Raw genomic sequence first — 144,179 nt, forward strand, 5'->3', positions numbered from 1 at the left:
AGAGATCGGTACTGCGAAATACCTGTTGTGAGCAGGATGACGCTACGATATAAAAAACGCTGTACCACTCAGCATCAGTGACTTTAAGGAAACTACACGTGTAATTTGTTGCGCATTACGTCAGTAGCTTGTTCTGGAAAAGACGAAAAAAGGTTCCGCCAGGTCCTTGAAATAGCATCTCGGTCTCCACACGCTCTTCAGTTGGCTGGCATCACGACAGAGACTGTGTTGTATCTTGACTCCAATTGAGTAAGTACAACGACTATCGACACTAGGAGTCTAGTAGCAAATTCGGATTTCATAACGTTGGTCGTATTTGAAAAGTCTGTTATCCGGAAACTCTGGAGCCAAATGAACTGTTAATACGTTCTAAATAACCATTATTCATCTCATACGATGTAAGCATGATGGTACCCTCATTTTCATTGTTCGATCAAGCAAAGTATATGCTTGGATGGACAAAGCTGCTTTTACATCTGTTTGAGGTGCAGTACCTCCATCGTGTATTTTTGTCTATTTTTTGTGTTACTTCTCTGGAGAGGATAAAGAAATCGGATTGTGAAAATTCCTGATTTTTATTTGATTCATAATTTGTCCCAAGAATCAAAACAGGGCATTGTTCTATTCACATAACTGAGAATTCGTTTCGCCTTGGTCTAGTTATAAGTGCGCCAATAGGAAGACATATGTCAGGTTACAGATTCACTACATACAACCAATGTAAAAAAAGATGTTAAAGACGAGCCAGTGTAACAAGCCCATCTACGGTAGTGGTTGGTACAAACAATAGGTCAGACTCCAGAATGAGATTTTCACTCTGCAGCGGAGTGTGCGCTGATATGAAACTTCCTGGCAGATTAAAACTGTGTGTCCGACCGAGACTCGAACTCGGGACCTTTGTCTTTCGCGGGCAAGTGCTCTACCATCTGAGCTACCGAAGCACGACTCACGCTCGGTCCTCACAGCTTTACTTCTGCCAGTATCTCGTCTCCTACCTTCCAAACTTTGCAGAAGCTCTCCTGCGAACCTTGCAGAACTAGCACTCCTGAAAGAAAGGATACTGCGGAGACACGGCTTAGCCACAGCCTGGGGGATGTTTCCAGAATGAGATTTTCACTCTGCAGCGGAGTGTGCGCTGATATGAAACTTCCTGGCAGATCAAAACTGTGTGCCCGACCGAGACTCGAACTCGAGACCTTTGCCTTTCGCGGGCAAGTGCTCTACCATCTGAGCTACCGAAGCACGACTCACGCCCCGTTCTCACAGGTTTACTTCTGCCAGTATCTCGCCTCCCACCTTCCAAACTTTACAGAAGCTCTCCTGCGAACCAAGGTCCCGAGTTCGAGTCTCGGTCGGGCACACAGTTTTAATCTGACAGGAAGTTTAATAGGTCAGACTGATTTCAACTTGATGACGACGGATTTTCTTCTGTAAGCGAAGTCTTCCCTATTTAAGCACTGACCTCACATTCTGAATTAACCGTTCGGCTATCTAGACTTAAGTAATCAGGGTGTGTCTAAATTATTTGAAGTGATTATTGGGTTGGTTTCTTGAAGAAAATGGAAATCTCTTTCCAAATAGCTGTGGTGTCACTTGTATGTAATTACGTGACGTTAAACTCTTTCTTCCTAGCACAAAGAAAAGTGTGATGGAGTCATCATTGATCAAAAAGCTATCTACGCTTCATATCTTAAGTGCCTAGTCCAATTGCATTAGAATAATTTCAGTAAAATGGGTAGAAGAGAGCTTCTTTTGACTTACGAGTACATCGTTAGTAAATCGACTACGCATACAGACACAGTGTTCAGCTGCTTGAAGTACAGAGAACTAAGCGAAGTCATGTGAAATGCAATGAATGTTTCAAATGACATGAGTAAAGCCCTTTCTATAATGCTATAGTGAATCTTCACTAGAGATAGCTAATTAGAATGTAGCGTTATACAATCTGTATTCGTCTTTGGTATACATACAATACAGTCGTATGGTAAATTCGAATTCAATAACGGTAGGAAGATGGCCCTTAATTTTACTTGAGAATCATTGAAAGACATAATACAAGGGATTGTGGGAGACTTTCTTCCCTTGTAAAACTTGCGAATTGGGTAGAAAAGGCGGGGTGGATTGCGAAATACGGTTCACATATAGGCTTCCATTTCCGACTTGCTGTGTTCGTGCAGAATTACAGTTTTGTCTCAAATGCTAATATCCTTGAAAGTGTCGCTTCGACAGTATAAAAGGAATTGGGGTGAGATAATAGGCATATCATTCCTGTTTCTCTCCAGCAGCGAATAGAGTAGCTAGATAAATCCACCGTGTAGAAAATGGCTTGTGGGACGAGAATATGAGAACAGTCATTTATACCAAAGGGATATTATTTAATGATTGTCTTCGTTTTGACATTTTTCGAATCATTGAGTTACATACGTTTCCTGTCAGTTTTGATGTGTGACGGAAAGGTTATTACCGAGAAAATACGCTGTCATCACAGGTGATTTAAACGAGAAAACAGTAGTTCGATGACAAAGTCTTGCTTAGCTTCTTCATCCGTGAGCTTAGACTGTGTGAAAAGTTTATATTGATGGCCAGTGCATTGTTCTGGGACAAATAAGATTAAAATAATAAATTTAAAAAGAATGTCGTGAGTCACCAAAATTTTAGAACATTTTCAAAGTGAATATCATTTACGTTAGTAAATTAGAGAAATCACTTACTCGGTGGAGTAGGGTACATCAGCGTATGACAGCATGTTATAAGCATATTCTAGTCCAAAATTACGAAAATCAAACTAAAATTACATTTATTTGACGAATAAATGCTGACACTGCGATACACAGCTGTCTCTAGCCCTGCTGGAACTTACAGAAGCCAAGACAAGTGATGCACTGAAAGCACGTGCTGTAAAGTGTATGGTAGAACAAGCACCACGAGTTTGGTTTGTTTTCTGAACAGGCAAAACATTAAAAAATTGGATGCAGTATGCATGCTACATTAAGAAAGAGGAGGATAGTCACGGTACGTGCTTTGCTATTAAATACACCAAGAAGATTATTAGAAATTATGTAACTCTGCAGACTTCGTGAGCGTTGTCTTTTAAGGCAAATGTTTTTGGATTCTAGATCGCGTCATATCACACTTCATGGTCGACGTTTCGACCCCTCTGCTCGATCTCACTCAGCTTCTTCTAGTGTTCATGCATAACGAAGTGTTTCAGCTAACCGTGAACGCTAAAAGATCCTGAAGATGATTCGAGCCAAGAGGCCGAAACGTCGGTCATGTGGATGGCACTGGAGTGTGACATGACAAGCTTTACGTAACATACTAGATGACTTTACCTTCAGTTATTAGAAACCATCAAATCTCTTTTGGAGTATCAGCACCGTCTTAGTCTGATCCTTCCAAGTGCCAGGAGCTTCGTGAATGTTACTTGGAGTTTTCAATCGGTAAGAACATTCTCCGCGATAGACAGTGCTTCGGTGACGGCCCAGCACACAGTTATGTCTCACTCCGCTGCAAAATGAAATGTTCAGTGCGGTAACAACCGTGACTAACACTTATCTCCGATACATTTTCTCACGCGGTTGCTATCCAGTTAAGTGCGCGAGGGAATTTTCGTATGTAAGGAAAGGAAATTCCCGGTTTTGACTTATGTTCGGCTGTTCACTTTTAATTTGTTACGAAGTTTAAGGAAGGAACTATTCTGCCATTTGTCTAAGAGCTCTTTTTGAGCTCTGTAGAAAAGATAATCAAATGACCTTTCAGTTTGAAATCACTTACTGCAACTGTAATTATGTAATGCATTTGGAGGCTAGTTTACAAATATCAGCCCCTTGATTGCATTATAATACTTATATTGCAGACATTTTCAGTTACAATTTATCAGTTTCACAATTTATGAAGGTGAGCAGATCTTATGTGCCAGATAACAGGATGATTGCTTGCCATTTTCTTGCGCAGGAGTATGGTATAGACGAATTGTTTGACCGTAGCACTTAAGTGTGGAAGAAGGAAGGAAGGATTTTCAGGGTTTAGCATCCCGGCGACATGGAGGTCATTAGAGACGGAGCACAAGCTCGGATTGAGTCGTGTGGGGAAGGAAATCGGCCGAGCCGTTGTAATAGAACCATCCCGGCATTTGCTCTTCGTACCTGAATCCTCTCGCACTTCTACGTACTGGGGTCAGCCAGCATCTACAATGACCGTCCCAACATTGCAGATAACATGATTTAGAATGAGATTTTCACTCTGCAGCGGAGTGTGCGCTCATATGAAACTTCCTGGCAGATTAAAACTGTGTGCCCGACCGAGACTCGAGCTCGGGACCTTTGCCTTTCGCGGGCAAGTGCTCTACCATCTGAGCTACCCAAGCACGACTCACGTCCGGTCTCACAGCTTTACTTCTGTCAGTATCTCGTAAAGCTGTGAGACCGGGCGTGAGTCGTGCTTGGGTAGCTCAGATGGTAGAGCACTTGCCCGCGAAAGGCAAAGGTCCCGAGTTCGAGTCTCGGTCGGGCACACAGTTTTAATCTGCCAGGAAGTTTAACATGATTTAGGTTTTCCGTGATTTCAGCGGAGATGTCCGAGCAGGCTGTAGTAATACGTCGTTGCCTGTCGTCCAGAGTAGTTGGTATATCGTTGTGTGCAGCGTCTTTCAGCTTTACCCACAGAAAAAAGTCTACCGGCGTCACATTTGCGAAACTTGCCAGCCGGTACAGGTCCTCTCCGCCAAATCCAACGATTTGGAAACAATTCGTGAAGACATGCTTCGTGCACTGTGGGCTGGACAGCCATCATGTTGGTACCAGAGGTTCCTCCTAGTCTGCAGAGGAAAGACTCCTATCATCCGTGGAAGATGGTCTGTTAGGAGGCTGTGATACTTGTGCGTGTTCAGTGTTCAGTGTATCAAAAACAGGCCTATGAGTTGATGGTTCACCATCCAACAACACACGTTTACACTCTACGGACTCTGACGCTCCACCTGACAAAGCCAACGTGAACTGTCAACAGACCAATAGTGGATGTTTCGGCTGTTTACTTGACCATGTTGGTAAATGTAGCTTCATCACTAAACGAGACACGTGATACATCTGGTGTATCCTGTCTTAACGTCCATGTACAGAAATTAACATGATTCTCATAATCGTTTCCATGAAGCTCTTGATGCAGAGAGATGTGATAGGAATGGAACTTATATCGATGGAGAATGCGTAGAACACTTGCCTAAATCATGCCAGTTCCTCGTACGATTGCGCAGGAATTTATGTGGGGATCAACTGCAACAGCAGCAAGAACATTAATGTGCCCCTCTTCCATCGTTACTTGTTCCCTTCCGTCACATTATCTAGGTGTTACACTACCACTGTCACGTAACGAATTGAATAGGTTCATAAATGACTGCTCAGATGGTTGATTCCAGTCGTGTGACTGGAATCATGATATCCTGTCAAGAACGTCACAGTTCGTAATAACTGACGGAAAGTCATCGGGTAAAACGGAAATAATATGTCTTTTCCGAAGAAAGTGTTATAGGGTCTCTGTTGTTCTTGATCTACATCAGCGATGTAAGAGACAATCTGAGCAGTTCTCTTAGATAGTTTGCAGATGATGCCGCCATTGACAGTCGTGTAAGCCAACAGTAATCAAAACGAATTAAAAAATGATTTAGACGAGATACCAGTGTGGAGTAAAAACTGGCAATTGATTGTAAATCATGAAAAGTGTGAAGCCATCCATATGAACACTAAAAGGAATCTCTAAATCTCAGTTGCACGATGTTGTTGTGGTCTTCAGTCCTGAGACTGGTTTGATGCACCTCTCCATGCTACTCTATCCTGTGCAAGCTTCTTCATCTCCCAGTACCTACTGCAACCTACATCCTTCTGAATCTGCTTAGTGTATTCATCTCTTGGTCTCCCTCTACGATTTTTTACCCTCCACGGTGCCCTCCAATGCTAAACTTGTGATCCCTCGATGCCTCAAAACATGTCCTACCAACCGATCCCTTCTTCTAGTCAAGTTGTGCCACAAACTTCTCTTCTCCCCAATCCTATTCAATACCTCCTCATTAGTTACGTGATCTACCCACCTTATCTTCAGCATTCTTCTGTAGCACCACATTTCGAAAGCTTCTATTCTCTTCTTGTCCAAACTAGTTATCGTCCATGTTTCACTTCCATACATGGCTACACTCCACACAAATACTTTCAGAAACGACTTCCTGACACTTAAATGTATACTCGATGTTAACACATTTCTCTTCTTGAGAAACGCTTTCCTTGCCATTGCCAGTCTACATTTTATATCCTCTCTACTTCGACCATCATCGGTTATTTTACTCCCTAAATAGCAAAACTCCTTTACTACTTTAAGTGTCTCATTTCCTAATCTAATTCCCTCAGCATCACCCGACTTAATTTGACTACATTCCATTATCCTCGTTTTGCTTTTGTTGATGTTCATCTTATATCCTCCTTTCAAGACACTGCCCATTCCGTTCAACTGCTCTTCCAAGTCCTTTGCTGTCTCTGACAGAATTACAATGTCATCGGCGAACCTCAAAGTTTTTACTTCTTCTCCATGAATTTTAATACCTACTCCGAATTTTTCTTTTGTTTCCTTTACTGCTTGCTCAATATACAGATTGAATAACATTGGGGAAAGGCTACAACCCTGTCTCACTCCTTTCCCAACCACTGCTTCCCTTTCATGCCCCTCGACTCTTATAACTGCCATCTGGTTTCTGTACAAATTGTAAATAGCCTTTCCCTCCCTGTATTTTACCCCTGCCACCTTCAGAATTTGAAAGAGAGTATTCCAGTTAACATTGTCAAAAGCTTTCTCTAAGTCTACAAATGCTAGAAACGTAGGTTTGCCTTTTCTTAATCTTTCTTCTAAGATAAGTCATAAGGTCAGTATTGCCTCACGAGTTGCACGATACATAACACAAATCTAAAGGCTGTAAACTCAACTAAATACTTAGCGGTTATAGTTACGAATAACTTAAATTGTAACCATCAGGTTACCGTCCGTTAGGAAAGTAGGTGCACTCAGCGACTGTTATGTAATTTATAAATGATAGAGCGTAGCAATCAGTCTTTTATTTTTTTGCAGCTTTTATTACGCAAATCCAGATTTCGGCTAGTGTCTAACCATTATTAATGCACTATTTTTTAATCCCGATGCATGTTAGTTCCCTGTTGATCGGGCGTCAGTCACAGTTCTTTGAATACTCTACAATACTCAGGGAACTAACATGCATCGAGATTAAAGAAATAGTGCATTGATTATGGCTAGGCACTAGCCTAAATCTGAATTTGCGTAATAAAACCTGCAAAAAAAAAAAAAAAAAAAAAAAAAAGAAGGACGGCTGATTGCTCCGCTCTATCATTTATAAATTAACTTGTAACGTTCACATCGATAAAGCTATGGGGAAAGCAAACCAAAGACTGCGATTTATTAGGAGAACACTTAGAAATTGTAACAGGTTTTCTAAAGAGATTCCTTACACTACGCTTGTCCGCCCTCTTCGGGAGTACTGCTGTGCGATTTGGGATCCGCCTTAGATAGGATAGACAGAAGACATCAAAAACGTTCAAAGAAGGGCAACTCGTTCTATTTTATCGCGAAATAGCGCAGAGATCTGATATACGAATTGGGGTGGCAGTCATTAATACAAAGGCGTTTTTCGCTGAGGCAGGACTTTCTCATGAAATTTAAATCACCAAATTTCAATTCAGAGTGGCACCCACCTATATATGGAAAAATGACCATCATAATAAAATAAGGGAAATCAGAGTTCACACGGAAAAATTTCTGCTCGATTTTCCCGCACGCTGAGCCGTTGTGACCGAGCGGTTCTAGGCGCTTCAGTCCGGAACCGCGCTGCTGCTACAGTCGCAGGTTCGAATCCTGCCTCGGGCATGGATGTGTGTGATGTCCTCAGGTTGGTTAGGTTTAAGTAGTTCTAAGTCTAAGGGACTGATGAAATGGCTCTGAGCACTATGGGATTTAACAGCTGAGGTCATTAGTCGCCTAGAATTTAGAACTACTTAAACCTAACTAACCTAAGGACATCACACACACATCCATGCCCGAGGCAGCATTCGAATCTGCAACCGTAGCGGTCGCGCGGTTTCAGACTGCAGCGCCTAGAACCCCTCGGCCACAGCGGCCGGCGGGGCTGATGACCTCAGATGTTAAGTCCCACAGTGCTTAGAGCCACTTGAAACATTTTGAACCTGCGCGCTGTTCGTAAGTGGAACGGCACAGAAGTAGCTGAAATGTGGTTCGCTAGGCAATTAATTGTGAATTGCAGACTAATCATGTAGATGTAGATGTCATACACTCTCCGTACACCTATGTCACCTTTTTCTGCAATGGTAAGTGCCGTCGTCCTCTCACGAACTACTGCTTGGACTGTCACGCGCTAACTACTAGCAAGTCGCAATGCACGCAAGAAACACACAAGCACACTGTAAGCAAACATAACAGTATTGTCCCTAGCGACTACACAGGTTGAATGGTACAAACAAGTGTCGGTGTGGAGATTTTTCAACACATCGTACCTCGTAAACGATAAGCACTAGAATCATACGCACTAGACTCCTTCAACAAACACCACTGACATTCTACTTAAGCCTACTTTAAGTTTTCTAGTGTCAGTAGGCATTGTCCCGTTGAAAAAGTGTATGTTTGCAGAAAAAAGTATTTTTAGAAAACCGCACATCAATAGCACTTCCATTTCCGTAAGATTTGCCGTGCAAGTTTTAGGTGATCCACCTTAAAGGAAAAGATGTATAGAGAATTTTGTAGTGTTTCAACGATGTAACTGCAAATGTTTCTGCATCTACATCTACATCCGTACTCCGCAAGCCACCTGACGGTGTGTCGCGGAGGGTACCTTGAGTATCTCTATCGATCGGTTCTCCCATCTATTCCAGTCTCGTATTGTTCGTGGAAAGAAGAATTGTCGGTATGCTTCTGTGTGGGCTCTAATCTCTCAGATTTTATCCTCATGGTGTCTTCGCGAAATATACGTCGGAGGGAGGAATATACTGCTTGACTCTTCGGTGAAGGTATGTTCTCGAAACTTTAACAAAAGCCCGTATCGAGCTACTGAGCGTCTCTCCTGCAGAGACTTCCACTGGAGTTTATCTATCATCTCCGTAACGCTTTCGCGATTACTAAATGATCCTGTAACGAAGCGCGCTGCTCTCCGCCGGATCTTCTCTACCTCTTCTATCAATCCTATCTGGTACGGATCCCACACTGCTGAGCAGTATTCAAGCAGTGGGCGAAAAGCGTACTGTAACCCACTGCCTTTGTTTTCGGATTGCATTTCCTTAGGATTCTTCCAATGAATCTCAGTCTGGCATCTGCTTTACCGACGATCAACTTTATATGATCATTCCATTTTAAATCACTCCTAATGCGTACTCCCAGATAATTTATGGAATTAACTGTTTCCAGTTGCTGACCTGCTATTTTGTAGCTAAATGATAAGGGATCTATCTTTCTATGTATTCGCAGCACATTACACTTGTCTACATTGAGATTCAATTGCCATTCCCTGCACCATGTGTCAATTCGCTGAAGATCCTCCTGCATTTCAGTACAATTTTCCATTGTTAGAACCTCTCGATACACCACAGCATCATCTGCAAAAAGCCTCAGTGAACTTCCGATGTCCGTTTACATTAAGGCGCAACAGGTATTTCCGTGCAAGTGATTGCCTAACAAGCTCAAAACCATCTGGTGTATAAGTAAGGGCTGCGGCATTAGCGAAACGAGGAACCACATCTTCTGGGGTGTCTATCGGTGTCTCGTCCACCAAACACTTTGTCTCCCCTCATAAAAAGACACATGTGAGGGTGTGGCAACGTCTCTAAAATGACGTTCGCCACAAAGCAGTCTGAACACCGTCTGTGAACATAACTAGCCTTTAAACCTTCATAGACTCCGGGAGGGAGTGACCGTTTTGTCACGTAAAAGAGTGTATCTTTTTGTCTTCTCCCAAAACTCTAAAATATTGACTACGTAGTAAGGGTCATCAGGCCATTTTTTCTGATGTTTCGGCAGTTATTTACAATTCCGTTTTTCGAAGCTGTGTGTGGTGTTGACCCAAACAAATACTGCTCGTCATATGTTAGATGCGACGCCCAGTGGGAATGGAAAACGTCAGAATGTTTACCGTCTGTAACGCCGGAAATGCATATACTCCTATTTCCATCTATTGTACTATTATTTTTTTCCTTGTTTTGTTACCTCAAGATATGACATTTCTGTCTCTTTATATATTGTAATTGTTTTACTGTTTGTATATATATATTTATGCACTCATGTCGATGTATAATTGGTTTGTTTCGTAAATATTATTTGTATTTTTACGCTGGGTCTTGCCTAGGGAAAACTGCTATCGAACGATTACGTCGATAGGTCGTGTGACGAATCAAAGTGTTTAGGATCTTTGGTAGTGTTAACTCTGCCGCGTGGAGCGCGGGCAGAGCAGTGAGAGTCTGGCGGGAGTAGCGAGTGGAGCAGGTGTGTTGTGTGACGCTCCCGCGAGTTGCCGCGCTTTCGGGGTTTGGCAGCATGTAATTGCGCTCGACTCGCGATGATAGTTTCTGACATGGTGTCGCGGACGGGAAGCATTAGCTGGCGCACATCAAGAGCCCGTTTCGCCTGGTGACCGTGTCGAGAAGAAGGCGCGCCAACATCCAGCTTCTGCAACAGCGACGGCCGACAATGAGTGACTGTCGCCACCTCCTCGATCGACGGCTTCAAACCTTCAATCAACCAACAAGGAAGACTAAAAGCACGTAAAGTTTCAGAACTGTATGGCAGACCTCAGCTTTTCAAATTGTTCCATTTGCCTCGCAAAATTACAGCAACTTAGCATGAACCTTTGTTGCTCATTGTCCCAATTTCATTGCCAAGCAGGGTCCCTTCCTTTTCCGAAATGAACCCGAGTGTCGTTGAAATTCAAACGCCAGCATTAAAATAATATGATTAGATTTCACTGCTTTAATTTCAAAGTTCAGTAGCTGGCTACAATATTTAGGTTACACGAGCACAAATTTAGAGTGCGAGTTTTGTTAGCATATTTTAGCTTACCTGTGACTGCAGCTCAGCTTGGTACGTACTAAATTTTACTATTGTTAATAGTTCAGAATCATTTAATTCAAGTTCAAAGTTAAATATCTTGTTTCTAAATTGCGTAGAGTCAAGTTGCTTTTGAAATGATTGTTGAGGTAGTCCAAGACTAACCGTATTTTACTGGATTTCGATGTGCTTCAGAAAGAAAGCTCACTATTAACTTCAGTCACTAAATTAACTTTCGATTTTCCGGTTATTAATTCTTTTGCTAAATTAAGTCAGGGTGTAGCGAAATTTATTACTTCTGACAAACTTTCAGTTTTCACACTACACGTGTCAACCTTCAGTTGCCACGCTTCTAGTGTTAATTATATGTGTAATAACCTTTCTTTTTCAGTTACTATAGTAATTGTCCTTAGGACTGGCGACCGTGATTTCCCCCAAATCTCAAATATCTAATTACCGCTAGTTAATTGTTAACGTAACGGCCGCACATTTACTTTCTTTATTAACTTTACCCCTTTTCAAAATTAATTCCCACCAGTTTCATTTGCATTTTTCCTTTCAATTAGATGTAACCCTTTCCTCCCTCTTTACCGATAGATTAACTTCGGTGACGATTGCTTTTCCCAAATTTCCATTAGGTACACGCGGTTTAATTTTTCACTGTCATTAAGGTCGATAAGTGAGGGGGAGGTTACACGTCACATACAAAATGATTTTTAAAGCGGAATTTTACGTGCCCATTCGAAAGAGCAGCCGCAAAATTAGTCTAGCGTAATATTCCTTTTCACCGATATACAGGGCGTTTCAAAAAGAAAGAGCAGATTTCAAACATTTATTTCGCAAAAACTACAAATCATAGAAACACAATTCAAACGTTTCTTGTCAGAGAAAGGTTCAAAGTTTTTCAATGGTCCGCGCAGAAGTTCCATGCAAATCCGCAGTGGCGCTGGCGTTTGTTTGTAGGAAAATGGCGACGACACCACAGGAACGATCATTTTGTGTGCTGCAATTTGCAAAGTTAGAGTCCATTGTTGGTGTGCAACGTGCATTCCGCCGTCAATTCAACAAACAGCCGCCTCGTCATAAGCAAATTTATGAGTGGCATCACAGATTCGTAGAAGATGGTTGCATCTGCAAGCGAAAAAGCACGGGTCGTCGACGCACATCGGATGAAAATGTCGAGCGTGTCCGTGCAGCTTACGAAAGGAGCCCTAGAAAATCCACGACACGGGCAAGTCACGAACTAAACATGTCTAAAACAACGGTATGGCGCGTTCTGAGTAAGCGTCTGCACATGAAGCCGTACAAACTGCAGTTATTGCAAGCATTGCGTCCTGACGACCACAACAAAAGGTTCGAATTTTCAACTGCAATTCTACAGGACATGGAAGAGGACAATTTTGCCGAACGATTAATTTTTTCAGATGAATCAACGTTTCACATTTCTGGTAAAGTTAATCGGCATAACGTACGAATTTGGGCGAGTGAAACTCCGAGGGACGTTATTCAACATGAAAGAGACTCACCAAAGGTTAACGTCTTTTGTGCAATTTCGGTAAACAAAGTTTATGGACCTTTCTTTTTCATGGAGAAAACTATCACAGGAACCATTTACCTGGACATGTTAGAAAACTGGCTATTTCCTCAACTTCAGGAAGATTCAAATCACTTCATCTTCATGCAAGATGGCGCCCCACCACACTTCTCTGAACCTGTAGGACGGTGGATTGGAAGAGCAGGAGCACAAGATCAATGTCATCGTCTGTGGCCTCCCAGGTCACCAGACCTTACTCCCTGCGATTTTTATTTGTGGGGGTACATAAAGGACTGTGTTTATGTCCCACCTATGCCCGCTACTCTTCAAGAGGTACGACATCGAATTGTTGCGGCCGTGAATTCGGTAACTAAAGACCAGTTGCGTCGTGTGTGGCAAGAAATGAGATACCGGTTTGATATTTGTCGTGTAACAAATGGTGCTCATATTGAGGTACAGTTTTGATATTTGTTGTGTAACATTTGGTACTCATATTGAGTGAAGGACCGTTGGAATTGTGTTTCTATCATTTGTAGTTTTTGAGAAATAAATGTTTGAAATCTGCTCTTTCTTTTTGAAACGCCCTGTACATGAACAAGGACAGTAAACAGGAAGAATGACGAGTACCACAGCAGCGATTGATAGCGCTGCTGCATGCTGGTAGCAGTCAGGGCAGAGCAAGGGCGGCACACGAATCGCATGAAAGATGAGATGAGCGGTATTTGTTTGGCATCATTCCAGCTACAAACTGCGAAAATGAATTTGCAAATATCTGTCGAAACATCAGGGGAAGAGCGCCCGACGAGTCTTGAGAGGCCCCCGGTAGCCATATTTGTAATGTTACCAGTGATGCGGTCACCACTGGGCCGCAGAACGGCGCATGTGGGAACATTCTAACAGTACCACAGTGATAAGACTACGCCAGCAATACTCTGGTGCTCAGCTACAGGATTTCGCAGTCGGATAGCCCCTAGCCGGCTTACGAAGCCTTCAGTGTAAATACACTACTGGCCATTAAAATTGCTACACCAAGAAGAAATGCAGATGATAAACGGGTATTCATTGAACAAATATATTATACTAGAACTGACACGTGATTACATTTTCAAGCAATTTGGGTGCATAGTTACTGAGAAATCAGTACCCAGAACAACCACCTCTGGCCGTAGTAACGGCCTTGATACGCCTGGGCATTGAGTCAAAGAGAGCTTGGATGGCGTGTACAGGTACAGCTGCCCATGCAGCTGTAACACGATACTACAGTTCATCAAGAGTAGTGACTGGCGTATTGTGACATGCCAGTTGCTCGGCCACCATTGAGCAGACGTTTTCAGTTGGCGAGAGCTCTGGAGAATGTGCTGGCCAGGGCAGCAATCGAACATTTTCTGTATCCATAAAGGCCCGTACAAGACCTGCTACATGCGGTCGTGCATTATCCTGCTGATCGAATGATGGGTAGAGCCACGGGTGGTAACACATCTGAAATGTTAACGTCCATTGTTCAAAGTGCCGTCAATGCGAACAAGAGGTGACCGAGACGTGTAACCAGTGGCACGCCATACCATCACGTCGGGTGATACGCCAGTACGACGACCACGAATACACGCTTCCAATGTGCGTTCACCGCGATGTCGCCAAACACGGATGGGACCATCATGATGCTGTAAACAGAACCTGGATTCAATAGAAAAAACATTTTGCCATTCGCGCACCAGGTTCGTCGTTGAGTACACCATCGCAGGCGTTCCTGTCTGTGATGCAGCGCCACGGGTAACCGCAGCCATGGTCTCCGAGCTGATAGTCCATGCTGCTGCAAACGTCGTCGAACTGTTAGTGCAGATGGTTGTTGTCTTGTAAACGTCCCCATCTGTTGACTCAGGGATCAAGACATGGCTGCACAATCCGTTACAGCCATCCGGATAAGATGCCTGTCGTCTCGACTGCTAGCTATAAGAGGCCGTTGGGATCCAGCACGGCTTTCCGTATTACCCTCCTGAACCCACCGATTCCGTATTCTGCTAACAGTCATTGGATCTCGACCAACGAGAGCAGCAATGGGGCAATACGATAAAGCGGAATCGCGATGGGCTACAATCCGAACTGTATCAAAGTCGGAAACGTGATGGTACGTATTTCTCCTCCTTACACGAGGCATCACCACAACGTTTCACCAGGCAACGCCGGTCAACTGCTGTTTGTGTATGAGAAATCGGTTAGGAACTTTCCTGATTTCAGCACGTTGTAGGTGTCGCCACCGGCGCCAACCTTGTGTGAATGCTCTGAAAAGCTAATCATTTGCATATCACAGCATCTTCTTCCTGTCGGTTAAATTTCGCGCCTGTAGCACGTCATCTTCGTAGTGTAGTAATTTTAATGGGCAGTAGTGTATTACCAACACTGTCAGACCATTATTATTATATTATGGTATTTTTCCGGTAACCATTCGGGACTGCACCAGGATAGGTAGAAAAAATTGTGGTACCCATGGTACCATCTGTTAGGTAGCTAACAGAGTATAGATGTTGCTGCAGATACGTGGCGTAAACAATGGGTATTGTTTTACACTCCTCGCTCTCTCCAGATGTGAAAACATCGATGCTGTTGGTATAAAGTCACTGGACTTGCGTTACGATAAAACAATCCATCGTCTTCAAAATTTAAAGAACCTTTCGTCTTGCGATCATACACAACGGGAGAATTTTTACCAGTGTTATGTTTCTCTCACTGCCAGTCTTTCGTTTGTCTTCTCATTATTCGAAACAATTATTACAAAGTTGTAGAACAAAAATTTCCGGCCTGACGCAAGCCCTCACGGTTTATTTCAGACTGTACAGGAGCATTATTTTAATGTCACTGTATCAGCTTAGTAAAAATAACCATATCATTTGTGCATAAAGTGACTCACGTAACTGTTCGAAATTCTGACTGTTCGAGATTATAACTGTTCGAAATTCCCTGTCCAATTTTAACCATGACAGGCAGGTGGAGGAAAATAGTTTCACGAAATATCCTGTAGATTTTTATCAGTGGGATATTGATCAGCTTACACACAGTTACACATTCTATTGTCTCCATATCAGTAACTGCTGTATGTTTTGAACATAGCTGTTGTTCAACAACAGTGAATGTAAATGAACGATTTGAGAAAATCAGCCACCCAGTGCCAGTATGAAAGTTTGTTAACACCCCTTGATCAATGTGTCAGCAACTGTAAAATTGTCTTCTTCAGAAGTAAATGGATGTATTAAGAAAATGTTTTGCATCATTTTGCCACATGTGGGCCGTTTCACAGAATTTTAATTCCGTATGCATTTTAACGTGAAAACTTTTACTTTTAACCCAGCTACAATGGCAATTTTCTTTAACGGATGGCCACACATACCATGTTAGTTGACATGAACTCCTTTGCTCTGAAATTTGTCGTCGCGAATATGTGATTTTACGTCTAGGTAACTTTGTTTATTATTTTTTTATCCAGTGGTTTTGTACATCGTTTACATCTCAATAATTCTTTTCAGCTATATTGTAAAAATTTTCCTCCATAGATCCATGTACTTCTGAAGAAGACAATTTCACAATTATTGAAATCATGGCCAATGGTAGTTAATTAATATTTGTACCGGAAACTGGTTAACTGATTTTCTCAAATCATTCCGACAGCGATGCTAAATTTTTATTCTGATTTTTCCAAGTCAAACTGTCTTCAAAATTCGAAGCATGTTTGATCACCGTTCTTTGTATACTGATGAGCCTGTCGTTTTAAAATATGATCTAAGCACATTATGTTTGAACTTATGAGCATAATCTTAAAATTACTGTTCCTTGTCCTTCCAGATTTTCGAAAAAATGCCTGATGGAGATTTCAGTGATGCTCTGCAGACGGTGTCTCGAGCAAACGATCTCTTCACAGCTGACATGTTGAGGGTAAGATTTCACGCAATGTCTCACATTCTTCACTACATTGTACAATGTTATTGTTAGTAATCTACACAATCGCTATGTCTACAGCTACAATCGAAAAGTGACGTATACTGGTTTGGCAGTGAAACGAAAAAGAGGATGAAGGTACTTCTTGTGAAGAAGTGTCTTGATAAGTATGTTGTCGCACCACGAACACAGCAAGCGCTGAGTGTATTTGACTCGGTGACATGAGTAATCGACGCACTCAACAAATGTCAGAAATAAAAGCGTGGCGAAATGTGTGAGTGGTTTTGTGTGCAGGAGGATTGGAGAGGGGTACTCTTGTGGTCTCGTGAAGGGATCAGAATAGCCTAGTGTACGTTTAGCTATTGGCCCGTTTATTCAGTTAAATATAGGCATGATATATCATTGTAATGAAAGATATCCGATATGGTGCAATATACTTACCAAGGTGGCAACTGCATGGAGCAGGAGACGTGTAGGAAAGGGGCGCCAATAGTGTAAGATTTTCGTACAATAACTACTTTTATTTTCCAGAGGTCTCCACAAACGAAATTTGGCACATTAAAAACGTATTCCAGTTAATTTAATACTGTTTAAACAGAGTAGTCTGAACCGGCCATTCAATAAAAGAAAATATTTAAAAACTGTGAGCATAAAAGTTACAGCTGGAACTAGGCAATTACAATTATAGAGAAGTTAAATAAAGTAACACACTTCAGTTACAGCTTTCAATACTTGCTTACTTACAAGGGAACCTCCACATCGCACCCTCCTCAGATTTAGTTATAAGTTGGCACAGTGGATAGGCCTTGAAAAACTGAACACAGACCAATCGAGAAAACAGGAAGAACTTGTCTGGAACTATGAAAAAATAAACAAAATATACAAACTGAGTAATTCATGTGCAAGATAAGCAACATCAAGGACAATGCGAATATAGGAGCGCGGTGGTCCCGTGGTTAGCATGAGCAGCTACGGAACGAGAGGTCCTTGGTTCACGTATTCCCACCAGTAAAAAATTTAATTTTTTATTTTCGGACAATTATTACCTGTCCGTCCGTCCGTCCGTCCGTCCGATGCGGTCACTTTTTTTTGAGTGATTATCACATCCACGAGAAAACCTAAATCGGGCAAGGTAGAAGAATCTTTTTACCCGTTCGCCAAGTGTACAAGTTAGGTGAGTCGACAACATATTCCTGTCATGTGACGCACATGCCGTCACCAGTGTCGTATAGAATATATCAGACGTGTTTTCCTGTGGAGGAATCGGTTGACCTATGACTTTGTGATCAAAATGTTTTCGGTTCACATTTGAGAGGCACGTCCTTTCGTCTACTAATAGCACGGTTTTGCGGTGTGGTCGCAAAACACACACTAAACTTATTACAGTTAACAGAGACGTCAATGAACGAACGGACAGATCATAACTTTGCGAAAATAAAGAAAGAGAACTTTTCACTCCATGGAAGACTTGAACCAAGGACCTTTCGCTCCGCAGCTGCTCACGCTAACCACGGGACCACGGCGCTCCTGAGCTCACTCTCTCCTTTATGTTGCCTATGTTGCTATGGACTATTCAGTTTGTATATTTTGCTTATTTTTTCATAGTTCCACACAAGTTCTTCCCGTTTTCTCGATTGATCTGTGTTCAGTTTTTCAAGGCCTATCCACTGTGCCAACTTCTAACTAAATCTGAGGGGGGTGCGATGGGGAGGTTCCCTTGTTAGCAGAACTGATACACAGACGGGTTTCAAAAGAAATAAAAATTCATAATCAGCTCCTCCACAACAAGAGCACCCATCAACACAACAAATACACTGGGAGTCAAAGAAACTGGTACACCTGTGTAACATCGTGTACGGCCCCTGCGAGCACGCAGAAGAGCCGCAGCACGACTCTTGGCGTGGACTCGACTAATGTCTGAAATAGTGCTGGAGGGAATTGACACCACGAATCCTGCAGGGCCCTCCATAAATCCGTAAGAGTACGAGGGGGTGGAGAGATCTCTTCTGAACAGAATGCTGAATAATGTTCATGTCTGGAGAGTTTGGTGGCCAGAAACTAAGAAGAATATTCCTGGAGAAACTCTGTAGCAATTCTGGACATGTGGGGTTTCCCATTGTCCTGCTGGAATTGCTCCAGTCCGTCGGAATGGACAGTGGACATGAGTGGATGCAGATCATCAGACAGGGTGCTTACGTACGTGTCACCTGTCAGAGTCGTATCTACACGTATCAGGGGTCCCATATCACGCCAACTGGACACTCCCCACACCATTACAGAGCCTCCACCAGCTTGACAGTCCCCTGCTGACATGCAGGGTCCATGGATTCATGAGGTCGACTCCATACCCATACACGTCCATCCGCTCAATACAATTTGAAAGGAGACTCGTCCGACCAGGCAACATGTTTTCAGTCATCAACAGTCCAATGTCAGTGTTGACGGGCCCAGACGAGGTGTAAAGCTTTATGTCGTGCTGTTATCATGGGTACAAGACTGGGCCATCAGCTCCGAAAGCCCATATCGATGAAGTTTCGCTGAATGGTTCGCATGCTGACACTTGTTGATGACCCAGCACTAAAATCTGCAGCAATTTGCGGAAGCGTTGCACTTCTGTCACTTTGAACGATGCTGTTCAGTCGTCGTAGCCCCGTTCTCGCAGAATCTTACTCCGGCCGCATCGATCCCGGAGATGTGATGTTTTACCGGATTCCTGATATTCACGGAACACTCATGAAATGGTCACAAGAGACAATACCCACTTCATACATACCTCGGAGGTGCTGTGTCCCATCGCTCGTGCGCTGACTATAACACCACATTCAAACTCACTTAATTCTTGATAACCTGCCAATGTAGCAGCCGTAGCTGATCTAACAACCGCATCAGACACTTGTTGTGTTATAAGGACGTTGCCGACAGCAGCGCAGTATCCTGCCTATTTACATATCTCTGTATTTGAATAGGCATGCCTATAACAGTTTCCTTGGCGCTTCAATGTAAGTTCAGGTCTGTGCAGGTGGTACGTGCACCTTAGAGATACGAGTGCCAATGGGTCACTTGACTACAGTATACAGAAACTGAAGTTAAACACATGCCATACACTTTAATGTAGTAAGATATATGTACACTAAAACATGAGATGCTTGCCAGGGATAATTATTATTTAAGCTGTGCTAGGCAGTAAACTGGACTTAATAATCCGGATGTACACTCCTGGAAATGGAAAAAAGAACACATTGACACCGGTGTGTCAGACCCACCATACTTGCTCCGGACACTGCGAGAGGGCTGTACAAGCAATGATCACACGCACGGCACAGCGGACACACCAGGAATCGCGGTGTTGGCCGTCGAATGGCGCTAGCTGCGCAGCATTTGTGCACCGCCGTCGTCAGTGTCAGCCAGTTTGCCGTGGCATACGGAGCTCCATCGCAGTCTTTAACACTGGTAGCATGCCGCGACAGCGTGGACGTGAACCGTATGTGCAGTTGACGGACTTTGAGCGAGGGCGTATAGTGGGCATGCGGGAGGCCGGGTGGACGTACCGCCGAATTGCTCAACACGTGGGGCGTTAGGTCTCCACAGTACATCGATGTTGTCGCCAGTGGTCGGCGGAAGGTGCACGTGCCCGTCGACCTGGGACCGGACCGCAGCGACGCACGGATGCACGCCAAGACCGTAGGATCCTACGCAGTGCCGTAGGGGACCGCACCGCCACTTCCCAGCAAATTAGGGACACTGTTGCTGCTGGGGTATCGGCGAGGACCATTCGCAACCGTCTCCATGAAGCTGGGCTACGGTCCCGCACACCGTTAGGCCGTCTTCCGCTCACGCCCCAACATCGTGCAGCCCGCCTCCAGTGGTGTCGCGACAGGCGTGAATGGAGGGACGAATGGAGACGTGTCGTCTTCAGCGATGAGAGTCGCTTCTGCCTTGGTGCCAATGATGGTCGTATGCGTGTTTGGCGCCGTGCAGGTGAGCGCCACAATCAGGACTGCATACGACCGAGGCACACAGGGCCAACACCCGGCATCATGGTGTGGGGAGCGATCTCCTACACTGGCCGTACACCACTGGTGATCGTCGAGGGGACACTGAATAGTGCACGGTACATCCAAACCGTCATCGAACCCATCGTTCTACCATTCCTAGACCGGCAAGGGAACTTGCTGTTCCAACAGGACAATGCACGTCCGCATGTATCCCGTGCCACCCAACGTGCTCTAGAAGGTGTAAGTCATCTACCCTGGCCAGCAAGATTTCCGGATCTGTCCCCCATTGAGCATGTTTGGGACTGAATGAAGCGTCGTCTCACGCGGTCTGCACGTCCAGCACGAACGCTGGTCCAACTGAGGCGCCAGGTGGAAATGGCATGGCAAGCCGTTCCACAGGACTACATCCAGCATCTCTACGATCGTCTCCATGGGAGAATAGCAGCCTGCATTGCTGCGAAAGGTGGTTATACACTGTACTAGTGCCGACATTGTGCATGCTCTGTTGCCTGTGTCTATGTGCCTGTGGTTCTGTCAGTGTGATCATGTGATGTATCTGACCCCAGGAATGTGTCAATAAAGTTTCCCCTTCCTGGGACAATGAATTCACGGTGTTCTTATTTCAATTTCCAGGAGTGTATTATCATCATCAGTTTATGTAACATCAATGCCTAACTGGCTTGTGCTTTATATTACTAGACTTCAAGTAACTAACCAGAATACAAACTGGTTTCATCACAATAAAAGCCGCTTTAAATAATGTACAACAGAAATACTGCTTCACTAGCTAATCACATTAATGTAAACATCTGTCATAAGCCTGAATAACCACCTACTGCAGCGCGGGCCGTTGCAAGATGTGCAGGGAGAGAGTCGGTGAAATTCTGGAAGGTGACGACAGGGATGTGAAGCATGTGCTGTGGTCAGCTGCTTTTGGTTTCTCAGTTTAGTAGGACTCTAAGCCTAATAAAGGCTTATCACTTCCTCATACTATAGCAATTGTTAACCAAGAATTGCCAGTAACAACCTCTGTAGTGGTACATGAGAAATTAATCTTAGATCCTACAGATGTAATAGGACCTGTAAGAAGCTCTTCTTGAACAACATTATTAGGTACAAATGAAAAACTGTCCACAGTTTTATACACTGGCATTCCCTGCTTCCTATAATATCTTCTCCTCCTGTAAGGCATGGCTGTGTGCTTAGTGCGGCTGCCTCGAGTCGAATGAGACTGCAGCTGCCTCTATAGCGGATGTACCTACTGATAAGACAGGGTGCGGCAGCAAGTAGCGCGCTGATAAAGCGCAATGGCGGCACCGGATGTCGAGCAATTCTGCGGATCGCGCTCAGTTAAAACTTAGCGCGATCCGCCGAGGCCTAGCGGCGGCCGAGCGAAACTCGTTCAAGGTCACCCGCCAAGATGGCGGCGCACACAGCCATGTACAGCCCCATCGAGATAGTCCCACAGACTCTCGATTGGGTCTAAATCTGGAGAGTTTGGTGACCACGGGAGTACAGTAAGCTCATCCAGATGCTCTTCTAACCGCGCACGTACAATGGAAGCTGTGTGAACCTTGCACTGTCCTGCCAGTAGGTGCCATTGGCCCAAGGAGGAACATACTGCATGTAGGGGAGGACATGGTCATCAAGTATAGATGCATAATTGTGCTCATCCTTTGTGCCTTCCAGAATGACGAGATCACACAGGGAATGCCACTCAAACACACCTCATACTGAAATGCTCCTTCCTCTGGTCTGGATCCTTCTGACGATTGTTGCAGGGTGTTTACTTTCAGGCGTTTCAAGCTGTACACGCCAACAGACAACTGTCTGGTGGAGCATAAAACGTGATTCTTCTGATAAGGCCAACAGTTACCACGCAGTGGCCGTCCAGTTACAGCACTGGGGTGCAACGTACAGCCTTCGTCATCAATGAACAGCAGTCAGCATGGGTGCATGAATCGATGAACAGCAGTCAACATGGGTGTATGAACTGATGAACGGCAGTCAGCATGGGTGCATCAATCGATGAACAGCAGTCAGCATGGGTGCATCAATCGATGAACAGCAGTCAGCATGGGTGCATCAATCGAAGAACAGCAGTCAGCATTGGTGCATCAATCGATGAACAGCATTCAGCATGGGTGCATCAATCGATGAACAGCATTCAGCATGGGTGCATGAATCGGTGAACAGCAGTCAGTATGGGTGCATGAACCGATGAACAGCAGTCAGAATGGGTATATGAACCAGGCGCCTATAACAGACTGAGTACCCCATGCGTCTAGTGTCAACTGCCACTTCACGTTGAAAGTCTGTTAATTCTTCGTCGTGCGGCCATAATCAAGTCGGAAAGCTTTTTACATAAATTACCTAATTGATTTATGTGGCAGCTTCACCAATGCACTGACCTTTTATACCTTGTGTACACGATACTACAGCAACCTGTATACATGCATATCGGTGCCCCACAGGTTTTGTTATCTCAGTGTGTATCTCTGCATTTCTCTTTGGACACCTGTCAATCCTGGAATTGTTTTGGTTTATTACATTGAAATTTGCTGTGATTCCAGTTTCCCTTTCGCTGTTCTAACAGTAGATTTGAATCAAAGAATTCATAGAATGGTTTACCTTCTAAAGTTTTGTTTGATCTATATAGGTATTTTGAAAAATAATATTCCTTAAAGCAGGTGAAGACATCTCGATTTCGAGTATGGGTGACAGAGTAAATACTCTTATTGTATCATATTTGCCCAACATCCTATGTTTCTACTGCCAAGCGTTTACTTATAATAAAAATGGACAACCTTGTGACACTTTTAGCTCTTTTTGTAATATAACTTCAAAAATACGATCTAAGACAAAAAAAGAAAAAGAAAACCCGATGCTCGACGAAGGAATTATCCGAATTAGACGGAAAACTGGAGGTGTGACTTATACGTACAGACAAACAAATGACTACAATTCGAAAAAGATTGGGTGATTTATTAAAGAGAAAGAGCTTCACAAATTGCGCAAGTCAATAACTCGTTGGTCAACCTGTGGCCCAATTTCAGTCCAATTCGGATAATTCGTTCATGGTGCGTCTTCTTTTGTCTGAGAGTGTATGCAATGCGACATTTTATTTCTGTACACATGCAATTTTATTATCTTCATCCTTTAATTTTAATCTCGAAGGAAATCAAGTGAGATATTCAGAGTTTCAGAATATTAATTCAGAATTTCGAATATTAATTGTCACAAAATTATCTCCCCCCCCCCTTCCACTGAGGACAACATTCAACATTCGGAGACCCTGTCTAAGACAGGGAAAGCAAAGTCATCTGCTAAAAATATAGGCTGACCTATTGTTTTTTATGACATACAGTCATAACTTTGTTACAGATCTGGCAAGTTCTATGAGTTTTGTTTTATCGATAAACAGAAAACATTTGTCACAACGTTTTGCCAATTTAGTGAGATTTATTTTTACAATTTTCTTAAAATTAAAACAATTATAGACTTATCCTCACAGAAACAAATCAGAATAAAAAATAAGAAAAAATCTTCATTGAGGAAGGTGTTTAGACAAAAGTTTTACACACTTAGTTACACATCTCTTTAGCAGAACTGGTGAAGAAACAGACGGGTGACAACATTTACATTTAACACAGTATATTCTAAGCAAGATAATTAGATCAAACTGTTAGACACCAAACTCAGAAGTTCAGTGGTATAAGAAGAAACAGTTACTACACATTTAACCCAATATTCTGAACAACTGTATATTTAGAAATAAAATTGCAAAGCGAAATAAAACTTTGTATTTTTACTAGAATATTTAAATATGTCCCTAATTTCACTAATGAGACTTATTTTCTGCAATCTCAATCGTCACATTTGTTTCTGCAGCTATATGTGCTGTCACAAAGTTAGCCCTATGTTCTAGGAAATAATAATTTCTTCACTTTCTAATCACTAAAATTTTTTTTAAATTTACTCCTATATAACACACTCTACGCAAATAAATTATTTATATCCACTTACCTTCAGTTAGTTATCTCTTCAAATTTATCGACAGTGCCAGAAAGTTTCCAAGAACTCTACAAAGACACTTTTCTACCAGCAAACGTAGTGGGTTTGTGATCAGCTCAGGCGTAATACATACACTTGCTGCTTCCATCACTAATAGCAGAACTGTGAAAGTGCACACTGCAAAGGAGCTATTTGTCGAATATGCGCCCACATTGCAGCATTTAGAAACGAAAAGCTGCAGCGTGCTGTTGTCATAAAGTAATACTCAAGTCTCAAAGCTGCTCGTTTTTACGGCACTCCTTTGCAATGTACGAGTATTTCAACTCAGCTCAATGATAGAAACATTTTTAATAAATTTTAAACTCCCCTAAACAGTAACCTCCATGTTTAACAATTAGTACACTTCATCCTGTGTTTTTATATTATTACTCAGCGTGTGACAGAAAACGTCTTTGGATAGTAAGTGTTGTAAGAGTAATTCTACGGAATTCGTCACACGTCTGATACAAGGCATCTCATTCTTTTCAATCTTAATTCCACTTATTTTAAGACATTTCTGATGTAACACAAAAGACAGCTGAGGCTAGAAAGTAAAGTTGCTCGCAGTTTTTGCCTTTTTTCGTACTAATCATTTTAATTAACATTTACTATATTAGCTGCCATTGTGTGATTCAATTTATCGATTTTGGTTACATTTTTAGAAATAATGTTTAATATTTATAACATATATTGAAGTCTACGCCCACTATTAATTTTCATAATATGTTTGGACGTAATAACTTCCGAGAACTAACTTACTTTTGGACGCTTTTTAAAAAGAGCCTTCTGATACTGACCCACATCAGTCGAAATACGAGGCTTGGAACTTTAATAGTGCCAACTATTTATCTACAGCTCATACAAAATAGATACGCGTTTCAAAGTTTTACTGACCTTCAAAGTAGTCACCAGCATTGTGTATACCCCTTTCCAGAGATGAGGAAGTCGTAGGATACTCTTAGCAGTGCCAGTTGTGTTGACAGGTCGAGCGGCGCGGTATATTGCCCGACGAATTTGTAGCAGTTCTGAAGCGAATGCCGTGAAGTGTTTCCTTCAGTTTAGAAATCGAGTGGAACTTACGAGGGCTTAAGTCGGGGGAGTGCAGTACGTAGTATAGCACTTAGCAGCCCCATCAGTCAAACAAATCGGTAACAGCTTGCACTGTGCGTGCTTGGGCATTGTCCTGCAAAATGATGATCAGGTACTGCAGAATGTGTCATCACATCTATCTCTATGCTGTTCATTTTTCGAACACAACCTACAATCCTGCACCCATGACTTTGATTATTAGTGAAAAACGCTACTGCTAGGCCACCTGTGAGTGATGGTAAATTTCTTATAGCTACAGACAAATAGAAATACACACGTAACCAATATCGCGTGTTATTGTAAACTAGACTAGACATCAAAATGAAAGCAAAGTAAGTCTGTGCCCTATACCGTGTACAAGAAACACAGTACAGTAAGTATGGAGAATTCAGAAATAGAGAGTTGCTTATGAATGGTCACTGAACCTTCTGAAAGTATGTGGACATTACTCGGGAGTGGGTGACCACTCCTGGTCTCAGTTATTTTATGTAGCAGTTTTCGTCACGACTTACCTCCTCCTTTAACTATGCAGCATACTGCCATCGCACCGCTGTAGGGTTCTCCTACAGATGGAACTTATCTATCAGCTCCTCTAAAACTGATTTTATCTTCCGAGTAGAAATGTGTTGCAATGGACGTCAAAATGTGCATGGAACTAAAAGATTGACGATTAATACAGGATTATGAGACCCACTTTATCAGGAAACAGAAGTTGACTATATACTCACATCAGAAAAAGTATTGCATCACCTACTACCCAGAGTTCAGGAACCTGTACAGAAAATTCGAATAGAGGTCAAAATAAATATCATTTCTGCCGGTTTATTGCTCATGAAAACCACACATTGCATGTTGTACCACCATACAGCGAGACCTTCAGAGGTGGTGGTCCAGATTGCTGTACACACCGGTACCTCTAATAGCCAGTAGCACGTCCGCTTGCATTGACGCATACCTGTATTCGTCGTGGCATACTATCCACAAGTTCATCAAAGCACTGTTGGTCGAGATTGTCCCACTCCTCAACGGCGATTCGGCGTAGATTCCTCAGAGTGGTTGGTGGGTCACGCCGTCAATAAACATCCCTTTTCAATCCATCCCAGCCATGTTCGATAGGGTTCATGTCTGGAGAACATGCTGGCCACTCTAGTCGAGCGATGTCGTTATCCTGAAGGAAGTCTTTCACAAGATGTGCGCGATGGGGCCGCGAATTGTCGTCCATGAAGACGAATGCCTCGCCAATATGCTGCTGATATGGTTTCACCATAGGTCGGAGGATGGTATTCACGTATCGCACAGCCGTTAAGGCACCTTCCATGACCACCAGTAGCCTACGTCGGCCCCACATAGTGCCACCCCAAAACTGCAGGGAACCTCCACCTTGCTGCATTCGCTGGACAGTGTGTCTCAGGCATTCAGCCTGACCGGGTTGCCTCCAAACACGTCACGGACAATTGTCTGGTTGAAGGCATATGCGACACTCATCGGTGAAGAGAACGTGAGGCCAATCCTGAGCGGTCCATTCGGCATGTTGTTGGGCCCATCTGTACCACGCTGCATGGTGTCGTTGTTGCAAAGATGGGCTTCGCCTTGTACGTCGGGTGTGAAGTTCCTCATCACGCAGCCTACTGCGTTCAGTTTGAGTCGTAACACAGCTCCTGTGGCTGCACGAAAAGCTTTATTCAACGTGGTTGCGTTGCTGTCAGGGTTCCTCCGAGCCATAATCCATAGGTAGCGGTCATCCACTGCAGTAGTAGCCCTTTGGCGGCCTGAGCCGGGGATGTCATCGACAGTTCCTGTCTCTCTGTATCTATACCATGTCCGAACAACATCGCTTTGGTTCACTCCGAGACGCCTCGACACTTCCCTTGTTGAGAGCCCTACCTGGCTCAAAGTAACAATGCGGACGCGATCGAACCACAGTATTGACCGTCTAGGCACGGTTGAACTACAGTCAACACGAGCCGTGTACCTCCTTCCTGGTGGAATGACTGGAAGTGATCGGCTGTCGGACGCCTCCATGTAATAGGCGCTGCTCGTGCATGGTTGTTTACGTCTTTGGGCTGGTTTAGTTACATCTCTGAACAGTCAAAGGGACTGTGTCTGTGATACAATATCCGCAGTCAGCATCTATCTTCAGGAGTTCTGGGTACCGGGGTGATGCAAAACTTTTTTTGATGTGTGTATTTTGCAGCAACTGTGTGGCTGCTGCATTTTTTTAAGCTGGTGTTTTTGGGTCTCATTTGCTTACAAAGACGTGCCACCAAATACACATCGATATAACAAACGTTTATGTTCTAGGTTGTTGAATTTGTAATACTCTAGCTTATGTTACAATAATTGTTTCGTTCACATAACTGTTCAAAATCGGATGTATATCCGAAAATATCCAGCATGATAATAGTAAATATCCATAGCGTTTAAAGATATCATAAATGCCTTTTAAAAAAGTAGTTGTTAGGTGCAAGACGTAGTGTCTACAAAACATTCGAATAACACTTGGTAATTTTGATACCTTTGTCATTACTAAAGGGCTTGATGACCAGGAAGTATTGTGAAAAGCTCTTGAGACGTGCACAAAAAAATGTAAGCTGGAAAGACAAGACTTGCCGTCGTAGATAAAAGTTTAACTAAAAATGCGAAGGGTGTGTATATCATTTCACTGACGCAAATTCTCACATCAAAATAATGGATGTAAAATTGGTAAAGAAAAATTTCACGTATTTTTTGGTGATCTCGAGACGGAATTGCTCCCTGTGACTATTGAACAATACGCTGTCTTGCGAAAGAGGGAGGCGACCCACATCTGCAGTCAGTCCCTGGGCCAGTTTGATTGCTGTTGGTCCAAGTCACCAGCGAGGCAGAGTCCCAGACAGGTTTCCACACGTACATGGTAACTGCCAGGTTGGTTTCCCCCCCTCTGTCTCACAAACGCAGTCTAAAGACAGTTAACACAAGTTTATATGCTGTGTTTCTCCGCGATTCACATACAGGTAGAAAACGCGAATGTCTTCTCTTTTAGTCAACTGGAGCAGGTGTTAATGACGGACAAACTATGAAGAAAAAGCAAAAATAGAATGTATGAGCACCAGAAGTCAGTGGTGTCCCGTATAGAGATTTAACAGACAGAAGAAGAAAATATAAATATGTATACACGTCGGGTTCATGTTTCACGTTCTGGATTACATTTAAGCTACTATTCTAGTGCGTCCTTCCAAATCTACATTTTCACTTCAAAACAAATATTTATATCTACTGAAGATAGCTTGTTAACAACTTGTGTTTTCGTTTGTAGGTATTGGCAGAAGGGCAAGGTAATTTGTTCTTCTCACCCTGGAGCATACAGGTAATTCTGGCGCTTGCGTTTCTCGGAGCTGGCGGAAACACAGCCAAGCAGATGGCGAGAGGTCTGCGTCTTCCTGAAGATAAAAATGCCACTGAAGAAGGTTTCAGTGAAATACTGCAACAACTGAAGGTGTAACTTACTGTATTCTAAGTTTCATACAGTTTTGTAAGGTTCTATTTAATAGGAATAGGAAATTTAATTCATTTGGAATCTGAAACTATAGAAATCACTCGAAGTGACAACTGTCAACAAATTTTCTGAGGACATCCTAGTCATCTTGTATAGATGCTGTGATTGTTGGTCCTATTTGTGCTCCCTGGGACTTATTCACCAGCTTTTGTTAACGTCCGTAGAGTGACGATATTGCTTGATGCAGTGTTTCCCAGTTACACGATTCTGCTGCTACATAGTATTTCACATCATGTTCCTCTTCAGTCTCCCCTTCCAACAAGTTACTAGACTTCTACTCTTTCGATGTATCGTATCTGCAGAATCAATTCTTTCTGTAAACTTTCTCTGTTTTCGTTGTCCATTTCCCTCGCCCTCATTCCTACATCTTCTTTTGATTTCATTTATAAGCAACCTGTATGTATGTTTAGTCCTTTCAATATTCTATCCTCTAGAACTAATACATTTATGGCATCCTAACTTTGTTTGTGTTGTTATTGTGCTGGACAGTCCGAATCAATTATTACTCCCTTATTTATGTTGAAATCATAACGAACTGCCTTCAGTGCTTTCGTTTAAGCCGTTGCTACATTATTTCATCATTAGTATCGCTTTTACTTTATTCTTCTGAGTTTAATCCTTCTGGGTGTGATCGAGAGCAATGTACGCTTAGGCCTGCTTAAATGCCGAGTATCGAAGTTTTAAACACCAGCTTCTCATGCTGCAACCGAGTTTTTGTTTTCTTAGTCTTTCAAGTAATTTTAAAGTTCTCGAAACTGTCATAAGTTTTTCTCAATTCTTATTTCTATCCTCCATCGCATTTTCACCTTAAATCGCTTTTTATTTTCTTAGTTATCAAATGGTTCGAATGGCTCTGAGCAGTATGGGACTTAACAGCTGAGGTCATCAGTTCCCTAGAACTTAGAACTACTTAAACCTAACTAACCTAAGGACATAACACACGTCCATGCCCGAGGCAGGATTCGAACCTGAGGCCGTAGCGGTCGCGCGGTTCCAGACTGAAGCGCCTAGAACCGCTCGGCCACACGGCCGGCTCTTAATTATCCACAACAGAGCACTCTACTGTAATTGTCACACGTATAACTTGGGTAATATACTTTATTAACTCATGTTCTGCTCTTTTCTTTTTCTCTCTAGCAAATTGTCCAGTTGTGAATATTGTGTGTCAAAATTTTCTATTTATATTTTGTATGTCGTTGTCCATGCCTCTTTCATTGTTTTATTGCTGCAATCTGTTCTGTTGTCTCAGTTTTAGTGTTACTGCGAGTTCATAGAATTTTACAGCTTGTGTAGTTAATCTGGTTACTGCCAGTCTTTTAACATGTCTGTAGAATTTTAGCCTGCGTTTTCTTCACATCTGAGTAAATGTTGATGAGTTTTTAAATTTTTTCAGTGTGCTTTTAGCCCGTTTGTTCCTTCTTCGGCATACCTAATTTTTTTCTGATTACTTTTAGTTCTGTCTCTTAAAGCGTATTTAATGTCAGAAGGCTCTGTATATCAATTTAAGAAAGCTTCGAAAACAGAACTTTTATTGCCCAGATCGAAGATGATACATATCCTGATTACTAGATATTCATCAAAGTTATATTGACATCTTCAGGTCATCAGATACATGAATTACGGAGTCATGCATAGCGGCTTTGTAATTCATGTATCCGATGATCTGAGGAAGGCCAGCACGTGTGTCAACTGCAATCTGGGCAATAAAATTTCTATTTTCGACGCTTTTTTTTTACTTTTAGAGCGTTATCAAACTTGAATAAGAGATCTATACTAGAAGCAGAGAGATGGGTGTATGCAGATTCCTTCCAAGGGATGCGGGGAGAGGGGGAGTGGTGCTATCAGGAAGGTGCATCCGGCTACCAAATACCACTAACACTGCTAAAACCGATGTATAACAATGCCGACCCAGTAGAGAAACGGCAAAGGGAATAGAAAGAAACAAGGAGGTTGCTCTAACACGGCCGATTTTCTTCCCCACCTTATTTCATACCAGCACGTGCTCCACCTGTAGTGACATTGTGGTCTCGTGGACGTTCAACAGACTCATTAGCTGCCTGTCCGTTTCATCCGTAAGTCTCTGCATTACGTAACGTTTTTCGAATGGTGTAATCTTTTTGTACTGGACTCGATGCATAAAAACAACCTGTGAGAGCTGGTAGTATTATCTGTTACGTGATCTTTATAATTTTGAGAAATAGCAGTCCTGACACTCTACCATGAGGTCCGGTGCTGACTATGCCTCCATGTATATGCAAAGAATCAAGTTATGTTCACTAGGAAATCTCAGATGCAATCGCATATCTGGTCCAGTATTTCGAAAGTACTTTTCTTTTACAAAGTACCGACGGGAACTGTATTGAACGATTTACCACGTTAAGGAACAGGACAACAACCTCAGATCCACTACCTGCTACCTTCTGGATATCACGAACGGAGTAAGCTGGTGTCACAAATTTGATATTTACAGAGAAATTGTTCGAGCTTCCCACAAGGTCAAGAGAGACCTCTCTTCTACCAAGCACCATTTTTTAATTTTTTAAAATACTTCATAAATCGTTTTAAGGCGTGTGGTATTTCCGATACCACGATCTTTCACAGCCTTACCCTCCCAGTAGAAGTTCGGGTTCGCTATCATTAACGCAGGTTTTGTTTCGTGTTCTAGGATCGCCACCTGTAGCTCACCATTCTTTTCCTCCCATCATCCAAAAGTCCAGGAAACACTCTTTCCTTGTTTGCAGTTAAATAAAGGAGATGTGATACGCTAAGAGTGCTAATTAACTTTGTTTCAGGAATCCGACGATGTTATCCTTAGAGTAGCTAATAGGATATTTGTGAAGCAGAATTTTACCATTAAAGAGCGGTTCAAGCAGTCAGCGAAGAAATTTATGGGTGCAGTGGAAGAGATGGATTTTCGGGATCCAGGAGCGGCAGGTGTTATAAATTCTTTGGTATCGGAGATAACAAATGGAAGAATAAACCAAGTAATAGGGCAGGGTAAGTGACTTCATTGAAATTCATCGGATTTTATCTTATCAATTACAAATTTTTGTTGCGACTTTAAAAAGTCTATGTGGCTTTAAATTGTTTGTAACACCAAAAGGTTTGTGCTTCCCGTACAATTTCTACTTTATTCGTACTGCACATGACTCGTTTCGGGAGGAAATTATTATTTATGCTTGCTGTAAGTATGATGTGGGAGCCCACACACAATAAGCAGTCTTCAGGCGCTCAGTCCGGAACCGCGCGACTACTACGGTCGCAGGTTCGAATCCTGCCTCGGGCATGGATGTGTGTGATGTCCTTAGGTTAGTTAGGTTTATGTAGTTCTAAGTTCGAGGGGACTGATGACCACAGATGTTAAGTCCCATAGTGCTCAGAGCCATTTGAACCAATAAGCAGTAATTGGTCGTCTTGTTTTTCCTGTGATGTCTGTCTATTTGACATGAGATAATACTGTCGGTATTCGGAGCGAATTATGTCAGGCGCTTGTACGATTTCATTGAATAATTTCGATATTGGTTCAAATGGCTCTGAGCACTATGGGACTTAACATCTGAGGTCATCAGTCCCCTAGAACTTAGAACTACTTAAACCTAACTAACCTAAGGACATCACACTCATCCATGCCAGAGGCAGGATTCGAACCTGCGACCGTAGCGGTCGCGCGGTTCCAGACTGTAGCGCCACCCCGGCCGGCTAATTTCAATATTGTTCAGATCTAAAGGAATATGGGATGCTTGTAACTAATTCGATGTACCTTCTATCCTGGATGGGCAACGGCCTTGAGGCAGTGGATACACCTGTTCCCGTGAGATCACCGAAGTTAAGCGCTGTTGGGCGTGGCCCGCACTTGGATGGGTGACCATCCAGCCGCCATGCGCTGTTGCCATTTTTCGGGGTGCACTCAGCCTCGTGATGCCAATCGAGGAGCTACTCGACCGAATAGTAGCGGCTTCGGTCAAGAACACCATCATAACGACCGGGAGAGCGGTGTGCCGACCCCACGTCCCTCCTATCCACATCCTTCTCTGAGGATGATACGGCGGTCGGATAGTCCCGGTAGGCCACTCGAGGCCTGAAAACCGAATGCTTGTATCCCGGATGATGGTTAATAAACGAAACCGGTGGATGAGTAATGGGACAAATAAACAGCTGACGGTTAAAATGCATTTTGTAAAACACACTTAGTGCCACCATAAAGAAATGAAAATGCACTTGATAATAGCAATAACTCTCGAAAAGCCTCAGTGTGCAAGACGAAGTAAATTCAGCTGTTCCAATGGGTACCGGTGAGATGTTTTACAGGTTAGGTGCCTGATTCCTCAAAATGCGCCATACATGCGTACTTGCAGAAAGAACACCTGACTCACTAAACAGATCATTGCAGTATTACCACCAAATGGCAAGGTGACACGAGGAACAATATGGTACTTCTTTTTCAGTTAGGCCTAATGAAATTTGTGCCCGATTGGATGGGGATTCACGTAAGAGGTTACATTTAAAATATATTTATTCTAACTAGGACAATAGTTGATACTGAAGTCAGTGGCGACTGAAGTTCGCAAACGTCTCGTTTGCTGACCTGTGTTATCGTATACTTTAGTTCGTGTCAGTTTTCGATACTAATTATGATAAACCCCGTGTACAAATCTAAGCTTGGCGCCTTGGGTACCCTCTCATGGTGGCGCCTGAAGCGGCGGCCGCTTTTGTCGGTTGCGTCTTAAACCAGCTCTGGCTGTGGCCCTACTTTCAGCATAATGCAATCACACACCAAGACGGCCAGGAAGTTTCATACCAGCGCCCACTCCTCTGCAGATTGAGAATATCATTCTGTGTAATATTATCTCTTCCAAAATACTGTAAATAAAAATACAGAAAAAACAAAGCAAACAAGTATTACATATTTCCGACATCCTGTCGGTGCAGCAGCAATCAATACAGTAGTGAAAAAGTATATGTTTTAGTGTTCAGTTGCAATTTATTTATATTGCCAACTGGCTACCGGTTCTGGTAAACAGTACCATCCTATAAAACCCCCTAGCACGCGTTCGACACGTCAGTGCTACCCGGGAAGAGAGCATAATGATTTCGTGCCAGAGGGTGCCCTGAGGATGGTACTGTGTCCCAAAACCGATAGCCAGCAGGCAAAAAATAAATAAACTCCAACTGTAGACTAAAATGTATACTTTTTAAATCAAATATTGTCGAACAATTTTGAGAAAAGTAATTTGTATGAGCACAAGCCTTTACAACTTCCGTTTGCTCGCAATTCAGCAAATGAAATATATACTACTGGCCATTAAAATTGCTGCACCAAGAAGAAATGCAGATGATAAACGGGTATTCATTGGACAAGTATATTATACTAGAACTGACATGCGATTTCATTTTCACGCGGTTTGGGTGCATAGATCCTGGGAAATCAGTACCCAGAACAACCACCTCTGGCCATAATAACGGCCTTGATACGCCTGGGCATTGAGTCAAACAGAGCTTGGATGGCGTGTACAGGTACACCTGCACGTGCAGCTTCAACACGATATCACAGTTCATGAAGAGTAGTGACTGCCATATTGTGACAAGCCAGTTGCTCGGCCACCATTGACCAGACGTTTTCAATTGGTGAGAGATCTGGAGAATGTGCTGGACAGGGCAGCAGTCCAACATTTTCTGTATCCAGAAAGGCCCGTACAGGACCAGCAACATGCGGTCGTGCATTATCCTTCTGAAATATAGGGTATCGCAGAGATCGAATGAAGGATAGAGCCACGGGTCGTAATACATCTGAAATGTAACGTCCACTCTTCAAGGTACCGTCAATGCGAACAAGAGGTGACCGAGACGTGTAACCAATGGCACGCCATACTAACACGCCGAGTGATACGCCAGTATGGCGATGACGAATACACGCTTCCAATGTACGCTCACGGCGATGTCGCCAAACACGGATGCGACCATCATGATGCTGAAAACAGAACCTGGATTCATCCGAAAAAATAACGTTTTGCTATTCGTGCGCCCAGGTTCGTCGTTGAATACACCATCGCAGGCGCTCCCGTCTGCGATGCAGCTTCAATGGTAACCGCAGCCATGGTCTCCGAGCTGATAGTCCATGCTGCTGCAAACGTCGTCGAACTATTCGTGCAGATGGTTATTGTCTTGCAAACGCCCCAATCTGTTGACTCACGGATCGATACGTGGCTGCACGATCCGTTACAGCCATGCGGATAAGATGCCTGTCATCTCGACTGCTAGTGATACGAGGCAGTTGGGATCCAACACGGCGTTCCGTATCACCCTCCTGAACCCACCGATTCCATACTCTGCTAACAGTCATTGGATCTCGACCAACGCGAGCAGCAATGTCGCGATACGATAAACCGCAATCGCGATACACTACAATCCGACCTTTATCAAAGTCGGAAACGTAATGGTACGCATTTCTCCTCATTACACGAGGCATCACACCAACGTATCACCAGGCAACGCCGGTCAACTGCTGTCTGTGAATGAGAAATCGGTTGGAAACTTTCCTCATGTCAGCACGTTGTAGGTGTCGCCACCGGCGCCAACCTAGTGTGAATGCTCTGAAAAGCTAATCATTTGCATATCACAGCATCTTCTTCCTGTCGGTTAAATTTCGCGTCTGTAGCAAGTCATCTTCGTGGTGTATCATTTTTAATGGCCAGTAGTGTAGTACTAAGACAAAAAGGAACAGAAACACATCCACTTTTAAAATTTTGTCAGCGTGGCCATTATCCATTCATATGCTCGCAAACTTACCACGCTGATCATTCGAAAGAATACCATCTGCGTAAGTGCAACGTATTCGCAGAAGAAATATTGTGACCTCACTGTGAAAGCAGCCAGGTGCAATAATGCAACGTATATAATTCAGAGCTGGATGTAAATGAATTTTAACTAATCTTTCCTGTGATCATATACTGAAATAAAAGTGGCTGATTATCATGATTTTAAATCTGAACACATGAAGAGATTTTAGTTCGGGATAAAACTGGCCACACAGGCAAAAAACGAAGTTAAAGTTCTCATCAAACCTGACTAGTGCGCTAACTGAGGGATAGCAGCTCTTCAGCAGGTACCGTAGCTGTCGACAGGTAGGAAGAGGTTGACAGCGTCTCCAGCTTCGTCAATGTGCAGTTTCACACTCGCTTGATCGTAATGCAGCTCCACGAGTTTTGGATATGGACATTTTCTCCATGCATGTAATCCTCTTTTTACTGGCCGTCTACAAATGCTCTGCACTCCGTCTTACGTCCGCTCACATTCCTCACTGGCATTGAGATTCTTTCACCTTCATTTTCAATCTGACTCTAAAAGATTTCTTTGAACTCCGCCCATGCTTCTTCGACATATAGACTGAACAGCAGCGGTGAAAGACTACATCCTTGTCTTAAACCCTGTTTAATGTGAGCACTTTGTTCCTGGTCCTCCACCTTTTTTGATATACAGGGTGTTTCAAAAATGACCGGTATATTTGAAACGGCAATAAAAACTAAACGAGCAGCGATAGAAATGCACCGTTTGTTGCAATATGCTTGGGACAACAGTACATTTTCAGGCGGACAAACTTTCGAAATTACAGTAGTTACAATTTTCAACAACAGATGGCGCTGCAAGTGATGTGAAAGATAGAGAAGACAACGCAGTCTGTGGGTGCGCCATTCTGTACGTCGTCTTTCTGCTGTAAGCGTGTGCTGTTCACAACGTGCAAGTGTGCTGTAGACAACATGGTTTATTCCTTAGAACAGAGGATTTTTCTGGTGTTGGAATTCCACCGCCTAGAACACAGTTTTGTTGCAACAAGACGAAGTTTTCAATGGAGGTTTAATGTAACCAAAGGACCGAAAAGCGATACAATAAAGGATCTGTTTGAAAAATTTCAACGGACTGGGAACGTGACGGATGAACGTGCTGGAAAGGTAGGGCGACAGCGTACGGCAACCACAGAGGGCAACTCGCAGCTAGTGCAGCAGGTGATCCAACAGCGGCCTCGGGTTTCCGTTCGCCGTGTTGCAGCTGCGGTCCAAATGAAGCCAACGTCCACGTATCGTCTCATGCGCCAGTTTACACCTCTATCCATACAAAATTCAAACGCGGCAACCCCTCAGCGCCGCTACCATTGCTGCACGAGAGACATTCGCTAACGATATAGTGCACAGGATTGATGACGGCAATATGCATGTGGGCAGCATTTGGTTTACTGACGAAGCTTTTTTTTTTGCCTGGAAGGCTTCGTCAATAAACAGAACTGGCGCATATGGGGAACCGAAAAGCCCCATGTTGCAGTCCCATCGTCCCTGCATCCTCAAAAAGTACTGGTCTGGGCCGCCATTTCTTCCAAAGGAATCATTGGCCCATTTTTCAGATCCGAAACGATTACTGCATCACGCTATCTGGACATTCTTCGTCAATTTGTGGCGGTACAAACTGCCTTAGACGACACTGCGAACACCTCGTGGTTTATGCAAGATGGTGCCCGGCCACATCGCACGGCCGACGTCTTTAATTTCCTGAATGAATATTTCGATGATCGTGTGATTGCTTTGGGCTATCCGAAACATACAGGAGGCGGCGTGGATTGGCCTCCCTATTCGCCAGACATGAACCCCTGTGACTTCTTTCTGTGGGGACACTTGAAAGACCAGGTGTACCGCCAGAATCCAGAAACAATTGAACAGCTGAAGCAGTACATCTCATCTGCATGTGAAGCCATTCCGCCAGACACGTTGTCAAAGGTTTCGGGTAATTTCATTCAGAGACTACGCCATATTATTGCTACGCATGGTAGATATGTGGAAAATATCGTACTATAGAGTTTCCCAGACCGCAGCGCCATCTGTTGTTGAAAATTGCAACTACTGTAATTTCGAAAGTTTGTCTGCCTGAAAATGTACTGTTGTCCCAAGCATATTGCAACAAACGGTGTATTTCTATCGCTGCTGGTTTAGTTTTTATTGCCGTTTCAATTATACCGGTCATTTTTGAAACACCCTGTACTTACTGTACATTAGCCGTCTTTGCCTATAGTTTATAAGTATTTTCCTCAGAATTTAGAAAATGTTGCACCATCATACATTGTCAAATGCACTTTTGAGGTCCACTAACTGTGTTAAGGTATCTCCATTTTTCTTAGCTCTTGTTTCCATTATCAAAACCAACGTCAGAAACCCCTCTCTGGTACTTTTATCTTTCCGGAAGCCAAAACTATCATCTAAGATCCTCAACATTATTTTCCTTTCTTCTGTATATTATTCTTACCAGAAAATTTGATTCGTAAGCTGTTACGTCGAATCTGCGATAATTTCCGCACATACCTCCCCTTGCTATCTTCTGCTATCTTGGGGATTGTGTGAATGATTCTTTCCGAAAATCTGTTGGTGTATATCCAGTCTCTTAGATCTACAGACCACCCGTGAATAGTCGTTTGGCTGCCACTTCCCCCAATGGCTTTAGAAATTCCGAAGTTATACATGTCTATGGCCTCATTTGCTTCCAAAGCTCTGTTAAACTTTTACTTTAGGCTAATATTGGACACTCTGTGTCTTGTATATCTTCTCCGATTTCTTCTTGTATCAAGTCACCATCAATTCTTCGCCTAGGTAGAGTCCTACATTGTTCTGTTTCCATCCATTCGCTCTTCCCCCTGTATTTAACAGTGGAATTCCCCTGGCATTCTTAACGTTGGGAGACGGTCATTTTTGATACCACTGAAGGCTATTCGGACTTTTCTGTACGGTGATTCTGACCTTCTGATGACCATGTCTCTTACGATTTATCGCGTTAAATTCCCTGCACTTTATTTATTTCCATGTGGCTTAGATTGCTGCGTTTATATCTTTTCCTACACAGTTTTGTACTTCCTTCTTTCGTACATCGATTGAAGTATTTCCTCTGTTACTCGAAGTCTCTTCGCAGTTATCTTCCTCGCACCTATATTCCTTTGTCCAACTTCTCTTCTTGTGAACGCCCTTCTTAAATATGTCCACGATTCTCTTAAAGATTAGCCAACGCTTCATAGTTACTCAATTGTGATTTAACTTTGTACGAGTTCTGTCCAAAAAATCCCGGACATTCGTAATTTCGCGCGAATGATATCTTGGAGCGAAGTGTTTGGCATCGCTGCACACGGCTATATTTAATGTGTAACTACCTGATGTACCACTGTTGTACATCTGTTAGCTGTTATTTAGTGCTGTATTGAGTAAAACGTTGTGCCGCACAATTTGCGAATCTCGAGATGACAGAGTTAGGGGAGCATTCATCTGCATTAAATTGCGCGTGAAACTCAAGAAAACCTTTACAGAGACACATAAGAGCCTACGGTGATGAGTGTTTACGCTGTACTCGGTGTTACGAATGGTTCACACGGTTTAAAAATGGCCGCACGGAAGTTAAAGATGGCCCTCGTTCAGCACGCCCTTTGACGTCTACCGACGACGCTCATGTCAGAAACATCAAAGAAATTATGAGTGCCATTCGAAGACTGACTGTCTGAGAGATTGCAGACGAATGTAACATTTCAGTTGCATCATGTCATGAAATACTTACAAAGCATCTAGGAATGTATCGTGTATTGCTGCCAAGTTGGTCCCACGGCTCACGGGTCAAGACCTGCGTCTCGCAGGCTGTGAAGGGCTTCTGGATCGCGCAAATGCGTACGAGATTTTCCTTAAGAGAATCATAACTGGTGATGAGACGTGGGCCTACGGTTATGATGTTCAGAGCAATGTTCAATGTTCACAATGGTTCGGGACAGGTTCTCCAAGGATAAAAACTGCTCGTCTGGTCATGGGAAATGTCAAAGCCATGATTTCTTTGTCACTGAAGGATTGCTTCATCATGAATTCGTGCCACAGGGATAAACTGTTAATCGATGGTACTACCGGGACGTGTTGCGACGCCTGTGAGAAAATGTGAGAAGGAAACGGCCTGAAATGTGGCGAGACAATACATGGTTCTTCCATCACGATATCGCACCCACACATTCATCCTTGTTGGGCCGTGCTAATTGCACACGAAACGAAATTACTGTGCTGCCTCAAACTCTGTTCTCCCCAGACCTGGCCCCTACGGACTTTTTTTATTTCCAAAGCTGAAAACCCCTTTGAAAGGATGAAGATTTGCAACGACAGACGAAATAAAAGAAAAATGGCAGACGGCTCTTCGCGCGATCCAGCAAGAGGAGTACCAAGACTGCTTCCGGAAGTGGAGACTGTTTTGGGAGTGGTGTATCAATTTTGGAGGAGAGTATTTCGAAGGAGACCATGCAAATTAAGTGAAAAGGTTTTGTGGACAAAGCTCCGGAATTTTTTGAACAGATCTCGTTGTGTGCACATGGGTGCTTAGGCCTTGAAATCCAGTATCTGTCTTCGGAATCTCTGTGTTTTCTTGATACAAGGAATCCTTCAGTTTCTGCAGGGCGTTTCGAAGTATGCAGCCAATTCTTATCAAGTTTGAACAGAGTATTCATTACTACTAGCTGAAAATTACTGCAGATCTGCATTACACTTTCTCCTCTATCGTTACTACTACCGAGCCCATATTCTTTCGTAAATCCCATGTCCCTCTCCTATTTCCTCCCCATAGTATATCGAGCCATCATTATCAAATTTTCACCTCCCGTTACGTACTTTATTATCCCTTAACTGTCCTCTAGTTCTGGAAAGAGTTTATTGTACAGAAGCACGCAGTGAAGATATTACACTACTGACCATTAAAATTGCTGCACCAAGAAGAAATGCAGATGATAAACGGGTATTCATTGTACAATTATATTATACTAGAACTGATATGTGATTACATTTTCACGCAATTTGGGTGCATAGATCCTGAGAAATCAGTACCCAGAACAACCACCTCTGGCCGTAATAACGGCCTTGATACGCCTGGGCATTGAGTCAAACAGAGCTTGGATGGCGTGTACAGGTATAGCTGCCCACACAGCTTCAACACGATACCACAGTTCATCAAGAGTAGTGACTGGTGTATTGTGACGAGCCAGTTGCTCGGACACCATTGACCAGACATTTTCAATTGGTGAGAGATCTGGAGAATGTGCTGGCCAGGTCAGCAGTAGAACATTATCTGTATCTAGAAAGGCCCGTACAGGACCTGCAACGTGCGGTCGTGCATTATCCTGCTCAAATGTAGGGTTTCGCAGAGATCGAATGAAGGATAGAGCCACGGGTCGTAACGCATCTGAAATGTAACGTTCACTGTTCAAAGTGCCGTCAATGCGAACAAGAGGTGACCGAGACGTGTAACCAATGGCACCCCATACCATCACGCCGGGTGATACGCCAGCATGGCGATGACGAATACACGCTTCCAATGTCCGTTCACCGCGATGTCGCCAAACACGGATGGGACCATCATGATGCTGTAAACAGAACCTGGATTCATCCGAAAAAATGACGTTTTGCCATTCGTGCACCCAGGCTCGTCGTTGAGTACACCATCGCAGGCGCTCCTGTCTGTGATGCAGCGTCAAGGGTAACCGCAGTCATGGTCTCCGAGCAGATAGTCCATGTTGCTGCAAACGTTGTTGAACTGTTCGTGCAGATTGTTGTTGTTTTGCAAACGTCCCCATCTGTTGACTCAGGGATCGTGACGTGGTTGCACGATCCATTACAGCCATGCGGATAAGATGCCTGTCATCTCGACTGATAGTGATGCGAGGCCGTTGGGATCCAGCACGGCATTCCGTATTACCCTCCTTAAATCTGATAAGCGGTCATATTTTAGAATGCTCTTGACATACCTAGGGGTTATTATACTTAGTTGCCTCTAAAAATTCTCCCTAACTTCGTTTTTGGTTAACAACAAAGCTAAATTTAGGATGAAACATGTATTGTATTTCACAGCCACAATTCTAGAAATAAAAGCAAAGTCGGCATAGACTATGTATCTTATTTAGGTTTCGGATTGGTGTATAATATCTTTTTGTTAATATCTATAACAGGTTATCGATGGATGTAAGACATTTGAAACAAAGTAAAGTAGTCAACTAGCCACTTCTACAATTTTTCAGAGTATTAGGACTTGGTAATGTAAATTCCACATATCTCTAATGTTAATATTAAAGAGATCTTGACTTTGCCGTTATGTAGATAGCTCATAGTGACCTACGTAATGATGCATAGACGCTCTGTTTAATGCATTAGAGAGAAACAGTTGCTGAGGAGAAGAGAATGAACAGTGACTTTTCTTCAAATAAGCCTTTTACCTTCTAATGTGCTTATTCGTATATAAATAATAGGCAAATGCCTGAGTATAACCCACTCAGAGAATTTGTGTAGGGCGAGCAGATACAGGAATCTGGGATCGCCGCCCAAGGCAAGGTCCCAGTGGAGGTGGCTCGCCGTTGCCTTCCCCCGACCTGCTATGAAGTGTCAAGTGTGTGTGTGTGTGTGTGTGTGTGTGTGTGTGTGTGTGTGTGTATGTGCCATGTGGATCACTGTGATGAATGGTTGTACGGTCTATTCTGTGTTGGTATGGGTGACTAGAAGAGACAGGGTGAAATTCGATGCCGGCATGTAACATACTTCTCTCGAATAGCACCAAGGCGTCCACCGTCCTTAAAGTCCACATGCGACGTACGGATCATCATCAAGAGTGTCACATTCCCTCATCTCATAAGACGCCGCAGAGAGCTTTGGAATTTCATCTAGGACATCGGCGCAAAGAGCTCCTTCCCTTGGCGGCCAAATCAAGGCAGTGAAAATTTTCCACCACAGGGATTCGAACCGCCTTACCTTCTAGTCGAGCGTCACTGCACAAGCGTACTGTAATGGATCTGGGAGATGTGTTATTTTTCACTGGACTTGTCGATACCAAATTTAATGTGGGAAGTTAGTAATGTTTTCTTATATTTTTGTCAGAATTTTTTAAATTGTAATTTGCCTTATTTTATACTAATTTACGTATATTTTTGAGAGTGACAGCATATTGATTACTATTAGTAGATGTGACGAAGAATATCAAAGAGACTGATTACAAGTGGAAGCTTGTGTGTTGTGTAAAATGTCTTTGACGCTGGAGTCGTCTTTGACTGTAGTCAGTCGGCAGTGAACTCTTGGTGTGTGTGTTGATGGTAGAACAATGTGCAGGTCGCCGTCATAAATAATTTGCTAGTGAACAGGAAAAAATGAATTATGTTACTACTTTTTTTATATAAACTTTAAGAAGAAACCACATTCGAAGAAATGGTATTTGAAGCACCAAAAATGAGGCAAACGCGTTGAACCAGGTCATTTCTGCAGCCGACGAAACTGCATTGTGGAATCATACTTCCACTAGACGACTGAAGCCAAGACAAATATCATCTTGTAAACATTTCACGGAAAAGGTACTGTCACGAAATATGCCAAATTTAAGTAAATAAAAAATAGTGAGCATATTTCAACTGGGGGCTCAGCCAGGATACCAATATTTCAACTGGGGACTGTAGCCGGGATGTTGTGTTCACGTGATCTTCAACAGTGCTACGAAGAAGAAAATTTTTGTGTGTTCATACCAGTTTTTCAGAATGTGTGTTACAGTATTGGTATTCATTGAGAAGTAAAAGTTTTGGAGAAGAAATGTTTCGGAAAAAAATATGATTTTCGACAGAAGAAGTAATTTCAAGAATTTTGGTCAACAATCACATGGATGGAGAACGTGGATTTGCAACAGTAGAAGAGTGTTCCAGATAAGTCACGAAACCCTCGTATTTGGTTGAAACAATATTTTTATCTTGTTTTGTACTGTTGTGTATAGTATTTTTTTCTTTTTTCACAATGACTTATGAGATTTTCGAGAGTATTGTGCCTAAAGTAGAAAATAGTAATTTAATAGACTTCGAAAATCAGGACAAGCCAAATGATACAGACAGAACCGATCAATTTGACTTAAAAAGTTTTCTTGTAAATTTCACGAAAGAAATTAAACAAGAAGTTGACAACAATAAGACTTACTGGGATGAAAAAATTGATAACATTTTGTTGCAAGTCCAAGCAGTTAATACCCAAGTGGGTGATCTTTCGAACAGAGTTGGCAGTGTTGAGGAAAAAATTGGATCTGTGGAAGCAAAAGTAAATGAAATTGATGCTAAGTTGAGTGATGAAATTAATACTGTAAAAAATGAGTTACTGGCAGATAGGGAAAGAAATGTAATTGATTTTAATGAGATAAAAGGGGAAATTAAAAATTTGGATGAGAATACAAAAGTTTTAGTAAAAAATGTAGAACAAAAAACTGACAATCGTTTGGTTACTCTAGAAAGAAAAGTAGAATGCAATGATTTAGATAACAAAAAATCTGTCAAAGAACTTAGCGAAAAAATTGAGAGTTTTGACATTGAACTTCAAAGCAAAAATCACATTGTCAACGTATGCAATCTTGTATCTAATATTCCAGTGAACCACTTTTCGGTAGATGGACCCTTACATCCTGTTGATTTTATACAGTATTGTAAGGACTGTTTTTTACCTCACTCTCCAGATGATATGAAAATTAAATTTGTGAAAAAATTCTTGGAAGGGGAAGCTTTGAAAGAAATGTCATTGATTTTAATGAGATAAAAGGGGAAATTAAAAACCAGATTGTAACTGTGGGGATGACCTTTTCAGAATTTGAATCAAAATTTCTGGAAAATTTTTGGGATGATCTTAAACAAACTAGAATCAAAAGTGAATTTTTGAATGGGAGAAACTATAGAGAATCAGATGGGAGCACGAAACAATTTTGCAAAGGTGAACTTCAAAAACTTATTCATTTAACAAAACCTTTGGATGACTTGATCAAAATTGATACCTTAAAGAGAAGATTGCCATCAGCAATGCAGCTGAGTTTAGTTCATTGTCCTGATAGTAATGTTGAGCAGTTTCTCAATTATATTGAAAAGTTGGATAGGGTAACAACAAGGACACACAGTGGGTTTACTCAGAAAGGTAGTGGTCAAAATTGGGGAAATGTTAACTTTCAAAAAAGGGAACAAAACAATTATCATGGTGTCAGTCAAAATTCAGGGGGATAAAACAATTTTCAAAAGAAGGATCATAATTTTCATCCAAAACAAGAACAACATTTTCGCGGAAATAATCAACAAAATAGAGAACACTTTACAGATCAAAATCACAGAAATTTCGATAGAGGTCAGTACAATAGAAACTACCAACAACCAGGTAATGTTTTGCATAGGAATGGGAACAGAAATGTTGATCAGAGACATTGGCAGAACCACAATCAGCATTTCAAACAGGAACTAGTTGTAATTCAGGAAATAAAAAACAAGTAGACGCCCCCTTGAAGGTCCGCAAGGTTGAGGCAGAAGGTGAGCATGATGAAAGGACCAATGGATGTGATAATCATAAACCCAAACATGACAGTTCCAAACCTAAGCTATCACATGAGGTCATTAGTTGTTACTTATTGAAGAAATTTCAAGAGGAAAATAATGATGATATTGATAAAGATAAAATTGTCAGTACACAAGAACATACAGTAGATAAAAGTAACTGTGATTCATTTAATTTAACAGTTTTACACTTGGGCAGAAAAGAACATTACTTTGTCAGATGATGTAATTTGTGGTAGTACAGAGATGTGTGTGAATGAAAGAGAGAATGCATGCTGTGAGAATGAAAATATTGGTGAAAGGGGTCTGGTAACTTTAGAAAGTGGAAATAATATTTTGGGGGATAATTTGAATGTGTATGACCTGAATATGTATAATGATAATGATGTTGATGATAAAGTTAATAATGATGGTAATGGTATTTATGATTATGTTGAGGAAAGGTGTTTCATTAGTTTAAATAGTGAGTTGTGTACACACATGGTTGAAAATGGATTAAATAGTGAGAATACTATAGAAATTCCCAGTGATGTTACCAGGATGAATAAGGCTTGCAAGCAGGGTGTATGTGAAAGTGTGAATTTTGATGTTGTTGTTAAAGAATCTGACTACACAAATAATGACACATGTATAACTTATAGCCTAAGTGAAACATTTACAGATACTAATGACACACACACATTTCTTATGAATCTATGGCTGAACAGTGAAACTATTTCTTTTGACAAGAACTTTAGAAAAATGCTTATTAATGTATGTGAAACTATATGTCCTGAGTGGTGGAAAAAGATGAGATATTTTATTTTTGAAGAGCTGAAGGATAAGTACTTCAATAGTAAACAATGTGATTTGGATGGAAATTCTTGGCTATTTGAGATAATAGAGAGTACTAATGACAATTTTGTATCTTGTGCAAATTTTATAACTGTGACAAATGATACATATAATGGTATACCATATCATTCTGGTAAGAATAGGTTTGGGGAAATTGAAAGTGATTTATTACATGAGGATACAGGTTCTGAGAAAAGTGATCAATTTTGCAGTCCTTATATAAAAGTTCAAATTGGGTCATGGATTGGTAAATGTTTAATTGATACAGGGAGTGAGATCTTGGGAATATCTGAAAGGTTAAGCAAGAAATTGAAAGTGGGGAAAGATTATGTTGAAATGCCAGTTGTTGGGGTAAAGATAAAAAGTGCTACTGGGAAGAGCAGTAAATTGGTAAAAAGCCAGGCTTTAGTGACATTTTTAATTGAAGGCAAGTTGTTCACACATGGATGTTTTATAATTCAGGAGTTTAATGAGGATTTTCTTTTGGGTATGAATTGGATAGTAAAATTAAATACAGCATTTGATTGGGTTGGAAGACAGCTTTTGACAGAAACTAGTGAAAGGGAATACATTCAGACAAATTTTGTGAACACACTTGGTGATCAGAGTAATGGAAATTTTTGACAGTATCAATTTACTAGAAGAAAATAGATTGGAGAATATTGAAATTCATAGATTTGATACTGATGAAGATGAATTTGGGAATTTAGTAAATTTGAAAATCTCAGAAACACAAAATTTATCTGGGGAGCAAAAACAACAGTTAGAAAATCTGCTGTGGGAATACAGTGATGTTTTCAGTGACATACCTGGTAGGGTAAAAGGTTATCAGTGTGAGCTTCAGGTGAAACCTCATGAACCATTTTTCATAAAAGCGTATAGTATTGCAATATCAAAAAGAACTGCTGGTGAGAAAGAGCTGAAAAAGATGGAAGGATGTAATATAATAGAAAGGAGTATCAGTGCATATAATAATCCTTTAGTAGTTGTTTCGAAAAAAGATGGTGGAGTAAGATTGGTTTTGGACTCTAGACACTTAAACAAAATTTTGTTCAGACAGGCAGACCATCCCGAAAATATTGATGAGTTACTCTATAAATTTACAGATATAAAATATATGTCAAGTTTGGATCTAACTTTGGGTTTTCATCAGGTACCACTTTCAGTTAATTCTAGAAAATATTCTGCTTTCTTGTACAATGGTAAGAGTTACCAATATTGTGTTGTGCAGTTTGGGTTAAATTCTTCTGTTTCCGAATTTATAAGAGCTTTGGATCATGTACTGGGCCAAGAACTTGCATCTAAACTGATAATTTATGTAGATGATATTTTGGTTACAGGGCAAAATTGGGAGGAACATATTTTGATTCTGAAGTCAGTTTGTGAAAAACTTAGAAAAGGGGGGATGACACTGAAATTAGAGAAATGTAAGTTTGCTGTTTCTGAATTAAAATTTTTGGGTCAAGTTGTCACAGACAAGGGAGTTTTGGCAGACCCAGAAAAAATTAAAGCAATTTCAGAAATTCCTGTTCCTAAGACTAAAAAACAATTAAAGTCGTTCTTTGGGCTATGTGGTTATTACCGAAAACATATAAGTGATCAGAGTCTGAATGCACCATGTTTAAGTCAGTTACTTAAGAAAAACACTGTTTGGGTTTGGGATAAAAGTTGCCAGGAAGAGTTTGATAAAATTAAGCAAGAGTTCAGGAAGCAACACTTATTACACAGACCTGATTTTAATTTATCATTTTGTTTGAACACTGGTAGCAGTAATTATGGGCTTTGAGCAGAGTTATTTCAAGAAAGAGTAGAGAATGGAGTTAAAATACATTGTACCATAGCATTTGCGAGCAGGATGTTGCTCAAGCATGAGAAAAATTATACAGTCACAGAGAAGGAACTTTTGGCAATTCATTGGGCTTTTACAAAATTTAGAATTTACCTTATTGGACATAAAACTACAGTATTTTCGGATCACAAAGCTTTGAGTTACTTACAAGAGTGCAAATTATACCACAGTAGATTGACCAAATGGGCAATATTTCTGCAACAGTTTGACTTTGAAATCAAGCACATAAAAGGTTCTGAGAATGTAGTAGCTGATTCACTTTCAAGGTTACCAATTGGGGGAGAAAAAGGAGATTTTTGAACAAGAGGAGGAAAAGCAATTTAAAGTTAGATACCTGAAAGGGGTGGAAAATGAGAAAACAATTAGAAGAAGTGTAAATAAATTAGGAAAAATCAAAATTTAGATCAAAGTTGGAAATTAATCAAAGAATTTTTAGGCAAGAAGGGGTATGAGAAACTTGATAAATTTTACAAATTACATAAGGGGATTTTATTTTGGAGAACAGATGTAGATTCTGATAAATGGAAACTGTGTTGGCCAGAGGCAGATGGTGAAAAGCTGATTATTTACATACATGAAAGTTTTGGTCATTGTGGGATACAGAAGTGCATTCAAAAGATACAAGAAAATGTTTATTTTTACAATATTGGAAAGAAGGTAAGAAAAGAATTGGCAACCTGTGACAAATGTCAGAGAGTTAAAGTGAGCAATCAAAGACGTGGTGGAGAGATGCAAAACATTATCCTGGAAAAACCTTTAGCTCTTATCGCTGTGGACTTACATGGAATGTTACCAAAGAGTAAAGGTGGTCACTGTTACATATTTGTTATGGTAGATGTATTTTCAAAATTAAGTAAACTATATCCAGAGAAAAAAGCTACTAGCCATGAAATTATAATAAAAATTGAAAGAGATTATTTCGCATAGGTGGATAAACCAAAAGCTATATTATCAGATAATGGTTCACAGTTCACCTCTAAAATTTGGAAAAAGTTTATTGAATGACCAAAATTGAAGCATGTACTTATATCTGTTTATTCTCCATCCACCAATCCTACAGAAAGATATATGAGGGAAATTTGGAGACTTTGCAGAACCTATTGTAGCCATAAACATCCAACCTGGTTCGAGCACATTCGAAATTTTGAAGATATTATGAATAGCCTACAACATGGTTCCACAGGATTTTCACCGTATGAGATTATGTTTAATCTCAGACCTCCAAATCTTATATCAGAACTGACTGAATTTCCTAAATGTGCACCTTTAACTATGCAAGAGAGAGAAGATATTGTCAGGGAAACCATGAGGAAACAAGGGGAAAAGAGAAATAAAAGACATAACAATAGGGTAAAATTAACCACTTTCAAAATTGGGGATCTTGTTCTGGTCAAATCTCATGAAAAATCAAAAATGTTCACTTCAGAAATTAAAAAATTCTTTGATATCTATATTGGGCCTTTTGAAGTCATAGAAAATCCACACCCTACTGCTTATCGTTTGGTATACCCTAAGTCAAAAAAATAATTTGGTCTCAGGAATGTTGTCTCTTTGAAAATGTATAAGCAGAAATCATAATTTCAAAATTTAAATAACCTATTTTCATCTAAAACAAAAGTCCTCCACTGGAATATGCTTGCTGGAACAAAACTACCTGTACAACCAAGTATGTATATTTGCATGTATAAATTAATAATTTGAAGTCACATGTTAATTGAAAGTTATGAAAAAACACTGTTGTAACAAAAATGAGAGAAAGATTTATTTTTACTTTTTTACAAAAAAAAGTCTCCATAGTGAGCATTTCCGAATTTTTCTAATTTTTGGAAGCTAAGTCTTCCCTGTCGGTGAAGGCATGCATGTGAGGACATGCATGCAAAGATATAAGTTTCAAAACCAAGTTTAGACAAAGCCTCATGATATATGAGCAATTTATTGTTCTTTATACTGATGTTGTGGGGAGCGAAAGTACTCTTCACAAGAATATGACTTGTAGTAATATTGTAGTAGAGAGGCAAGTGTAAATAAATGATTGTTAAAAAAAGTAGATAATACTGATGTATCTTTAGCTGTACTAAAAGAAAGATAACCATAAGTAAAAAAATAAAAAAAAACACAAGTAAAAAAATATAAAATTCAAAAAGAAAATCATAAAAAAATATATACACAATAAAAAACCATGAGTAAAAAAATACATAAAAAATTCAAAAAGAAAATCATAAAAAATATATACACAATAAAAAAACCATGAGCAAAAAAATTCATAAAAAATTCAAAAAGAAAATTAGAAGTAAAAATATATAAAAGGCAAATATATAGAAAAAACCACTGCACTATATATGTCCAGTATCATTTTTTATTGTACAATATGTAAGCAAAATGAAATTAACATTAATATGGGGAACAAAAAATTTAATTATGAGAACCAGTTGGCACATTGTGAACAAAGAAGTGGTTGTAGATATCTAATTCTAGCAAATGAGTTTTACCTTACTATTATTTTCAATCTGTATGCTGTATTTTAGAATATTTCTCATGTATGTTTTACTCCATGTATATTTGTCATGTTAAATAATTTCTTTACTTGAATTTTTTTGTGTATGAGATTGATGGGGAAGGATCATTGCAACAACAGCCAGTAACAAGACCACAGATTCAAAGAGTCAAAATTTGGAAGAGGTTATCAGACTGCATCATTAATGCACTAATTGTGTAATACTGATCCATTACTGAGTGTGGTCAGGATTTTGTTGTATATGTTCATAACAACAAAAGCCCTGGGGAGCAGTTGTAATGGATCTGGGAGATATGTTTTTTTCTACTGGATTTGTCGATACCAAATTTAATGTGGGAAGTTGGTAATGTTTTCTTATATTTTTGTCAGAATTTTTTAAAATTGGAATTTGCCTTATTTTATACTAATTTACTTATATTTTTGAGAGTGACAGCATATTGATTACTATTAGTAGATGTGACGAAGAATATCAAAGAGACTGATTATGAGTGGAAGCTTGTGTGTTATGTAAAATGTCTTTGACACTGGAGTCGTCTTTGACTGTAGTCAGTCGGCAGTGAACCCTTGGTGTGTGTAGACGGTAGAACAATATGCAGGTCGCCATAATAAATAATTTGCTAGTGAACAGGAAAAAATGAATTATGTTACTACTTTTTTTATATAAACTTTAAGAAGAAACCACACTTGAAGAAATGGTATTTGAAGCACCAAAAATGAGGCAAACGCTTTGAACCAGGTCATTTCTGCGGCCGACGAAACTGCATTGTGGAATCATACTTCCACTAGACGACTGAAGCCAGGACAAATATCATCTTGTAAACATTTCACGGAAAAGGTACTGTCATGAAATATGCCAAATTTAAGTAAATAAAAAATAGTGAGCATATTTCAGTACGTTAGCGATCTCATCTAAATAAGCGGGAAATCTAGTAGAGTTAACATCATCAGTATGAGTATATTAGTACTGGTCATAATGTTTTATTAATGTAGTTAACAAAAGTAGCTTGCACTGACTACTTCTCCCTATTATTGTATAATGGAATGTATTTCATTTCTATGAATCCTGTCCTTCAAGACGGAATTTGTGGAACACTATGTGTGAATAAATGACAGAGTGGATGATGTTCAAATGTCAGTAACAAGCAATTCTTTCAGGTGCTCTTGGTGAACGCACTCGTATGGTACTGGTCAATGCGGTTTATTTCAAGGGCAACTGGAGCATACAGTTCAACAAATATCTCACAGAACCTCTGCCTTTCTACCGACCATCACAGCCAGCCAAAGATGTGGACACCATGCTCGTCAGGGCCAGTTTTATGTATGCTGAGATAAATGAACTTAATTCTCAGGTTCTCCTGCTTCCGTACAAGGTATTTCGTCTGAAGACAGGAGGAAAACATAATTATAAAGCAATCAGTTTCATTCAAGTTCAAACAAAGATACGAAACATAGATTCGTCTCAGCTTTAAGAGAAATTGTGGCCTACTGAATGTTTTAAAGTTGATATTTTCCTTTGCATAAGCAAAGTGAAAGCAGCAAGTTTCAAGAAATTGTAATAATTTGAACAGACAAACCGAAAGGACGTATACTATTGTGAAACTTAAATCTTCATTATGTTGTATTTTATTTTGTCCAAGAAAACACAACACTGTACATGTGATAATTTTTTTACTGGTAAATCAGTTTCATGCAGCTTCATACAATAAAATAAAGAAGAATATAAAACATCATATTGTGCGAGTACCACAACTAATATGATGACAACAAGAATGTATTTCTGCTTTAACAATCAATGTGAAAATAATTAATAATAAGATTAACACATACTAGAATCTAAAGTAACGTTATTATTCATAGCTACTAAGCCAACCACCAACATTTTAATACTTCTCAAGTTATACACACAATACTATTGATAAGAAGTCGGAGTGCTTCTTTTCATAACAATTCTCATACAGTGAGGTGACAAAAGTTGTGGGGCACCTCCTAGTATCGTGTCGGACCTCATTTTGCCCGGCATAGTGCAGCAGCTCGATGTGACATCGACTCAACAAGTCGTTGGAAGTCACCTGCAGAAATACTGAGCAATGATGCCTCAATAGCAGTCCATAACTGCGAAAGTGAAGCTGATGCAGAATCATGTGCACGAACTGACCTCTAGATTATTTCCCATAAATGTTCGATAGGATTAATGTCTGCAATCTAGGTGGCCAAACCATTCGCTGGAGTTGTATAGAATGTTCTTCTGACCAGTCGTGAACTACTCTGGCCGGGTGACATGGCACATCGTTGTTTGTGAACATTAAGTCCATGAATGGCTGAAAATGGTATCCAAGGAGCTGAATATAATCACTTCTAGTCAATAATCGGTTCAGTTGGACCATTCCACGAAAACATAGCCCACACCATTATGGAGCCACCATTAGCTTGCACAGTGCCTTGTAGACAACATGAGTACATGGATTCGTGGGATCTGCACCACACTAACCTTGCCATCAGCTCTTGGCAACTGAAATCGGGACTCATCTGACCAGGCTGCTGTGTTGCAGTCTATGGTCCAACCGATAAGGTCACATGCCCAAGAGAGGCACTGCAGGCGATGTCATGCTGTTAACAAAGTCACTCGGGTCGGTCGTCTGCTGCCATAGCCCATTAAAGCCAAGTTTCGCCACCACTGTCCTAATGGATACGAATAAGTTCGTCGTACGACACACATTGATTTCTGCGGTTATTTCACCCAGTGCTCCTTGTCTGTTAGCACCGACAACTCTACGCAAACGCTGCTACTCTTAGTCACTAAATGAATGCTGTCGGCCATGCGTTGTCTGTGGTGAGAAACCTGAAATTTGGTATTCTCGACACACTCGTAACACTAAGTCTGGCTCCAAGTCCATTCCGTGTTCATAGTCTGTAAATTCTCGTTTATTTTTTCTTTATTGTCATTTTGAAACCTCTTAAAAGGTAGGCCGGCAGCGGCAAAACTACGCCGCTCTTCGGCCACAGATAAGACATTCAGTACAAAAGGAGACATCAAAAAACAAAACAAACATGGTGGATAAACAACAGTAGACAGAAAAAATTAAAATTCATGAAACTGTTCACAGGTGCAGTGTCCAAATAAAAAACGTTCTGCACTCGGACACGAACAGAGACGACAGAAATTACACACATGAACGATGGAGCACAAACGACGAAACACTGAATCACTAACACAATGGCACACACAAACACTAGGCGATGATCTCCAGCGCACAAATGTTCACTGTTCGTGTTTGAGACCAGGGACCTGCCAAAGGGGAAAAGGTTGGGGAGGAGGGAGAGGGGGAGGGTGTAGATTCCAGTGGCAGAGGAGTGGGGAGGGGGAGGAAAGAAGGTAGGGGAGGGGGGTAAGGGAAGCTCAGGGGGAGAGGAGGGCGGGAGGAAGAGAGGAGAGAGAGAGAAGGGAGACAGGGTGCCCTTGGGAAAAACACAGGGGGTAGGAAGGGGAGGATCAAAGTTGGTACGAGGGATAGATGGAGGGGTTGAGGGTGTCATCAGGGAGGGGGAGTTGGCAGAAGCCACCTTGGGCAAGGGTATGGAGAGTGGAGAGATGGAGAGCAGGTGGGATGTGGGAATACAGGCGCGGCAGAGGACAGGGGTGGGAGAGGATGTGAGAGACAAGCGGGTGAGGGCAATCAAGTTTGCAGGAGGTGTAGAGGATCTGTATCCGTTCGAGGAAAAGGAAGAGGTGCAGGAATGGAATGAGGTCATAGAGGATCCATGTGGGGGAGGGAGGAGGATGCAATAGGCGAGGCAAAGCACAAGCTGTTCCAGGATTTGAAGGGATTTGTAAAAGGTAGGAGGGGCGGAGATCCAGGTGGGACGAGCATAGCAGAGGATACGGTGGATGAGTGATTTATAGGTGTGGAGAATGGTGGAGGGGTCCAGACCCCATGTGCGGCCAGAAAGGAGCTTGAGGAGATGGGAGCATGCCTTGGCTTGGGTAGTCCAGAGATGGGGGGTCCAGGAGAGGCGACGGTCGAGGGTGACGCCAGGGTACTTGAGGGTGGGGGTGAGTGTGATAGGATGGCCATAAATGAGGCTACAGAAGAATCGGAGAGGAAAGGAATACGTGGAAAACACTGATAAGGAGAAGGGACAGGATGATAGGACATCTACTAAGACATGAGGGAATGACTTCCATGGTACTAGAGGGAGCTGCAGAGGGCAAAAACTGCAGAGGAAGACAGAGATTGGAATACGTCAAGCAAATAATTGAGGACGTAGATTGCAAGTGCTACTCTGAGATGAAGAGGTTAGCACAGGATAGGAATTCGTGGCGGGCCGCATCAAACCACTGGTTACACCAAGCGGTAAACCGGTCAAGACGGGATTGGAGAAGGTGTTGGGAGAGCTGCAGGGTGGGGGCGAGGGCAAGAAAGGCGGTGTCATCGGCGTACTGGAGAAGGTGGATGGTTAATTCCCGTCGTGCGGCCGTAAATACGTCGGAAAATTTTTCACATGACTCACCTGAGTACTGTTCATCTATGCACTGTGAACGCAATACTACCACCAACTGCATATTTACATATCGTTATCTCATGACTTTTGCCACCTCAATATACAGGGTGTCCCAAAAAGAATGACCCGATTTTAACCTCTAATAATATTGAGACAAATGTCACTAGGTAACTGAAACAGCGCTAGATGTAATCGGCATGGTCTAGAGTTTCAGAAGAAATCCGCTAGATGTCGCTACGAGCGCTGACCTGGAGCGTGCAGCCAGTCTCACGTAATATGGCGTCCGCGCAACAGAGGGCTTATTGTGTTACTGAATTCAGTCGTACTCAGTCAGAGATCGCAGTTCAGCGGGCGTTTCATATTCGATTTCGTGCTAAACCACCACATTCGACGGTGGTATAAACAGTTTGAAGAAACAAGGTGTCTCTGTACAGGCAAAAGTCCTGGCCGACCACGCGTACCTGAACAAACAGTGGTACGAATCCGACGAGTATTTGAGCGGAGCCCTCGCAAGTCTACGCTTCGTGCTAGCCGACAACTTGCGTTACCGCGCATGACAGTGTGGCGTCGTGCGTTACGGCGTCGTTTAGCCCTCAAACCGTACCGATTATAGCTGGTATAAGCTCTTGGAGACACGGTACTGACAAAGTGAAGCGAGTGCACTTTAGCTATGCTATTCTAGAGGACATGGAAGATGACACTTTTATGTCACGGTTGATATCGAGCGATGAGGCAACTTGCCACATTAACGGTGCTGTACACCGTCATAATGTGCGTATATGGGGGCTCGAAAATCCTCATGAAACAACTGAACACGAACGTGATTCACCAAAAGTGAATGTTTTTTGTGCTGTTGCGCAAAGCAAGGTTTATGGACCCTACTTTTTTGAGGAAGAAACCGTAACAGGACAATCATATCGTGCAGTGCTCTGGAATTGGTTATTCCCACAACTTGACTCTGATGATTTCATTTATCAGCAAGATGGAGCGCCACCACACTGGCACAACAACGTGCGCAGTTTCCTCACTGCCAACGTGCCTCAACGTTGGATTGGGCGTACAGGACCACGAGATCAGGCTTTACACACTTGGCCTCCTAGGTCCCCTGAGTTAGCACCATGTGATTTCTTCCTGTGGGGATATGTTGAACAATGTGTTTACGTTCCTCCCTTACCTCGTGAGATTCATGAACGTAAACCAGAATATCAGCTGCTGTAGCTTCAGTGACAGAAGACACGCTCAGTTTGGGATGAATTCGGCTATTAGTCGTCCGTGCAGCTAATGGAGGACATATTGAACATTTTTGATGGATTTTTATGAACTTATGTCTTTTCTGAGTAATTTAGTATGCAATTTTTTGGTGTTAATCCCTTCTTCCTAATAAATTATTCTATTCAAAATCGGATAATTCTTTTTGGGACACTCTGTACAGAGGAAACTCAGTGACATCCGTGTTTTATGATGAGGTTAATTGATGTATTAATGACTTAAGCCTCCTTATAGCGACTCCTTTCTAAATATTTGTCCAGTTACGTGGTTTTTGCAGACTAAAGCAGTAAAATAAGAATTAAGTTACATGGTTTAGCATACAATATTTATTATTATACGAGGGCTGTTCGTTCATAAAGGTCCGATCGGTCGGGAAATAGAAACCACAGCGAAAATCAAAAACGTTGGAGACACTATTTTGTAGGCACCTTTACGTGCTCCCAGCGCGCTGAGAACTGGAAACAGCAACGTCACCCAATCGACGGAAATACTAGAGGCACTGCCCAACCTATCTGTGCGCAGCTTCAGGGGATTTTCGCTGTGGTTTTCCATTTGGCTATCGGTCCGACCTTAGCAAACGAATAGCCCTCGAATCATTTTCTCTAGCTGATTGCTCTGCTCCGCCATTTGTGTAGTGTTAATGCGCTTTTCTTCTTTGGTTTCATTTCGTACATCAGGCCAACAGAATTAGTATGCTGATAATTTTACCCAGAGAGCTAAATGGCCTACCAGATGTCGAGAAGAATCTTACGAATGTGTCTCTTCAAGATATAGTGTCCAGAATGTACAAACCTGAAGTATACGTATATTTACCTAAATTCAAAATGGAGTACGCAACATCACTTTCAGGACCACTCACGGACGTAAGTGCTATTCTGATACCTAAAAATAATATTAAACGACTGCAATTTTTGATACGTTACAGTTTGTCATTGCCATGAAATTGCTGTATTTCTCAGTTGTTCTATTAGTAAGCATCATTAAACGCAAAATAGTCATACAAATGTAAAACTGTTAATAATGAGCAGTGTTATATGGCGCAAGAAGAACCGATAGCTAAACGTTCCTTAGGGAAACATTACATTTGGTCAGGAGTATTTTAATAATTATTTCTATATCAGTTGACGTCAATATTTAAGTTATTGAGAAGTGTATAAATTTTGTCGCTGGTAACATAATTAAATTTTCTTGTCCTTCGTTGAATTTAATTTGTGGACCGTTACAAGGCTGTCTGAGCGCCGTTGCTGGAGCATATTTTTCGTGCAGCACTACGCTTTTTAACATGTGTGGTCGGTACGCTACTTGAAACCTTAGTTAAATCTTTCAGCAATGTTGTTCGATGTACGATCTATGGACATACCTTGTTTTCAGCGCGCGAATAATATAATGTTACTCTCATTCCACGAAGTTCCACAACTCTTTCCTGGCTGTTACAGGAAAGCCCGTATGAAACGTTAGAATCAAAACGTAAACAGAGGTACCAATGGCGTGATTTTTTCTCTTTTTCGTGGAAAAATTTCATTACCGGCCCAAATGATGGATGAGTAACAGAGAGAAAACCAGGCTGAAACATATGGTAAGGATATCAAACGTAAATCGCAGCTGAATCTCTCTTCAGATATGAAGCTAAAACGGTACGACAGTGATCCAAACAGTTATTCACCAGTACCGCTAAAAGAGGCCAACCCCTCTCTTGACAGCAGCCAGTGAGACTGCATGTATTATCCAGGACTGGAAGTATGGTGCAGCGGCAACAAAGGTCAAATAAAATAAAAATTTAAGTACTCAGGACTTCGCTATCGTTGAGCACACTTTCCGACTATTGGCGTTATCGCTATTGTCCAAGCGTCCAACCGAATAAAATGGCAGCTGGAATGCTTTCTCCCATTAGCTGCGAAGATACCTTAGATCTCCCCATCATTGTGACACTTTTAGAGGTTCTTTGAACGTAGCTCCTTTTACGCTTCACGTGGAAGGCTGAGTATTTAATGTAAATATCTGCACAGCTCCTATAGTATGGGTTGGGGGGGGGGTACTCCTTTGTGTGTCACATGACTGGGAGCACAAGTTGGCCATTGTTGATTGTCACATTGTTGTAGTGGCTTTATTGGTATCTACACTTTCTAACTGCTACAGATTGTTTAATTGTAGCCCACAAAACACCAAAAAATAAACTCTTAGACATAAATCTTTAAAAGAAGAATCTAATGTTTCTTGTGAGTGTAGGAACACACACACACACACACACACACACACACACACACACACACACACACACAAAGAACAGTAGCTTAACAAGGTAATTCACTTTGTTTCCAACCTGTTTCCTTAAAATACGAAAAAAAGCTGAATTCAAACCGATCTTGAATGTCCGCATCTCAAAAAAACCCGCTCTTTCAGCGAATGTAGCGTGTCCTTGGTAATCCCCTCCCCTACGATTAACTGGGGACAAACATTTTCAGCCTTACAAGTCACATGGACCGGGACCAGCTTTCCAGCCTCATTCCGTGCGTCATTATAGAGATTGATGCTTTTTCTTTAATCATCATTCTTCTGATTGGTTTGATGTTCCCCGCCACGAATTCCTCCCCTGTGCCAACCTCTTCATCTCAGAGTCCACTTGCAACCTACCTCCTCAGTTCTTTGCTGGATGTATTCCAATCTCTGTCTTCCTGTGCAGTTTTTGCCCTCTACAGATCCTTCTAGCACCATGGAAGTCATTCACTCATCTCTTAACAGACGTCCTATCATCCTGACCCTTCTCCTTGTTAATTTTAATTTTAATAATCAACAGCCTCAGTTGCACCGTTTACCTAGAATTTGCCTAGGTTTCAGTCGGGATAACCCAACCTTCTTCAGAATAACAGTCTCTGCCGTTTGTCCATAGTGGACATCGTCAAGCTAAAACTATAAATCCATAAATTATCGTCAGGCTGTAAAACTTATCTGGAACTGCCTCGACCCCACTTCGCGACCGCGATGCGGCAGCCACGAGTCATCCTTCCATCCCGAATTTTAACCCCACTCTTGAACCTTTCTTTTATTTCCGTCATTGTTTCTTCTATGTAACAGATTAAACATTACGGGCGAAAGTCCACATCGCTGTGTTACACCGTTTTTAATCCGAACACTACGTTCGTGTTTCCTCCTGGTTCTTGTACACATTTTATGTAACCCATCTTTCGCTGTAGCTTACTCTTATCTTCCCCAGAATTTTGACCACGGTAAATACGGTGACTCTATGCAACAAATTTGTTTCCGAACGAAACACCAAGCGCATATCGTCGACATTTGTGCTGTCGTGCAAAAATTTTTAATACAGCGCTAAGGTAAATGGGGGTAAGAATTCAAGCGAAATGTATTTGCTGTGATACGAGCCACTGGAGAGCAACGATCCCTTGGCTCAAAATAATCAGGAAATACCACTGAAAACTCTCCAGAATTTTGTTGGTTGAATCAGGTTCACCGTGCACAGTAGTATTTATCTCGACACAGGTTACAGGATGGGCTTTTAGTGTGATGATGATTACAGGTTGGTCGAAACCGATTGTTGCATTGTGAAGCTCTTTTGTGGTTGTGTCGTAAGAGAAATAAGCGCTGTGCCGGGTCAGTCTAGGGTCTACGATCCTTTCCTTTCATGGGAACTGTGTGGGCAGACTGAGCTATGAAAAAGCATCTCTGAAATCTAGATAGTAGGAGAGAGATCCTGGCAAAACTGAGGTGTCAAGGCAGTTTGTGAGTCAAGCCTGGTTGGCTCTGTTAGTAAGAACTTGCCAGCAGAAGGTATGGTTAGAGGTTAGCGTCCCACCCAGGATACAGTTTTAATCGGCCGCGTTCTAAAGCAGTGAGCACATCGCTGCGGAGTGATACATTCTTTCGGGATTAAAAAAACCCAGGTTACTTAAAATAAAAAAAACTGCCATATTTCTGCTGCAGGAGTGTGGGAAGAAAATCAGTTTTACGACCTGAGTGGTTGCACGACGTATCAGTGGAACGCGTACATTTCAGCCAAGGGGGAAGTACTGTCAGGTGGTTAATAAATCGGACATCACTGAAAAATTTTTGGAATGTGGACATACAACTGAACACGTCTATCACATAAAAATTTCTCTACCATTAGCTGATCCAGACAGGAGGGTTGCAATGTCGTACTGATGAATGGGTTCAAACTGCCAAATTATTTGTAAATGTCTCCAGATTTTTTAATCACATATCTTCAAACAGTTTCATTCAGTTTCCTGCTCCCGTTCTTCGCGCTTCACTTTTCTGGTCGACTGGAACCCGCTTTTTATAATCGGTACTTGATCCCACTCCACAATTTTTATCCCTCGCTCTCCTCTTCATTACCAGATCAACCGTTCTTCAATGCCTCAGAATGTATCCTATCCACGTATTCCTTTTTTTTTTTTAGTCGGGCTGTATCGTGAAATCTCTTTTACTTCTTATTATTTGCAGCACTTGTTAATTATCTACTCGATCTATCGATGTAATCTTCAGAATTATTTGTAACAACCTTTGCAAAAGCTGCTATTCTCCTTTTGTCTCTACTGTTGGTAGTCCACGATTCACTTCTTAATAGGCTACAATCCAGACAAATACTTCCAGAAAATACTTTTTATACTTGATTTTAATGGATTTATCTTTATTCAGAAACGGTTTTGTTGCTGTTGTGAGTGTGTATATTAAACCCCGTTTGTATCAGCTTTCTTCCATTATTTGGCTGTCCAAATAGTGAACTGATATATTATTTTTTTGTCTCATTTCCTAACCAATACAGCCAGCATTCCCTCACTTGATTCGACTACATTGCACCACATTAGTTTTACCACTGTTGATGCTCAATTTATAGCCTCGTACGAGGACAGTATCCATTCCATTCCACCTGTGCTATATGCTACCCGTGGCTTTATAGATATGAGCAGACCATAGTGGCTCGCCTTCATGCATTCTTTTAAAAAAAAATTGTGACAAAAGTCCTTCTGGCCTGTTATTTATTTTATACGTGACATGTAAGTGCTGTCTCTTTCTTTTATTGTTAATCAGTACTTACACTTTTATATAAAAAATTCTCTTTTCCCATGAATTAGTAATTATGTTATAGGCCACTTTAATCATTTAAATTCTGATGAAGGCCCTCTTAGAAGTGTTGAAACCTGGTTAATAAGACTAAACATTGTGACCGAGGGCTCATTTGTTTCAACTTTAATTTATAAGCGGTCACTGAACCAAGCCGCCATGTTTAAAACGTTAAAGCTATTATTTCTTCTCTTGCTCTGTGTACAGACCTAATAACGTAGGGAATAGGCTACAACTCTGTCTCGTTCCCTTCTCAACTACCGATTTCATGTCCTTCAGCTCTGTAGCGCTATCTAACGGGGACCACAAATAAAATTTTCTCTTTTACGTACGTTCGATCCCTTTGCTAGTTGAACTCCTCACTGATAGCCGTATATAAGGGGCTATTAAAAATTTTCCGTTCGAAACCCGTACAGTTCAGAATCTATAATGCAATCATGCAAAATCGCAGTGAGAATTGAGGCAACCATTGCACCGACTCACCAGGTTGAACCAATCCTTGGAGGTCTCCGAAGCCGTCATGGGGAGAGATCAGGCCTATAGGACGGGTGCTCGAACATCTCCCACGTAAGTTGGCACAACATCTGCATTACGAGATTTACGTTACGAGGACGTCAGTAATAATCAAAGAGCAGCGTCCCTTGTCGAAGTTGATTTTCGACGTACGTGCTGCTCCGTACACGTTCTTCATTTTCCTATAGATGTTTGCCGGTGTTTGGCCTTCGGCGGCCAAGAAAACAACAGTACGTTGGTCCTGAATGGGCGCATTTGGTAATAACGTCGCCAAAATTCACGTCATTTCCGCAATTACTTCATGTACATTGGGAAGGCACGAATGCCACACTAAATCCATTGTTTACATGTCGGTGCTTATATATCCACTTTGGAGTCGCACTAAGTTGCATATTCGAGCAGAAACACCGTCAGACGGAAAGTCTTTGATCGCTCCTTGTAACTGTAAACTTATCTAAGAAACGCTTGCAGGGGATCTGCATTCAGTCAGTCAACGTTGCAAACTAGCCTTCTTATGACTACACTATAGCTTAGTGGTTCAATTAATATTTACTTTATAATTTTTTTTTCTATACCCTCAAATGAAATTAGTAGAATTTTATTTTTATTAGCAGTACTACGAGGACGTGCTGAAAAGTAATGGATCCGAATTTTCTATGCGATAACTCTTCAAGCTGTTTAAATAAAATAAACTTTAGTAACATTCTACATCTTTATTCTTCATGTTTACATATTCATTTCTGGACACATTCACTGAATGTTTGACTCTGTTGACGGAGCCACAACCTCATCTCTGCTTCATCACTATCATAGTCGAGTCCTTGAAGGTGTTTTTCAAATTCTGTAAAGATGAGGATGATCACATGAAGGATGATCGACGACAGTAAACCCAAGGCGTCAGATTGTTGCAGACGTCGCAAACCTTGTGTGTTCTGTCATTGTAGCGCTGAAGGGGAGGGTACATCACCTAAGTAAGAACTTTTCTGCGGTTAGAAACTCGATTACAGCTCGCTGTTTCTCACGCACCGACACAGTTACGTTACACACCGCCGTGTAACACGCTACAATTCGGAGTCCTCTAGCGGCAGAGAGTAGCAACTAACGTCAGCGAAGGATCATGTTGATGATGATGATGTTTGGTTTGTGGGGAACTGAACCACTCGGTTATCAGAGCCCATACAAATGGCCAATCTCGGCACTTTCATAAATGATGATCAAATGATGACAACACAAACACGCAGGCATCTCGAGGCAGGTGAAAATCCCTAACCCTGCCGGGAATCGAACCCGGGGCCCCGTGCTCGGGAAGCGAGAACGCTGCCGCGAGACCACGAGCTGCGGACGTCAGCTAAAGGAAGGCCGTCAACCGAGTATTATGCATGGCATGTAATACCTCAATCGATATTGAGAACAGAATAAAAAATTTGGAGACATTACTTTTCAGAACGCCCTCGTAGATTACAGACACTCCACATTTTGGGGGAATTACTAAGTTCAATGGCAGGAAGAACAGGACTTGTGGTCAGCTGAGTACATGGGTGTAGATACAAAATCATGTAGGGGTGATTCAGGAGTAGGTATAATAATGAATAAAAAAAATAGAAATGTGGGTATGCTAATATGAACAGCAAAGTGACTGCCTTATCGCATCAAAGACTGACTCGAAGGCAATACCCTCCACAATCGTACGAGATTCTATGCCAACGAGCTCTGCAGATGATGAAGAGATTGAAGAAATGTATGATGAGATAACAGAAATTATTTATGTAGTCAAGGGAGACAAAAATGTAATTGTGATGGAGAGCTGGAATCTGATAAAAAGAAAAGGAAGAGAAGGAAAAATAGTAGGTAAATGAAGAATGGCGGAAAGGAATGAAAGAGGAAGCCTTCTAGTAGAATTTTGCACAAAGCATAATTTGATCATCGCTAACACTTCATTCATGACTCATTAAAGAAGGCTGCGTACGAGGAAGAGACTAGGAGAAACTGGAAGATTTAAGACTATTTAGTAGCGAGAGAGAGATTTTGGAACCAGATTCTAGTGTGTAACAAATTTCTAGGGGCATATGGGGACTCTGACAACAATTTATTACCTATGAATTATAGATTAAAACTGAAGAAATTGCAAAAATCTAGTAAGTTAAGGAGATGTGACCTAGATAAGAATAGGAGATTGTTGATAGTTTCAGAGGGGGCTTTAGGCAAAGATTATCTGCAACAAGGTAAAGGAATATACACTATGGCCATTAAAATTGGTACACCACGAAGATGACGTGCTACAGACGCGAAATTTAACAGACTAGAAGAAGATGCTGTGATATGCAAATGATCAGCTTTTCAGAGCATTCACACAACGTTGGCGCCGGTGGCGACACCTACAACGTGCTGACATGAGGAAAGTTTCCAACCGATTTCTCATACACAAACAGCAGTTGACCGGAGTTGACTGGTGAAACGTTGTTGTGATGCCTCATGTAAGGAGGAGAAATGCGTACCATCACGTTTCCGACTTTGATAAAGGTCGGATTGTAGCCTATCGCGATTGCGGTTTTAGCGTATCGCAACATCGCTGCTCACGTTGGTTGAGATCCAATGACTGATAGCAGAATATGGAATCGGTGGGTTCAGGAGGGTAATACGGAACGCCGTGCTGGATCCCAACGGCCTCGTATCACTAGCAGTCGAGATGACATGCATCTTATCCGTATGGCTGTAAGGGATCGTGCAGCCACGTCTCGATCCCTGAGTCAACAGATGGGGACGTTTGCAAGACAACAACCATCTGTGCGAACAGCTCGACGACGTTTGCAGCAGCATGGACTGTCAGCTCGGGAACCACAACTGCGGTTACACTTGACGCTGCATCACAGACAGGAGCGCCTGCGATGGTGTAATCAACGACGAACCTGGGTGCACGAATGGCAAAACGTCATTTTTTCGGATGAATCCAGGTTCTGTTTACAGCATCATGATGGTCGCATCCGTGTTTGGCGACATCGCGGTGAACGCACATTGGAAGTGTGTATTCGTCATCGCCATACTCGTGTATCATCCGGCGTGTTGGTATGGGGTGCCATTGGTTACACGTCTCGGTCACCTCTTGTTCACATTGGCGGCACTTTGAACAGTGGACGTTACATTTCAGGTGTGTTACGACCCGTGTCTCTACCCTTCATTCGATCCCTGCGAAACCCTACATTTAAGCAGGATAATACACGACCGCATGTTGCAGGTCCTGTACGGGCCTTTCTGGATACAGAAAATGTTCGACTGCTGCCCTTGCCAGCACATTCTCCAGATCTCTCACCAATTGAAAACGTCTGGTCAATGGTGGCCGAGCAACTGCTTCGTCATGATACGTCAGTCACTACTCTTGATGAACTGTGGAATCGTGTTGAAGCTGCATGGACTGCTGTACCTGTACACGCCATCCAAGCCCTGTTTGACTCAATGCCCAGGCGTATCAAGGCCGTTATTTCGGCCAGAGGTGGTCGTTCTGGGTACTGATTTCTCAGGATATATGCACCCAAACTGCATGGAAATGTAATCACAGGTCAGTTCAAAATCATATATTTGTTCAATTCTTCTTGGTGTAGCAATTATAATGGTCAGAAGTGTAGTAGGATACGAATGGATAGCTTTAAGAGTTGAAATGGTGAAGGCAGCAGAGACTGAAACAAGTAAAAGAATAGGGTCTTGTAGAAATCCTTGGATAGCACAGGAGATATTGAAATTAATTGAAGAAAAGAGAAAATTTAAAAATGTGACAAATAAAGCCGGCGAAAGGGAATACAAAGATCTAATAAATGAGACTGATGGGCAGTGAAAACTGGCTAATCAGGAGTGGCTAGTAGACAAATGTAAAGATATATAAGCATAAAACTAAAGCAAAGATAGATACTGCCGATAGGAAAACTAATGAGACCTTTCGAAAAATAGGAGCAGCTGTACGAATATTAGGCAAAGAAGGGAAAGGTGAAAGGTGGAAGGAATATATGTACAGACTGTACAGTGGAGATGAAACTGAAGACAGTATTATAGAAAGGGAAGAGAACGTAAATGAAGATGAGACAGGAGAAATGACACGGCGAGAAAAATTTGACAGAGCAGTGAAAGACCTGAGCCAGAACTACTTATATCCTTCGGAGAACTAACCATTACAGAACTATTCCATCTGATCTGCAACATGTAAGAAACAGTAGAAATTTCCTCAGACGTCAAAAAAAAATAATAATAATAATTCCATTTCCAAGGAAAACACGTCATGACAGGTGTGAATGAACCACCAGTTTAGTAAAATCATGGTTGTAAAATACGTACTAACGCGAATTATTTACTGAAGGATGGGAAAAATGGTAGAAGCCATCCTAGGGGGAAGATTAGTTTGGGTACCGGAGAAATGTAGAACACTCGAGGCAATAATGACCCTACGACATGTCTTCGAAGACAGATTAAGGAAAGGCAAATCTACCTTTGTAACTTTTGTAGATTTGACAGTGTTGGCTGGAACATACACTTTGAAATTCTGAAGGTAGCAGAGAGCGAAAAGTTATGTATCTTGTACATAAAGCAGACGGCAGTTATAAGAGTCGAGAGGATGAAAGAGAAGTGGTGGTTGGGAAGGGAGTGGGATAGTAATCTAGCCTCGAAGTTTTTCAGCTATACATTGAGCGAGCAGTAATGGAAGCCAATGAAAAATTTTGAGAATGAATGAAAGTTCACAAAAACTTTGAGGTTTGTCGATAACATTGTGTTTTTACGAGAAACAGCAAAGGACGTGGAAGCGCAGTTTAACGGAATGGACAGTATCTTGAATGGAGGCTATAAGATGAATATCAACAAAAGCAAAACAAGCATAATGGAATGTAGCAGAATTAAACCAGGAATTAGATTATCAAACGAGACTCTAAAAGTAGTAGATGAGTTTTGCTGTTTGGGGAGAAAATAACTGATGATGGCCGAAGTACGGAGTATATAAAATGTAGACTGGCAATAGCAAGAAAAGCGTTTCTGAAGAAGAGAAATTTGTTAACAACGAATGTAGATTTGCCGGGCAGTCTTTTCTGAAAGTGTTTTGAGTGTCACCTTCCACGAAAGTGAAACGTGGACGATAAACAGTTCGGACAAGAAGAGAATACAATGTGGTACTACAGAAGAATGTAGAAAATACTCGTACAATCATGTGATCATGTAACTGAGCAGAATGGGGGTAAAAGAAACTTGATTAGAGGAAGGAATCAGTTAATAGGAAACATGAAGGCATCAGCAGCAAAGTGTTGGAGGGAATTATGGGGGGTAAAAATCGTATATGGAGATAAAGAGATTTTCAGAAGGATGTAGGTTGCAGTAGTTATTTGGAGATGGTGGCTTGTACAGTGTAGAGTAGCATGGAGAGCTGAATCAAATTAGTCTTCGGACTGAAGGCCAATTCTAAATCATCATCATCAACAACAACAACGCATGATGTTCATGTCTACTCAAAGAAAGGAAAGGTGAACGTGAACCTGTTACGAGAAGGAACCGTGGCGTCTGCATTGGTTTGAAGTAGTGCTACGGTGCTATTGTACTGTACATTTATCATTTCTTTCACCTAAAGATTATTAGCAGATTTGCATGTGGAAATACTTTCTACTACACGAATGACTGAGTAACCCCTTGGCGTTTGCTTGACAACCCAGACTGAATTTCTTCCTTAATTACATTCAATGTGAAGTGCTGTTCCGTATGTAATACTGGTGCTGTGAAAATGAGATAAGAGAGAGATTTAAATCCTACGCCGGTACAGCCAAAATTGTCCACATACGTAACGTCTCATTCCAATAAAAGTTACAGGTAATTTATGCCCACTTTGGTCACGTGAAAGCTATGAGCAGACGTGGTTCAGATATACTAAATACGCTGCTAAGCAAGTAGAACATAATTGTAGTGATATCATCCTTTCATTTCATGCAAACGTTTGACGTATTCTCTGCTGAACAATCTGCCATTGTCAGAAATTTGTTAATCTTATTTTTCAGTGCACTTACAACTTTTATTGTCATTTCAGATAATATGTCTTATCCATTGAGGCGACGACGAATGTACACGAAAATCGTGCTCTGAAATAATGATCTTTTCAATTTCAGCTTGGAATGACTGAAATGTTCAGTGAGGAGGATGCTGATTTTTCTGGAATTAGCAAGAAACGTCTTAAAGTGAATGCAGTATACCACAAAGCTTTCATAGAGATTAACGAAGAGGGCACAGAGGCTGCTGCGGCAACTGGTAAGTCACCTGCTGCCCAAGAAGAAACCAGAAAAGCTCTCGTAATATTTATTTTTTGAAACTGTCTCGTTTCCCTTACGTCTTTTTTCTCTAACCCAGAAAAGAAAGATATGATAAGAAAATTGGGACTTCTACTCATTGAAACGTAATTACGATTTTATCTGTCTATCTTTTAGGTGAACATTTCCCAACATACACAGACAATTTTGTGTGTAGTTACATGCTAATATTACAATTCAAATGGCAAGTTATGGATTGTGTATCGTTAAAATTTATCAACTACTCACTATAATTATTTAATTTAAGTTTCATATTTCAGGCAGCCAAATGGCCATGCGAGAATGTGTTTCTTTAATTATAATTGTACATAAAGAGATGGACGAAAAACGTTATAAGCACTATTGGAACCCATACTGGGAACCAGAGAGCGAATGAACTGTTTTAGACAGCTTATTATCACATAGTAATATACTGAAGAAATTCTGTGTCCAGGAAACGCTTAGAGAATAGTATAGGCTTGGAGAATGCTAATAGTATGGGGAAGGTATCTGGTTAAGGGGATTCTTACTCCTGTGTACGGACGACGCGACTAGTTTGCTTCTGGCTGCCGGAATGTCTATTGAGAAAACGTATTACACAGATCGCAATAACGTAACGAGGTCACACTAACACTACCTTAATTATTGACATGGAAGAAACCTGAGCCAAGTAGTACCGTCTCAGATTAACTGAGCAATAAATTATGAAAAGTAAAACAAGTCAGCAACAGGCGATGGGGCAGCGTTACCGACGACTTTCTTTCTCTACTGACCCAGGTATATTAAACAGGACTCACCGACAAGTGTGGAGATAAATTTAGAGAAAGGAATTATCAGGAAGAAGTAGGTACATTCGCATTAATAAGAGGAATGTCAGTAAGTTTTACATCTCAGACATGAGATCTACCGACTAGAATAATTTGCAGAAAACAGATAGAATATTTCGAGTGATTGTGGGCGATAAATCGGCGGAAGTAAATACAAGAGGGAAAAAATTTCGATCTTACACTTAATAATGCAAGAGTAAAGGAAATAAAGTGTAACTTTATTGTGTGCATGGACTTAGAAGAGGTTCAAAGCGCTCTGAGCACTATGGGACTTAACAACGGAGGTCATCAGTCCCCTAGAACTTAGAACTACTTAAACCTAACTAACCTACATCACACACATCCATGCCCGAGGCAGGATTCGAACCTGCGACCGTAGCAGTCGCGCGGTTCCAGACTGAAGCTCCTAGAATCGCTCGGCCACCGCGGCCGGCTTTAGGATAGGTCATCCACGCTTTATAGTGTAATAAGATGTTAGAAATGAAGTATAGAAAGATAAGAAAGTCTCAGTTGTTACAATTAACAAAAACCGGTAACGATTAATGGAAGTGATATACGAACAAGAGAAAGTAAACATTAGAAATGTTTAAGGGATACTCCTTATAGCCTATGATGATATACTGATACACAATACTTAGTAAACCTGGTGCACCTGGACAGCAGTTGGTAAAATACCTGAAACGCGTTCCTAGCAAATATGTGTGGAAGTGCGAACACACATTGACAACTCCGCCGATTTTTACAGCGTCTCAGTCTATTGCAGCTCCAGGATACGGATGTTATGCTCAGTTTCGATGTAGTCTCCCTCTTTACTTTCTGGTTCCTCGGAACTCAAGGCGGAAGAATTAGACGATTGTTTCACAGGAATCTTTAGGCACGTTCTGACAACTTATTTCCTGTTCGGGAGGAAATATTATGTACAAACAGACGGCATGGCGATAGGTAGTACATTTTCGCTTTTGAAGCAATGGCACTAGAATTCACCAGCCGGCCGGAGTGGCCGTGCGGTTCTGGGCGCTGCAGTCTGGAACCGAGCGACCGCTACGGTCGCAGGTTCGAATCCTGCCTCGGGCATGGATGTGTGTGATGTCCTTAGGTTAGGTAGGTTTAATTAGTTCTAAGTTCTAGGCGACTGATGACCTCAGAAGTTAAGTCGCATAGTGCTCAGAGCCATTTAAACCATTTTGAACTAGAATTCACCAAGTTGAAACCCACGGGTTTCTATTGGTATGTGAACGACAGTTTTGTCGTGAGGCCACATGGTGCGGAAAAGCTCGAAGACTTCCGGGAACATTTAAACTCTGTGCATTTTAGTATAGAATTTACGGCGCGACTTGAAAAAGAGGGCAAAATACCTTTACTCGACGTTTTAGTTAAGACTGGACGGATCCGTGGGTCCGTGTAAACAGAGAAGCTAAACACGCTGACCGCCTACCTGCATCTCCACGCCTCGAGCCATCACCACCCGTCGATGCTGAAGACTGCTCCATACGGCTCGAGAGTTTTCAGGCAAGGGTAGCCTTACCGGAGAACTACAACACCAACGACGGGCGTTCTGAACGAATAGGTTGTCAGAGCATCAAACGGAGAGGCCGATGCAGTGAAAATCAAGAATACACTACTGGCCATTAACATTACCACACCACGAAGATGACGTTCTACAGACGCGAAATTTAACCGGCAGGAAGAAGATGCTGTGATACGCAAATGATTAGCTTTTCAGAGCATTCACACAAGGTTGGCGCCGGTGGCGACACATACAACGTGCTGAAATGAGGAAAGTTTCCAACCGATTTCTCATACATAAACAGCAGTTGACCGGCGTTGCCTGGCGAAACGTTGTTGTGATGCCGCGTGTAAGGAGGAGAAATGCGTACCATCACGTTTCCGACTTTGATAAAGGTCGGATTGTAGCCTATCGCGATTGCGGTTTATCGTATCGCGACATTGCTGCTCGCGTTGGTTGAGATCCAATGACTGATAGCAGAATATGGAATCGGTGGGTTCAGGACGGTAATACGGAACGCCATGCTGGATCCCAACGGCCTCGTAGCAGTCGAGATGACAGGCATCTTACCCACATGGCAGTAACGGATCGTGCAGCCACGTCTCGATCCCTGAGTCAACAGATGGGGACATTTGCAAGACAACAACCATCTGCACGAACAGTTCGACGACGTTTGCAGCAGCATGGACTATCAGCTCGGGGACCACGGCTGCGGTTACCCTTGACGCTGCATCACAGACAGGAGCGCCTGCGATGGTGTACTCAACGACGAACCTGGGAGCACGAATGGCAAAACGCCATTTTTTCGGATGAATCCAGGTTATGTTTACAGCATCATGATGGTCGTATCCGTGTTTGGCGACATCATACTAGCGTATCGCCCGGCGTGATGGTATGGGGTAAGATTGGTTACACGTCTCGGTCACCTCTTGTTCGCACTGACGGCACTTTGAACAGTGGACGTTACATTTCAGATGTGTTACGACCTGTGGCTGTACCCTTCGTTCGATCCATGCAAAACCCTACATTTGAGCAGGATAATGCACGACCTCATATTGCAGATCCTGTAGGGGCCTTTCTGGATACAGAAAATATTCGGCTGCTGCCCTGGCCAGCACATTCTCAAGATCTCTCACCAACGGAAGATGTCTGGTCAATGGTGGCCAAGCAACTGGCTCGTCACAATACACCAGTCACTACTCTTGATGAACTGTGGTATTGTGTTGAAGCTGCATGGGCAGCTGTACTTGTACACGCCATCCAAGCTCTGTTTGACTCAATTTCCAGGTGTATCAAAGTCGTTATTACAGCCCGAGGTGGTTGTTCTGAGTACTGATTTCTCAGGATCTGTGCACCCAAATTGCGTGAAAATGTAATCACATGTCAGTTTTAGGATAATATATTTGTCCAATAAATACCCGTTTATCATCTGCATTTCTTCTTGGTGTGGCAATTTTAAAGGCCAGTAGTGTACATGAGAAAGGGGTTGAGGCAGTGCGAAGAAGAGAAACCAAAAATTATTTATCTGCCTTAGGGTGGTCCAATATCCGGAAAGATCGCTATACTCTGAAAACGTGGAATCCAGTGTATTTAGCTCCTTTCAACTTATATAAAAAGCATTCTTTATAACTAGGTCTTTGAAAGCGATGCGAATGTGTCACGTCTTATGTTGGGCCGACGATCAGATGAGTCGAGGGGAGATGCAAGGAACGTCAGTGGCCCACCAGACTCAAACAACGAAGCAAATCAGCTGTCGCCGACCACTGCCTCGAATATAATCATGAAATGAAATATGATGAGACTAATATGGTGCTGCAGACTCCAAGTTTCAGGGACAACATGATTAAGGAGTTGTGGGGTGGCGGATGGAAAATTTAGTTTCTATTGTTGCCGTTCTGAACACAGGCTCTCTAACTACAATGTTGGCGTCCAGAACATGATTAGCAAAAACGTGATGCCTGCAACTGAATTTCACTGTGCCCACTCTGATGGAGAAATAAAGTTATTGATCATTGAAGTTCATTACTCTGAGGACTTAGGATGATGTCTGGGATTCACAGAAAATGCAGTTTACTATAACAATTTTCACTATATTCTGAAAACGATAAAGCGTAAAGTTCCAAATAAATATTTAACCAAGTAATGCTACTATCAGCTATTGTACTATCAGAACTGTTCAGAGTATATTGTACGGATCCTTTTATCCCTAAATAACGAAATTGTTCAATAACCGTTATCGATGTAAATGTTCTAAGTGAATGCTCGCCAAAATTTGATGTTAATACTCATCAACCGCCACGCTAGTAATGGTAGGTCTGTCCTGCGGCGACACGTGAAAATACGACATACGCAAACTGCGAATAAATCACTGGAGTCGTTCTGCAATTAACACTTTACCCCAATGCCAACTCATTGTTCCGTGCATACCGAGTTACATAATACGGCATGCAAGGTTGTTGCTTGTGACTGCACAGACGCGACGCGGCTTCCGACACGGACTGCGCTGATACGAATGTAGAAGAGAACTGGGGCCTGACTCCAGCTCGCAGCGTTCTTATTTATATAGCCGCGGTGCGGACCGCCGAAGCCGCAACCGACAACATTTGCCTTCCTACATAGCCATTCGGCTAGTAAAGCACCACTTCAAGTTACTAAATAATTAATTGCTTCATTTGCTGAAGGCCAATGAAGCTCTCAATTTAATTGTACAATCAGCACACAGGTAAGTATCTGTTCATTCGGATGTGGCTATGTTAAATACTTTTGGCGAGAGAATTATTTTAGTTGTACTGCACGCAATAGATGAGCTCTGAACTTGCCCTTTGGAGAGACGCTACAGCTATAGTTCTATAGCTACCTTTTTGAAACTTCTCACATCTTTGTTATTATAGCGTATCTCCATTCTACCTACATCTAAACATCCTAGCTTTATCTAAAAATGGTTCAAATGGCTCTGAGCATTATGGGACTTAACAGCTGTGGTCATCAGTCCCCTAGAACTTAGAACTACTTAAACCTAACTAACCTAAGGACATCACACAGATCCATGCCCGAGGCAGGATTCGAACCTGCGACCGTAGCAGCCGCGCGGCTAGCTTTATCTAATCACTTACTTAATCTATCTTGCTTCCATACTCTTAGGACACAAAAGCAGAAAATCATGAATTTTAATCAAAATATTACTTTGTGAGAACCAGCATGCTGTTTCCATTAAATAACAATAAAAAAGAATCCGAATATAAATTTTGAAGTTTCTAGCTCCTTCCTGTTGCGCCAATGATTTTTACGTAAAACGTCCAAATTTCGAAAACTCTTGAAGTTATTAAACTGAAGCTTAACACATTATCATCTTAGCATCATTCCTGACATGCTATTAACTTTTCAGATTATTTACTTTACTTTTAAGGTATTGAGCAGCATTCGTGACGTCATTGCTAGTTTCAGAGGTCTGGTTTGACACACAATGGAAAGCATATGAATTCTATATGGCGTGAGTAGGCTGCTTCCCTACAGAGTCTATCAGGAAATCTAATAAACAGGAATGGAGGTTTCACTTTAAATAAGGCTTGGGGTTCGGCACTCAATTTATTGAAATCTCGCACATCACGTACATCAGCGCTGGAAAGCGCTGAGGGAAGTTGCGTTTCACGGATTATCAGTTTGTGTCCTGTGAAACAAAAGAACATCAAAGGGCGCAGTGGACGTCAGGAAGCAAACTTCTCTATAGTGACGTGACACCAACAATAGGTCTACCCGGGGGGGGGGGGGGGGGGGGGCGAGGGGAGACTCCCACTGCGTGAAGTCAGGATAGCAGCTGGGTACCTGTGAATCGTCTCTGACGCTAGTAAATTATTCTCGAAGTTCAATTATTTATTAACCATGTTTACAATTGTGTTGTTCCACACCGGCCTTGCAGCTGATGCCTCATTCAGCTACGTGTTGGGTTCCCACTGACGGCTGTCGAGTCAGCTCCACACCGGCCTTGTAGCTGATGCCTCATTCAGCTACGTGTTGGGTTCCCACTGACGGCTGTCGAGTCAGCTCCTCGTCTGCAGGCCCAGGCGAAGGGTGAGTGACCTCGCGCTGCCCACGCGGCTACGGTCCAGCACGAATGGCGTCGTACTAGCTGCCGGAGTGTGTTCGATCCCACTGCGAACTCTTTGTTGACCTCCGATGAAATTGAAATGGCTCTGAGCACTATGGGACTTAACATCTATGGTCATCAGTCCCCTAGAACTTAGAACTACTTAAACCTAACTAACCTAAGGACAGCACTCAACACCCAGCCATCACGAGGCAGAGAAAATCCCTGACCCCGCCGGGAATCGAACCCGGGAACCCGGGCGTGGGAAGCGAGAACGCTACCGCACGACCACGAGATGCGGGCTGACCTCCGATGACCCATCCGCGATGTGGTGTTGTTGGAAGTCGTGTTGTCCATCGGTCTCCTTCCTACTGGCCGGGTAGGTTTCAGCATCGGCGGCGCCCGAGTGTTGAACAGTAACGTGGACCCCACGAGGCCCTGCTGCCGCTTTCCGCACTCCGAGATGTGGTGTTGTCGGAAGACAGTCTTCTTCTCCATCAGCAATGGTAGGCGGCGAGCGGTGTGAAGTTCATCAGGTGAAGACCGTCATCTCAGTACATCTTCGGCTGGTTCGTACACTATAACAGAGTATCTAGGACATAGATACGCTACAGTGTCGAAATCATGGAATCGACTGCTGTTACTGTGAACGCCATCGTTCCGAGTGATCAACTCCTTGAGAGCTGGAAAGCTCAAGTATTTAAAGGGATCTAACTTGAGGCTATAACGTAATCCTCGGTTCATAATGACTGCATGTGTCATTCTGCTATATTCGCTTAACAGGCTCTTAACTGCTGTGCAGCTTCCCTGATATGAGCTACCGGATATGCGTGAGCTAACTAATATGCATGTCACATTTCCGTTGGTTTGCTGTTCCCTGCTGTTTTCTGCTGAGCTCGTCCTCTTCTCTCTTGGTTGGATGTTTTAAGGTGATGAGGCTGGACCCATTTGCGACATACCACTTATCTCCTGGTTCCGTTTCTACCTCTGGCGTGATCACACTTTGTTTTGTATCCCGCCTGGAAGGCAGCGCGTGGGTTGGATCAGGAAAAGGTAAAACACGTCGGTACTGCTGTATGAATTTAAATCCCCTTTACTCAAGCAACAAGAATACATAACTTGCAAGGTCGTGCGAAGTTGAAGCGAAGTGTCCTGGCTGGCTGCACCTGATGAAATGGGCTGACTCTGTAGGGATGTTTGTAGAGCTGCACAGCACCAGCTAGAGGGTGCTGCCGTCGGTGTCTCGTGGTAGTGCCAACCTTTGAAACTATGCCGTGGCATCGTTGATACCACACTGTGACTGTGGCAAGGTGAATGAGTTTTAATTAAATTTTCTAATTTTCAACCCCTTACTATTCTCTGCCGTAACAGCAGACAGCAAAACTCACAGCATCTGGATAAGACGGTTGAGTCGGTCGTCGAAATGTTTTGCAGAGAGTGGAAACAACAGCGTAATGTCTATGATCGAGCTTTTGGTGAATTTTGACTCATCAGATTATTTCTAGTTTCCAACCACAAACGGTTCCCTTTTAAGACGTTCAACAGTTTATAATTTCCTTGGAGACTTATTAACGTCATAATAATTAAATTTATGTGTGCATGCATGTTTATTAAACCAGGGACCTAGAAACGACAGACAGTCTTCGTCCCACCGTAGCTCCCAGTGGTTCACATCCCCACAACAGGCGACAGAAGTCCACCCAGCCCACCGCTGCCCCACACCGAACCCATGGTTATTGTGTGGTTTGGCCCCCAGTCGACGCCGAGCGAGGTGGCGCAGTGGTTAGCACACTGAATTCGCATTCGGGAGGACGATGGTTCAATCCTGCATCTGGCCATACTGATTTAGGTTTTCCGTGATTTCCCTAAATCGCTCCAGGCAAATGCCGGGATGGTTCCTTTGAAAGGGCATGGCCATCTTCCTTTCCCATCCTTCCCTAATTTGATGAGACCGATGACCTCGCGGTCTGGTCTCCTCCCCCAAAACAACCCAACCCAACCCCAGTGGACACCCCACTGGGAACGTCTCATACCAGATGAGTGTGACCCCAAGCGTTTGCGTGGTAGAGTAATTATAGTGTACGAGAATGTGGAGACAGTGTTTGTTCTCATTGACGGCATTTTGCACAGTGGACGTTAGATTTCAGATGTGTTACGACCCGTGGCTCTACCCTTCATTCAATCCCGAGAGGTCTAAGGCGCTGCAGTCATGAACTGTGCTGCTGGCCCCGGTGGAGGTTCGAGTCCTCCTCGGGAATGGGTGTGTTTTTGTCCTTAGGATAATTTAGGTTAAGTAGTGTGTAAGTTTAGGGACTGATGACCTTAGCAGTTAAGTCCCATCAGATTTCACACACATTTGAACATTTTTGAACCTTCATTCGATCCCTGCGAAACCCTACATTTCAGCAGGGTAATGAACGACCGCCTGTTGCAGGTCCTGTACGGGCCTTTCTGGATACAGAAAATGTTCGACTGCTTGCCCTGGCCAGCACATTCTCCAGATCTCTCACCAATTGAAAAGTCTGGTCAATGGTGGCCGAGCAACTGGCTCATCACAATACTCCAGTCACTACTCTTGATGAACTGTGGTATCGTGTTGAAGCTGCATGGGCAGCTGTACCTGTACACACCATCCAAGCTCTGTTTGACTCATTGTCCAGGTATTTCAAGGCCGTTATTACGGCCAGAGGTGGTTGTTCTGGGTACTGATTTCTCAGGATCTATTCACCCAAATTGCGTGAAAATGTAATCACATGTCAGTTCTAGTATAATATATTTGTCCAATGAATGCCCGTTTATCATCTGCATTTCTTCTTGGTGTAGCATTTTTAATGGCCAGTAGTGTATTTAGTTTAATTCTTTTGTTATTTCGCTGTCAGAGTGCAGCACAGGCCAGACTCTGTCTCCCGCATAGCGTTCTTTAATTTAGCTGCCACCAGGTGGAAGCACGTCCGCTTTGCCTTCGATTCTGGCCCACAGATGGCATAAGCGTCCACTTTCTCTACCGTTGCGCCTTGACTATGCCTGGCATTCACTAGACAGCACGTTGTCACATTACAAGCTGTCTAGTAACAAATGATCTAGGTGAATACTTTTAAAATGTTCTGGTCTATTTACCAACGTCAGTCTATTATTAGCACTAATTATTTTAATCACTTTTTGTAGAACGTAAAACCAGTCAAAGTTCGAAATTTATACTTTTCATTCATTTGACGACTAGTTTCTGGCCGAGACCGATTTTAAAATAATGGTAACAAAGCCGAAAATGACATTTCCGAAGATGTCGAAAATTTGCCATGAACATTTACAGTGCATTCAGTTAATCAGAGCCTAGTCGTCATAACAATCAAAATACAGAGTAACTACTATAAAAACTCCGGAGGCTCCGGCTGATTCCGGTAGATGACTGCGGTGGCGTCGTTGCGACATGTTACGCCAGCTGACTGGTGGCGCTATTTGTGCGTGCGATAAAAGTGTGTACTCGAACCGGCCGCAGGTTGACAAGACTGTTACTTCATTTATTGTCAACCTCGGGACGCGTTTTGATGGTGGGGAGGGGGGGGGGGGGAGTAGAGCCGCAGGTGCCAGTGAAAAGGCAGGGGCCGCATCTGCAGCCTATGCCGAGCTCGTGCCGCGCTCCGACATCCGTCTTGATAATGGTCGGTAACACCGGCTGAAAAACCAGCCACAGAGTGGGCATCCACGCCCGGAAACGGAACAACGTCTACCATCGGTGAAGGCGCGACTGCCGGGCGCAGGGGAGCCATCTCTTGCGTTCCGGGCATCGGTGAGGGCGAAGGCGGCGGCGCATCGGTGGTCATTGGCTCCCCGTTTGGCCCTGGCGGTGCACGATTTTGAGGTTAGGTTAGGTTAGGTTAGTGTTGTTTAACGTCCCGTCGACAACGAGGTCATTAGAGACGGAGCACAAGCTCAGGTTAGGGAAGGATGGGGAAGGAAATCGGCCGTGCCCTTTCAAAGGAACCATCCCGGCATTTGCCTGAAACGATTTAGGGAAATCACGGAAAACCTAAATCAGGATGGCCGGAGACGGGATTGAACCGTCGACCTCCCGAATGCGAGTCCAGTGTGCTAACCACTGCGCCACCTCGCTCGGTCACGATTTTGAGTTGACTGTATAATAACAAAACATGTACGGGTATAAGCGGACGTTACAGAAAAAAAAACGTGTGCTTTCTATGAGATTTCAAGCCACACATCGTTTACGTTATTTGCTTTTAATTTTGTTTCTTTCTTTAAACGATGTACAGGGTTTACAGTATGTAAACCGACAAACTCTGGGAGGTTGTAGTGGACATCAAAACAAATATTTTCCCCTAATGTCATTTTTTCCTATGAGGATTATTCAAACCGGTGGAGGCCGTATTACGCTCTTCAGTTGTTAGAGATCGTACTATGCTCTTCAGTTGTAGGCATCTGCTGCCCACCAGTGCAGTAGCGCACTGTCTCTGTTTACTAGTGGAGCGATACACCTTGAGTGAGTACGCTGATATGGTTGGTGCGTGCTACGTAACGCACCACAACGGACGAGCTGCAGAACGGGTTTATCAACAAAAGTATCCTAATCGCCGTATCCCGCATCATACGACCTTTGCTGCTATGTACCAACGTCTGCGTGAGACCGGGTCATTCAGCAGATTACCTGGACAGAGACGCCGTCGCACGGTAAGAACGCTGCAATTTGAGGAAGCTGCCTTGCAACATGTGGAGTGGGAGCCTTCAATCAGCACTCGTGCAACTGCAGGTAACATGGGGACGAATCAGACGAATGTAAGAACAGTGCTTCGAGAGCAATTATTACGTCCATTTCACTTACAGCGTGTCCACAACCTGGAACCAGTTGATTATCCACCCAGAGCACAGTTTTCGCAGTGGTACCTGGAACAGTGTGAAATGCATCCTACATTTCCATCCTCTGTGTTGTTTACCGATGAAGCAAAGTTCGGGCGTGATGGAGTCTTCAACACTCACAATTCCTATGTTTGGAGTGGGGATAACCCACATGCCACAGATACTAGCGCTCATCTAGTGCGGTTCTTCGTTAACGTTTGGGTCGGTGTTGCTGGGGACTGTTTAATTGGGCCGTATCAGCTACCTAGGCCATTAAATGGCAGGCACCATTACAATTTTCTCGGCAGAGCATTGCCAGAATTTTTGGAAGACGTCCCGCTCCCTACAAGACAACGCATGTGGTTCCAACATGACGGGCCGCCGGCACATTTCAGCCGTCGTGTGCGTCGATTCCTGGACCGACGGTTCCCAGAAACGTGGATTTGAAGAGGTGGTCCTGTAGCATGGCCTGCTCGATCCCCAGAAATGTCCCCTCTGGACTTTTTTGTGTGGGGAGAGATGCGCAACCCTGTTTACGCAACTCTTGTTGCATCAGAAGAGGATCTGGTTGCGCGGATAGTAGCAGCAGCAGGAACAATTCAGGATACTCCCGGGGTTTTTGCCCGTGTGAGACAGAACATGATCCGACGGTGTAACCTTTGTTTACGTGTCAATGGAGGCATTTTTGAAAAACTACTGTAATTGAAATTGGGTTGTGTTAATCTGTTGTCTCTTGGTCATAAAAAAATGGAAAAGTGTTTGTTGGTTTAATTGATTTGCCGCCAGAGAAATCTTCCTCTACTGGTATAATACTCCTCATAGGAAAAATGACATTAGGGAAAAATATTTGTTTTGATGTCCCCTACAACCTCCCAGAGTTTGTCGGTTTAAATACTTTTCACCCTGTACACTAAAGATGGGAGCCAGCACAAACAATATCTCTGCCATATCACTAGCTGTAAATGCAAAAACAGTTATGCGGACGGACTGAAACAGTATTACGAGAGGACTTGAGAAAGTAAGTTACACGTGTCACTGCACGCTAAGACCACTGCGCAACAAGAATGGTGCATTGTCAGAAGGGATTACATGTTCTGGGTTTCCTGCAGACGCAGTCCCGCTGCGGTACAGATAACAGGTGTGTCACAGTAGGCGACCAAAGTGGCGTGGCAACTGGAAACGTATTAAAAAGTAGAAGTACACAGGACACTACGATTCTTGCTGGCAAAACGTCTAAACTGTAAACAGATCCATTTGCAAAAATTAGGCGGCATGTGGACCAAATGCAACGATGCTTCCATCCGTAGTGAGATGGTGCAACCAATGTGACCAAGGCCGCACAGATGAGTGTGATGTTCATAGAATGAACGCTTTCATGGCAGGTGTTGTCATCACTTAACACTTCCGCGCTGAGATGCCGTGGTCCATACATAGAACTCTCCCCTGACGTTTCGCCTTCGACTGCGGAAGACATCCTCCGAGGACAATAGGCGAACTGCAACGAGAGCGCGAGTGAACGCCGTATATACACTACTGGCCATTAAAACTGCTACACCAAGAAGAAATGCAGACGATAAACCGGTATTCATTGGACAAATATATTATACTAGAACTGACATGTGATTACATTTTCACGCTAGTTGGGTGCATAGATCCTGAGAAATCAGTACCCAGAACAACCACTTCTAGCCCTAATAACGGCCTACCCATGCAGATTCAACACGATACCACAGTTCATCGAGAGTAGTGACTGGCGTATTGTGACGAGCCAGTTGCTCGGCCACCATTGACCAGACGTTTTCAATAGGTGAGAGATCTGGAGAATGTGCTGGTCAGGGCAGCAGTCCAACATTTTCTGTATCCAGAAAGGCCAGTACAGGACCTGCAACATGCGGTCATGTATTATCATGCCGAAATGTAGGGTTTCGCAGGGATCGAATGAATGGTAGAGCCACGGGTCGTAACACATCTGAAATGTAACGTCCACTGTTCAAAGTGCCGTCAATGTGAACAAGAGGTGACCGAGACGTGTAACCAATGGCACCCCATACCATCACGCCGGGTGATATGCCAGTATGGCAATGACGAATACACGCTTCCAATGTGCGTTCACCGCGATGTCGCCAAACACGGATGCGACCATCATGATGCTGTAAACAGAACCTGGATTCATCCGAAGAAATGACGTTTTGCCATTCGTGCACCCAGGTTCGTCGTTGAGTACACCATCGCAGGCGCTCCTGTCTGTGATGCAGCGTCAAGGGTAACCGCAGCCGTGGTCTCCGAGCTGATAGTCCATGCTGCTGGAAACGTCGTCGAACTGTTCGTGCAGATGGTGGTTGTCTTGCAAACGTCCCCACCTATTGACTCAGGGATCGAGACGTGGCTGCACGATCCGTTACAGCCATGCGGATAAGACGCATGTCATCTCGACTGCTAGTGATACGAGGTCGTAGTGATCCAGCACGGCGTTCCGTATTACCCTCATGAACCCACCGATTCCATATTCTTCTAACAGTCATTGGATCTCGACCAACGAGAGCAGCAATGTGGCAATACGATAAAGCGGAATCGCGATAGGCTACAATCCGAGCTGTATCAAAGTCGGAAACGTGATGGTACGTATTTCTCCTCCTTACACGAGGCATCACCACAACGTTTCACCAGGCAACGCCGGTCAACTGCTGTTTGTGTATGAGAAATCGGTTGGAAACTTTCCTCATGTCAGCACGTTGTAGGTGTCGCCACCGGCGCCAACCTTGTGTGAATGCTCTGAAAAGCTAATCATTTACATATCACAGCATCTTCTTTCTGTGGGTTAAATTTCGATTCTATAGCACCCTCACCTTAGTGGTGTAGCAATTTTAATGGCCAGTAGTGTATAATCCATCCAGAGGGCACCGCTGTCGATCACATGACGTCGGCTGCGCTGTGATCTCTGATATTGCCAACTTTCTCAATTGAAAGTAATCGATTGTCACGCTGTTGCTGCAATGTTGACATCCATATCTCATCCAGATTTTCTGTTGAAATTATTGCACTGTTTGACAATCTCAGCCGATTTATCAATATGTCTCAGACGGTTGCTAACGCTTCTTTTTGTTGTGCCTATATAGACCTTTCAACAACGGCACGGTATTTTATAGACACCTGGTGTAGCTAGAGGATGTCGTTTATCTTATTTTGATGGTGGGTCTGAAAACAGTTTCCAGATCGTACTTGCTTAAGATTTTTCCAATGCGATCAGTGACCTTACTGATGAATGATAAGAACACTTTCCCCTTGGGTTGGTGTCGATCCTCGTCCGTCCTGGTTGTCAGTCTAGGGCGTAGTGCACGATCTATCTCTCTGTTGGAATACCAATTCTTCTTGAAGGTCGGTCTAAGGTGTTCAATCTCATCATCCAAGTGAGGTGGTTCACACATTTTGTGCGCCCTGTCAATGTTTTAATCACTCCTCTTTTATGTCTTGGGTGGTGGTTAGAATATTTCTGCAGATTACTTTCAATTGAGAAAGTTGGCAATATCAGAGATCATAGCACAGCCGACGTCATGTGACTGACAGCGGCACCCTCTGGATGGCTTATATATACGGAGTTCATTCGCGCTCTCGTTGCAGTTCGCCGATTGTCCACGGAGGATGCCTTACGCAGTCGAAGGCGAAACGTCAGGGGATAGTTCTATGAATGGATCACGGCATCTCAGCCCGGAAGTGTTAAGTGATGAGTGTGATGTTCGTTTGGAAGAACTACAGACGACAACATCCAGACAATTCAGGTAGTGGTTCGCAGCAATCGTAGATTTTCCATTCATAAGGAAGTTCACAAAGCAGTTCTGGAACGTCTTCGCTACCAGGTGGCGAATTTCCGTCGTCTAAGAGTTGAACAATTGGCAGAAAGTTCTGGCCGATGTTTAGAGAGACCTAATGACTATGTTGAAAAATAGTGTCACGTATCTGTGTCTCTTGTCAGAGGAATGCAGCATTCAATTAAACTTACTTGGCCTGCAATAACATTGTCCATCTTACTTAATGAAGTTATCTCGTATTTATTAAAAGGACTCCCGCTCCTGTTGGGGAGGATGTGATACTACACTCTTACGATAGTAGTCCACACAAACTTGAGTGAGGGTTGGTTGGTTGGCTGTTCGGGGAAGGAGACCAGACGGCGTGGTCATCGGTCTCATCGGTTTAGGGAAGGATGTGGAAGGAAGGCGGCCGTGCCCTTTCAGAGGAACCATCCCGGCATTTGCCTGGAGCGATTTAGGGAAATCACGGAAAACCTAAATCAGGATGGCCGGACGCGAGATTGAACCGTCGTCCTCCCGAATGCAAGTCCAGTGTCTAACCACTGCGCCACCTCGCTCGGTTGAGTGAGGGAAGGATGATACTGATGTGAAGGTGGATGGCAGCATATCATGACCTCGCACAAATGCAGGATGTTTTTTGATCGGTACCTCTGGGATTTGCAGTGGGATGATAGAGGCTAGCACGAGTGGGATGGCTGTAGGAATCTGGAACATTCTATAAAAATTAGTACTGGAATACTTTAGTAAATAACTTTTACTTAACTTTGTCCTGCTACTGCACTCCAGGAACATAACTAACAAGAACTATATTTCTTGAATAAAATGACTCATTAACAAGCATTAACTGGATTATACAACAAGCAAGACAACACAATTCCGGTATTACGTGCGTAATACATGCGCGAACCTAGCGAGGTAAAGGCTATTCTAATCTAACTTCGCTAACGACCTGTAGCTGACTCGGCCGGTGCGATCCGCAAGTCCCTGTCGGTGCCATACGGCGGCGGTGCAAGCGCCAGTCGGTCCAGAGAGGTTGCAAGTGCTGGACCGCTGTCGATTATCGAAACCTCTAGCGTGGTGTCGAACGTTGACACCTCAGATACACCGTTGAAAACCATCAACGGCTGGTAGCTGAGCCATATTTAAATGCTACGCAGAAGTTTCTGGCGAAGCTAAGCTGGATTCTCGAAACTGTGCTTCAGTAATTTACTTCTGCATGTATAACCGAGCGCCGGTGTACACACAATGGAAAAAGTTCGTTTTGAAAATTTTTGATGAGAGCCTTCATCAAGATGACTACTGATTGTCTCTCGTTGTTTATGTACGCCGCCTGACAAAAAAAGCAGCATCCAGGACTCATAGCCAGATGGTGACGTACGTTCATACACGTACATAACACCAATGGGTATGTTAATGATTAGAGGAGCAATTCTCTGCGACAGGTACAGCTACCATCAGACAACATTAGTGTCGTTCCTGTTTTGTGTTGTTACTAATCCTGGCAGGGTGTATAAGCTGAGTGAACAGCACCTCATGTTGAAGGTTCACTGTAAAAGACACAGAGATGCCATATACTCGTATGAGACAGAATTATGAACACCTGACAGAGTATGAAAAGGGCCTCAGTGTGGGACTCGATTTTGCCAGCTGGTCGAATCCTCCAACACCCAGATTTGTGGGGCATTCGTGTGTGACAGTTATCCCGTGTTGGAAGCATAGTAATGTGTTGTCAGCCATTCTCGTGGTCAAGTTTCGGATAGACTACGTCTGACCACCACAAAGTAGGATCGCTATATTGTTCACCAAGCATATCGTAACGCCATCCTGCTACCAGTAATGGACTCACTGTAACATTCTGAATCGTCATGCACCATTGGTAAGAGACTGTCAGTAGAAGGACTAGGGAATTTACGTCCCACGCGTAGGCTGCCGTTTAATGCCACACACAAACAACTGCTTTTGCAGTGGTGCCGTAACCGGCAAGCGTTCACTGCTGGTGAATGACGTCACATCGTGTTCTGCGACGAATTGCGGTTTGACGCTACCCAAGATGACCAACGTCGGCGAATATGGTGGTGAGCTGGCGAGAGTCCCATTCTACCAACGTTTTTCAAAAGGCACTGCCGTGTTACTCATAGCATCATGATGTGGGCAGCCAGTTCATAGTGACTCAGGGAACTCTGATGTCATAATGGTGCACTGTGGATATCCTGCGTCCTTGTGTGTTGTCCCTCATGCGACAATATCGTGGTGCCATTTTTCAACAGGACAGTGATCGTCCATGTGTGTCACGTGTCTGTCAACTTATGTGATGTCCCCTTAGAAAAATTAATGAATGACTGTGCTTAAACTGACACAAAATATTTTTTTTAGCGCAACGCAATCTGACTTTCAATAATCCCTACAAAAGAATGGCCCTGACTAACATTAAACTATACCTTTCACAAATCACTTACCTCACAAAAATCTTCGTTACTCAAGCTACTGCAATACAGCGAGCGCCACTACTGCCAGCTAAATAAAAGATTCAAACTACTGAATGCTCTAACTACTGATAGGCATAGTTAACAAATGAAAGATTTTGATAGAGAAAAAACAATGTATTTACCTTAATATTGTTCAAAAGTCATAATATATATAGCAGTTCATGACATCCAGTCTTACAAATTTCAAAACTCCGCTATTTCTCTCCCCACATCCACCACTGCTGGCGGCTCACCTCCAACTGCGCACCGCTACGCGCTGTTAACAGCCAACTGCCCAACACTACAATGGCAAATTCCAACAATGCCACCCAGCCACAGACTGCACACAGCACAGCCAGTGACTTTCATACAGGAGCGTTACGTGGCGTTACCATTAAAAAAAGCTAAACAGCCTACTTACAAACTGCCTGTGTGATACTGAAGTACTCCCATAGCCAACAAGACCTCCAGATCTGTCCCTGATGGAATACATTTGAGACCAGGTCAGACGTCAGTTCTGTCCCAATACCTAGGATATAAAGGACCAGTTGCGACAGCTGTGGTCCAGATTGCCGCAGGAGAAGCTACAAAGATTTTATGATACCCTACCTCACCCAATTAGTGCATGCATCGAGGCTGGAGGATGTGCGTCGTCATGCTGATAAGTGGGCTCATACTACCAAGTTCTTTATCAGTGTCACTCGATTTTGCACAGTAATCTACACTGATCAACCAGAACATTACGAGCACTTACCTAATAGCCGATATATCCACCTTTGGCGCGGATATCACCGACGACGCATCGCGGCATGGAAGCAGTGAGGCGTTGGTCGGTCGCTGGAGAGTGTTGGCACACGCGTCACCTAATTCCAATGAATTCCAGGTAGGGGGCGGTGAGTTCTGAAGTGATGTTGAATCGCATTCCAGATGTGTTCGATTGGGTTCAGATCTGGCGGGTTTGGGGGTGGGGGGTGTGGGGGGGGGCACATCAATTGGAAATCGGCACTGTGTTCCTCGAACCACACCATCACACTCTTGACCTTGTGACATGGCGCATTATCTTGCTGAAAAATGCCACTGCCGTCAGGATACATGATCGATATGAAGGGGTGTAGGTGGTCTGCAACCACTGTGCGGTACTCCTTGGTGGCTTGCACGAGCCCCGTGTGAACCAAGGATGCCCACGTGAATGTTCCCCAGAGCGTAATGGGGCAGCCACCAGCTTGTCTCTGACCTGCAGTACAGGTGTCAAAGAGCTGTTCCCCTAGAAGAGTACGAACTCATACCCTCCCATCTACTTTATGAAGAACGTCCAGTGCCGATGGTCACGTGCCCGTTTCAGTCGTAGTCACCAATGTCGTGGTGTTAACACTGGGACATGCATGGGTCATCGGCTGCGGAGGCCCATCATTGGGAGTGTTGTAGCAGCCCTTTTTCTGGTTTCGCTTTTCCGTCTAATAGGTGAAAGTTTGATTTTATTTCTGCCTCGTGATGACTGGGTGTTGTGTGCTGTCCTTAGGTTAGTTAGGTTTAAGTAGTTCTAAGTTCTAGGGGACTGATGACCATAGATGTTAAGTCCCATAGTGCTCAGAGCCATTTGAAACATTTTGATTTTATTTTTTACGCATTGACTGTCATTGAAGGGTTTTACTTTTATTTAATATTGTCCCGGCTAAGTATCAGTTTGATTACTTTTAAAACCTAATGTTAATCGTGGGTCACTTCACATATAGTCTTCCCAACTCTGAGAGAAAAAGCTTTAGTAGCTTCACTACCAATGTTTACAGACGACGATACTTTAACCTTTCGTTCAGTTGTTTTAGTTACGGATCGCTAGTTTGTTCTTGGCATAACGTTTATTAATCTAAGTTAAATTAATGTTCAAGACTTGTATTATGTTTCAAATTAACAACATCAGTTTATTGACAAGAATTATTAATAAATAGGTTCACTCATACGATCTCATTCAAAGAAGTTCTTTAATTAGATGTCTAAGTAGAATTCCCGCTAGATGTTAGATAATCTCCTGTCACCTTCGGTAAATAAGTTATTTCTATTTAATATCCGCAAACTGTCATTAACTATGATCACTAGTCGCGTGAAGTTAAAGTTTCCCACTATCACAATTCAAAGTCTGAATCTGGTTAAAAGTCTCAATTCAGTCAGGCGTTCAAATATTCACACGAATTGAAATTAAATCCAAAGAGATTACTATTCACCTTCCCGTTTATCTAATCTGATAAATGTCCAAATGAAAGTCTTGAATTGACAATCCTCAAAAACAATCTCGTCACGATCTATTCTTGATCCCCGTTTGATAAAGTCCCAATTGTTGTTCTCTAAAGCTGTACGTCCTAAATAACTTCCGAACTAGAGCAGACTAGAGACTGGAGTATCGTAATTACAACGTATGGCTATTTATACTTTAATAAACACTATCTTTGGTGTCCCAGACCTACGTTCTATGACTATAATATTGATTTTCTTACGTATTGGAATAACTAATATTTTAATATTTTCTACTGTTTTTCTCCCTTCCCATGTTTCTAAAATTTATAATTAAATTTTCCTTTTCTTTTCTTTTTCTTTCTATACTAGATATTTCCCTCTATTTGTTTTTTATTTATTTTTCGTAATTACTACTTGTGGAGGGACTTGGGTCATTTTGTGAATTGATATTTTAAGGACATGGGAGCCAATTTGGGAGCTATTTTTGATTTTTCAACACCGAGAGGCGCTGTAAGTGTTACAGTGTTCTGTGTGTATTCAGACATACTTGTGCTCTGCCCAGCATTAACGTCTGATGTTAGTTCCTCCACAGTTTGCCGCTTGTCCGTTTTACCAGTCTGCCCAGCCTACGACGCCCAACATTTGTAATGACGGGTGACGACCCAATTTCATATCTTGATATCGTTTCATCTTGGTTTCGCTACGTGTTGAAGACACTCCCACTTCACTTCTCCAACATCCGACAAGTGCAGCTTCCGAAATGCTCTTGCCGAGCCTTCTAACTATCACAGTCTGGCCTCAGTCAAACTCAAACAGATTGCTTGTCTTCCGCACTCTACACACGATCACCACACTCACTGGTATTACATGCACTGTGCATGTGTCTGAATATTCGGGCGACGCAGCTGTCTCCTGGACGGGTTTCTATCGATAGTAGGTCGTTGGTCATAATGTTCTGGCTGATTAGTGTATTGAATAAGGTCAAACATCTTCTCAAACGACGATGCAACATTAACTGTCGTATTTTTTGCTGCCGCTCGACAAATTAGCAACGGCCACTGCACTTCAGCCACCAATTTTGGAAACATGCCGACAGGAGTTAAGGATGGGTGGTTGGTTGGTTTTTGGGGAAGGAGACCAGACAGCGAGGTCATCGGTCTCATCGGATTAGGGAAGGACGGGGAAGGAAGTCGGCGTTGCCCTTTGAAAGGAACCATCCCGGCATTTGCCTGGAGCGATTTAGGGAAATCACGGAAAACCTAAATCAGGATGGCCGGACGAGGGATTGAACCGTCGTCCTCCCGAATGCGAGTCCAGTGTCGAACCACTGCGCCACCTCGCTCGGTCAGGCGTTAAGGACAGTCCGCCTACTAATTTTAATTTCTGCTTAGTGTGACGGATACATGTGGGCGAGTTAAACGAGTAGCATCCGACAGCACACACTCTGTATTGATTGCTACAAGAACACAAGCTAGCAGCGTACCGTTCTATGGGAACTTTTGCTGGCATCCCCTGGAATCATTACTGTTAAAGGAACGCCAGGCTACGTAAGTCCAATACGTCCGTGGCAGGAGACCAAAACGCCGTTGTGTCATAGCCGTTCCTCTGGCGTTATTCATACTGTACAACGTAACTTGGCCATTATCGATCATTAACCGTAATTGTACACTGACATATTTGGCTTAGTAATGTCATAGCTTTCATAACTACTAAAATGCATCCATAATCATCAAGAACAAGACTGTGCTCATTTGGGGAACACAGAATGACGATGCGAGAGCCGCTCTGCTCGACCAACATGGGGAATTGGGGTCTCCTTCCGGCCTAAGCGGACGTTCTCAGGGATTGTTGTGCCATGAAATACAAACGTCTCCTGCTGAAATATCGCCAGCCGAGCGCACCTTGCACTCAGTAACACCTGTTTACATGGTAGATAATGGCAATGCAAAGTTTTGGAAAACGGTTGTTTGAATACAAACGGAAAATAAATAAATGAGTTTTTGTTGCGGTCAAATGCTATGGTGCTTTTATTCAAGGGATCACTTTGTAGAAGCTGAAGATATTTAACAATGTCGATTATTTATAAGTTTCATAAAGTATAACAACTGTCTTCTTTTAGTTTAACACCAATTCTATTACAGAGGTGTAGACGTTCGTATAGGTTGGACCTGTATGCAAAACTAAAATTTTCAACAATGTCTGTAAATTAGCTGTGTTAAATTATTGTGTTACGCGTAGTCTGAAATGTTGATTTATCTGTTGCAGCTCTGGAATTTATTCCAGCGCCAGGTGTATTCTACACGCCTCCACCACCAATCGTTTTCAAGGCAGACCATCCCTTTCTCTTCTACATACTGGATCAAAAGACGAGGGTGGTGCTCTTCGCCGGACGCATATCCGATCCCTCACATTAAGAAGCCCACTCTGGTTCAGTATTAATTCCTTGTCCACTGAGTCCGCGTCAGGCTTCTGCAACTCATCGATTTTTTTTCTGATAACTGTGCTCAGCACGATCTATCAGTTTATCATAAATTTATGTAACCTTGCATTGTATTCAAGAAAAATTCAGTTCAACACTGTTTCGAGGCTCAGAATAAAGGGGAATGATCAATGGGAGTATCTTGTTCAAACTTTTCACCATACTTGTAAGACAACAAAATACCGGTTGATCAAAAAGTCAGTATAAATTTGAAAACTTAATAAACCACGGAATAATGTAGATAGAGAGGTAAAAATTGACACACATGCTTGGAATGACATGGCGTTTTATTAGAAAAAAACATTGTTCACAAAATGTCCGACAGATGGCGCTGGACAGCACAACGTCAGTGACTACGCATCACAAACGTGTATAAAAGGAGCTGTAATGAGAGAGAGAATCCTATAATGTCATCCTCTCTATTGGCTTCTACCCTGACCTGTGGAAGACCTCCCGCGTCCTCTTATTCCTCAAACCCAACAAACCCCCTTCTGCCGCCTCTTCCTATCGTCCCATCTGCCTCACCTCCGTCTTCAGTAAGGTCTTTGAATCCATCCTCTCCCACAGTATCCATCAGCACCTTGCTCAACACCACCTCCTCCCCGTTACCCTTTGTGGCTTCCGACCCTCCTTCTCTGCTGAAGACCAACTCCTCAACCTTGTTCACCTACTGTCCCTCCAGCTCAACTCCCGTCGCTCCGCCATTTTTGTTTCCCCTGACCTCCAAAATGCCTATGACCGTGTATGGCATCCCGGCCTCCTCTTTAAACTCCAAACCTACGCCCCGCCTATCAATTTTGTCCGTCTGGTCGCTTCCTTCCTCTCGCACTGTCCTTCCTATCCCATATCTTTTATCCCACGGCTGGCGTCCCGCAGGGTTCTGTCTTCTCCCCTCTCCTTTATCTCTTGTATACAGCTGATATGCCCAAGCCACCTCCACCAGTCCACCTTCTCCAGTATGCTGATGACACCGCCTTCCTGGCTCTCTATCCTACCCTTCAATGGTCTCAACGTACCCTCCAAACCCACCTTAACCAGTTCACCACTTGGTGTAACCAGTGGTTCCTCCGTCTCAACCCATCCAAAACCCAGGCAATCATCACAGGCCGCACCACTCGCTCCTTTCGCCTCCATGATTTCTACCTCACCCTTTATGGTCGTCCTATCCAGCACACCCCCACCCTGAAATACCTTGGCCTAACCCTCGACCAACACACCACCTGGACCCCTCATCTCCAGACCATCCAGCAGAAAGCCCATTCCCGCCTCCGCCTTCTCAAACTCCTGTCTGGCCGGACATGGGGATTGCATCCTTCTACCATCCTCCACACCTACAAATCCCTCATCCATCCTATCCTCTGTTATGCCAGCGTTGCCTGGATCTCCGCCCCCACCCGCTTTTACAAGGCCCTCCAAATGCGCTCTGCCTTGCCTTCTGTATCCGCCTTCCTTCCCCCACACGGCTCCTGTATGAAATGATCCCCTTCCCCCACCTCCTCCTGTTCCTTCAACATCTCCGCATCCTTTACATTGTCCACAGGCTTGATCCCCCCACCCTCTGGTTTCCTCCTCCCTCTCCACCCCCTGCCCGTTGCCACACCTCTATCGCTGTATCCCTCCCTCTCTCCACCTCCACACCCTCCATCTCCTTCATCAGGGCAATTTCCAACGCCTCCCCCTCCCGGATGACGAACTTCGCCGTGACATCTACCCTTCCTTCCAACTATAACCTGGCCGTGTCCCCCCCCCCCCCTCCCCAGGGCTCCCTTTTTCCTCTTCCCTCCTTCTCCCAGAGCGGATTTTCCTCCATCCCCCCTCCCCTGAGACCCTGCACCCCATACTTGCCTCTTTCCTTCCCCCGTCCCTCCCTACCTGGCCCTCTTCAGCGCGCCCCCCGCTCATCTCCCCCATCTCTTCCCCTCCCTCCCTTCTTCAGGTCTCCCTCCACTCCTAGCGCCTGGCAGATCCTCTGTATTGATCATCATCAGTGTGCCACATCAGTGTTGTGTTTAGTGCTGTTTCTCCTGTGTGTCAAGAGGTGTGATTTTAATTGTGTACTGCCTTGAAGTTCGCCGTCAGTGTTACGTTATGTGCTATGCCATCGGTCGATACCTTTGTGCTCCAGTCATACTGTGCCTTGTGTTCTTTTAATCGTCGCAGTGTGTGGCTTTTTGTGTGTGCAACTTTTAAACACTTTTTATCTCCATTTTACAGTCACCCCGTTTTTTGTCTATTGCCTTCCATGATGTTCCCCCTTTTTTATATCTATGTTCACCTTATTCTCTCCTTTGCTGTTTTTAAATGTCTTCCCTTGTTTTTGTTCTATGTCTTTCGGCTGAAGAGCAGCGCATATGCTGCTGCCAGCCCGCCCCGATGGGGAATTGAAATACAATAAAGAAAAAAAAAAAAAAGAGAGAGAGAATCAGATGCTCCAGCAATCGCAGCATGTTGACGTTACCTGAAAAGGCGCTTTTAGTGAAACTGTTATATCAGAATGGGGAATGTGCTAGTTCAGCGTTACGATCCTATCGCCATAGGAAGGGGATTCAAACGGGTAAATGTCCGTTGACAAATGCAGCTGTGGCGAGAATGATTTCGAAGTTCCAAACCACGGGTTGTTTAGACGATATACCCCGTAGTGGGCGACCGAGCACAAGGCGTAATGCTGCTGAGACAGTTCAGGAAGAAATGGAGACTGTAGCGGGTTCGTATATGCACGGGGAAGTCAGCGCTCGTACAGTCGCACGTCGCACCGGCATTCCATTCACTACTGTTTGGTTGGCACTGGGGCGTAACCTCCGATGCCATCCGTACAGAATCCATCGGCATCATGAACTGTTACCTGGCGATTTAGTGAAGCGGAGGGCATTTGCGATGTGGGCGTTTCAAAAGATGGCGGAAGATGAGCATTGGTTGAATAACGTGTTGTGGACCGACGAAGCTCATTTCACGCTCCGAGGGTCTGCCAACGCCCACAACTGCAGAATTTGAGCTACCGAAAATCCTAGAACTGTCGTGGAAACTCCATTGCACGACGAGAAAGTCACGGTATGGGTTGGATTTACCACATCTACCGTTATCGGGCCTTTTTTCTTCGAGGAAATGCGTGATTCTGGTTTCGTAACTGCTACCGTAACGGGTAAGAGGTACGCCGATATGTTACAGAACCGCATCATCCCCAGCCTGGCTGATAAACACCTGCTGGAACGTGCGATGTTTATGTAGGATGGCGCTTCACCCCATATTGCTAGACGCGTGAAAGATCTCTTGCGCGCGTCGTTTGGTGATGATCGCGTGCTCAGCCGCCACTTTCGTCATGCTTGGCCTCCCAGGTCCCCAGACCTCAGTCCGTGTGATTATTGGCTTTGGGGTTACCTGAAGTCGCAAGTGTATCGTGATCGACCGACATCTCTAGGGATGCTGAAAGACAACATCCGACGTCAATGCCTCACGATAACTCCGGACATGCTTTACAGTGCTTTTCACAACATTATTCCTCAACTACAGCTGGAACGTGCGATGTTTATGTAGGATGGCGCTTCACCCCATATTGCTACAGCTATTGTTGAGGAATGATGGTGGACATATTGAGCATTTCCTGTAAAGAACATCATCTTTGCTTTGTATTACTTTGTTATGCTAATTATTGATAGTCTGATCAGATGAAGCGCCATCTGTCGGACATTTTTTGAACTTTTGTATTTTTAGGATCTAATAAAACCCCATGTCATTCCAAGCATGTGTGTGAATTTGTACCTCTCTATATACATTATTCCATGATTTATTCAGTTTTCAAATTTATACTGACTTTTTGATCACCCGGTACAATGAAAAGCGTAGTGTATTCAAGTGTATCACACTTTGTGGCGTCCATGTGTACAGGTGAATGTACGTCAGCAGACAAGCCCCTTTCACGAGGTTCCACTTCGCACGTTCTTCTTGTTGGTGACAATGCATGAGGTGTATGTATGTACAGGTGGCGGACCAAAATATGGAAACACCATAAGCACAACACATTACCTTGCCTAAGGCTGTGTAGATAAACATTTGGATTCATAACAGCTTCCAGTCGTCACGGAATGGATACATACAGAGCCTGTAAGGTTTTTAAGGTAATCTTATTCCATTTTTCCAGCAAAACAGTGACAAGTTCAGTTGTTGGAGAGTGACAGCGATAACGCACTTTTCTCTCCAAAGCAGACCACAAGGGCTCAGTAATATTGAGATCTGGTAACTGTGATGGCCAGGGAAGAGGCGACAGTTAATCCTCATGCTCTCAAAACTAGACCTGGATTATGGGAGCTGTGCGATCAGGGGTACTGTCGCCATGTCCAGATCATCACCATTGGGGAACAAACACTCTACCAAGGGTTGGACGGTCACATAATCCTTAGCAGTAATGCCACCTTGCATAGTAGCCATGGGGATCGTGGAATACTACGATATAGCTGTCCCAGTCAGCACCAAAACCACGCCACGATTCACTCTTGGGTCGTAAACTCGGCCGTATCTGGTAACAGTGTGAAGCAATATGCGTCTGACCAAATGACGTCCTTCCATTGTGCCGCAGTCCAGATTTGAAGAGTTCGGCACCACGTTTTCCTGTTATGGGGATTTGCGTCACTGATGAGTGGTTTTGAAATTGGAGATCGCTCTGAAATTCCCTGCTGCAGGAGCCCCCTTCGTGTTTTTTGGAGCTGGAGCTGGAGCTGAGTGCGATAGTTAGTTCTGGAGTGGATTTTCCAGCTGTCGTCATCTTGCTTCTCGTCAAAATCCTCTTCAATGACCGTCCATAACGATCACTCAACACGCACTTTCGTCCGCGCTGTGACCTAACGGATGATGTTTTTCCGCTGTAGTTGTATGAGACGTAAGTCTTCGCTACGGTGACTCTTTGACACTAGAAACACTTTGCCTCCCTCGGTTACGGGAGCACCCACTGCCCGAGCACCAATAATCCGCCCACGCTTGAATGCACTCAGCTCCGACCTAACGCACTCACGACTGCACAGAACACTGTTGTGTCCACGGCAGACACTTGCAACATACTGAGGACTCTGCACAGCTGCCGTTCGTTGTCAATTATAACAGCACAACCTGCTTACTTGGCTGGCATCTCCGTTTATATTCAAACATGCACTTCTCGCTGTTTTCCATATTCTTGTTCGACCTCTGTAACTAGAACACAGCAGTCTCCTAAGCTTGGAATGAGGTTTAGTAAGCAGCATAAGCGCATGTGACAGAAATTGCTAAACCACGAAGATGACGTGCTACAGAAGCGAAATTTAACCGACAGGAAGAAGATGCTGTGATATGCAAATGAATAGCTTTTCAGAGCATTCACACAAAGTCCTGACATGAGGTAAGTTTCCAACCGATTTCTCATACACAAACTCTTGTGGATTGGCAGGAGAGCCAATCCAGGAATACTACAGGAAGCCGAAAGGCACGCGTTTTAGCTCATGCAGGCTGGCGTGAGGTCTGGAACAGTACAAGAAAGTTAGAATTTAGAAAAACGGACGTAGCTGGTGGAATACTTAACTTAAATCCGTTGAAGGTGAACGTCGGTCTGACGGTACATGATTAACAAGATCAATAGCAACTGATAATGGCGCCTTGCTAGGTCGTAGCCAATGATTTAGCTGAAGGCTATGCTAACTATCGTCTCGGCAAATGAGAGCGTATTTTGTCAGTGAACCATCACTAGCAAAGTCGGTTGTACAACTGGGCGAGTGCTAGGAAGTCTCTCTAGACCTGCCGTGTGGCGACGCGCGGGTCCGACGTATACTAACGGACCGCGGCCGATTTAAAGGCTACCACCTAGCAAGTGTGGTGTCTGGCGGTGACACCACACAAACAGCAGTTGACCGGCGTTGCCTGCTGAAACGTTGTTGTGATGCCTCGTGTAAGGAGGAGAAATGCGTACCATCACGTTTCCGACTTTGATAAAGGTCGGATTGTAGCCTATCGCGATTGCGGTTTATCGTATAGCGACATTGCTGCTCGCGTTGGTCGAGATCCAATGACTGTTAGCAGAATATGGAATCGATGGGTTCAGGACGGTAATACGGAACGCCGTGCTGGATCCCAACGGCCTCGCATCACTAGCAGTCGAGATGACAGGCATCTTATCCGCATGGCTGTAACGGATCGTGCAGCCACGTCTCGATTCCTGAGTCAACAGTTGGGGCCGTTTGCAAGACGACTACCATCTGCACGAACAGTTCGACGACGTTTTCAGCAGCATGGACTATCAGCTCGGAGACCATGGCTGCGGTTACCCTTGACGCTGCATCACAGACAGGTGCGCCTGCGATGGTGTACTCAACGACGAACCTCGGTGCACGAATGGCATAACGTCATTTTTTCGGATGAATCCAAGTTCTGTTTACGGCATCATGATGGTCGCATCCGTGTTTGGCGACATCATGGTGAACGCTCATTTGAAGCGTGTATTCGTCATCGTCATACTGGCGTATCACCCGGCGTGATGGTATGTGGTGCCATTGGTTACACGTCCCGGTCACCTCTTGTTCGCATTGACGGCAGTTTAAACAGTGGACGTTACATTTCAGATGTGTTACGACCTGTGGCTCTACCATTCATTCGATCCCTGCGAAACTCTACATTTGAGCAGGATAATGCACGACCGCGTGTTGTAGGTCTTTTACGGGCCTTCCTGGATACAGAAAATGTTGGACTGCTGCCCTGGCGAGCACATTCTCCAGATCCCTCACCAATTGAAAACGTCTGGTCAATGGTGGCCGAGCAACTGGCTCATCACAATACGCCAGTCACTACTCTTGATGAACTGCGGTATCGTGTTGAAGCTGCATGGGCAGCTGTACCTGTACGCGCCATCCAAGCTCTGTTTGACTTAATGCCCAGGCGTGTCAAGGCCGTTATTACGGCCAGAGGTGGTTGTTCTGGGTACTGATTACTCAGGATCTATCACCCAAATTGCGTGAAAATGTAATCACATGTCAGTTCTAGTATAATATATTTGTCCAATGAATACCCGTTTATCATCTGCATTTCTTCTTGGTGTAGCAATTTCAATGGCCAGTAGTGTACATTGCAACTAAGTAACAGAATGATGCTACAGTTTACGAGACCGCCATTTGGAGGAAGTTGCGTACATGTTGTTTAAGAAACACAAAAAAGCTGTTGGTAATGCAGTTTAATTGTAAGCTCGAAATTGTGATTAAAAGTGTTTGAGTCTGACTGTATGACTGAATCGTGATGCACAGTGAGAACGTTCGTTTCCACAAATTTTAAATCAAGCCTTTGATTGTGGTGACTACTTGCAAAAGGAAGGAAGATTAGAGTTTAACGTCCCGTCGATAGCCCATTGTTTATGTACCGGAGGTTTGTTATCTTTTAATTATAGGAACACTGGTGTGTGAGACACTAGAAATACTAGAAGAGCTTTGATAAGTGGGCAGAAAAATAAGTGACTTCGGCCGAAGTGGAGAGGATATAACATGCAAGCTGGATATAACAAGAAACATTTTTCTGAAGAAAGTAATTTGTTAACAACTTATAAAAATTTGAGTGTTTTGAATTCCTTTATGAAGCTATTTATCTGGAGTGTAGGCTTGTATGGGAGTAAACTTGGAAGATAGATAGTCTAGACAAGAAAAGACTGGTAGCTTTTGAAATGCGGTATTACAGGAAAATGCTGAAGATTAGATGCGTGGCCAGCCGGTGTGGCCGTGCGGTTCTAGGCGCTTCAGTCTGGAACTGCGTGACCGCTACGGTCGCAGGTTCGAATCCTGCCTCGGGCATGGATGTGTGTGATGTCCTTAGGTTAGTTAGGTTTAAGTAGTTCTAAGTTCTAGGCGACTGATGACAACAGAAAGTCCCATAGTGCTCAGAGCAATTTGAACCATTAAATGCGTGTATAGAACAACTATCGAGGAAATACTGAATAGAATTGGTAAAGCAAAGAAATTCGTTTCACAACTTGACTGAAAACAGGAGATAGTTGACAGGACACTTGTTGAGGAATCGGGGAATCAAATTTCTAATGGAACTGAGAGGATGAGGCTAAAACTGCAGTCGGAGATGCAGATTTGTAAGCCCGTTGGTTGTAAGTTATACTAGTTATGAAGGCATGAAGAGGATCCCACAGGACAGCCTAACTGAAGACCACAATTCTTATAAAATATATCTCTTACCCCGTCTTTTTTTCAGTTATTTTTTAGATCTGAGCACGTTCGTACAGAATGAAAGCGGCTAGCGTAGGAAAGCGAAAGATTTGGAGCCATGAGTGAAAACAAGCTGCGACGATTTATTGCGTAAGGCGCAATCTGAAACGCCTATTTATCTGTTGCAGCCGTTGTCGTTACATTACCCCCATCGCCTGTACGCCGGACACCTCCGCCTCCAATAGTTTTCAAGGCAAACCATCCCTTCCTGTTCTTCATATTGGATCAAAAGACGAGGGCAGTGCTCTTTGCGGGACGCATCTCCGATCCTCCATCATAAGAAGGCTGCTCTGGTTCAACGCCATGAGTTTGCCTGCTGCTGAAACCTAAATTCTCTGTGCTTCTAATATATTTCTGATAATTACACTCAATATGATGTATCATACAGTCAGAAATTTATGTAACCTTGAATTTTATTTTAGATAACGTACTTAAGTACAACATTGTATCAAACCTCGTAATAAAGAGAAAGTAGCAAAACATCTTATGGAATCTTGTTAAGGTAATAGCATTCCCTAAAAAGTAAGAAACTCTGCTCTTAAATTCAATCTAGTATTCTGCACCTTAGACTGAGATGATGACAGTCATTGGATAACTCCTAATACCGTGTGGGACCTCTTTTTCCGCGGCGCAGTGCAGCAATTCGACATGACATGGACTCAACAAGTGTTGGAGGTCCCCTGCGGAAATATTGAGACGTGCTATTCTATAGCCGTCCATAATGACGAAACTGTTGCAGTGCAGGGCTTTGTGCAGATTACTTCCCATGAATGTTCGATGGGATTCATGTCGTGCGATCTCAGTGACCACGTCATTAACTCGAATTGTCCAGAAGAATTGTGGTCCGATGACATGCGCATTGTCATCCATAAAAGTTCCATCGTTGTTTGGGAACACGACGTCCATGCATGGCTACAAATGGTCTCCAAGTTGTCAAATATCCAGAGGACCCACTCCATTTCATACAAACACAGCGGACACCATTATGAAGCTACCACCTGGTTGCACAATGCCTTGTTGACAACATTGATCTATGGCTTCGTGGGGACTGCGGCACACTCGAACACTGCCATCAGCTCTTACCAAGTGAAATCGGGACTCATCTAATCAGGCCACAGTTTCCCAATTCTCAATGGTCCAACCGATATGGTCACGAGTTCAGGACAGACGCTGCTGGCGTTGTTGTGCTGTTAGTACAGGCACTCGCGTCGGTCGTCTGCTGCCATAGCCCATTAATGCCATATTTCGCTGCACTGTCCTAACGGATATGTTCGCCGTACGTCCTACTCTGATTTCTGCTGTTATTTCATGTAGTGTTGCTTGTCTGTTAGCACTGACAACTCTACAAAAACGCCGCTTCTCTCGGGAGTTAAGTGAAGGCCGTTGGCCACTGCATTGTCCGTGGTGACAGGTACAGGGGACCGGCAAAATAATGTGATCAGTGGTAGTAATGGGCTGGTTGTGTTTGACGGTCAACAATGCAGGTAAGGCACGTGTCGCGCTGGACTGTGCGTGTTCAGTACGGACTAGGCATTGGGTACAGGTTGTTTACGAGTAGTGCACACTTCGTATTTGCATTCCGAGGTCGAGATCGACGTGCAATGAAAGACATTACAGAGTTCCAAAGAGGACAGCTTGTGGGGGTCCTATTAGCTAGAGCATCAGTAACCAAGACAGCAAACTTATTGAACGTTCCAAGAGCAATTGTTTCAACAGTCATGACAGCCTACACAAAACATCATCGTGTAGACGTAACAGTGGGCATAAATCAAAACTAAATTGCAGAGATCGTCGTACGCTAACACAAATTGTGTCAAAACAACACAAAACTACGACGGCTTAAGTGACTGCAGAGCTCAATAGCCATTTTCGAGACCCGGACCTATCGACACTGTCCGCCGAGAACTAAATAAAGCGAATATTCAAGGACGAGCTGCTATATCGAAACCGTAAGTGATGGCAGCCATCGCGAAGAAGCCTAAAACATGGAGTTAGGAGCATAAATCCTGAACGGCTAATCAATAAAAACACGTCGTATGGTCCGTCGAGTCAGTGTTTTCGTTATTCCCAACATTAAGTCGAGTTTACGTCGGCAGACCGCCAAAAGAAGCCCACAATCCTGGTTGCTTGATTCCAACGGCTAAGCATGGAGGTGGAAGTGTGATGGTGTGGGCAGCCATATCATGGTATTCTGCGGGTCCCATCATTACTCTCAGTAGCCGTGTAACAGCCAACGATTAGGTGAGCATTTTAGGTGATCATTTGCACCACCCATTCACACAGCCAGGGCACAATCCCTGTACTTGGACATTATCAAACTCTTCCGGTCGGTAACGGAGTGCATACTCCGGAGCAGATTTCCACCTCCCTCGTCACTACAGGAGTGAGAAGAGTTTCTGATCGAAGAATGGCGTAACAGTCCACTGGGGACTATACAATCATTATATGCCAGTATTCCAATAAGAATGGCAGATGTATTATGAGCAAATGGAGGTCCAACCCCTTATTAATAAATCGTCCCCAAGTAAGTTCAGGTGTTTACATTTTTTTTTTTTTTGCCTATCCCCAGTATTTCCTAAAAGGTGGTACTCTTGGCACACTGTTGACAGTATGGATCTTTGGAATACCGAATTCCCTAACGATTTTTGAAATGGAATGTACCACCCTTGTACCTCCAACCGGCGTTCAGCGTTCGTAGTCTGTTAATATCAAGCGTGCGGCCATAATCACATCGGAAACATTTCCACATCAATCACCTGAGTACAAATGACAGCTCTGCTAATGAACTGCTACTTTATGCCCCTTGTAGACGATTCAGCCGCCACCTGTATACGTGCATATCGTTATCCCACGATTTTTGTTACCTCAGTGTATGTCAGACATTACCTACGGGAGAAACTACAACAGTAGATGAGTACCTCTGATCAGATTCCACCTTATGCGTTCTTGTGGGTATTAGCAATGTTTTACTGTGTATACTAGGTGCACACCAACCTAAAAAGCTTGGACTGTGATTTCTAGAAATTACTGGGGTCTTCTGAAAACATGATTAGAAAACGATATTGGTAATTAAATTATTTAAGAGTATAAAAGAAGCTAAACAGATAATGATCATGTATTCATCATACATCATCTGATGGAGAAATGCGCTATAATAATCAGTTTCTTATTAACTAAACTATTTAATTTTTGCGTACAATGTTTTTCATGGTACGGTGTTCCTCTGAGCACTTTACAAGTTAATAAAAAATATTAATTTTTACATGAACTCATCAAAACTAAGCGGAAACTGTCACAACTGTAGAACACTGCGTCAGGAAGGTGGCATGCTCTTCCTGTGCACACATCAGGAGTCTAGTCGAAATTTCACATCTTACTTGGCAAGTAATCTCCTGGTACACATTCACGAATGGCAGGTCGTCTCATGCACGTGTTTTACTAATGTAAACTCAGGAACTGAGATAATTGCAAAAAGCTGATAGTGAGGCTCTCTATTTAACTTCAATCAACAGTTGGTTGTAGCTGGCCACTATAAGCAACGAAAACACTGTCACAGTGACAGCAACAACTTAGGTATAAAAAAGGTTATATATGTCATTTGTCGGTCGTCTAACTATGGAAAAGCTGTGGGACATTAAGGGATCTTCTTTCAGAAAACACCACGGGAAGGCAGTAGAAACTTTCCACTCTTGGTGTACAAAACTCATATTAACAAAAGAAGGTTTTTACAGATGTGTAACATTATCCCACCGACTGGTCATTCTCTTCACTCCAAGACGGTGGCAGAGGTGACTTAATTAAATAGAGGCACCAAAAATTTGGAGCGAAAGAACTGACTTTCTCGTGCTGCTCAGATGCTGCCACGGCGTCTCGTGCTTTGGCGTGTGTACAGAAAAGGCAAACCTGCCGTACTCAATTGTTCTCAGTGGGTGGCAGAAGTGGAAATCCTTGTCTCTTCCTCCATTGAGGACAGACCGCAACTCTAGCTAAGGAAAGCACTGAGCGAGCCGCGATCGCACTCCCATCAAATTGCTCAACTCTCCTGCGATGACATGATAAGACAAACAGCAACTAGTGACCGATCTGGGAGCGCACCTTCCCAGTCAAAGAAACGCTTATATTTCCTCCCAAGCAAATATATATCCTGTGAATGAAACAACCACGAAATGGTGGCAGGGAAATGAAATAATATTGCGTAGCCATGTTAGGCCCTCATCCCTCTTTCAACAAAGAATAAAAACCTCTGAAAATTGCAATATTCGTTCATCACCTGGCTTAGCTATCCCAGAAAGTAACTAACTCAACCAGGAAAGGACTTTGCAACTTCCGCCTTCCTAATCGGTCTATTAGATTGCGATATAAATGACCTTGATCTCCTATGCCTAATGAAATTTTACAGTGAGTAAGGTTGTCGTTATGGAAGGCGAATTATACCCATTAGCAGGAGGAAAGGGTACAACAAACCCTTCTGAAGGAAGAATGTATTGTAAACCAAATTTAAATACTGAGAACAATTTTGAAACGTGTGGAATTTAGTGCAATTGCTCACGAACGGCACAGAGGGAAAAGGATACCACCTAGTACTTAAAAGGAAAAATACTGATTAGCAAAAGAAAGAAAAGAATAATTTAACGGTCGCCAACCCACTAGGGCTCCAGAATCCTAAGAAAGGTAATGGCAAAGAAATTTAAGCATATAATCACTGGTATACCACCTAGTATTTAAAAGGAAAAATACTGATTAGCAAAAAAAAAAAAAAAAAAAATAAAAGGATAATTTAACTGTCGCCAACCAACTAGAGCTCCAGAACCCTAAGAAACGTACTGGCAAAGAAATTTAAGCATATAATCACTGGTATGGCAACAGAAGGTTGTCACGTTTTTCCATAACACCACAGTTCACGAGAAAATAAATGAATGAGAAAGCACTGAATTTGCAGTTACTTATTTTGAAATACTAAATTCTGAAAACAAAGTTAAATGGAGTTGCTGGTTAAATACATGGCTGATTGTAACCGAAATTTAAAAGATGTCTTTCGGCAACCTCAGCCTAACGTAATGCAAAAACTGGAAAACGACTAGATACATTTAATTATTGACAGACTGGATTGGATTTAGTTTAAGCAAATGAGCAACTAATTTCCTTTTAACATAAGAACAGTAAATATGTACCAAGCCAGCAGAAGTCACTCGCTAAGCTAAATACAGAAAAAATGAAATTGCGCACCCTCAATTTTGGATGTATCTTCAGTTATTAGTTTTGCCAGTGAAAACGTTACTTTAAGTAAGTGAAGTTAACAATCAAAGTTGCAAATTAGCTAAACATATGTTATGAAATACATGAATCAACAGTTACTGAGGCAGCAAAATTTAGACTGAAACTTGTCATTAGCAAACAAAAAAAAAAAAAAAACAGACAGTAAAGAGTTAATCAGTTTTCATATTTTTACGTGGCAAAAATACGGAGTCAGCCATAGTAGAATTCACAAAAGTAGTACTTGATTCTCTTGATAAAGATGAGTGTGTCACAGACATGTTTTTGGATCTTTCTAAGGCATCTGATACAGTCGACCGCAAGAGTCTATTAAATAAATTAGAAGTGTTAGGAATAAGAGGGGTAGCTAATGGGAGGTTTCAATCATACATATCAGGTAGAATACAAAAAGTAGAGATAGCACATACTTCAAATAGATCCAAACATTTAGTAAAACACTTATCGGAACCAAAATACATTAATATAGGTGTTCTGCAAGGTAGCATATTAGGACCAATACTATTCCTGATATACATCAATTACTAATGCCATGAACTTCAGTTTTAAGAGGAAAAATGACAATGGTAAATGAAATGTAGATGGCACCTCTGTAGACTGTGTGATAAATGCAAAATTTCTAGGAATGAATATTGATTCGCAGTTGAAGTAGTGTGAACATACAAAGGTACTTGCAAACAGAATGTCCTCAGCATGCAGTGCCCTTACAATCCTATCATCAGTGTGTAGCATGCAGTCTCTTTTAGTTACATATTATTCATATGTACACTCAATTCATAGCTATGAAATTCTTTTTTGAGGAACAAACGCACAAAATATGAACACAATTTTCAAACTCCAGAAAAGAACCATAAGAATAATAACCAAAAATACTAGTCGACCTCATTGTAAAGATCTGTTCAAAACAGTGGGGGTTTTAACAGCATTTTCTACCAAGGAATAAAACTGTACAATAAATTGCCAAAAGAGATTAAAGAAATTGCAAAAATACGCTTATTTAAAGAGGCAGCTAAAAAGTACCTATTATGCAATACATTTCATACATTGAAGGATTACTTAGATAAAACAGAGTAGGGGCTTGATAAAAAAATGTTGTACAAATGACTAATAACAATAAAGATTATAAAACGTCCAACATTCCACATAACACCTTCACTTTTTGTTTTTTTCCTTCTTTTTTCCTTTCTAGAAATACTTACCCCCAAGCTATGCATGGCACAATACTAACACCTGTTCCTCCTTCTGAGCTCAACACCTCACTCATTATGGAGGGATGCTGACTCAGTTCTTCAGGATAGCAAGTGGGAAGTTGCAGTACAGAAAATGACACAGAGATCACCAGTGTGTGTGTGTGTGTGTGTGTGTGTGTGTGTGTGTGTGTGTGTGTGTGTGTGTGGGCGTGTGTGTGTGTAGTGAGTGAAGTGTTATGAAACGATGTGTATATAGTGTGTACAGTGACTGATAGTAAGATGTTAGTGAACGGTGTGGCATTACGTTATTTAATAAGTTGTTTGTAAAAAAATTATTGTACACCAGGAGTAAATCTAATGATTATGTCTAACTAGAAGTCTGTAAATATATGTGTATACGAATTAGCTTATTTTAAATTGGTCTAAACTTGCAAATACTTTGACATGTCCTATATCTTTGTAAAAAGAGATCCACAGATGAATAAAGCTACTACTACTACTACTACGATACTCGGTGACTGCATGGAAAGGAAAGCGACACTGCTTGGTAATTATGTCTGAGGACAATGACAAAAGAGGTGTCCTACAAGTATTAAGAATTACAGGTTATTATTCAGGAATGTTAGTCATTAAAGTTTGTTAAAGAAAGGCCACTCCGTAATGCCTGTACCATATTAGTTGTATTCTGTCAGTTAACAGTCTTACGAAGTCGTAGCTATGCGGACGGCGAAGGATATAGCCGACGACAACGCTGAGGTGCCGCTGTTGCTGCTGCTGGTTGAGAACAAGTCGTCTCCAGAGCCACGGATAATTATGGGACAGGCAGCAATTAGAATTACAGCTTTCTCCGCCTGTCCACTCCGACCGTGCTCCAAATACTTGCTGGTTAATAAAGTAGATGCGCCTCCACTGGAGCCATCGTAACTGCACAAGCCGGCTGTTGCGGCCGAGCGGTTCTAGGCGCTTCAGTCTGGAACCGCGCGACCGCTGCGGTCGCAGGTTCTAATCCTGCCTCGGGCATGGATGTGTGTGATGTCCTTAGGTTAGTTAGGTTTAAATAGTTCTAAGTTCTAGGGGACTGATGACCTCAGATGTTAAGTCCCATTGTGCTCAGAGCCATTTGAACCATTTCGTAACTCCACTACCTCGTCCGCGGGAGCGCCCAACAAGCTCTTCCACACTCTTTCAAGACTCAAGCTGCTGTGTTTCCTCGATGCTCGCACCGCAATTGAGACTCTCCATACGCAAATATATACAACTGCACAGGTAATGTCATTTCGTCATTGCTGTCGGTACATTCGAACAAAGTTTCCTTGACGATTACCCAGAAATTTAAAATATCTACAAAGTGTAAAACTTTGCTTCGGCCGTTTTTCCCCAACATTTGAGGCTTTAATGAAGCAAATTGGTTACAAAAAAATCAAATGTGTGTCAAATCTTATGGGACTTAACTGCTAAGGTCATCAGTCCCTGAGCTCACACACTACTTAACCTAAATTATCTTAAGGACAAACACACACACCCATGCCGGAGGGAGGACTCGAACCGCCGCCGGGATCAGCCGCACAGTCCATGACTGCAGCGCCTTAGACCGCTCGGCTAATCCCGCCAAATTGACTACACATGTATCATTCAAAGTGTTTTCCATCGCTGGCCACTACTTTCTCCCATCATTCGAGCAGTGCACGAATCCTGCGTCGAAAAAATTGTTCATCTTTTGAAGCGATTCACGAATCGATCCAATTTGTGACTTCTTCATGAGATCGGAAGTGTTGGTCAGCCAGGCCGTGTGCCACTGATCTAAACAGGTGATAGTCAGAGGGAGCAATGTCTGGAGAATACGGCGGGTGGGGTAGGACTCCCCATTTTAACGTTTCCAAGTACGTTTTGACCTCTTTTGCAACGTGGGGTCTAGCGTTGTTGTGCTGCAAAATCACTTTATCGTGCCTCTCGCTGTATTGCGGCCGTTTGTCTTTTAATGCTCTGCTCAAACGCATTAACTGCGTTGGATAACGACCACCTGTGATTGTTTCACTTTGTTTTAACAACTCATAGTACTCGACGCCGAGTTGGTCCCACCAAATGCAGACCATGATCTTGGAGCCGTGAATATTCGTTTTGGCCGTCGGCGTGGAAGCATGGTCGGGATATCCCCATGATTTTTTGCGTTTAGGGTTATCGTAATGACCGATTTTTCGTCCCCGGTCACAATGCGATGCAGAAATCCCTTCCGTTTTTGCCTCTGAAGCAACTGTACACAAACATACAAAAGCCGTTCAACGTCTCTTGGTTTCAGCTCACACGGGACCCGGGTTCCTCCTTTCTGAACCATGCCCATAGCCTTGAGACGTTTTGAAATGGCTTGCTGTGTCACTCCCTCTAATCGTGCAATTCTTCTTGAGTTTGACGCGAGTCTTCACTCAGCAATGTGCCCAATTCTGCATCTTCGAAAACATTCTCTCTTCCGCCACTATGCCGGTCTACGACGTTAAAATCACCGTTCTTGAAGCTTTGAAACCACTCAAGGCACGTTCTTTCACTAACAGCGTCCTTACCATACGTAATTGACAGCATTCGATGAGACTCAGCCGCTGTTTTCTTCATACTGAAACAAAACAGTAACACCTCCCGCAAATGACGAGAATTAGGCTCGTAAACTGCCATTTTCAGTCAAGAACAACTTTATGATGCAGACACAAATCGACTAATGTTTGAATGAGGTTATGTTGACCGAGGTCCAAGCTAACTGCCTGACGTCTGCGATCTGTTTCTTTCGGCCGCTACTTACTGTTGTCGCCACATATCGGCAAACGGCGGAAGTAAAGTTGGGCATCTTGTACATTATCTAATTACATTCAACTGTATACGTTTATAAATAATTACACAATTACATCCATTATATATTAAATATAGTCTCTGTAATAAAGCCTAAAGATTCAGAATTGGCAGTATGATACTAGTTATCAACGAATATCTTCAGAACGTATTTTATCTGCATTTTACAGCTCTTAATAGTCTTGCATCACGATGGTACAGAAAATGTGCAAAACATCATATTGCCTGCTTGGTTTTAAGAATATCATGATATGAGAATTCGTGTGGCACCTCAAGCTTATAAGTAGTTAAATGTAATAATAATATGGAAATATAACACCAGGAATCTCTGTGCCACATGATATTAATCAAACAAAGACGTAATTTTTAGTTTGTATTGGAAGTGCAGGCTAGTTACCAGGGTTGTAGTAACCATCTACGTCATTAATCAGATATTTGCATGGACCATTGACCACCAGGCTTAATTTTATGCAACGTGATTATCATAACACCCTTTTTTAAAAATGTTTGACGGTTAAATACTTTGCTCAAGATGCAAGTGAATTTCAATTTGTAAATAATTTTCTTTAAAATTAAAGAGGCATTTCCGCTCTCTCAGGCAGTGTTGTTTGCTTAGTTCAAAATGTGTGTGAAATCTTATGGGACTTAACTGCTAAGGTCATCAGTCCCTAAGCTTACACACTACTTAACCTAAATTATCCTAAGGACAAACACACACACGCCCATGCCCGAGGGAGGACTCGAACCTCCGCCGCGACCAGCCGCACAGTCCACGACTGTTGTTTGCTTAGGATTACATATTTTGAAGACTAGTAAATGTTGAGCCTGCACAGAGGACGTGTAGCAGCAACTTACAGACATTGCAGACAGTGTATAAAAAGCGAGTCCAAAGCAAAGCGAAGCATGATCAAAGTTCTGCATAAAACCAGGAAGTGCATCAGGCCGTCAGTTCAGAACATGGTGTTGGCAGCAGTGTGTTGGTTGGTTGGTTTTTTGGGGGAGGAGACCAGACAGCGAGGTCATCGGTTTCATCGGATTAGGGGCGGATGGGGAAGGAAGTCGGCCGTGCCCTTTGAAAGGAACCATCCCGGCATTTGCCTGGAGCGATTTAGGGAAATCACGGAAAACCTAAATCAGGATGGCCGGACGCGGGATTGAACCGTCGTCCTCCCGAATGCGAGTCCAGAGTGCTAACCACTGCCCCACCTCGCTCGGTGCAACAGTGTGTGAACGAGTCTTTATTAAGCACTGATGTTGAGATTTGACTTTGTTTCATGATTCTTGTTGAGTACTGAGCAAACAGTTGGCAACACTCGGGAGCCTACCAGTGCGCGCCTGCTCTCTGGGACTAATGGCCCCTGACGCTGCGCGCAGACTTCAACCAGAGGGGGTGGCCTGAACTCCCCCCCCCCCCCCCTCCCTTTCTTACACTGAATGCTCTTTTGCTGCTGTGTGGAATGAAAAGATCAACAACGAGTCTACACTGAGTTCATATCATGTAAACAATTATATAAAGCACTCCACTGGATGACTACGAGCCTACTTTGCTATTGTGTTCATGATCAGATCTCATAAACTAATGTTCTCCCACATGAGAATAACATGGTTTCTGTAATAATGTTGGTTGTTTGCACAAATCTGGCACATTGTGGCGAAATAAATAAAAAACATTTTATATTTTAAATTCCACGTCATTGTTGATTTAATCAGAGTTCTCACCTTAGACGTAGAATTAGTCCTTCTGCCACAATATTAATTCATTAGTCGCCATCGATGTTCTTCTCTTTGGTGACCGTGTGTACCATCATGAGTCGGCATCGGTTCACTTCACGAAGACGGTGGAAACCAAGGAATACTATGCTACGTCGCTATAAATAATTTTCGTAACACTTCGATACTTTTCACTATTTTTTATTCACAACACAATAAGACTTGCTGTGCTCGTCGCACAAACCATAATTACTAACAATATGGCTGCCTTTCCGCAGACACCAAAAATTACGTCCATCCTCCACGAGGCAACAATCGAAAGTGTCCCTTAGCTCCTTGGAGTATCAAACAAAAGAGAATCCAATGTGAACTTTACAAAGATTATAATATACATGCCTCTCAATTTATCTTTGGCGCAGCTTTTAAGATATTGTATGTCTCTGCATAGGAATGTGTCATTACAACATGGAAGACTTATCTCTGGAAATTTGTGTCACAAGGACACTTTGTGAACTTGATGATTCGTGATAACCTATCTACTAACGTCCTCTAACATATTATACTGTGTCCGTTACGCTAGAAAAGCCCTTTTAATGTGTTCTAACTATTTACGAGTTATTTATCGTATTGAGTACAGAATGGCACAAAAATTAATAGCACTTGTTTATATTGCAAAATATATGGGTGTGAATAATTATTTGCAGTTCGGTGGGTCCCAAGTTTTCGAAAAGAAACTAATTATGTTTGTATGTAAAATTGTTCTACACAAAAATGTATTGTTTTTATGCTGGCCTAATGTGCAGAATAAGAGTAAAAACTTTTTCGCTTCCGGGGTACGGTTCAATTACATATTTTTGTAGTGTAAAACTATGCTCACTTGAAAGGATGGTTGCCTTTGTGGCTTCATATTCGCCAAAGGCTCATGTTTGTCGTTACCTGTATTGTGCTTGCTGACAGGGTTGACACGTTACTGATAGTAAATAGATTCAAGAATAGTAATTTCAATGATTTAAGATAAGTTTTAAAAAAGGGCATGTGCCGCCAGATGGCGGTTGCGCGTATTGTCTTCCGCAGTACGTACGGCTCAGCACGGTAATACAGCCAATGTTTCGTACCTTGTTCGGCATGAAGCTGAGAGTGCAACATATAAGGGAAATTAACCACCATCACAAACTTTTCAATATTCGTGGGGCCTGTATCCTACTGGTGCAGACGGCGCAACGACGTCGTTGTTAGTAGACGAATGGCTAAATCATTCTTTGCGTAGCTTGTGTGAAGAGACACATAAAATGACCTGTCCAAGTATCTCAGGGACGTATAGGGTAAGACGCAGTGCAAAGTAATGATTGAATTCGAAACCATTTGGTCTTCGACATCTACTAACAATGTGCCGTCGACTCATCTGTTCCAGCCGCGATACTCCGAAAATACGTCACACAAATTAAAAATCACATGAAAGCGACGTGATTTTCGTTAGAAATGAAAGGCAGAATAACTTTAAGTTCGTATTATATTAAGGAAACTTAATATAACAATATAACAGTATTGACAATGCACACAGCAGAATGGCTTCGGTAGCTTGTGAGACGAGACAACGAAATATAAAATTCACAAGGAATAACAAAATACCGAACTACAAAAATATTAGACGAACGAAATTAATCCAGCGATTAGATATGAGGTCTTAGGAGTCGATACACTCACGTAAATTCGCAAATTTAAAGTAAAAGCACAAGTGCATTATTTAGAGGATTATCTCACAAACTGTTCACACATGCAGAATGGGCAGTAATACGTGGTGAAGACAACAGGTGCATGCGAGTGGCTCTTTGTGCTTTGTGGTGGAGCATGTGAGGCAGTCGCAAATCTGTGTCATTCCAAGGGTTGGAGGCCCGTTACTCAAAGCGTTGGACGAGGCTCTTCTATGTCTTGCTATGCGGCGCATCCGCTAAGTAACAGCCATAAGATTAAATTAGCAAGTTTTGCACTGTACACAACATCACAACGGTACACGGTAATCTTGACATTAAATCTTTCCCATCATCGAAAATTAAAATTAATGACCCGCCAGGTTAGCAGAGAGCGCTAAAGCGCTGCTTCCTGGACTCGGGTAGGCGTGTCGGCCCCGGATCGAATCCGCCCGGCAGCTTAACGACGGAGGCCGGTGTGCCGGCCAGCCTGGATGTGGTTTTTAGGCGGTCTTCCACATCCCACTAGGTGAATACCGGGCTGGTCCCCACGTCCCGCCTCAGTTACACGGCTCGCAGGCATCTGAACACATTCGCACTATTCCATGTATTACACTAGACACAGACATTTGGGGTACACTAATTCTGTCCTGGTGGGTACGGGGTGGCGGCAGGAAGGGCGTCCAGCCACCCCTTTAACATTAACATGCCAAATCCGATTCACCATGCCGACCCTGCATCATTGCGGGACAAAGGCACAAGCAAAAAAATCGGAAATTAAAATTAATCCTGATGTGCAACTGTGAAATATTTAATAAAAAGGTCTTTAGCTTGATGTCTGTCATTAATTTACTTCATCACAAATCAAGGCAAAGCAAAACACGATCTCCACTATAAACGTTAAGTGCTGACCCTGACCCAAACAATCTCGTTAAACATAATTTAAACAAACCTCGTTCCCCCAAAAAGTTTATTTTTAAAAATCGTCCCGTACTCGATCATAGGTCTGCAAGTATGATGGTTCAAATGGTTCAAATGGCTCTGAGCACTATGGGACTTAACTTCTAAGGTCATCAGTCCCCTAGAACTTAGAACTACTTAAACCTAACTAATCTAAGGACATCACACACATCCATGCCCGAGGCAGGATTCGAACCTGCAAGTATGATGTTCTAAGCGACATGTGCACTATGCATAGTAAATTCAGAAAGAGTGACGTTTTCCAAACTATACGACACATTCTAGCAACACAGGCCTGTGCCAATACGAAAGTGACACAGAAGCAAACAAACTTCCTAACATAAATACGATCAAGATCGCTCCTCGCTCTATTGGAAAAACCTGTATCTGACAAGAACTCTAAACATCTCAGCCCCAGGGCATAATTTGCAGCTTGCGGTAGGCCAAAAACCTCATAATATCGCCTTTAGTGCAATCTGTGACCACGCAGAACATAAAAGCCATAAATCCTCCCCCCCCCCCCCATGCCGCACATGCTAGAGTCATCTCCAACGTCATAATTCGTTACACCCTTCAAAACTCTAATACAAATGGCAGAAATTAATGGTTTTTGCAAAAAAAATAAATTGTCAGTTAACAACAAAAAGAAACTTGTTTCACGCAACGTACGGAAGGTTAGGTTTGCTTACGTTAGGTTAAACGCTGTTAAAAGAAAATGAGGTGGGGTATCGTGGGTAAAGCACCTTTTTAGAGCATGAATACATATTTCCTTCTTAACGCTCGCCAATGAGAATAAAAGCACATTTCGACAGCACTTCATTATCTTAAAAATTTGTAAAACATGCAGTATGGGACTACTGTGCCACGTAATTGTGAGATAGGGAAACATGGACGTACATACATCCACAAAATGATTGGCCAGTCCGTCAAGTCCCAACGTTCTACGCATAATTTTACTACTGACTTTGTTTTACACACATTTTATTGATTAACTGTTGGCTGCAGGACGGCTTAACGAAACGCATAATCGATCCTCAAAAATGATATACGTGCAAACTGTGGAAACCACAGGTATTAAAAGGAATATGACACAAACAAAAACTTATGGTTTGAAAAATGGATGAGACAGAGCTGTACTGGATTCATTTGTTGTCGCTACCAGATACGGCTATAAGCGACCATCTTGGTATGAAAGAATGAAAAATACCTCATTGAGACACAGAGACACATTTACTGGTATATTCATTGCACGTCTAATGAATATACCAGTAAATCGGTTTACATTTCTCAGTTAGTGAGACATTTGAGCAGTGTTATTTATTCTTTCATGCCAAGATGATGTGTTGTGACGGAAAGTGATAGTAAAGGTAAATGAATACAGTACAGCACTGTGTCATGCATTTTCAAAACATAGTACTGTTGTTGATAGCTGCCTGAAAAAGAAAGTGAGAACTTCCAGGTAGGAGAACATAACATTTTAAAAGCTGTGACGGAACACACCGCTTCTTCAGCGTTCCCCATCCCGGCCATGTCGTCTCTGAACTCGTCATACTTTAGTGTAGGACTGTCCTCAGTCTGCCCTCGCGTTCTATATATCCTTGAGCCACGACAGTTGACTAGAGCCTGGGGCTGGATATGGAATTTCGATTATTTCCACTGCTCCATTTTCCTCCTCCCTTGATTGACCTTGCACTCCATTTCCTGGCTGGGAACTCTCATCGTAATGTCTGGGTTTTTCATTTCACCAATTAGTTCTCTGATTTTGACACCAGCTGCTGTTGTTACTTCCAACTACACTACGATAAGTGCACTGATTCTGTTGTGAGTTACTGCACTGATACTTTCCTGTTGTGACACTAACTCTCCTATCTTCTTGCACGTACACGTAGAAATCTGGCAGAATTAGTTTGTTTGCCTCCAGGTTACTATTTTCAACACAGAGCAGAGATCTTTAATGCTCTTTTTAATATGTCCATCTAAAACGCCACAGTTAAATACTCAGGTATGCAATGAAAGTGAAGTTTATTGCATCACAAAAAACTAGACTTTTCCAACGGGAGTTCAGATAAAAATTGAACATTGTAACACCCCAAGAAACCCAAAAACCCAAATATGAATGTCATAATAATTTTAAGAAGGGAACAGTGTTACCCTGACAGGTACGACAACTTTGACAATAATATAACACCCGGTCGCAGGTTCGAATCCTGCCTCGGGCATGGATGTTTGTGATGTCCTTAGGTTAGTTAGGTTTAACTAGTTCTAAGTTCTAGGGGACTAATGACCTCAGCAGTTGAGTCCCATAGTGCTCAGAGCCATTTGAACCAATAATATAACACCTTAAAGTTTTGATGAATACCAATTTCAATAATTAATGAGTATGTCATGATATAAAGCTAGACAGAAAGAAAGGTTTTTTTAATTAGCTATCAAACATCTTAGCTATAACTGCAAATCAGTACCACGAAAGTTATGTCCAAAGTAATATGTTGGTCAGAGATAACATTTATTGTGAAAGTGAGTTGTAAACGCGGTGAAAAGGAAATTCAATGCGTCTACAATGCTCGATCATGGAAAAGTTAGTCGCTTGCTAGCTTACTTGCTATCAAGTCGAGAGAGAGCACCGTTTGTTATAGTACTACAAACGGAACGCTACGAGATTGTTTCTTTTTTTAAAAAAAAAGACATATTGTGTGATAGAGATGCGCGGACTTTGTTCTTAGTTATTCTGACTTGAGAACTTGAACTGAAGTGATATTCTGATAATCTACGACTTGTTAATGAACTTTAATTATTGGAGATATTATTGTTGGACACAACCTTCATCAAAGTGAACATTTACAACGAAGAATGGACATAGTATCGAAGACTGCAATACCTGATTAGCCTGGAGTAGGAAACATTAATACGACGACACTAAGATAATACAAATACGCCGATTGTAAAAGTTGTCGTAATTGTCACGATCACCGAACTGAAAATCTCACGTGTTGGCTCCATCATTAACTGAACTGTGTGATAGTTGATGATCAAAATTAACTAACTGCGAACATTTTAATTGAAGGAGTGACTTGATGAACATTGAGCATTGAAAGGAGTGTTTTGCCGAAATAATATCACGACGCACGAAAGCAAGATAGCATTATAGATTATCTCAGGATATGCGTCGTGCCGTAGTGAACAGTTCTGCATAGCAAAGTAACAACTACTGATACTGAACCGCAAATGAATTTTTCCTCGCTTCAGTGCTGTGAAACGACGCCGGTGATGAGTGATTCACTCAATACTGCAATAACCAACTAACCGGGCATGGCAAATCATCATAAAACCATAACAGACAATTAAAATCAGCAGTTCGCATCGCTGAGAAGACTGTGCGGACTCGCAAACGGACTTTCATACATTACGCGAGGAACAATTTTCTTTAGAGATTTTCAGGTGCTGTTCCACGTTATCCGACGGGGACAACCATCACTGCGCGTCGCGTCTCCATTCCACCGACCGAGCTCTAGCAGTAGTGGCTCAACATCAACAGCGACAACAAAAGGGGAAAGGGAACGTCACAATAAGCAACAATAAAATAATATCTGAGGTAGAAGACCTGATAATGTCGCAGTACATTAAACCACCAAACACTATGGTTCCTGCACGAAGTTTGTTATAACTAGAGTCTGGAAGGGACACTTCAACGTTATAGTCCTGAGAGCACAAGAAATTAAGTTTGGCATAGCCGATGACAAGATCGATGAAAATATTACCAAGTTCAATTGACGTTGGGTACACGTTTCCTCCTTGTAGAGGCCACTCTGGCTGCTGACGGATAGTAAAGTTGATGCGGATGACAATGTAGCAGGGATGGTGGTTCCAGAATGAGATTCTGATTGCTGGAATGTTTCCACTCAGAATAAAATGACCCTTAGTGGTCAGAGCACTGACGCAAATACTGACCGTGCCCCAGGATGTTGCACTCCGCCGTCAGGCCACGAGTGGCCTACCGGGACCAGCCGACCGCCGTGTCATCCTCAGGGGAGGATGCGGATAGAAGGGGCGAGGGGTCAGCACACCGCTCTCCCGGTCGTTATGTGGTATTCTTGACCGAAGCCGCTGCTATTCGGTCGAGTAGCTCCTCAGTTACCATCACGAGGCTAAGTGCACCCCGAAAAATGGCAACAGCGCATGACGGCCTGGATGGTCGCCCATCCAAGTGCCGGCCACGCCCGACAGCGCTTAACTTCGGTGATCTCACGGGAACCGGTGTATCCACTGCGGCAAGGCCGTTGCCCCTAGGATATTGGCTGTACTATTTTCGGTCATGGGGACCATGGAAGACAAAGTGTCCCCAGGACCAAAACCTACAGCAAGATACTAATTTTGTTTTAGCATCTTGTCGAAAAACATTGAAGAAGTTGCAGCAGTTTAAAAGAGAAAAATATTTTGCATGCTGTAGGTTAACGTTTCTTTTTTTTTTCTTTACTTGTGCACCTAGACACGTTTCCCCTTATTTACAACGCATCTACAGTGGGTGTCAGTTCAGCGTTCAAATGGTTCAAATGGCTCTGAGCACTATGGGACTCAACTGCTGAGGTCATTAGTCCCCTAGAACTTAGAACTAGTTAAACCTAACTAACCTAAAGACATCACAAACATCCATGCCCGAGGCGGGATTCGAACCTGCGACCGTAGCGGTCTTGCGGTTCCAGACTGCAGCGCCTTTAGTCAGTTCAGCGTCTAATTCATTATTCGTAAGCCAAAGAGCTTACTCTCATGTGGAAAACAGGTTGAAAGGTGGTTGCAGTTTTCCTTGTGGTCACCCTATTTTCGCAACATATCGCTGTAACTCCCATTTTCTGTGTCTAGGGTCTCTAGACAAAGGTAATGGCAGTTACAGTGAAACAGAGCGACCACAAGAAAAACTATAAGCTTTCAACCAATTACTTACAAATAATGAATTAGACGATGATATGACACCCACTGGAGATGCATTGTAAATGAGGCGAAACATGCCTGGGTGCGCAAGTAAAATAAAGAAAAAGCTCATGTTCAGCACGGAAAAGGCGTTTTTGTTCTTAACTACTGCAATTTATATGCAGCTTTTACAAAAGGAACCACTACAAGGAACTTGTTACATTGAATAAGATTGGAAGCATGTTGCTCCTATTGGCGCAGCTTTTGTGATACAGACTAGTGCAATTTCATAATTCCAGATTATGTAAGGATCGTACAATGTCTTGTGACTGCTGAAAGTTTTTCGATTACGTCCCTGCTCATATGGCTACTCATGAATTTCAACTTCCTTTATATTAACCCGAAATTCATCAGGCTGTCTGTAGACTGTCTAATAGGTTTCAATATGCAAGTCATCACCTGCGTCATAAGTGAATAATTTCCCCAATGAGATGAAATGCTTATCGTAAAAGTTCATCCCATTGATGGATACAGACTCTGATGCCACTGTAGAGGACAAGGGGTTATTGTTAGGAAATGTGGTGCGAAACTGTAATTTAGTGTGCCACACCCTACAGCCCCGACCACGTCACCCGCTCCGGTCATCCTATTACACCACGAACAGTTCTATCACAATGCCCTATCTTGTGTAACACTAGTTCACGAACTCTTAGAAATATCTCGCTCTCTATAGCCCTTCTGAACACCTTCTGCTACTGATGTGAATGGCGCCGTGACTTGCAGTCGCTTAGTGTCTGTCCTTAAAACACACACACACACACACACACACACACACACATATATATATATATATATATTCTTCATCACGAAGAAGATACTGAAGCTGTGGTGTTTGACTGCCAAATTGTTTCCTGTGTGCTATGGCATTCCTCTCTTAATTGTGCACTTCTTTCCTGCCTGCATCGGCTGTCCTATTTCACTCCTGCTCTTTTTTCCTGGCTGCATGTACCTCTTTTAGGACGGAATGGAATTTCACTCATAATTACGAAATTCGAACTGCTCTCTGCCAAAGTCGAATGCTAATTGTAGACACATGGACGTCGACAACTGTCTGTGAAGTGCTTTCGGATAGCCGAAGTGGCCGTCTGCCTTCATTACTGAAAGCACCTAAAATCGAACAGTTTATCAGAAATTAAGCACAGATTAAGTATGACGATCTTGTTGTCATCCGCTGGTATATAGTGTGCAGTGTGGTATATGCGAATCTGATTAACAACGAACTATGTGGTAGAATTCTACACACAACTAGTCTCAGATTCCATCACTTGGACAAGTACATTGGTGACGTAGCTGTGGTACATGCAGAACTTGGAACGAAGACGATCCGAGGTCCATTTCGAGATGGTGGTATCTGCTTTCTGCCCATATGGGAAGATAATTAGCCATATGGCTGAAAAGTGGTCTCATTTTACCACGTACCCGGTTCTCAATGGCCTGTGACAGTCCCACATCGAGCTGACCAAACGTGTGTCGTTCTGCCAAATTGTTTCCTGTGTGCTATGGCATTCCTCTCTTAATTGTGCACTTCTTTCCTGCCTGCATCGGCTGTCCTATTTCACTCCTGCTCTTTTTTCCTGGCTGCATGTACCTCTTTTAGGACGGAATGGAATTTCACTCATAATTACGAAATTCGAACTGCTCTCTGCCAAAGTCGAATGCTAATTGTAGACACATGGACGTCGACAACTGTCTGTGAAGTGCTTTCGGATAGCCGAAGTGGCCGTCTGCCTTCATTACTGAAAGCACCTAAAATCGAACAGTTTATCAGAAATTAAGCACAGATTAAGTATGACGATCTTGTTGTCATCCGCTGGTATATAGTGTGCAGTGTGGTATATGCGAATCTGATTAACAACGAACTATGTGGTAGAATTCTACACACAACTAGTCTCAGATTCCATCACTTGGACAAGTACATTGGTGACGTAGCTGTGGTACATGCAGAACTTGGAACGAAGACGATCCGAGGTCCATTTCGAGATGGTGGTATCTGCTTTCTGCCCATATGGGAAGATAATTAGCCATATGGCTGAAAAGTGGTCTCATTTTACCACGTACCCGGTTCTCAATGGCCTGTGACAGTCCCACATCGAGCTGACCAAACGTGTGTCGTTCTTCTTGCATGTTGGCGGGTGCCACGCCATTTGAAGACGCGCTTGTGATGTGACCAAGGTGGACACGTCCATTGCAGCTGTATGCAATGCAGTCTCACAAAGTTACTGCCTAGAGACGGACGGGTCACAACCACGTCGACGACGCTTCCACTATGTCTGGTCAGGTTCTCCATAACGATCTCAGGCCGTTGCCTGTGCTAACTCCTTCAAATGAACCATTTCCGTCTCTGGTAGTATTTGAAGTTGTTGTGGATGGAACGATGTCCTTGCCTTTCGCCCTCTTAGCCCACCTGTCGTCTGCAGTTGTGAGCATCCTATAGTGAGATGGATGGACTTCAACTCTATGGTCATGCCTACTGGTGCTTTTGTACCTTACTGACTCAGGCGTTATGAGATACTGAAGACCATGTGCGTAAGCAATGGTTCGCCAAAGAGACGTTGGAAGCGTCGGGTCGCCCATCAGACACCCATCGGACACAATCTTAAGATGATTAAGACCCAACCTGTCAAAGTCGTCTCTCAGTTGATGATTCCGTGGTGGAACAACAAGCCCACTCACATCAAAGGCAAGACCATCATTGCATACATCCAGTGCTGCGCCTATGGATGTTGATCAACAGCTGGCCAGCGGCATTTTTAACTGAAAACACAACACCATCTATGAACCCGACACGGGCTCTAGTGGATGCACTGCGTTCTAGCAATTCTGTGTGGCCTGATAATGTAGAAGACGAAACATCCATCGTTGCGACATCAGCGAATACTGTTTGAGCCGTGCTGCGGCTCGCGTTGGTGCTGTTTGTATGTTTCGGCCTTCTGTTCGGGGCAGATGGTATCGTTTAGTTGGCATGGTTGCGGTTGTTTGTCTTCTTCTCGTGTTGACTGGCGCCACTGCGTTTCGCAAGCGTTGCGTGTCCGCTAGTGGCAGCAACGGTGGTTATCGATATGTAGTAACTGTGTGCACTATCTTTGGGGCCACGTCGTTGTTTTTCCGGGTCATGTGAGTGTCAGTTCGGTTGGGGACTCAGGAGGAGCCAGCTCCACACAGTGCCAGAACACGCTGGGACCGCTGGTAGCATGCATCGACTACCGGATGGAAGGGCTGTGGTCACGATGGTGAACGACCTCGTCGTAAACTGGATCCAGCAAGCTTTAAGGTGAGTGCATTTCAATCCAAGTAGAGAAACCCCCACCATTGTGATATCTCGCGATTCTCCAGTGACTTGGGTTCGTGTTGCTGCTCGCAGTGTCGCCGAGGCGAAGAGCAGCGAGTGGAGTGCTTGGGGAAGGCGGATCTGATTAGCTTTCCTCGACTTCTTATTACTATTTACTGCGTTGAACTTGTTACAATTTGTTAAGTACAACCAGCGGTAATTTTTCTTGCCTGGTGGCCGATAATGTCCCAGTTACCTTCTCTGGGGGCCGGTTGGTGTGTCTTCTACTCTGATGGTAGTGATTCCTTTCTCGTTCCGCGCACTCTAAGCACAGTATTCTGGGGACGTAGTGCAGACCGCCGGTCACGGTTTTGGCGTATTGTTTCATCGTTGCATTTGGTTTATCGGACGCCAGGTAGCTTCAGCAAGATTATAATTAGTCATTCGCTAGACTGCTACTAGTCTGAGTTACCATTCTGTGAAGTAAATGCAACTCTTGGCTGCCTATCTCATCGCTCGCGAACGTGTTTGTTTCGGGACCTTCTCAGAGGTCGTTTCCTGGAGCACCGTCTGGATCAGTTGCTTGTTTTTTTAATTAACTTTTGCTATTATATTTGCTGTTTTACAGAAGGTTTCAAATTTTTTTGTATTATTGCCGTTGCTGGCGTGTAAGGCCTTCAGCCGTGATTGTGGTCATTTGCCTTAAAATTCTAATTTGATATTTGTATTTTAGCAGTAAGCCTTAAAACCTTATTTACTGCCTTTCCTGGCATCTGATGCTGTCTGCTGTGTTTGTGGCGACTTGCCTTTAATATTTCAATACCTGTAATTTGTAAGTTGCAGCGAGTTTTAAACAATTCTTAATTTATTGCCATTCCTGGCGTGTAAGGCCTTCAGCCCAGATCACAGTGGCTTGCTTTCAAAACATTATCTGTTTTATCTGTATTTAATGGTGACTTGCTAAATTGTAACTCACTGAAAACACTATTATTTACAAACTTGTTTATTCCTTCATTAATAACATGTGGTATTTTTTATTTATTGTTGAGTCTGGAATGACTGGTTTAAAATAAATTGTGTGAATCTGTAAAAGGCAACCAATACTAACTAATTACGGCCCCGTCCACAATCATAACCGAATCCTGCCTTCCCTTGACTACCAGGTTTCACTGCTGCTCCAACCCACGACTGCTTTTCGACTGAGTACTTTATGGAGATGTGCCTCCTGCTGGAACGACACTTCTATTCGACGCAGCTGTTCCTGCCTCAATGACTGTCCCAGTAGTCACAATTCCACAAAAAACACCATTGGAAAACCTGTCACACTACAGTTGCTCCGCAAAATGTTGCGTGCGTCGGACCTTGATGTTGCCCTCCTGGAAGAAATTCATCCACTGATGTTTCCGGCTACCTTGGCTATGCTGTGTGCTGACAGTGGTGCTGGAATGGATCTAATCCTAAAAGAAGTCATTTTGGTTAGCAAAGTGACTCATATACTGTCGGCTAGAGGTAAGGAGTTTGTATCCTGCCTGAGACGCCATGCTAAATCCGCAGGAAGCACAGGTAGTTTAAATTGTGGAAAGAGGCCAGAATTAGTGGCTGTCAGTTACACTCGAACATACAGCTTTATTTATTTGACCAAACATTACAATAGCCCAGAAAATTAAAAAAAAATCACAGCATTAATTTACTGGCTGAATGCGCCATACGTTCTTGCCTTAAGGGCAAGACCACTTTAATTTAAAATCGGCTGACAGCCAATAACATAAGACTCAAACCAAAATCAGAAATTTAATAGGCAGAAGGCCTAAGTTCTTTCAATTAGGCTGAAGGCCCAAACAATCGCCCGGGTTCCCGGGTTCGATTCCCGGCGGGGTCAGGGATTTTCTCTGCCTCGTCATGACTCGGTGTTGTGTGATGTCCGTAGGTTAGTTAGGTTTAAGTAGTTCTAAGTTCTAGGGGACTGATGACCATAGATGTTAAGTCCCATAGTGCTCAGAGCCATTTGAACCATTTTGAATCCAAACAATCTCGCACCTTAAGAGCAAAACAACTTTAATTTTAAAAAAATGGGCTGAAGGCCCATCTCTTAATACTCAAACCAAAATAAATTTTTAAAAGGCCAAAAGGCCTTATCTTAAACCAGTTCTTTAATTAGGCTGAAGGCCGAAACAATCTTATGCCTTAAGGACAAAACAGCCTTAATTTAAAAATCAGCTAGAAGCCATACAAATACAAAGGAAAAGGACAAATAAAAAAACGCAGTACACGCAACGGCGCTCAGAAGTTTCTGAGGGTAGGCCTGGAATTCAAACACTAACGCTTGCTTAGGTGAGACAGGCAGTCGGTCCAACCATTCTCGATCTGACGACAACCCAACCGCCAGACAGTCAATGAACCCACCCAACCAGCACACAACACGGAGTTCAATGGAACAACGTAGAAGGTATTGGCACCCACAATCAATTATACATTGAGCTGTCAAACTACACACCGTGCTGCATAGCGACAACACAATGAGGAAAATACACTGCCTGAATTTACGTCAACGGCCAGGGCAGGTAACTGGGACGTTAACGGCCATAAGCCAGATTCCGCTGGTGCACTTCATTTCGAAATAACCAAGTACAGTTAAAGTCCACCGGAGGGTGTATAAACTTGCCAGCTTGAAAACACACATTGTTGCTCGCGGGAATGTCCCAACAGCTGACAACGAATTCCAAACGACACAGTGTGAACAGTCGTGACTTGCTGATAGATTAAGTCAAAACTCAACTTTCGCGTCCAGGATCGGTGAGCCACCGACCTTGTAGCAATGGGAACAGCACCACGCACTCCGACCGAACGTGGACGCTGCCAGCGGCCTCGGCCAAAACACGCACCACGGAGATTTCCTCGCTGCTCCACGCCAACCGACCAACTGCCAGGCCCGGAAACAGTGAAAGGACCAGATATACGTCGGCCGATGAGATGACCAACCGAACGACCAACCAACGGAAGTCCCGCTCCAATTTCCCTCTGTCGGACAGTTCATGTATGTCGCCAGCGGTCGGCGAGCACTGGCTGTCGGCGCTTCACTGCTGCTGCATGCCAGCTGCACCGCTGGTCCGTCTCCAACTGACTGCCAGACACACGACGACCCGGAAGTACTATCGGTCGTTCCAGAGATGGTACGACAGTGCACTTATCGATACGCGCCGCTGCTGCCGCTCGCGGGCAAGAAAGGCAGGAAGTTAGTGAGCTGTGCGCGGCTCACTGCCCACTCGTTTAATACAGGGTGCCTAGGAAGCTGATTTCTCTGGTCGCTAGACAACAATTCAAGCAAATCACATTAATGGAATTCATTACAGAAAGTTAAATTGGCAATACTTACCACAGCGTATTCGCAAAGGCGTGTCACAAGCAAATGGCAGCATGCAAATAATCAATGTCGTTCGGTACATAAAATTTGAAGGCAAACAAAACAATACGGTTCATAAGTCACTACTGTAGCGTTTGTATGACTGCTCTTCTTCCACTCCGGCCACGCCTAGGTGGCGCGGCGCTTATATTCTTTCCGTGTAGAGGCCGCTCCCCTCTCAGTGTTGTCCTAGCGAGCGTACCATTGGTTGACGGTCGTCTCACAGCCCTCTCTGCTCTTCCATTCCTCACCGTCGTGCCGGCGCTTGTCGTTACTCTGGAACAAAGGAAAGGAATGAAGATTGGGGATAAACATCCTTTCGACATCGAGGTCATTAGGGACGGAGTACAAGTGCGGGTGGGTCAAGGATGGGGTAGGAAATCGGCCATTACCTTTCAAAGGAACCATCCTGGCTTTTTCCTGGAGCAATTTAGGGAACTCACGGAAAATCTAAATCTGGATGGCCGGAACCGTCGTCCACCCGAATGCGAATCCATTGTGCTGACCACTGCGCACCTTGCTCGGTTCGGCTAGATGTCTGAATCATCTATGTTTACGCTTGCATGGGCATGGCTAGACGGCGGGAACGGTCACGATTCTCTTCAGAAGAAATCGCTACTTTGTTTCTGGGCCGTTGCAACCTTATTATTTTTGGAAATTTGTGGTAAATCTTACGGGACCAAACTGCTGAGGTCATCGATCCCTAAGCTTACACACTACTTAATCTAACTTAAACTAACTTACGCTGAGGACGACACACACACCCATGGCCGAGGGAGGACTCGAACCTCCGACGGGGGGAGCCGCACGGACCGTGACAAGACGCCTGAGACCGCGTGGTTATTATTTTTGGTGGCGACTTCAGTTGCGTATTATTCCCGAACAACCAACATCCCCATTTCACCACATGTCAGGAACTCAAGATGCTAGTGCACGAACTAAACCTTTCCAGCACTTGGGACTGTATGTATGTTTATCGGCCTGGCTCTAAGTAAGTCAGCAGTCATTTAACGAGTCGCCTTCTCTGTGCCTACGTTTTCTCAGGGGTCACAGCTGCCACACTTGACTCTGAGTTATGGCCTGCAGTCTTCTCTGATCGTATCGCTTATATTTGCACTGTTCCCCTCCAGCAGCAGAGAATGTGTCACATGGAGGCTGAATGTCGCACATCTCTAGCATCTAGAATGCAAACAGCTCGTTGAGACCACTTGGAACATCTGCGGGAGACGCCTTTCAGCATGTCCTTCGACGCCCCGGTAGTACCCATGAAAACATGCAATGGCACTGACATACCATCGAGTATTATTTCACAAAGTTAGTAGGCATCAGTCTTCTGACTGTTCTGGACATCGTCGACTTCAGGTGATGGTGCTGTTCTGAAGATGGCGTAAGACTAGACCGAAACCAGTCATTTTAAATGAAATAACCATTGCGATATAGACTGTTTTTCACTCATTTTAAATAGCTTACAAGATCGCTGACCCGCGAAAAGGTTACCAAAATGTTTGGATAAATTTGCAAAATGAAAATTAAGTCTTCTTCGTTCTGTACTAAGGTTAAATACTTTTGATAAGATCCAACTAAACGGAACAGAACATTGACAGGTTATAAAAAAGTGTTGAAGGCGACTGCTCGTGACAAGTGAGAAATCCGGGTTCCAGACCCGCCCCAGCACAAATTTTCAGTGTCGTCATGCCATTACGCACCTGAAGGTTGTCCATGTTAGCGAATGCGAATACATTTCATCCGCAGTCAGTTAAAGTCTTATGAGAGACTTGTAGGCCGAAAATGCTAACACACAGAACAGAAGCAATCATTACATGATTAATGTGAAGAAATGACACATTTGAGCATACACACACAAATGAATACGCAGAATAGCAAATAGACTGAAGAAACAAGAACTCACAGAGCATAGAGAACAAGAAACATGCTCTAGTCATATTAATAAACACCAGCAAAACGGCTCTGAGCACTATGGGACTTAACATCTGTGGTCATCAGTCCCCTAGAACTTAGAACTACTTAAACCTAACTAACCTAAGGACAACACACACATCCACGCCCGAGGCAGGATTCGAACCTGCGACCGTAGTAGTCGCGCGGTTCCGGACTGAGCGCCTTAACCGCTAGAAAACACCAGCAGAAAACCCGAACAGATACAATGGAGCTGGTGTATACCAATTGGAATACCTAGACTGCAGATCGGTGTATCCGGGATAACAGAAAGAAATTTGAAAACTACATCTACATCTACATCTACATTGATACTCCGCAAGCCACCCAACGGTGTGTGGCGGAGGGCACTTTACGTGCCACTGTCATTACCTCCCTTTCCTGTTCCAGTCGCGTATGGTTCGCGGGAAGAACGACTGTCTGAAAGCCTCCGTGCGCGCTCTAATCTCTCTAATTTTACATTCGTGATCTCCTCGGGAGGTATAAGTAGGGGGAAGCAATATATTCGATACCTCATCCAGAAACGCACCCTCTCGAAACCTGGCGAGCAAGCTACACCGCGATGCAGAGCGCCTCTCTTGCAGAGTCTGCCACTTGAGTTTATTAAACATCTCCGTAACGCTTTCACGGTTACCAAATAACCCTGTGACGAAACGCGCCGCTCTTCTTTGGATCTTCTCTATCTCCTCCGTCAGACCGATCTGGTACGGATCCCACACTGATGAGCAATACTCAAGTATAGGTCGAACGAGTGTTTTGTAAGCCACCTCCTTTGTTGATGGACTACATTTTCTAAGGACTCTCCCAATGAATCTCAACCTGGTACCCGCCTTACCAACAATTAATTTTATATGATCATTCCACTTCAAATCGTTCCGCACGCATACTCCCAGATATTTTACAGAAGTAACTGCTACCAGTGTTTGTTCCGCTATCATATAATCATACAATAAAGGATCCTTCTTTCTATGTATTCGCAATACATTACATTTGTCTATGTTAAGGGTCAGTTGCCACCCCCTGCACCAAGTGCCTATCCGCTGCAGATCTTCCTGCATTTCGCCACAATTTTCTAATGCTGCAACTTCCCTGTACACTACAGCATCATCCGCGAAAAGCCGCATGGAACTTCCGACACTATATACTAAGTCATTTATATATATTGTGAAAGGCAATGGTCCCATAACACTCCCCTGTGGCACGCCAGAGGTTACTTTAACGTCTGTAGACGTCTCTCCATTGATAACAACATGCTGTGTTCTGTTTGCTAAAAACTCTTCAATCCAGCCACACAGCTGGTCTGATATTCCGTAGGCTCTTACTTTGTTTATCAGGCGACAGTGCGGAACTGTATCGAACGCCTTCCGGAAGTCAAGAAAAATAGCATCTACCTGGGAGCCTGTATCTAATATTTTCTGGGTCTCATGAACAAATAAGGCGAGTTGGGTCTCACACGATCGCTGTTTCCGGAATCCATGTTGATTCCTACATAGTAGATTCTGGGTTTCCAGAAATGACATGATACGCGAGCAAAAAACATGTTCTAAAATTCTACAAGAGATCGACGTAAGAAATATAGGTCTATAGTTTTGCGCATCTGCTCGACGACCCTTCTTGAAGACTGGGACTATCTGTGCTCTTTTCCAATCATTTGGAACTCTCCGTTCCTCTAGAGACTTGCGGTACACGGCTGTTAGAAGGGGGGCAAGTTCTTTCGCGTACTCTGTGTAGAATCGAATTGGTATCCCGTCAGGTCCAGTGGACTTTCCTCTATTGAGTGACTCCAGTTGCTTTTCAACAACATCTAAGAAGCTGGAAATATAAAAGCAGCCTTACTACCTCTGCTGAATACCTAATAAAGCACTGACATGGACCATTTAACACGGACAGGATGTGAAAATTGCGAGGATGAACAATCACAACAGGAAACTCTCAACACCACAGGAAAAATTTCACATACAAGAGCCCTTGTAATGAACAAGAAAGTAATAAATGATGAAATAAAAAAAAGTTTCAAATAGCTCTAAGCACTTTGGGACTTAACATCTGGGGTCAGCAGTCCCCTAGAACTTAGAACTACTTAAACCTAACTGACCTAAGGACATCACACACGTCCATGCCGGAGGCAGGATTCGAGCCTGCGACCGTAGCAGCAGCGCGGTTCCGGACTGAAGCACCTAGAACCGGTCGGCCACAGCGGCCCTCAATGATAAAATCAATATAAGTAACAGCTCATTAACCATATTAGTCACAAGAAAATTCTATTCGCAAATAAAAAGTAGTGAAAACAGTGTGCCACAATAATAACAGCCTTTCATTTACTTGCTTTAGACGAGAGGCCCATTATAAGAATATCAAAGTGCAAAAACCTTTTAAAATACTGCGTCACGGAATGTTGGCCTTAGATGTTATTTACTGCATTGTGTCTTTCTGGAATTAGAAAGAAATTCATTGTTTAACTAATAATCCAGTGAGTGAGTAATCGACAGAGGAACAGTGTACGGTTTACGGTATACAAAAACTTTTAGTCGAAGTTGCTTTACCTCAGTGGGACTGCCCGAGAGATTGGTTGTCTTTATGTCTGAGGAGCAATCCAAGTCATCTCGAGAAATTCAGATAATGTAGATAGTGTTTACTTTCATTCGTAAACGACAATAATTACCGCGCCCGCATCTCGTGGTCGTGCGGTAGCGTTCTCGCTTCCCACGCCCGGGTTCCCGGGTTCGATTCCCGGCGGGGTCAGGGATTTTTTCTGCCTCGTGATGGCTGGGTGTTGTGTGATGTCCTTGGGTTAGTTAGGTTTAAGTAGTTCTAAGTTCTAGGGGACTGATGACCATCGATGTTAAGTCCCATAGCGCTCAGAGCCATTTGATAATTACCGCGCACTCGTGCAGCATTTAACGTAACACAAGTCTAGGGAGTGAAAACTGTATTCGACAGATTCTATAAATAAAGTATCCAACTTATAGAAAGAAATGCGGTACAGATTATCACGGTCTAGCTTAATTCACTGGTGGATGTGACAAGAATGTAGAGAAATCTTTGCACTAGACATATGGTTCCTGTTACCTGGCCCAAATATGTCCCATGAGAGATATAATATTTAAACATTTCTGGAAGGTGACTGTCAACAGCCGTTAAGCAATGAATTAAATGCATATTTGTACCACCAGCTGCTTTTATTTTAAACCCAAATATCAACTGGTTTAAGTCTTGGTCCAACCTGACGGATAAGGGTTAAAATGGCTTAATCCACCACATTGCATTAGTCATTACTTAAATTATGTGTAGTGCATGCCATGAATGTAAATATACAACACACGACTTTTAGAAGCAAACATACGAATACTAAATCAAGTATTCCGCAGCAAGCAGAGTATAGGTGCGAGGTATAAAACGTGATGCGGTGGCAGTATTCTAATCCTGTTGACATGTACACTACTGGAAATGGAAAAAAGAACACATTGACACCGGTGTGTCAGACCCACCATACTTGCTCCGGAAACTGCGAGAGGGCTGTACAAGCAATGATCACACGCACGGCGCAGCGGACACACCAGGAACCGCGGTGTTGGCCGTCGAATGGCGCTAGCTGCGCAGCATTTGTGCACCGCCGCCGTCAGTGTCAGCCAGTTTGCCGTGGCATACGGAGCTCCATCGCAGTCTTTAACACTGGTAGCATGCCGCGACAGCGTGGACGTGAACCGTATGTGCAGTTGACGGACTTTGAGCGAGGGCGTATAGTGGGCATGCGGGAGGCCGGGTGGACGTACCGCCGAATTGATCAACACGTGGGGCGTGAGGTCTCCACAGTACATCGATGTTGTCGCCAGTGGTCGGCGGAAGGTGCACGTGCCCGTCGACCTGGGACCGGACCGCAGCGACGCACGGATGTACGCCAAGACCGTAGGATCCTACGCAGTGCCGTAGGGGACCGCACCGCCACTTCCCAGCAAATTAGGGACACTGTTGCTCCTGGGGTATCGGCGAGGACCATTCGCAACCGTCTCCATGAAGCTGGGCTACGGTCCCGCACACCGTTAGGCCGTCTTCCGCTCACGCCCCAACATCGTGCAGCCCGCCTCCAGTGGTGTCGCGACAGGCGTGAATGGAGGGACGAATGGAGACGTGTCGTCTTCAGCGATGAGAGTCGCTTCTGCCTTGGTGCCAATGATGGTCGTATGCGTGTTTGGCGCCGTGCAGGTGAGCGCCACAATCAGGACTGCATACGACCGAGGCACACAGGGCCAACACCCGGCATCATGGTGTGGGGAGCGATCTCCTACACTGACCGTACACCACTGGTGATCGTCGAGGGGACACTGAATAGTGCACGGTACATCCAAACCGTCATCGAACCCATCGTTCTACCATTCCTAGACCGGCAAGGGAACTTGCTGTTCCAACAGGACAATGCACGTCCGCATGTATCCCGTGCCACCCAACGTGCTCTAGAAGGTGTAAGTCAACTACCCTGGCCAGCAAGATCTCCGGATCTGTCCCCCATTGAGCATGTTTGGGACTGGATGAAGCGTCGTCTCACGCGGTCTGCACGTCCAGCACGAACGCTGGTCCAACTGAGGCGCCAGGTGGAAATGGCATGGCAAGCCGTTCCACAGGACTACATCCAGCATCTCTACGATCGTCTCCATGGGAGAATAGCAGCCTGCATTGCTGCGAAAGGTGGATATACACTGTACTAGTGCCGACATTGTGCATGCTCTGTTGCCTGTCTCTATGTGCCTGTGGTTCTGTCAGTGTGATCATGTGATGTATCTGACCCCAGGAATGTGTCAATAAAGTTTCCCCTTCCTGGGACAATGAATTCACGGTGTTCTTATTTCAATTTCCAGGAGTGTATATAGAACAACGTTATACCGCATAACTATTTATCTATTTATGTATCGTATGATGAAAATGAATACAAATATACATTTGTGGACAAATTTGCTCCATCACAAGCTCGTACGTGTCCCATTCGATCGCTTCATCCGATGTGTGAAGAATGTCCATTATTGTTCCGTTGTGCATTCGAAGAGGACAGTCAACAATATCGTGGACTGACTTGAAGGAGGCACCACAATCAGAATTTGCGTGGCTAAGCTGAAGTTTTATCACTAGACACAGAACAGGAAGCTTCAAAACAGTCTCTTCATTACTTGCGTTCTTTTTAAGGAAACAACAGTTACAAGTAATGCAGTACAAAGAGCTGTGATAAACGGTGATAAATGAAATGTCAAGTGTGACAACTTCAATAATCCATTACGTTACCCTATCGTGTAACTGCTGTGTAACCTTTAATATAGTCACAAGAGTTACGACATGCTGTTCCAGGAAACCAAAAGGTCAGCAAACATTTCGAACATAACAGAATTAAGAGTAGATGAGAGGGGGAAGGATAGGGATCGGCTCCCTTCCAAGAACTCATCAGACGATTAAGGTGCATATTTTTGTCAGTGACTCGACGGAAGAGGATGTAGCCAAGCGCTTGTGACGTAGAATGTCGACAACGGATGTCAACAGCACTGCAGACAACCTTGTAGGTGGGGCGGCCAAAGCTGTGAGTAGTCATCTTGGGTATTAATAACAGCTTCAGCTGTATTTGGTCCTTTATTATTGGATCACTAACGGTTTCGGGCACTAAAATCCACATCTTTAGGGTTGCTATTCCTTCTGGATTTATTCTTCAACAGATGTTCACCTGCAGATGTGGGTTTTAGTGCCACGAAACCGGTAGTGATCCAATAATGAAGGACTAAATACAGCTGAAGCCGTTTGTTAATACCCAAGATGTTGAAACGTCCCCTTAGAAAAATTTATGAATGACTGTGCTGATAAACCTCTTACGTTATTTGATTTTTAAACAGCTGAGCAGTACTGAACGTACTCAGACATTTCGCTCTTTACTTATTCTGATTAACGCTAAACTGACACACAATATTTTTAGCGCAACGCAATCTGACTTTCAATAATCCCTATAAAAGAATGACCCTGACTGACAATAACCTATACCTTTCATGAATCACTTACCTCTCAAAAATCCTCGTTACTCGAACTACTGCAATACAGCGAGCGCCAATACTGCCAGCTAAATAAAGGATTCTAACTACTGAAGGCACTAACTACTGATAGGCATAGTTAGCAAATGAGAGATTTTGATAGAGAACAAACAGTGTATTTACCTGAATAGTGTTCAAGTCATAATATATGTATCAGTTCATGACATACAGTCTTACGAATTTACTCTCTCTGATGGACACACGTCCAGATCATCCGCTCTCAAAATTCCGCCATCTCTCTCCCCACATCCACCATTGCTGGCGGCTCACCTCCAACTGCGTAACGCTACGCGCTGTTCACATCCAACTGCCCAACACTACAATAGTGAATATTCCACCAATGGAAACCAGCCACAGACTGCACACAGCACAGTCAGTGATTTTCATATAGAGCGCTACGTGGCGTTACCAACAGAAAACCTAAACAGCCTACTTACAATGTTAACAAAACTGTTTCGATGGAATTTTGTCTTAAAGATATTTGAAAGTAGGTTGCGCATCTTGCATTTTTATGCGAAAGTATAACCGCTGAGATCACATTGCGAATGCCACCGGCGAATTGTTGTCACACACAGTAAATACCATATATGGCCCAAGAGCGGTTTTCCGGCTTAGAAATTATGTCCAAGTCTTTGTCAATTTCTTTACGGCAGTTCACCGAAGATATTTTCCGGTAGACAACCGCATCTTCATGTAACAAAGTGAGAGAGCTGCTGAGCCTATCTCATATATCGTTTATGTATATTCAGAACAAAATATGTTCTATTACGGTTACTTGATGCGCACCCGATGTTACTTTCATTTATATTCAACATTCGCCATCCAGTATAAAATGTGGAGCTATATTAATAAAATATCCACCGTGTCAGTTACATACAATCGTTGACAAACGTATGGAAGTACCGAAATCACGTCATTCCTAATAAGGTGTATGAAATGCGTTGGTATTCGAAACAGTTTCCAGTCGTCTCGGAATAGATACGTTAAGATCCTGTTCGGTTTTCAAGGGTATCTAATGCCACTCTTCCTGCAAAATAGTTACAGGTTCAGGCAATGATAAGGGAGTTGGACAGCCATCACCCACCCTTCTAGACCACAAAGGCCCAATAACACTGAGATCTGGTGACTGTGTTGGCCATGGGAGACGCGACAGTTCATCCTCGTGCTCTCAAAAACAGTTCTGGACGATGCGAGTTGTGTGAACAAAGGTCGTGTCGTCTTGGAAAATCAGCATTACCATTTGGAATCGACCTGATTCACCAAAGTGCTCACATAATCATAGGAAGTTAATCACACCTTGCAGCGTAACCAAGGGGGAGATGGAATACCACGATACTGGTGTCCAGATCATCATCGAATCGTTGTCATTTTTCGCTTTTGGGACATAAACTCGACCAGAAGTAGGAAACACTGTAAAACAAGACTTATCCGATCAAATGATATTCTTCCATTGGTCCATAGTCCAGTTGTTATGGTTTCGCCACCGCCTCTCCTGTTCCAGGCATTGTATCACTGATGAGTGGGTTTGGAATTCCAGCACGCTTCTCAGTCCCCTGATTATGGAGCTCCCTTCGTGATGTGTTGGTGCTGACAGGGTTCGGGAGTACGACATTCGGTTCTGCAGTGACTTCTGCAGCAGTCGTCCTCTTATTTTTCGTCATAATCTTATTACATGACTGTCCGTCACAATAACGAATACACTCTTCATCCGCATTGTGGCTTTGTGGATGACGTTTTCCTGCTTACTACTGAAACACCAAACACTTTGGCTACCTTGATTGCAGAAGGTCCTACCATACGAACACCAACACGTTCACATTCACTTAGTTCCGTCATAATGTACTCAAAACTCACTGAAACTGTTGTGACCACGACTGAGACGTTATAATATCCTTTCCCCAAGTTAAATGCATTAACGTAATAATTCCCTCTTGAATGAATGTGTACTGTAATGGGCAACTGTGCAGATAAAAAAATGAAAAAAGAAGAATATTATGAACGTTTGTGAAGTTAATTGCAGGATTTTTCCTAACAAAGATCTTGAAAATTCTCTGAAAATAATAACAATTATTATTATTGTTATTATTATTATTGTATCTACAGCAATAGAGATTCTCTGGAAGAAGAATTCGTCTTCTGAATGTCGGTGATGTCGATCCCGGGACTCCACAGCTGCAGCGATCGAAAATTTTGTATTGCTAGTTCTGCAAAATCTCGAAGAAAAACGGGTGGGGAATTAAAATGGCAACATATTCTTAATCGTTTTAGCGAGAATAAATCCACGGCCTACTTATTGAATGTTACTTTTGAGAAAAGACGGCAATGTCACTCGTCGCGGGTTTTGATCGGTGTTATAAATTCGATGTAGGCTCTTGAAATTATTTTCGCCACAGGATGTAAACCTTGCTGGTAAAAAGTTAAACATATATAATGCCCAATGTGAAGTGCCGGGTTTTTAAAAGAATGTATTACCTTTTCCTGTTTTGTTGCCTTTGACGATGATTAATTCGCCGTTTATTCATCAAGATGAGCTCTTTCGAATTACAGTGGTTTTTAATCTTTTCTCCTTTTCTATATGGAGACCAAACATTAAAGTCGCAATTCTGATTGCAATGGCGGACTATTCCTTTCATACAACCATATATACCTCTCTCTACTTCCGTTAGGAAGACAACTCAAAAACCTCCCAAAAATTAGAAATTACATCCAAGTCGGCTAACCTACGCAGAGATACGATGTACAACAGTCTATTTTTAGCATCGATGCTACCAATCGCAGCCACTATATCTTTGAGTGTTAATATTTCAGTCGTAATACAATATACAGCTGATTTAGTCTGGTCAGATCAAAATAAAGAAAAATGAGTTATGGATTACATTTCTAATCATGTACGAAATAAACGTTTTGACACTATCAGCTTTTAGCAAGGTAGATGCTATAATCATCTCTGAGACGGTTCTCTGGTCACCTTCGGCCGAACCAAAGAGAGAAAGTATACCAGAACACCAGAGGGCCTGGAATGTGGCTGACCAATACAGTGGCAAGGTCCTCCCCCACTTCTGCAGAAGCGCGGGATGACCTGATGAACAGCCATGCTTCAGCACTCTGTCACTGGTTCCTGATGTGTGAAGACGTGCTTTATGTGTGCTCCAGAAAGACAAATTTAAATGAAAATGGTATGCATGTGGAAATATTTAAGAGTAGATAAAAATAATGATTTATCTTTTGAGAAACTTTTGGTGGGAGGCTCATGTGATTTGTTTGGAAAAAGATAGGCAGGTAAAATTCACAGGGAACATAGGATTCTTCGGAAGATACCAACAGTCACAATGAAACCACACATTGTAATTATAAGATGAAGTACTTGCTTGTGGTAATATTAAGATGAAATACTTGCGTGTGTAAATCTAAGTTGAAAATATTTAAGTACCGCGTCTGCAGAACTTGAATTAGAGACAAGCACTTCCGTGCGGTGAGTACAATGTGAGTCTGAACCTGACTGTGAGGCAATAAAAAAATTGAAGTGGTTGTCCAAGCTTTCACTTGAGGATCCGTGTGTGAGATAATTAAGATACCAAAAATTTCCATTATGAGATACATTCGTGTAACACAAGCTTGATATTCTGATACTCTGAGAGAGAATTAAGGTGAGTCAGCCATCTACCCGGCAACACCATGTGGGTTGCAATGCACAGGGAGATGAGCATAAAACCTACAGAGTTTGTGGTAGGGAAATTTATTACGTGGATCAGTGACGTGTGAATCTGGGATGACAATTGATTGATGAGGGAAGGCAGAACAAGTAGATAACCAACCATTTTGTTTCTGAGATGTGTTTTATACTGCCAATGTGATTTATTTTGTATATTTAATCTGTGTGATTTGCATAAGGCAGTAGCGAATTAGTTTCAAATAAGGTGGGTCAAGCATGATTTTCCCTAGTACAGCCCGATAGTCAGTAAATTCATTGTGTTGCTAATGAATGAGCTTATGAGAGTATGGGAGAGGATGAAGTAGCGAAAGATTCCTTACCAATCCAGAAAGTGCACATTAGCAATAAACTGAAACATTACAAGACCATAGAATAGTAAAATGCTTATGTAATGTCATGCCCATTGGGTAAAGAATCCCTGGTTTAACTATTGTGTTTAATAGTAATGCAAGAAATTATGCAACATTAGCGTGATGGAATACATCTCCACTTTTATTATAATAAAGTGGAGATGTATGAAACAAATGTTTGTTGAGACATTATACCATAAACTTCATTTTTTTTGCTAGTATGCCCAAGCTTTGATTAAAATATATGCCACAGAAAGGAAATGTGGTCTTGCCAGGACGGATTGTGTTGTGACTTGGTAAGACAGCCAAGCCACTAGGAGATAGCCAAAAGGCACGCGTTTAAGCTCACGCAGGATGGCGTGAGGTCTGGAACAGGACAAGGTCTTTATAGTAGCAAAAATAGTACGTAGCTTCTGGAAAACTTAACTTTAATCCATAATTGGTGAACATCGGTCTGACGGTACATGCATCACAAGACAAATAGCAATTGATAATGGCTCCTTGCTAGGTCGTAGCAACTGACGTAGCTGAAGGCTATGCTAACTATCGTCTCGGCAATTGAGAGCGTAATTTGTCAGTGAACCATCGCTAGCAAAGTCGGCTGTACAACTGGTGCGAGTGCTAGCACGTCTCTCTAGACCTGCCGTGTGGCGGCGCTCGGTCTGCAATCACTGTAGTGGCGACACGCGGGTCCGACGTATACTAACGGACCGCGACCGATTTAAAGGCTACCACCTAGCAAGTGTGGTGTCTGGCGGTGACACCACAAATTGAGTCCATCAGAAATGTGCACAAGCTATTAGTCAGATGCGTTATCCATTCCGATGTGTTAAGAAGTAAATACCAGAATAAATTATAGCTTAACTGTTAGGTACTAGGGCTCTAATTTCAAGCATAGTTGCAGTGTATATGATAAATGATAAAAATATTTCTGATGTACGAATAATGATTGCACTCGCTTGGCAGGCCACTCATCCAGTAGGCCTGACTACTAGATGCCACAGACGAGTGTAACCTCCCAACTGGTGGGCGTTATCACCCTCCCCCTGTATGGCGACTTGAATTGTGCTGGGGCATTTTCAGCCGAAACTAGAGACGGTAATGATGTTGGACACAGCTGTCTTGAACGAAGTGGACGTTCCAACTCATTCAAAGGGTGTTCCACTGAGTTCAGCTCGGGACTCTGTGTAGGCCACTCCATTAGAGGAATACCAGTATCCACGTGCCTTTGCGTCACACATCCTGCTTAATGACAGCGTTCATTGTCATGCTGGTACAAACAGCCATCGTCTACGAACTGGTCCTTTTCTGCACGCAGTACACAATGACCCGAAATACACTCCTGGAAATTGAAATAATAACACCGTGAATTCATTGTCCCAGGAAGGGGAAACTTTATTGACACACTCCTGGGGTCAGATACATCACATGATCACACTGACAGAACCACAGGCACATAGAGACAGGCAACAGAGCATGCACAATGTCGGCACTAGTACAGTGTATATCCACCTTTCGCAGCAATGCAGGCTGCTATTCTCCCATGGAGACGATCGTAGAGATGCTGGATGTAGTCCTGTGGAACGGCTTGCCATGCCATTTCCACCTGGCGCCTCAGTTGGACCAGCGTTCGTGCTGGACGTGCAGACCGCGTGAGATGACGCTTCATCCAGTCCCAAACATGCTCAATGGGGGACAGATCCGGACATCTTGCTGGCCAGGGTAGTTGACTTACACCTTCTAGAGCACGTTGGGTGGCACGGGATACATGCGGACGTGCATTGTCCTGTTGGAACAGCAAGTTCCCATGCCGGTCTAGGAATGGTAGAACGATGGGTTCGATGACGGTTTGGATGTACCGTGCACTATTCAGTGTCCCCTCGACGATCACCAGTGGTGTACGGCCAGTGTAGGAGATCGCTCCCCACACCATGATGTCGGGTATTGGCCCTGTGTGCCTCGGTCGTATGCAGTCCTGATTGTGGCGCTCACCTGCACGGCGCCAAACACGGATACGACCATCATTGGCACCAAGGCAGAAGCGACTCTCATCGCTGAAGACGACACGTCTCCATTCTTCCCTCCATTCACGCCTGTCGCGACACCACTGGAGGCGGGCTGCACGATGTTGGGGCATGAGCGGAAGACGGCCTAACGGTGTGCGGGACCGTAGCCCAGCTTCATGGAGACGGTTGCGAATGGTCCTCGCCGATACCCCAGGAGCAACAGTGTCCCTAATTTGCTGGGAAGTGGCGGTGCGGTCCCCTACGGCACTGCGTAGGATCCTACGGTCTTGGCGTGCATCCGTGCGTCGCTGCGGTCCAGTCCCAGGTCGACGGGCACGTGCACCTTCCGCCGACCACTGGCGACAACATCGATGTACTGTGGAGACCTCACGCCCCACGTGTTGAGCAATTCGGCGGTATGTCCACCCGGCCTCCCGCATGCCCACTATACGCCCTCGCTCAAAGTCCGTCAACTGCACATACGGTTCACGTCCACGCTGTCGCGGCATGCTACCAGTGTTAAAGACTGCGATGGAGCTCCGTATGCCACGGCAAACTGGCTGACACTGACGGCGGCGGAGCACAAATGCTGCGCAGCTAGCGCCATTCGACGGCCAACACCGCGGTTCCTGGTGTGTCCGCTGTGCCGTGCGTGTGATCATTGCTTGTACAGCCCTCTCGCAGTGTCCGGAGCAAGTATGGTGTGTTCTTTTTTCCATTTCCAGGAGTGTATATTCATGTCCTACTGCATTTAGCGTTTTCTTAATCGCAATAAGGGGACAACATCCCAAGCGCGAAAAGCATTCCCATACCGTAAAGACCACTTCATTCACAGCTGGCACTACACGTCATCAGCTAACGTTCTTCAGGCGTTCACCAAACCCAAACTCTTCCATCGGTCTGCCAGTGGGTACAGAGCGATACATCACTCTAAATCAAGTAGTTTCCACTCGCCCGTTGCCCAGTGACGTCACTCTTTACATGAACTCCAGTGTCTATTTGCAATGACTACAGAAGGTTGTATACATGGAAGAACCCTGGAGATACTAAAAGGTATCAGATAGATTATATAATGGTAAGACAGAGATTTAGGAACCAGGTTTTTAATTGTAAGACATTTCCAGGGGCAGATGTGGACTCTGACCACAATCTATTGGTTATGACCTGTAGATTAAAACTGAAGAAACTGCAAAAAGGTGGGAATTTAAGGAGATGGGACTTGGATAAACTGAAAGACCCAGAGGTTGTATAGAGTTTCAGGGAGAGCATAAGTGAACAATTGACAGGAATGGGGGAAAGAAATACAGTAGAAGAAGAATGGCTAGCTTTGAGGGATGAAGTAGTGAAGGCAGCAGAGGATCAAGTAGGTAAAAAGACGAGGGCTGGTAGAAATCCTTGGGTAACAGAAGAAATATTGAATTTAATTGATGAAAGGAGAAAATATAAAAATGCAGTAAATGATGCAGGCAAAAAGGAACACAAACGTCTCAAAAATGAGATCGACAGGAAGTGCAAAATGGCTAATCAGGGATGGCTAGAGGACAAATGTAAGGATGTAGAGGCTTATCCCACTAGGGGTAAGATAGACACTGCCTACAGGAAAATTAAAGAGACCTTTGGAGATAAGAGAACCACTTGTATGAACATCAAGAGCTCAGATGGCAACCCAGTTCTAAGCAAAGAAGGGAAAGCAGAAAGGTGGAAGGAGTATATAGAGGGTCTATACAAGGGCGATGTACTTGAGGACAATTTTATGGAAATGGAAGAGGATGTAGATGAAGATGAAATGGGAGATACATCTACATCTACATCTATACTCCGCGAGCCACCTTACGGTGTGTGGCGGAGGGTACTTATTGTACCACTATCTGATCCCCCCTTCCCTGTTCCATTCACGAATTGTGCGTGGGAAGAACGACTGCTTGTAAGTCTCCGTATTTGCTCTAATTTCTCGGATCTTTTCGTTGTGATCATTACGCGAGATATATGTGGGCGGTAGTAATATGTTGCCCATCTCTTCCCGGAATGTGCTCTCTCGTAATTTCGATAATAAACCTCTCCGTATTGCGTAACGCCTTTCTTGAAGTGTCCGCCACTGGAGCTTGTTCAGCATCTCCGTAACGCTCTCGCGCTGACTAAATGTCCCCATGACGAATCGCGCTGCTTTTCGCTGGATCATGTCTATCTCTTCTATTAATCCAACCTGGTAAGGGTCCCATACTGATGAGCAATACTCAAGAATCGGACGAACAAGCGTTTTGTAAGCTACTTCCTTCGTCGATGAGTCACATTTTCTTAGAATTCTTCCTCTGAATCTCAACCTGGCGCCTGCTTTTCCCACTATTTGTTATATGTGATCATTCCACTTCAGATCGCTCCGGATAGTAACTCCTAAGTATTTTACGGCCGTTACCGCTTCCAATGATTTACCACCTATGGCATAATCGTACTGGAATGGATTTCTGCCCCTATGTATGCGCATTATATTACATTTATCTACGTTTAGGGAAAGCTGCCAGCTGTCGCACCATGCATTAATCCTCTGCAGGTCCTCCTGGAGTACGTACGAGTCTTCTGATGTTGCTACTTTCTTGTAGACAACCGTGTCATCTGCAAATAGCCTCACGGAGCTACCGATGTTGTCAACTAAGTCATTTATGTATATTGTAAACAATAAAGGTCCTATCACGCTTCCCTGCGGTACTCCCGAAATTACCTCTACATCTGCAGATTTTGAACCGTTAAGAATGACATGTTGTGTTCTTTCTTCCAGGAAATCCTGAATCCAATCACAAACCTGGTCCGATATTCCGTAAGCTCGTATTTTTTTCACTAAACGTAAGTGCGGAACCGTATCAAATGCCTTCCTGAAGTCCAGGAATACGGCATCAATCTGCTCGCCAGTGTCTACGGCACTGTGAATTTCTTGGGCAAATAGGGCGAGCTGAGTTTCACATGATCTCTGTTTGCGGAATCCATGTTGGTTATGATGAAGGAGATTTGTATTATCTAAGAACGTCATAATACGAGAACACAAAACATGTTCCATTATTCTACAACAGATTGACGTAAGCGAAATAGGCCTATAATTATTCGCATCTGATTTATGACCCTTCTTGAAAATGGGAACGACCTGCGCTTTCTTCCAGTCGCTAGGTACTTTACGTTCTTCCAGCGATCTACGATAAATTGCTGATAGAAAGGGGGCAAGTTCTTTAGCATAATCACTGTAGAATCTTAAGGGTATCTCGTCTGGTCCGGATGCTTTTCCGCTACTAAGTGATAGCAGTTGTTTTTCAATTCCGATATCGTTTATTTCAATATTTTCCATTTTGGCGTCCGTGCGACGGCTGAAGTCAGGGACCGTGTTACGATTTTCCGCAGTGAAACAGTTTCGGAACACTGAATTCAGTATTTCTGCCTTTCTTCGGTCGTCCTCTGTTTCGGTGCCATCGTGGTCAACGAGTGACTGAATAGGGGATTTAGATCCGCTTACCGATTTTACATATGACCAAAACTTTTTAGGGTTCTTGTTTAGATTGTTTGCCAATGTTTTATGTTCGAATTCGTTGAATGCTTCTCTCATTGCTCTCTTTACGCTCTTTTTCGCTTCGTTCAGCTTTTCCTTATCAGCTATGATTCGACTACTCTTAAACCTATGATGAAGCTTTCTTTGTTTCCGTAGTACCTTTCGTACATGATTGTTATACCACGGTGGATCTTTCCCCTCGCTTTGGACCTTAGTCGGTACGAACTTATCTAAGGCGTACTGGACGATGTTCCTGAATTTTTTCCATTTTTGTTCCACATCCTCTTCCTCAGAAATGAACGTTTGATGGTGGTCACTCAGATATTCTGCGATTTGTGCCCTATTACTCTTGTTAAGCAAATATATTTTCCTTCCTTTCTTGGCATTTCTTATTACACTTGTAGTCATTGATGCAACCACTGACTTATGATCACTGATACCCTCTTCTACATTCACGGAGTCGAAAAGTTCCGGTCTATTTGTTGCTATGAGGTCTAAAACGTTAGCTTCACGAGTTGGTTCTCTAACTATCTGCTCGAAGTAATTCTCGGACAAGGCAGTCAGGATAATGTCACAAGAGTCTCTGTCCCTGGCTCCAGTTCTGATTGTGTGACTATCCCATTCTATACCTGGTAGATTGAAGTCTCCCCCTATTACAATAGTATGATCACGAAACTTCTTCACGACGTTCTGCAGGTTCTCTCTGAGGCGCTCAACTACTACGGTTGCTGATGCAGGTGGTCTATAGAAGCATCCGACTATCATATCTGACCCACCTTTGATACTTAGCTTAACCCAGATTATTTCACATTCGCATTCGCTAATAACTTCACTGGATATTATTGAATTCTTTACTGCTATAAATACTCCTCCACCATTGGCGTTTATCCTATCCTTGCGGTATATATTCCATTCTGTGTCTAGGATTTCGTTACTGTTCACTTCCGGTTTTAACCAACTTTCCGTTCCTAATACTATATGCGCACTATTTCCTTCAATAAGAGATACTAATTCAGGAACCTTGCCCTGGATACTCCTGCAGTTTACCAATATTACGTTAACTTTTCCTGTTTTTGGTCTCTGAGGACGGACGTTCTTTATCAACGATGATAATGTCCTCTCTGGTAAGCCGTCAGGTATTTTATCGTTTCGCCCAAGGGGGGTCCCTCTAACCTAAAAAACCCCCGTGTGCACGCCACACGTACTCTGCTACCCTAGTAGCTGCTTCCGGTGTGTAGTGCACGCCTGACCTGTCTAGGGGGGCCCTACAGTTCTCCACCCAATAACGGAGGTCGATGAATTTGCAACCATTATAGTCGCAGAGTCGTCTGAGCCTCTGGTTTAGACCCTCCACACGGCTCCAAAACAGAGGACCGCGATCGACTCTGGGCACTATGCTGCAGATATTAAGCTCAGCTTGCACTCCGCGTGCGATGCTGGTTGTCTTCACCAAATCAGCCAGCCGCCGGAAGGAACCAAGGATGGCCTCAGAACCCAAGCGGCAGGCGTCATTCGTTCCGACATGTGCTACTATCTGCAGCCGGTCACACCCAGTGCGTTCAACAGCTGCCGGAAGGGCCTCCTCCACATTACGGACGAGACCCCCCGGCAAGCACACCGAGTGCACACTGGCATTCTTCCCCGACCTACCCGCTATTTTCCTAAGGGGCTCCATAACCCGCCTAACGTTGGAGCTCCCTATAACTAATAGGCCCGCCCTCTGTGACTGTCGAGACCTTGCCGGAGAATCGGCCACTGGCCCAACAGGCGAGGCATCCTGTGGTGGCTCGGAAACGATGTCATCACCACTAGGAAGCACCCCGTACCTGTTGGAAAGGGGTAAGGCAGCTGCCACGCGGCCAGATCCCACCTTCGCCTTTCGGCCAGGCACGCGCGAGCCCACCACTGTCCGCCATTCACCCTGGAGTGATGGCTGACCGGTAAGATGCTCACTGCCGGAAGACGCAGCGACATCAGGGGTTCCATGTGATTCCAAGGCCACCGAAGTAGGCATAGGTCTCACCACAGTTGCCCCAACGCCACTACGAGCCGACGCCTGCGCCTCGAGCTCGATGAGCCTAACAGACAAAGCCTCCACCTGCCCCCGAAGAGTGGCCAATTCTCCTTGCGTCCGCTCACAACAACCACAGTCCCTACACATGACTATGTTTACCCTGCTCTATACGGTGACAAATTCCCAAGATAATCTTCTGATGAGCTACTCTGATAATCAAGAAACACTCACTGAAATACGAGACGCGAAAACTACGCTAGGTTTTCGCAGAAAAACTATTTAAAAGCTAAGCGCAGCAAAGAAGTACAAAAACGCTTTATACAAACAGTACTCGCTGCTGCTGGTGCTCTCGCTCTGGCT

At 43.3% G+C, this 144,179-nt stretch overlaps 1 protein-coding gene and 1 pseudogene across 2 annotated transcripts; one reads left to right on the plus strand and one right to left on the minus strand.

The window, feature by feature from the left end:
• The first annotated feature begins 205 nt into the window (after positions 1-205).
• Positions 206-99,388, plus strand: LOC124777212 (serpin B8-like). Of its 2 annotated transcripts, none has more exons than XM_047252526.1 (8): positions 206-249; positions 16,466-16,555; positions 28,991-29,170; positions 32,023-32,227; positions 51,947-52,161; positions 57,238-57,423; positions 68,275-68,413; positions 99,035-99,388. In XM_047252526.1, exons 2-8 carry the CDS (start codon positions 16,478-16,480, stop codon positions 99,184-99,186), a joined length of 1,155 nt encoding a protein of 384 aa, XP_047108482.1. In that variant the 5' UTR covers positions 206-249; positions 16,466-16,477; the 3' UTR covers positions 99,187-99,388. The 2 variants fall into 2 exon arrangements, with proteins under 2 accessions (XP_047108482.1, XP_047108483.1); XM_047252527.1 differs by lacking the exon at positions 99,035-99,388 and adding an exon at positions 90,483-90,824.
• A 17,336-nt stretch (positions 99,389-116,724) lies between these two features.
• LOC124778884 lies at positions 116,725-116,842 on the minus strand (annotated as a pseudogene).
• Positions 116,843-144,179: the final 27,337 nt, after the last annotated feature.

This window comes from Schistocerca piceifrons, chromosome 2 (assembly GCF_021461385.2).
Source record: "Schistocerca piceifrons isolate TAMUIC-IGC-003096 chromosome 2, iqSchPice1.1, whole genome shotgun sequence".
Classification (NCBI taxonomy): domain Eukaryota; kingdom Metazoa; phylum Arthropoda; class Insecta; order Orthoptera; family Acrididae; genus Schistocerca; species Schistocerca piceifrons.

Coding starts and splice junctions, on each gene's coding strand:
- LOC124777212 (XM_047252526.1), top strand. CDS start 16,478: ATGCCTGATGGAGATTTCAGTGATGCTCTGCAGACGGTGTCTCGAGCA. Junction 29,171..32,022: donor AAATACTGCAACAACTGAAG/GTGTAACTTACT, acceptor ACTTTGTTTCAG/GAATCCGACGATGTTATCCT. Junction 68,414..99,034: donor AGAGGCTGCTGCGGCAACTG/GTAAGTCACCTG, acceptor TATCTGTTGCAG/CCGTTGTCGTTACATTACCC.